Source organism: Mytilus edulis, chromosome 4 (genome assembly GCF_963676685.1).
Source record: "Mytilus edulis chromosome 4, xbMytEdul2.2, whole genome shotgun sequence".
Taxonomy (NCBI): Eukaryota; Metazoa; Mollusca; class Bivalvia; order Mytilida; family Mytilidae; genus Mytilus; species Mytilus edulis.
Genome location: NC_092347.1, coordinates 46,508,738 through 46,652,916, shown reverse-complemented (window position 1 = coordinate 46,652,916; position 144,179 = coordinate 46,508,738). Strand labels below are relative to the sequence as shown.

The 144,179-nt window shown below is 31.1% G+C and overlaps 5 protein-coding genes and 1 long non-coding RNA gene across 8 annotated transcripts; 3 read left to right on the top strand and 3 right to left on the bottom strand.

The window, feature by feature from the left end:
- Positions 1-157: 157 nt before the first annotated feature.
- LOC139519801 (interferon alpha-inducible protein 27-like protein 2A) lies at positions 158-7,760 on the bottom strand. The gene is made up of 3 exons (XM_071312067.1): positions 7,736-7,760; positions 2,378-2,439; positions 158-516 (listed from the first exon to the last, which is right to left on the bottom strand). Exons 2-3 carry the CDS (start codon positions 2,436-2,438, stop codon positions 239-241), a joined length of 339 nt encoding a protein of 112 aa, XP_071168168.1. The 5' UTR covers position 2,439; positions 7,736-7,760; the 3' UTR covers positions 158-238.
- Positions 7,761-11,296: 3,536 nt separating this feature from the next.
- On the bottom strand, positions 11,297-23,337 carry LOC139519802 (interferon alpha-inducible protein 27-like protein 2A). Its single transcript, XM_071312068.1, has 3 exons — positions 23,213-23,337; positions 13,117-13,178; positions 11,297-11,742 (listed from the first exon to the last, which is right to left on the bottom strand). The coding sequence occupies exons 2-3, from the start codon at positions 13,175-13,177 to the stop codon at positions 11,465-11,467; spliced, it is 339 nt and encodes a 112-aa protein (XP_071168169.1). The 5' UTR covers position 13,178; positions 23,213-23,337; the 3' UTR covers positions 11,297-11,464.
- Positions 23,338-33,042: 9,705 nt separating this feature from the next.
- LOC139519800 (interferon alpha-inducible protein 27-like protein 2A) lies at positions 33,043-42,953 on the bottom strand. Its single transcript, XM_071312066.1, has 3 exons — positions 42,828-42,953; positions 36,371-36,432; positions 33,043-33,441 (listed from the first exon to the last, which is right to left on the bottom strand). The coding sequence occupies exons 2-3, from the start codon at positions 36,429-36,431 to the stop codon at positions 33,164-33,166; spliced, it is 339 nt and encodes a 112-aa protein (XP_071168167.1). The 5' UTR covers position 36,432; positions 42,828-42,953; the 3' UTR covers positions 33,043-33,163.
- Positions 42,954-54,976: 12,023 nt separating this feature from the next.
- Positions 54,977-57,310, top strand: LOC139519833 (uncharacterized). Its single transcript, XR_011663690.1, has 3 exons — positions 54,977-55,162; positions 56,191-56,303; positions 57,217-57,310. It is a non-coding gene; the product is annotated as an uncharacterized lncRNA (long non-coding RNA).
- Positions 57,311-69,082: 11,772 nt separating this feature from the next.
- On the top strand, positions 69,083-140,955 carry LOC139519829 (GRAM domain-containing protein 2B-like). Of its 3 annotated transcripts, XM_071312106.1 has the most exons (15): positions 69,083-69,197; positions 85,755-85,924; positions 88,010-88,049; positions 117,561-117,604; positions 120,985-121,072; positions 124,737-124,840; positions 128,567-128,662; positions 129,069-129,146; positions 131,157-131,201; positions 131,659-132,010; positions 132,737-132,794; positions 135,068-135,109; positions 135,513-135,623; positions 136,833-136,938; positions 138,114-140,955. In XM_071312106.1, the coding sequence occupies exons 4-15, from the start codon at positions 117,581-117,583 to the stop codon at positions 138,192-138,194; spliced, it is 1,185 nt and encodes a 394-aa protein (XP_071168207.1). In that variant the 5' UTR covers positions 69,083-69,197; positions 85,755-85,924; positions 88,010-88,049; positions 117,561-117,580; the 3' UTR covers positions 138,195-140,955. The 3 variants fall into 3 exon arrangements, with proteins under 3 accessions (XP_071168207.1, XP_071168208.1, XP_071168209.1); XM_071312107.1 differs by lacking the exons at positions 69,083-69,197; positions 85,755-85,924; positions 88,010-88,049 and adding an exon at positions 99,604-99,714; XM_071312108.1 differs by lacking the exons at positions 69,083-69,197; positions 85,755-85,924; positions 88,010-88,049 and adding an exon at positions 105,637-105,819.
- LOC139519831 (uncharacterized) lies at positions 78,370-80,815 on the top strand. The gene is made up of 2 exons (XM_071312109.1): positions 78,370-78,903; positions 79,381-80,815. The coding sequence occupies exons 1-2, from the start codon at positions 78,790-78,792 to the stop codon at positions 80,368-80,370; spliced, it is 1,104 nt and encodes a 367-aa protein (XP_071168210.1). The 5' UTR covers positions 78,370-78,789; the 3' UTR covers positions 80,371-80,815.
- Positions 140,956-144,179: the final 3,224 nt, after the last annotated feature.

The window sequence follows — 144,179 nt, the reverse complement described above, 5'->3', positions numbered from 1 at the left end:
CACAACCATACAAACTGAATCAAGGGTTAACTACGCTTATCAACTACACCGATACAAATCAGTAGCAAAAGTTACCAAATAAATGAATTACAAACATAACAAAAATAATCAGTCGTAAAAGTTACTTCATAAATCATTCAAAATAACACTGACCGAATGAGTGGTAACTACACTTTATATATAAATTATAAAGCAATAACATTGATATGAACTGATTCATTGGTAAGTATAGTAAAAGTTAATCACGATCCTTTGTGGCGCGATAGGCAGCGTATCCTACCCCACCACCGATGGCCTTCCCTGCCAATCCAATAGCCCCCGTTGCCCCTATGGACTGAGCAATTGCAACAACGCTCCCGGTAGCGACCGGTGCAGAGGCTGACATTGCAGCTGCTCCCAATGAGCCCGCTGCAATTCCTGTAGCAGTAAAACCAGCCGCTCCAAGTGCCGCTGGTATAACAAACGGTGCAGCTGCCACACCAACCGCTCCTGCTAGAAATTCTCCAAAGGTTAAAGCTACAATGTAAAAATTATATTATCATATTGTTATTGTTTTATCAATGAGTATCCTACAAACTAATTTTTGAAAAGAAGTGATTGGACAAGTTTTAGATCTGACAAATCCCTTTTTAATAGTGTAAGTAGTAGTTACATTTATATAACTGTTCGTGTTGTTTCTATGTGGAACAGACAAACTCACATACATTGGTGTAAAGAACATACGTCATTTTTTTATTAACAGCTTCTTTCAAATTTAATATACTGCAAACAACCTAAATTTTGCGATCATTTTATCAGAAAAATAACGCAAACATATATATAGTCGCGACAAAAATTATGTAAAAAGTGGACTTTTCCTTTTGAAATACACCAAACAAAAAAATGCAAAATAAACTCATAAGGTGTAAACGCAAAATAAGGTATCCGCGAAAATAAGTTGGTTTACAGTAAATATATCCATGCTTATTGTAACAAAAAAATAATTTCGATCAAAGAATAATATAATTGTACTGTGACAAAGGTTGCTTCTGATTAAAGCAAATTTACATTGAATAAATTCGGCTGTTTGTTTTTGCGCTATCAAATGTTTACGATGAAGCCTTCCATAATTTTGGTCTCGATAGTATCTGCTGAAGGTTATACTAAAACACTTGATCTGAAAATCGGGTTTTATATTTCATCATCCAATTTTATATCTCCATTTATGAGCTTGTCCATAATGGGGCTTAAATTCACAACCCATATACCGTATTTTGAGTTATTCCACAAAATGTTATATAATTAAATCGAATTAAAAACTATCAATAGTAAAAAAAAAAGGGAGCTGCACAAGACTGGCAGACCTTCTAATTATTAAAAAAACCAAGGTCAACTTTCAAGTAATCGATCTTGGCATAATAAAAGTAAAATAACAAAAATACCGACTCAAAGGAAAATTCTAAACGGAAAGTACCCTTCCTAATGACAAAATCCAATGTGAGTGCGAAAAATAAGAATTGCCTGAAACCTGACTTTTAATATCAAACAGAGATCTGCAACTACTAGCCGGAAAACTGATAGTAAAATCGAAAGGGAGTTTTCTTTGATCGATTTAAACATTAGAAATGTGTGATTTATAAAACAAAATGAAAAATAATCATGATTCATACCATTGTTTGTATATTTTGTGTATTCTCTTTTTTCTCTTAGAGCATTGGGACAGGTTGTACTAGAGGCTGCATCCAAATCCAAATATTTTTACACAGAAATTTTACACAATATATTACTATGTCCTTTAAGCACCTGCCCTTTTGGCTCCTGCATTTGGATAACTACATATTAATCTTATTTATGTGCTTCAGCCACAAGGAGGACTATAATATAGTAATTCTTTTTTAAGTATTAGTTTATGATTGTGTTGTAAAATGTTTAATTTTTTCATATTTCTGCGAAGAGGCTTGAGTGTCCTTTAAGCACCTGCCCTTGGTGACTTCTGCATATGAACAACAATACTATTTGCTCATATGCATCAGCCACGAGGTAGGTCTTAACTCAAAGTTTTTTTCTTTCTATAATGGATGTGATGCTGCTTCTGGTGCATGATCAATAATCACTAGACATACAGGTTTTGACATGTGGCTTCATGTATTATTAACTCAATTTATATTTCATGATTTTTGTCAAACGTATATCTATTTTTATTTTTGTTTATTTGCAATTGTGTGATAAAAAAATCAATGTACTGATTATGCCCGTAATGGTTCCACTATTGGAAATAAAATATGTCTTATCTTATCTCTTATACAGGTTTAATCGGATTTGACCAAGAATACTTTTTAATATATGACGAACATTTATATACCAATGCCTTCTTTTCTAAAAATCTAATTTAACATACCATGACAAATTGGAGTAGTTAACAGCAAGATGCACACAAACATGGGGATTTTCTTTTCCATTCTAAAAATAAAGAAGATGAAAGATTATTTAAGCAGTTATATATTTAACTTCTGCATATTTATCAAGTGCGTACGACCTATGCAAGATAAACTTTCAGTAACATATTCTTTCAATATCATTATTTTTGTAAAAATATTTCCTTTCTCCTGATAAACTGTCTACCTAACAACAAAATTATTTTCATTTACATGTACCTGTCTTAATATTATTGCAATGACTGTTTACTGTTGTGTGTTTTTTTTTTTAATTGTTTAACATTTCACAACGGTATAATGCTATTACTTAAATTATTCATCCCTTAATTTATTGGTGTATTTTTATTTACATTGTGTCATAGATCAAATCTATTCGTTCAGTGTATGTTCACTTGTAATAAAATGTCTTTTGATTGAGTTAAGCCATTTCAATTGATATTTTATAGTGTGTCTTTCTTTGTTTCTAGTTTTGTAGTTAGCTCAACCTCCCACTTGTATGACAGTTGTTCATTATTGTTTTTATATTGACATAATGGGATGAACAACCCTAACAGACATAGTACTAGGTTAAATGTTTCAATCATATCATTACCGATTAATTATTAAAAATCATCAAACATCGAAAATATAGAAATGCACATAAACTTATTAGTAGGCATGTAACACTGTTTACAGATGTGTTGTATATAAGCTACACATGTTAGACTTTTGTTTTTATTTGGAAGTACTTAACATGTATAAGAGAGCTGCAAAACGTAATTTTAAGTGAAGTGGACCTTTATCTCGCCTATATTTCTCTTGAAAGGAGAGAAATGTAACACAATGACCCAATAAATGAATAGTATTGATTTTTTTTTAAATCATCAAATAAAGCGCGTAGGGCAAATGCAATGAATTCAATACGAATATTTAAGTATGGATATTAATCGCTTATGAGGTGGCATCTATTCTTGGATATATTTTTGGGTACTCTTGGAATGTTCATTTTATCAATATCTATATAAAACACGGTTTATACAGTATCCCGTCGTAGATACAGAATCTTTATGGATAGCATTGCATACCAAATCCCTACAAATTAGATAATTACCAGTTTGCAAAAACACCGGTAATGATAACAAAATTTTGATGAAGATATCAAAACTTACCTTTGATATGTTTTGAATGACCACACTATATAGTAAGCTGGACCCTTGTAGTTGTTTCGAGCCTATCTATATTTGTGTCGATCAGAGGGTGGCCAGTTAAGACTATATAGCAGTTAAGCGTCCAATGAAAAGCAAACACGTTAAGACTCATTATATTTAACATTGACAAAACATAACCTCGATGGATTTTTGTATTTATAATTTTTGGTAATGTTTATTTATAAATATCTTTAAGTTTAATGAAAAATGAACTCAGTGAGTGACAATTTAATTGTTCCAAATATAATAAACAAAGAACATTCCAGTGTATGTTTTTGTTTTATTTAATTGTTTTAAAAGTGAAAAACGGTGCATATTGTTTTTAAAACCTGTATTATCTGAATGATTTCATAAGATTTTTTTGGTTGAGAATGTATTCAATCAATCTTTTTCTATTTCTTCCGACTACGGTCTACAAACAAATAGTCATAATAATGTTTTATCTTATCTTTACGACATGTCATTTAGTTTGAAAATATTTCAAGTGCAATAAAACCATGGAGAGAAAAACGCAAACAAATGTTTACACATTATGTTGACGTTAAAATGGCTGTGTGAGATATTGCCCTTGGGTGGGTAAAGTTCATAAACAGAACAATAATGTTTTTAGAATTATACTGTAAACAGATATAGATAAATAAAAAATCATAATTAGATTCACAGAATGTTTCCTTTTTGATTTTAAAATTATACTGTAAACAGATATAGGTAAAAAATATAATTTTATAATTAGATTCAGATTACGTAAAAGAGTAAAACAGAAATACCGAACTCAAAGGCAAACTCAAAAAATAGAAAGCCATAAATATGGGCAACAACAAAATGCCATAAAAACTGACAAAATTAAACGCCGGCAATCAATGGAACAAGAGGGAAACATCTGCCATTTTCCTGACTTGGTACGTGTGTTTTTATAAAGAAATTGTGAGAATAAACCTAGTTTTGTAGTTAGCTAAACCCGCTCCCACTTACATGACAGTTGTTTTTATATTAACAGAATTGGATGAACAACCCAAACAGACATAGTACTAAGTAAATGTTACTATAATTGGGATGTAGCATCCAAAACTGTGTAACCATACATCACATATATACAACATATATAACTAAAAAAATACAGCAACCATTTAAGTTAATCTAACCAAGACACCAAAAAATGAAGGTGAAGTTAAAAAAGAGGGGCAAAAGTTACCAGATGGATATTCAAAATGACAAATCGAAAATAAACTGACAACTTCATTGCTAAAAAAGAAAAGAAAAAACAAACAGACAAACAATAGTCCACACAACGCAAACATAGAAAACTATGACTAAGCAACACGAACCCCACAAAAACTGGGTTTTAAATTTAACAATGACATCAACAAAAAAGGCTTTTCTATTGAAAGTACATATCGTATGTAATGTGTAGTCTATATCAATAAAGTAAAAAAAATAAGTCTATATAAATACTAAAGTCACAAAAAAGAAACAATACTATTGTAAATACCATTTATGTACGATCGCAAAAGAGGGACAAAATATACCAAAGGGACAGTCAAACTCATAAATCTAAAACAAACTGACAACGCCATGGCTAAAAATTAAAAAGACAAACAAACAACAGCACACACGACACAACATAGAAAACTAAAGAATAAACAACACGAACCCCACCAAAAAACTAGGGGTGATCTCAGGTGCTCCGGAAGGGTAAGTAGACCCTGCTCCACATGCGGCACCCGTCGTGTTGCTTATGTGATAACAAATCCGGTAAATAGTCTAATTCGGTAGGTCACATTCAGGAAAGGGAAGGGGATTGTCGTTACGACGTAAGGAACATATCCGATATCATTTGTGATACGGTTATTCCATAACGGTCAACCAACTCGTGGTGGCGTCCGTAAAATTTACGAAGGGATGATTTCAACTTCACCATTTGGAACTCTTTGTTTAATAGCTTCCTTGTGAGCAGCAACCCTCTATCAAGAAAATCATGATAGGAAATGCAAGCACGGGAATATCGTATCAATTGGGAGATATATACCCCGTATGCAGGTGCTGATGGAATATTGTTACTTAGAAATGGAAAGTTCACAATTGGAAAACTAAAATCATTTCTTTTGTCGTAAAGTTTTGTTTTTAACCGACCCTCATTGTCAATTTCTAGATGTAAGTCAAGATATGAGGCCAACTTAACTGTATCTGTAGTATCCTTTTTCTCTAGCTCGATTGGATAGATGCGTTTCACATAGTCACCAAATTTTGAATTATTTAGTGAAAGAACATCATCTATATAGCGAAAAGTAGAGTTAAAGGATAGTGCTAACTTCTTATCTTTCTTCCTAAGAAGTTGAATTGGGAACTAGCACAAGTGCAATCGGGAGGTTTAGACATGAAGTCGTCAATATCGAGATCCTGCAAAACGTTTTTGTAATTGAAAATTTTAGTTGCAATAGGTTTGGTATAGGTATAAGAAATGATTGGTCACTTGCGACCCTCCGGCACCAGGAATGCGTAAAGTTATACACCCGATGGCAAGATGTATAAATTCTAAGTTATGTCAAAAGTCATCCGAACAAAAGAAATATATAGAACGAAGACAACTACTAGGAAACTAACGTAGAATAAAATAAAATTAACGGTACCAATTTTCTTGCACCAGATGCGCATTTCGACAATACATGTCTCTTCAGTGATGCTCGTGGCCAAAATATTTGAAATCCAAAGCTTATATAAAAGATGAAGAGCTATAATCCAAAAGTTCCAAAAAGTATAGCCAAATCCGTGAAAGGAATCAGAGCTTTGCATGAGGGAGATACATTCCTTAATTTCTAATAATTTCTAATATTTTGTAACAGCAAATTTTAATAACACAAAAAATCCGTATTTTCATGCCAATACACACTTTAATCTAACACCTATAACCTTTACGCAAGCACTCTTATATTATTTATGAAGTATACATAGAATATTTATTTATTGTGTCTTGGTACTTTCGAATGAACTTTTTAATAAAAAAGACGAGACGTTCTTTGACAAAATACTGGATCACCGATGACGTTTTACAAAGTCTGAGTAACAGCTCAATACGAAGCTGAAGTTGGTATATATCGCAGCTAAGGTGAGGAAAATTTTTAATTTGAAAAAATGGGTATCGTCTCGTTTGTCATAGATTATGTTACTGAGATGACTGCTGTTTGAGGCAAATGTCTAGAAATGATGCAGAGGAATTCGAAACTGTATATGCGGTTTCTTTAACATGGGAACTAATAAAAAAAAATTAAAAAGAGGAATAAATCAAATATACCTGTACTTGAAATTAAATAATCTAGCTTCCCTTTTATTTTATTACAAGTATCTACGGGAACTTCGGATCATATGAAAATAAGAAAAGTGTCGGTAAGGAGAGGTGCACTGTTGGTTCCCACGGAATGCCGAGAACATATCGGAGTTCTAGCTTCTTATTCAATAAAAATGTTGTCAATGAGAAACTCCAGCAGACTGATCACTTGTTCATCGCTGTAGCAAGTAGTTTGTTTTATTTCTTAAGAGTATTATATAATACCGGTTAAAAACAAACTAGAGCTTATTTGTCCTTGTTTGAATACTATACCGACTGTGAATGAATCTTACTAATTATTTATTATATACCTCATAGTGCCTCAAATAGTTTTACCTGGAAAGGGAATTAACCCATATCTTAATTACAAAACAACAGAAATTCTATCGATATTAATCATTGAATTCATCCAATGTGAAGAGTAATACCATATAGGGTTCTTCGTGTTTGACGATGAAATTGAAACACTATATTAAATATAAATGATTTTTCAAACACCAATGTCAAACTTGTCATATAGAAAATCTGTCACGAAGCGCCGATTTCATTGTTTATGATCTGATCTTAATCCAAGGAGAAAATTTTTTCATCTGCTTTTGTGTAAATTGACGGACGTTCACGGCTATTCGCCTTTTTTTTATAGACGAAACATACTATCTTTACTAGGCTTGCGCCTTGCTCATTCATAACAGATAAACACATATCCGACTTTATACTTTTATGAAGAAAATATTCTGGAATTAGGAAAAATATGGATCTCCTGGTTATTTTTTGAAATTTGGCCAAAAAATGTAGTTAATATCAGTAATTACCTATTTTCTTCTACACTTTTACACGAGATACTTCATTTATTCCAAAATGTCTGCATTTGTGTGTTAATTGACGGAATAGTGCGAGGAACGGAAAGGATGTGCATTCGTCTGTCTCAATAGCTGGAAATTGGCGTTTACTTTAATTTGTTTTGTTTGCCGATGTCCACTTAACATAGAAAGTGATAGTGCGATTGGGGAATCCGTGTACTATGGACATACTGGTTTCATTTTGTGTTATCCGTTAATGACATACTATATGGAATTAACTTATTGCTAGATCAGTATTAACCAAATTTCCAAATATCATAATCAATGTTTTAACGTATAACATAATAAGGCGTATACATGTCTCAATGTTAAAAGATCCGTTGGAAACAATAAACAATGCATGTTATCATTGTAAAATATCATTGTTTGCATTCACATGATGGAAAAAGAAATAATTCGTCGTTTAAGATTGATTTAATTTTGAGCGAATTAGTTAAATAGTTGGTCTACCTGTTGACTTTCTAAGTTGCACATTTACAGCTGCCTTTCTTTTTCAAAACTGGCCATGTGGAGTATATGTGCAATCGATCTCTAACTAAATTCATGACATTAGTAGCATGCGATAACATTGATTTCTCGCAAGACAGTGGTGTATCAAGGAAATATTGTGCTTATTTGACACATTGAACCAAACTAAGGGCTAATAGTAATGGCATTATTGAGGCTAACACCAGAATAAATGCCATTGTGTGACATGCAGTTGTTTATATCTTTATATAAAGGCAACCGTAGTATATATCGCTGTTCGAAATTCATAAATCGATTGAGAAAAAAACAAATCCGGGTTACAAACTAAAACTGAGGGAAACACATCAAATATAAGAGGAGTTTAAGTTAGTCATTTATTCGTGAACTGACAACTTTATGACAACTTTACAAAAATACTCAACAAAATATACCAGGCTTGTAATTTTGTTTGCACCTACAAAGCATTCATCAGTTATGTTCGAATAAAAAAGTTAAAGGGCCAAATTTATTTTGTATTTATGCTGATGATTTACCGTGGCTATTAGACCATTAAGCAGATATTGTTCAAATACTAATTTGACAAAAGAAGATATGGTGTTCGGTGTGAACCAATGCCCAGTGTTGAAGACTGTTCTTTGACCTACAATGGTTTACTTAAAATTACAAATTGTGACTTGGTTGAGAGTTGTCTAATTGGCACTCATGCCATGTCTTCTTATATTAATAAATTCAGGTCATTTCACAACATTATGTTTATTTTTAAGACATGGCAGATACTTTATCAAACAACATTATGAAATCAGTTACCAAGGAAACAAGTCTGTAACTGCCTAATGTATCGTAAGTAAGTAAGTAAGTAACAATAGTGTGCTTCTGAGGGCTCATGATTTGCATGTCACTAGTGATTAGAAAATCATCATAAGTGCTATAAAACCAGAAGCAATATACAAAGTCACAAGAAGAGTCGTATCGCAAGTATTGGTTAAGATGGGGAATCGTTAGACGATATTAATATGACAGTTACAACAAACCGTTATATGCATGTACTAAAAAAACAACCAGTGCCACTTATGTAATGTGATGTAATTTCCAATGAGACAAGTATCTGCTAAAAGGAGTAGGTCCGGTAACGGCCGATTTTGGCCTCAAATTTCAGGTTCATCTAACGAAAGTTTTTGGACACTTTTTAAACACTTAAGTGTCTATTTCAATTGATTCGATTATTTTATGTGAAAGATTTTAACTGATTTAGTCATTAAAAACGTTCTGATTCAAGCTTAAATATGACAAATCTATCAAATATGCCAAAAAACGTCACTTTTCAGATGGTTTTTGTCAAAAATGACTCAATGATGCTAGAACGCGATATTTGTGCATAGTATTGTCAAAAACAGCTCATATTTATGTAGCAGAAGCATTTTGCTTTCCAAAATATAGCTTAAAGATTACATTTTCACAATTTTCTAAAACTGCTATATTTTTGGGCCAAAAAAGGGGTCTTACTGAACCTACTCCTTTCTAATAAGGTGTTTGTTTCCATTTTCGGAAATACACTATATGTACTTATAATCTCATCGAATAAATGAAACTGATGACTTCGTTTCCTGTGACGAACTCCTTTATATAAAGCTTGGAGCAAAATAATAGTAAATAGACGCCAGTTTTGTCAATAGTAACTGCTTACCTTTCGAAACACCTAAGTTCACACACGATATTTCTGGTAAAATCCTTGTTGACTAATATAATGCTTATTGTGTAATGTTTTGTTATTTTAGCTTTGCTCTGTTGTATTTCCGTTTGTCAAAATGTTTTTTTTTACATTTAGTATATCTTATATTGTTTACACCCAAAATTGAATAAACCTGATAAATATTCCCATCAATTTGAGATAAAAATTTCTAGTACGTGTTGTTAAAAGTAGAGTGTTCGATTGTAATATATCTTAATGGCCATTGTTACATTGTAGTTTGTTTCTGTGTGTGTTACATTTCGGTGTGGTGTTTCTGTTGTGTCGTAGTTCTCTTATATTTGATACGTTTCCCTCAGTTTTAGTTTGTAACGCGGATTTATTTTTTCTCTATCGATTTATGAATTTTGAACAGCGGTATACTACTGTTGCCTTTATTTAACGTATACATGTATAATACATTTGTTTTGCTTTCATTGTTTTTTATTTGAGATTTCTTTAAGTAGTTAGATTAGAAAGCGCTTTAGATTCACGAAATTTAAAAAGGGTTATGTTTGTTCATGTCATAGATGTAATACATATGTTCATATATTGACTTACATCTAGAAATTGATAATGAGGGTCGAATGAAAACAAAACTTTACGACAAAGGAGATGATTTCAGCTTTCCAATTGTGAACTATCCATTTCTATGTAGCAACATTCCAGCAGCACCTGCATACGGTGTATATATCTCCCAATTGATGCGATATTCCCGTGCTTGCATTTCCTATGATGATTTTCTTGATAGAGGGTTGTTGCTCACAAGGAAGCTATTAAATCAAGAGTTCCAAAATGGTCAAGTTGAAATCATCTCTTCGTAAATTTTACGAACGCCATCACGAGTTGGTTGACCGTTATGAAAAAACCGTTTCCAAAATGATATCGGATATGTTCCTTACGTCGTAACTACAACCCCCTTCCCTTTCATAAATGTGACCTACCGAATTAGACTATTTACCGGATATTTATCTCATAAACAAAACGATGGGTGCCATATGTGGAGCAGGATCTGCTTACCCTCCCGGAGCACCTGATATCACCACTAGTTTTTTGTGGGGTTCGTGTTGTTTATTCTTTAGTTTTCTATGTTGTATCATGTGTACTATTGTTTGTCTGTTTGTCCTTTTCATTTTTGGCCATGGCGTTGTCAGTTAATTTTCGATTTATGAGTTTGACTGTCCCTCTGGTATCTTCCGTCCCTCTTTTATATCAACGGAATATCGATTCACAGGAAGCTGGTCATCCTTCAATCAGATAGCAATTTTGTTAAATCAAAATGATTGAACATAATATTTATAATAAAAAAAAATGGTAAGTATTTTGTTTTCATTTATTAAATGTCGGATTTAGATTTTCTATTTTGCTGTTCAAACAGACTGAATCGATATAAACTATTAATATCCAGGACATTTGATAAGTTATAAGATTATACATAATATATCAATCACAATGAAAGCATATTATCAGTAAATAAATAAACAAAATTAATCGGAATCATGAGTTGCATAATGGGCGCCGTAACCTACAACACCGGCCACGACCTTTGTTGTCAATCCAATAGTGCCTGTCGCTCCCACTGACTGAGCCAAGGCAACGACACTGCCTGTAACAACAGGTGCGGACGCTGACATAGCACTGGCTGCTATGGAGCTTCCCACTATCCCTGTTGCAGTAAAACCGACTGCTCCAAGTGCTGCTGGTATGGCAATAGGTGCTGCTACCATGCAAGCTGCCCCTGTTAATAAGCCTCCCCAGGTCCAAGCTGTAATTTAAACATCATGATGAAATTGCTTATGTAGACGAAACGCACGTATGGTGTATTAAATTATAAGCCTGGTACCTTTGATGACTATTAGCATGTCGAAATGTCCTACTGTAATGTTTATTTGTGTATTTCTTTGTCCTGAATGTGCTTGTATGTATTTGTACCGTATTCCTGTCATGTAAGGTTGTCATATTAAACAGTGCCATTAAAGTGCGAGGTTCAACCCACCATTTTTTGTTCTTAGAATGTCCTGTACCAAGTCATGAAAATAACCATTGTTATATTATACTAATAGTTCATTTCTGTGTTTGTTGTGTTTCTGTTGTGTCGTAGTTCTCCTCTTATATTTGATGTGTTTCACTCAGTTTTAGTATGTAACCTGAATTTGTTTTTTTCTCAATCGATTTATGAATTTAGAATCTGGTTTGATGGCATGCATAACCTCCCGCTTTAATGGCAATGTTAATTAAAACATTAAAATGACAACATTACATGACAGGACTACACTAAATAAATGGGAGAAAATATAGGACAGAGAACCAAACGGATAATAACCAACAAATGGTACCAGGTTAACATTTTAATACGCCAGACGTGCGTTACGTCCACACAAGACTAAACAGTGACGCTCAGATGAAAAAAGTTTGAAAGCCAAAACAAGTACAAAGTTGAAGATCACTGAGGACCAAAATTTCCAAAAAGTTGTGACCAATACGGCCAGGGTTACCGGCCGGGGACAAACACATCAGTATTATTTAGAATAATTCATACTTTTACAAACAGTAAATTTTATGAAATGACTATATAATAGTTATACATGATTAAACTGCAGCGGTGACTAGCTACAAAATGAAAACGGATACATTACAACAATACACAGCCGTGTTAGCCAAAGCCAGCGCAACGCCCAAAGTGACCTCACATTTGAATTTCTAAAATAGTCAAATCTAGAGATATAAGATATATTTTGTCCGTGTTTACTGTTTGTTCAAGATAATATTAGTTTTCACAAAAAGTTTTTTTCCTGTTTAATCACCCATTTAACTCTTTTTCTGATAGAATTCTCTTTCATATCGTAAACAAAAAAGCATTTTGATGTGTTGTTTTTATTTCAATCAGAGGAAAGATTCGTGCCTTTCCAAAACAAGATATGTATCTATATTTGCCATTCTTTTTTTCTATTAAACACAGTTGGACTAATTCTTTAATTTGTCTTAAAATTTATAAGATTAGAAGTTGGTAAAATGTTTAAACTATTGCACTAGGAGAGATTTAGAGTTTATGTTCTAAATCAGATTATTGTACTTTCTTATTATATATTTTGGCTCTGAAGCGTTCCCGGTGGAGTGTGTAAAATCTTTTTTAACATACCATGACAAACTGGGGCGGCTATCAGCAAGATACAAACGATAACGGGAATTTTCTTCTCCATTCTGAAAAACACAAAATTATCTTGTAGGGTAGCATCATACAAATAGACAATATTCGGACAACCATAATTCTTAAACTATCAGACATTGAATCATTTTTATTAAAGTGATATGTTTAGTTTAAAAATTAAATACATGTGTCCAGCAACTACCACTAAATTACAGTCTTCTGACATGGAACTATTATTTTCGACTATTGGTTTCTCGGTTTTTTATGCCACTGCTGGTGGACGTTTCGTCCCCAATGGTATCACCAGCCCAGTAGTCAACACTTCGAGTCAACACTTCGGTGTTGACATGAATATCAATAACGTGGTCATTTTAATAAATATTCTGTTTACAAAACTTTGAATTTTTCGAAATACTAAGGATTTTCTTATCCCAGGCATAGATTACCTTAGCCGTATTTGGCACAACTTTTTGGAATTTTTTGTCCTAAATGCTCTTCAACTTTGTACCTGTTTGGCTTTATAAATATTTTGATATGAGCGTCACTGATGAGTCTAATGCAGATGAAACGCGCGTCTGGCGTACTAAATTATAATCCTGGTACCTTTGATTACTATTTACACCACTGGGTCGATGCCACTGCTGGTGGACGTTTCGTACCCGAGGGTATCACCAGCCCAGTAGTCAACACTTCGGTGTTGATATGAATATCAATAATGTGGTAGTTTAATAAATTTTCTGTTCACAAAACTTTTAATTTTTCGAAAAACTAAAGATTTTCTTATCCCAGGCATAGATTACCTTAGCCGTAGTTGGCACAACTTTTTGAAATTTTTTGTCCTAAATGCTCTTCAACTTTGTACCTGTTTGGCTTTATAAATATTTTGATATGAGCGTCACTGATGAGTCTAATGTAGACGAAACGCGCGTCTGGCGTACTAAATTATAATCCTGGTACCTTTTATAACTATTTACACCACTGGATCGATGCCAGTGCTGGTAGATGTTTCGTCCCCGAGGGTATCACCAGCCCAGTAGTCAACACTTCGGTGTTGACATGAATATCAATAATGTGGTCATTTTAATAAATTTTCTGTTTACAAAACTTTGAATTTTTCGAAAAACTAAGGATTTTCTTATCCCAGGCATAGATTACCTTAACCGTAATAGGCACAACTTTTTGGAATTTTTGATCCTCAATGCTTTTCAACTTTGTACCTGTTTGGCTTTATAAACATTTTGACATAGATTATCTTAGCCGTATGAGCGTCACTGATGAGTATAATGCAGACAAAACGCCCGTCTGGCGTACTTAATTATAATCCTGGTACCTTTGATAACTATCTACACCACTGGTTCGATGCCACTGCTGGTGGATGTTTCGTCCCCGAGGGTATCACCAGCCCAGTAGTCAACACGTCGGTGTTGACATGAATATCAATAATGTGGTATAGTTTAATAAATTTTCCTGTTACAAAACTTTGAATGTTTCGAAATACTAAGGATTTTCTTATCCAAGGCATAGATTATCTTAGCCGTATTTGGCACAACTTTTTGGAATTTTTGATCCTCAATGCTCTTCAACTTTGTACCTGTTTGGCTTTATAAATATTTTGATATGAGCGTCACTGATGAGTCTAATGCAGACGAAACGCGCGTCTGGTGTACTAAATTATAATCCTGGTACCTTTGTTAACTATTTTACCTAATAATTTTAATTAACACATATCAGCGTTTTTACGAATCGCAAACTCTGATAATAGATATAAGAAGATGTGGTGTGAGTGCCAATGAGACAACTCTCCATACAAATAACAATTTAAAAAGTAAACCATTATAGGTTAAAGTACGGCCTTCAACACGTAGCCTTGGCTCACACCGAACAACAAGCTGAATTTGAATCATTATGAAACAGTTGTTACTAATTTGTCTAAAACAATCATTATGAAACAGTTGTTACTAATTGGTCTAAAACAATCATTTTGAAACAGTTGTTACTAATTGGTCTGTAACAACAAGTTATATCTACCACCATGTATGGGGTGTTATACATGTGATTATATTCGTGCTAGCCTCACTTTAAGTGAAACAAGACGATAATAGCAGAAAATAGAAAAATAAAACGTATAAAAGATAAAATAAAGGCAAACAAAGCATATATACCCGAGTGAGTATAGATTATTTCTGAATATATTATGTTGGATAATGTTCCGTTAACTGTTATGATCAATCGACTGAATTTAATTTACACATTTGTGCTTTTCATAAGATGAGTTTATATAGCGAGTTACGATGATTTTATTTAAATTATATTATTGATACCTGTAGTCTTTATAATTGAATTGACAGTTTTGTAAGCTTTTTGAAACAGATGTTGCGATTCAATTAATGTGTTTGTAGATAGGTGTGTTTTTTTGTTCTGTTAAATTGTTCCTTTTAAAATTGTTACACGATGATGACTGCTGTACCCATGTTTTGACTATTTTATTAATTATTTCTGTTTAGTTCACGCATCATTGTAAATATAACGGAATTTTATGAGACTGTCATCAAAGTGAGAGGTTTAGCGCGTTAAAAACAGGTTTAATCCACCAAGTCAGGAATATGACAGTCCTTGTCCATTCGTTTTTTATGTGTTTTGTCATTTGATTTTACCATGTGATTATGGACTTTCCCATTGGATTCTCCTCTGAGTTGAGTATTTTTGTGATTTTATTACTTTTTACTTGAAATTGCAAATCAATGAAGACATATCTTATAAGAGGGAATATAAAGGATTATTTTCTTGCTGTTTATTTCCCATGTTTCCCTGATGATTAGAATTAAACTTACAAACTGTATTTCATTTATCTTATTGTTTTAATGACAGCAATATGATTAATTTACTTTCTAAAAAGTATCAAAGTTCCAACTAAGAGTGTTTGGATTCCTGAAATTGCTATAACCAAAATATATTCTTGTTATATCTGAGACTATTGTGTTATAGTAGTCTCAGGTTATATTTGTACAAAGTTTCGGTGATTTACACAAGTTATACGGTGATATAATATATATGGCAGTCAGCAGGGTTAAAGAACATCAGTTGTTCGACCTGTCAGTCAAATGCGTTTTGTTTAAATATACTTTTTCACTTTTTTAGTCTGTTGGAAAATGTTGTTTGTGCTGTTTTTTAGACCCTTCTACAACAAAATTTGTTTTACATGCACACGTATAAAAACTGCGGTTTTTATCCAACGCAATCATAGGTATCTATGAAAGTAGTTTTCAATTTAGACTCGTTTATATATATATTTATCTCTTTAAAATTAAATAATAGCAAATGATAACGTTTCCTATATTATGATTAACCCAATCAACCTAGGTAGCTTTTTTGTTTTGCCATTTCTAGTGCAGAAATTTCTAAATCTACTGTCTCTCTAAAATGGATAACTAATATCTTAGAAGAATATGTAGACTGGTATAGTATTGTTCGTGAAATGCGTTTATGATATATCATGCATTTCGTTCTAAAAGGGATCATTTGCAATGCAAAAGAAGGCAGAAAATTAATGCACAATTTGATTAGGGACTTTTCGTTTTGAATTTTTCTCGGAGTTTAGTATTTTGTGATTTTACCTTTTTTCTAAAAGTAAAAAAAAATTCTGTGTAAGCACAACTTTATGTGTTCTGATGTTGATTTCTTACTCTATAACTAACCTCGTATGCATGCTACTACAGAATAGTATCGTCTGTCTTAAACTATAATACCTTTTTAGCATATTAAATTTCTTATTCTCGAGCATGAATGGGTTCATATGAATGTAAAAGCGAAAAGCATGTTTTAATTTATGATAAAATGTCTCACATTATTGCATTGCAGCTGTTTGTCTACTAATCTTGGCATTTACAAAAATATTTGTATATCATCCCTGATCATTCAATATAAAAATTTGTCAGAGCCATTGTGTGTCAACAAAAACAATAAACCAGATAAGAGACTTTACAGAAAAACTCAATAAGAGTGTAAACGAAAGTATATCAAAAACTCTGCAGAATAAAATAGATCCCATTGCAGAAACTTTGCAGAAAATTAATGAAAACTCTATTACTGCTACAAAGGCCTTGGAAGTTGCAGGCACGAAATTATCTGACAACACACGCACAAACAGGGAAATAACAAAAACACTAGAGAACATAGCTAAAACCCTCAGTTTGGATAAACAGTATTCAAGTGCAAATAGTGCAAACAATCCAGCGAAAAGGAAATCTACTCATTCTGAAGAAAGCATTCCAAATATCGCAGTTTCAAACAGATTTTCGCCAATTGCAGATGTAAATGAAAGAGGACAAACAGGAAACTCTCAATTTCAACATGAAAGTTCTCATGTTCCCGAAACAAAGAAAGCACTCATTTTAGGCAATTCTCATGTTCGATATATAAGATTAGACAATTTTCTACAAGGATGTACAGTTCATAAATATACAAGTTACTCTATGTCAGAAATGGAAGAAAAATTACATGAATTGGACACAGATTATGATTGTATATTTTTTCATGTATATACAAATGATATTAGAGCTGAAACTCCAGATGTTTTCATTCAAAAACTTGAATTATTTTGTCAAAAGCTTAAAGATCATTGTTCTTTTGCTAAATTAATTATCTCTCTTCCTTTTTTGTCAGTGAAGGATTCAGACCTGAATCAAAAGATACTTCAGAGTAATATTTTAACTCAATACAAATTTTTGAAGAGTTCTGAAGTATTTATTTGTGAAAATTCTGTTTTTTCTAGTAGAGATCAAGCAATCAGAAGATTTTTTATTTCTGATGGACCTCATTTGTCCAAACAGGGAACCAGTTTGTTTGTGACAAACATGAAATTTTGGCTCAGAAAAGCTTTGAATATTAAGATTGAAAAGAGTAAGCCTTCTTACAGAAATTTGAATGTACAAAACCATTATGATAGTTCTCAAAATCACTATGTAGGGTCAAGGTCAAATGGTAGATATATGTATGACACACATGATAGATATATGTATGACACACATGATAGATATAATAGGGAATTCACACATGACAGATACAATAGAGAATTTAGTAATGCAAGACATACTGGTAATCAATATCCAAGCTACATGTATAATGGGCCTGGGTAGAACAATCATGAATAGAACAAAAAGTAGCATTTTCTATGTTTTATATTCAAGATATATTGTCATAACTCTACACATTAAATATGAATATATAAACAGTGTTTAAAGAATCACATGTTCAATTTAAATTTTATTAGTTATTATTTGTTTTGCATATTTTTTGATATTTGATGTCATGACTGTACTGATTGACTGTTATATTTAGAAAGGAGATTCACTTAACTAAAAACACAAGTTTTGCCAAAAAATGTTAAAAAATAAGCATGTTTGGTAATATAATGATAAATGTTATAACTCATAAGAACTTTTAGATAGATAGTCTATAAAAGTATTTAAATAAGTGAAAAGCTTAGATATAAAGTGTAAGAAGTTTTAAAATTTAAAAAAAAAAATTAAAAAAAAAATCTTTGATGATTATCAGTACAGTCAGACAAGTCAATATATATAAGATTACAAGAGTTATCTTTCTTATCACATGTTATATACATTGTGGTTGTAGTTGTTCTTGTTAGCCATTGGTATATATAATTTTCTTTGTAATAGTATACAAACTTTGTGTCAAGTATAAAAAATGTGTATATTCACAAAGAAATCGAAATTACATATCAGTTGCTGGAATATAAATGGTTTTAAAAGTAAAGGGTACAATAAATATCAGGACTTTAGATTTTTAAGAGAAATAGAAACAAAGGATATTGTTTGTTTATTGGAGACACATTGTACCCAGGAGGAATCATTAGTTATTAATGGGTTTAATTCAGTCCATTTATCAAGAGCAAAATCCAAAAAGTCCAATAAAATATCGGGAGGAATTTCAGTTTTTGTAAAATCAAACTTGAAAGCTGGGGTAAAATTTTTAGAACACAAAACTAATAATTACATATGGTTAAAACTTTGTAGCACATTTTTCAGCACAACTGAGGATATATATCTTTGTTTCATTTATAATCCACCCTCTAATTCTTCTTACACGCAATCTCTAGATGAGGAAATTTTTGACCTTTTGGAAACAGATATTGAGAAATATTCAAAAAGTGGAAGTATAATTTTAGCAGGAGATTTAAATTCTAGAACAGGTACTAAACAACCAGATTTTATTGAGGGGGATAATAGAAATGGTGTAAACCAGATTTTTAATAACTTTGATCCAGATATAAATGTACCTGTACGTTATAGTATGGACGAAACTATCTCGTCTAGGGGTAAATATTTAAATGATATCTGTATTGAAACAGGTCTTAGAATTTTAAATGGACGAACTACTGGAGACTCTATTGGCCAATTAACGTGCTATACTCCAAATGGATGTAGTGTTGTAGATTATTTTATTGTATCAAAAAATTTATTATCAAAGGTATGTTTTTTTAAAGTCCATAACTTATTGGGCGATCTCTCTGATCATTGTCAAATTTCTGTGTTATTGAACATACAGTGTAAAATAAAAGGAGATACATGTCAAACTCAGATGTCTCTTAAAAGTTATAAATGGAAGGAGAACTCTACTGAATTATTTCAGGAAGCATTATCTTCAGGCAGTATGCAACAAAAAATTTTGAATTTTAATAAAACTGAATACCATTCTGATATAAATAACATGATTAAAGATGTTAATACTATATTCTATGAAGCTGCAAATTTATCATTAAAACAAAAGCCTACTAAAAAATCAACAAGCAAGTTTTAAAAAACAAAATGTAAAGAAAAAACCCAATTGTTTAGATGCTTCATTATCTAAATTAAAAAATAACTTAAATGATAAAGAAAAATTATTACAAAAATATCCTTTTGATCCAGTAATAAGGTCATCTTTTTTCAGTCTTTTAAAACATTACAGAAAAACAAGAAAGAAAAAATAAGGGATTTTCGACAAGATTTAATAGATAAATTAGATAATTTAAAAGACGAAAATCCAAGTCAATATTGGGCACTGCTTCATGAGTTATCAGATACAAATAGGGAGAATACCACATCTGATGTGTCAACAGATGCTTGGTTTTCTTATTTTAAAAATTTAAATGAAAAAGACACTAATGCATCCTGTGATTATTTAAAAGATAAGATAAAAGACATGGAAAGAGAAAAAATATTTACTGAACTTGATAATTTAATTTCAAAAGCAGAAATAGAAAAAGCGATTAGTACACTTAAAAATAAAAAAGCCAGTGGTTTTGACTCAATTTTAAATGAAATGTTAAAGTCCAGTCAAATATATTTAGTTTCTTGTTTTCAAAAATTGTTTAATAGTATCTTAAACTCAGGAAATTTTCCCAAAATTTGGGCAAAAGGATATATAGCTCCTTTATTTAAAAGTGGTTCAAAAGATTATCCTTCAAATTATAGAGGAATTACCATTGGGAGTTGTTTAGGCAAGTTATTTGTGAAAATTTTAAATATTCGTTTAGAGAAGTTTTTGGCAAATAGAAATATTATTAAACCGAAACAAATTGGTTTCTGTAAAGGCAAGCGCACCAGTGATCATCATTTAGTTTTGAGAACTCTTATAGAAAAGTATACTCAACAAGGCAATAAAAAATTCTTTACATGCTTTGTTGACCTAAGAAGAGCCTTTGATACTGTTAATCATGATGAACTTTTTTTATAAACTGAGAAATATTGGAGTCAGTGATTTATTTTATAACACTCTAAAAAATATGTATAATAATATTGAACTTTGTGTAAAGGTAGACAAATATTCTATGACTGAAAACTTTACATCTAACATAGGAGTCAAACAAGGGGATAATTTAAGCCCCCTCTTTATTTAAAATTTTTATAAATGATATTCTTGACTCTTTTGATGAGACCTGTAAACCTGCTATTTTAAATTCCTTACAGCTTAATTGCTTATTGTATGCAGATGACTTAGTATTAATGTCAGAAACAGCTGATGGTCTACAGAGGTGTATTGATAAACTATATAATTACTGTGATAAATGGGGACTCCAAATAAATATAAAGAAAACTAAATCAGTAGTTTTTGATAAAACAGGAAAACTAGATGAAAAAATATTTAATATTAATAATATACCTATTGAAAGGGCTAGGGGCTATAAATATTTAGGAATTTATGTGAGTGCAAGTGGAAGCTTTACAGAGGCTAAAAATGATTTATATAAAAGGGGATTGAAAGCTTTATTTAATTATAAAAAAAGTTTTAACTTATATAAACCTAAAATTAACACACTTTCACATATATTTGATCATACTGTGAAACCTGTGTTGTTATATGGGAGTGAAATATGGGGATCTTCAGTAATAAATAAACTAAATAAAAATGAACATAATCTTTTTAAACTATGCAAGGACATGAAACAAGAAAGTATTCATGTCAAATTCTGTAAATTTTCTTTGGGTTTAGGTAAAAAAAATCTACAAATATAGCTGTATTGGGTGAAATGGGAAGATATCCCTTATTTCTTGAAGTAATTTTAAATATGTTTAGATATTATAAATATATATTAAAGTCTGATGATATCCTTCTCTCTGAAGCCCTGAATGTCTCTAGATCACTAAATAGTTTAAACAAAAATAGTTGGTATAGTTGTATTGCTATTCTTATGAAATATCTTGATATAGATCTTAAACTTGTTAAAAATTCAAAAATGGATTTTAAATCACTAATTTACCGGAAATTAAAACAGAAATATTCTTGTATCTGGAAATCTGAACTTTACAATGATAGACAAAATAAACAGCATGGAAATAAACTAAGAACTTACAGATTATTTAAAGAAAATATTTATATGGAAAAGTACTTATTAATTTTAAATGAGGATGAAAGGCGACTGCTCACTAAGTTCAGAGTCAGTGCACATAAATTAGAAATTGAAAGAGGCAGATATGTGGGGCTTCGAGTGGAGGATAGAATATGTAAATTATGTAACACTGAAGTTGAAGATGAAATTCATTTTCTTCTTCAGTGTCCTGTTTTAGAAAATAAAAGATCTGAATATATAGATTACTTAAATAAGGTTAACAAAAACTTTACAAGCCTCCCAAATAAATCAAAATTAATATGGTTAATGTCATCTGAGGATAATGTTATAATTAAAAAAGTAAGTTTATTATTGTGTACTTTATTCAAAGAGAGAAAATTAATTCTAGATACAGTTTAGTCACCGGTAGTTTGTCCATCTGTATTATATTGCAAAACTATATATATATATATATATCTTTTCTGCAGAATTTATTTGGTTGAAAAAGACTTGACTTTGTTTATGTAATCAATATGTAATCACTTGTATGAAATTGAACTTAATTGTACTGCTCAAATTATTGGGCGTCATAATTGACAATAAAAAACTTTGTATTTGTATTTGTATTGTATTGCATTGTTGATTGAATGCCGTACAGTGACCTATAGCTGTTAATTTCTGTGTCAGAAATGCACATACACTGATTAGTATGCATGTAGCACAGTTTACAGACCTGGTGTATATAAGCTACAAAATGTTTGACTTTTGTGTTTATTTGAAAGTACATGTATAAGTACATGTATAAGTACATGTATAAGTACATGAATCAGTAAATGTATAAGTACATGTTTAAGAAAGCTGCAAAATGTAATTTTAAGTAAAGTTGACATTTGTCTCGCCTATATTTCTCTTGAAAGGACAGAAAATGTAAGACAATAACCCAATAAATGAATAGTATTAATTTTTTTTAAATCATCAAATAAAGCGCGTAGGGCAAATAATATGAATTCAATACGAATATTTAAGTATGGATATTAATTGCTTATGAGGTGGCATCTATTCTTGGATATTTTTTGGGGAACTCTTGTAATGTTCATTTCATCAATATCTATATAAAACACGGTTTATAAAGTATTCCGTCGTAGATACCGAATCTTTATGGATAGCATTGCATACCAAATCCCTACAAATTAGATAATTACCGGTTTCCAAAAACACCTGTAATGATAACAAAATTTTGATGAAGATATCAAAACTTACCTTTGATATGTTTTGAATAACCAGACTATATAGTAAGCTGGACCCCTGTAAATGTTTCGAGCGTATCTATGTTTGTGTCGAAGTATCAATCAGAGGGTGGCCAGTTAAGATTATATAGCAGTTAAGCGTCCAATGAAAAGCAAACACGTTAAGACTCATTATATTTAACATTGACAAAACATAACCTTTGTATTTATAATTTTGGTAATGTTTATTTATAAATATCTTTAATTTAAATGAAAAATGAACTCAGTAAGTGACAATTTAATTGTTCCAAATATAATAAACAAAGAACATTCCAGCGTATGTTTTTTTTTAAATTTAAATGTTTTAAAGTTGAAAAACGGTGCATATTGTTTTTAAAACCTGTATTATCTGAATGATTTCATAAGATTTTTTTGGTTGAGAATGTATTCAAAATAATGTTTTATCTTATCTTTACGATATGTCATTTAGTTTGAAATCATTTCAAGTGCAATAAAACCATGGAGAGAAAAACTTAGAAAAATATTTATACATGTATTATACGATTTGCACAGTTTCCTTACCAATGTAGTCGTAGTCATGTCCTAGGCCTTTCAAAAGCAAAATATCTACACTCAGTCTGCTTTAAATATCATACCGCTTAATTCTTCTCTGAAAAATCAGTCCCTCTCAAGTAGACGTGATTTTTTTTTCATTTTTACAATGGAAAATAATCTCACTCATTCAGTATGATGTTTTACTATTATTTAAAATATTAAAAGATAGGCGAAAGTTACCACAGGGACGCTCAAACTTACAAGTCGAAAATAAACTGACAACGCCATGACTAAAGACACAAAAAAAAAACACCAAGAAGACTAAAAAAAACAAACAGACAAAAAGACAAACAAAAGTACACAAAACACAACATAAACTAAAGGTGATGACAGCACAAAGTTGCAACTGCGATATTTACGAAAAGCATTAATGATATTATATTAATCCAGTCGGTTACGCATAATGTTGGAGCATACTATATGTCAGAACATCTTAGAGAGAATGAGTAGCTCAAATGTACAAACGCTGTTGTCCATTCATCAGGTATTCAGCTGGTATTGATGATTGTTGTAAAATTAGCGAATAATGATAAAATACTTAGCTGCTAATTCTTTATATATTTCTAGACATTCTATGGCTTATCATAGAACGATATTTAGCTAATAGTTTGAATATATTTTTTAATAGTAATGACCTTCTTAATACTACACAGTCAGGTTTCAGACCTAAACATTCGTTCACTACTGCACTTACTAAACTAGTAGATGAATGGTTAGAAAATATAGATAATGGAGAAATAAATGGAGTTAAATTTTTAAATTTAAAGAAAGCTTTTGATCTGGTTAATCATATAATTTTATTGAAAAAACTTGAATATTATAATGTTTTAAATTGCACACTAGACTGGTTTAAGTCATACTTGTTTAAACGAAGCCAACAAGTTAAGGTCAATAACGTCATGCCTACTACTAAGTACATAAAAACTGGTGTACCACAAGGCTCTATCCTAGGGCCTCTATTATTTATTTTATATATCAATGATTGACCACTTAACATAGAACATTCATAAATAGATTTATATGCAGATGATTCTACATTACATAGTAAAGGTAATGATGTACTTCAGTTAACTTCTAACCTTCAAAATGATATTCATGTAATTGAAAACTGGTGTTCGCAAAATTGTATGAAATTAAATGCAAAAAAGTGTAAATCAATGAGTATTCGTTCAAAACAAAAGCTTTGTTCAACTGGAAACAGTTTAGATATCAATATTTCAAATGAACAAATAGAGACTGTAGTTTGTGAAAAACTTCTTGGTTTATATAATGACAAAAACCTAAATTGGAATGAGCAAATTGATAAAATGTCATGTACCACTGGGGTAAAGCTGATGACCGTAACTGCATTCACGGTCATCCCAAGATGTCGGATGAAAAATTAGGTCAGTTTCTGTATTGTCTGTTAAAGTGTTTCTATATCATTTTCTTTACAAATCATACATTGAAACGATGTAAATTTATAAAAGAATCACTCGAAAATCACTAATTACTTCCGAGAAATGTGCATTAAACGGGAAATTCGATTTAAAAAAATCGTTAAGATGACCGTAAATCATAATCAAAATATTTTCAAGATGACCGTAACATAAAACAAGGATGACCGTGATTGGTAAAAAGATGACCGTAACTTGTAAAGGATGACCGTAATTTGTAAAGACTAACTGTAATTTATATAGGACGACCGTAACTTTTATTCTAAGAAATATCCGTATTGTATTCAAAGCTTTTTTGTTGAGTTTGTCGATCTCAATAGGGGCTCGGTTAGCGTATATAAATATGTTTCATAAATTTCTTTTTTTAAACTATAATATGCGCCATATTTAGGATTTATAACAATGATAGTAAATTGCATATTTCTCGTAAACAATGAAATATTTATTGATATCGACGTTAAATTTTAACACAAATTGACAGCGATACGACGAAAATTTGAAGAAACATGAATGTGTCCCTAGTACACGGATGCCTCATCTACACTATCATTTTCTATGTTTAGTGGACTATGAAAATGGGATTAAACTGTAATTTGGCATTATAATTAAAAAGATCATACCATAGGGAAAATGTGTACTAAGTTTCAATTTTATTTAACTTGTAGCTGGACAAACGGACAAACAAACAGACGAACGGACGAACGTACGCACAGACCAGAAAAACATAATGCCAATAAATGGAGCATTAAAAACATTAATAATACATACGAATATTTGGTAATCGAGCCCATGTGTATGGTTCCAGAGGAAGCAGATTAAAATCTTAATTTGTCTTGATATATGCAGGCGGAAACACTTATGAAATAGAACAAAAGAATCGAAGCTCTGTGAGAAAGCGATAAATGTTAACTGTAATGTTTGATATAGTAACAAAATTTTAAAAAGTTAATAGAAACAAATAAAACGACAATTTTCTTATTTCAAAAACACCATTTGCATAAGTTTTCAATGTATCTATTACATAGTAATGCAAAACAATAAGATATCAATTCGACGACATGGTTCTTATCGGGGCCTTTTATAGCTGACTATGCGGTATAGGCTTTGCTCATTGTTGAAGGCCTTACGGTTACCTATAGTTGTTAATGTTTGTGTCATTTTGGTCTTTTCTGGATAGTTGTCTCATTGGCAATAATACCACATCTTCTTTTTTATATATAGTATCTATAAGTTGGATGTAGAAAATGCATAACCTCCGATTTTTTTTTATCACGGACGGAGAACATATCAATCTTTTAGGTCAGAAATTTTCGTGTCTGCCCTTCTATTATGTGAATCAAGAAAAAAATCCCCAAAACAGGTAACGATTGTATCGAAAAGAGAAAAATCGAGTGCACCTTTTTATGTTAGGGCATGTTTGGGGTGTATATTTTGTCTTTAAAACGTACAAAGCAAGAGTATTTTATATAGCATCTCGCTTCAGATTCTATCATTATTATATATCAAAGCTACAGGTTGATTTTATAACGTAAAAAAAATGACAGTACGAAAAGATGAAATATATAGGTCAAGTGAAATACCTATCTAATGAATCACAAAAACAGAGTAGGTGTGTTCGAATAGCTATTTTTTCTAAAAGTACTTGACGACAGTCTTTTAATTTGGATGATGAAAATGGATATCTTCGAAAAAATATGATTTTCTTGTGTGTGATAACTAGGGTTTATAAATCTTCAACCACTGAAAATGTTTAGTCTGCCCTTCCACGAAATATTTAATTAGAATTTTTTTAAATGCTTAATTATTTTCAAAAATTCCATCTGACATCCGAACAGACAATATTTTTGAATATTTGAAAGTTGAATCAATGCAGACAAGATCATTAACTAATGCTCATTAGCTAGTAGATACATTTGTCTTTTAAAATATAACTGACATATAACTATCGATCGTAATGGTGCTATGTGGATAAATTTAACACTTTTCAAGAGCAAAATTGGCAGAGCGTCATATCTACAATGGCTTCCATTTCTACGATTGTGAGCATGAACTGGCGTAATGGGGATATAATTTTGAAGAAGTAGAATCCTGACTGTATGAATAACATTTCTGTATATATACAAATTGACAACGTTCCGCCTTGTGATACGCTTTTCGTACAATACTATTTTAAGGATCTACTTTGCTGGTACGGGGCGCCGAATGGGACTCTTGTGGTTTTGTACTCAAAATTCAATTTTGTACGGACAAAAGTGACTTTTGTTCAACAAAAATAAGTTCAGTTTAACAAAATTTGTATCATACTACAAATTTAAAATTTTGTCATACAAAATTATCTATCAGCGGACAAAAGTCACTTTTGTCATGACAAAATTCATTTTTGTTACACAGACTTGAATTTTGTTACCTAATTTGAAAATTGGGCGACAAAAGTCAATTTTGTATTCAAATTAGTTTAGTTTGGTTTCTGAGAACTAATTTGCATACAAAATCGACTATTGTTACACAAAATTGACAAAAATGAATTTTGTCTCAACAAAATTGACAAAATTGACTTTTGTCTCAACAAAATTGACAAAATTGAATTTTGTCTCAACAAAATTGACAAAATTGACTTTTGTCTCAACAAAATTGACAAAATTGACTTTTGTCTCAACAAAGTTGACAAAATAGACTTTTGTGAGACAAAATTGACTTTTGTCTCAACAAAATTGACTTTTGTCTCAACAAAATTGACTTTTGTCTCAACAAAATTGACAAAATTGACTTTTGTCTCAACAAAATTGACAAAATTGGATTTTGTCTCAACAAAATTGATTTTTGTCTCACGAAAGTCAATTTTGTCACATAAAAGTCAATTTTGTTGTTACAAAATTGAATTTTGTCGTCACAAAAATGAATGTTGTCGTCACAAAATTGACTTTTGTCTCAACAAAATAAACAAAATTGACTTTTGTCTCAACAAAATTAACAAAATTGACTTTTGTCTCAACAAAATTAACAAAATTGACTTTTGTCTCAACAAAATTAACAAAATTGACTTTTGTCTCAACAAAATTGATTTTTGTCTCAACAAAATTGACAGAATTGACTTTTGTCTCAACAAAATTAACAAAATTGACAAAATTGAATTTTGTCTCACAAAATTGAATTTTGTCTCACAAAAGTCAATTTTGTCTCACAAAAGTTAATTTTGTCTCACAAAAGTCAATTTTGTCTCACAAAATTGAATCTTACCTCACACAATTGACTTTTGTGATTTAATTTCCATATCAGGTAACAAAAGTCAATTTTGTATGCAAATATGTTTATATTTGCATACCTTTTAGACAAAATTGACTTTTGTCATGACAAATATGAATTTTGTCTACAAAAATGAATTTTGTCATGACAAAAATGAATTTTGTCTACACAAATGAATTTTGTCATCACAAAATTGAAGTTCTCACAAAACAAGTCTGTAGCACATAGTTTTGTAAGACAAAAATGATTTTGTTATGACAGAATTGAATTTTGTACAAAACCACAAGAGTCCCATTCGGCGCCCCGTAGCTGGAGCTCACCTTAACTAGTTTATTTGAATGATATTTTCAAAATATTTCTGTTATTTTATTTGCACGACAAAATGAAAGACGATATAATATCAATGGGTGTACATGCAATTTTTTTGGCATTTTTTAAAATGTGTATTTATTATATGTCATTAAAAGGAATCCCAGAAACACACAAAAAATCTTTTGTCGAGCAGTTGAAGGCTGTGCACCGCATTTGTTTCATTATGCTTGTAAGGTGTCATTTTATCGCGCCTTTGAAGCATGTTTTCCCTTCCTGTTCATTTGCATGTCTTTTGGCAAATTCATTTTAAAAATTAAACCCTCTACTGTAAAAAAGATACATATGGTAATCTTTGCATTTGAAGCACTTCTTATTTTCTTCTACCTATATGATAAAACTCTCACATTAATATGTGTATACAAACACGATTAATCATTTGATACAAAAAGATAGTTATATAAATACGGATATTTCTTAGAATATAGGGTCATCCTTTAAAAGTTACGGTCATCATTTACAAATTACGGTCATCTTAAAAGCAGTTACGGTCAGCCTTGTTATGAATCGCTGATTCTGTTACGGTCATCTTGGCGATTTTTTTCAAATCGAATTTCCCGTTTCATGCACATTTCTCAGAAGTAATTAGTGATTTCCGAGTGATTCTTTTATAAATTTACATCGTTTCAATGTATGATTTGTAAAGAAAATGATATAGAAACACTTTAACAGACAATACAGAAACTGACCTAATTTTTCATCCGACATCTTGGGATGACCGTGAATGCAGTTACGGTCATCAGCTTTACCCCAGTGATGTACAATATCAAATAGAATCAATTTATTACAAAAGATAAATAAACATTTACCTATGCATATTATAAGTATTATCTATTTTAATGCTTACATTCTGCCATTATATGATTACTGTTGCGATATATCCGATATCATTTGTGAAACGGTTATTCCATAACGGTCAACCAACTTGTGATGGCGTCCGTAAAATTTACAAAGGGATGATTTCAACTTTACCATTTGGAACTCTTTGTTTAATAGCTTCCACAGAGCAGCAACCCTCTATCAAGATAGGAAATGCAAGCACGGGAATATCGTACCAATTGGGAGATATATACCCCGTATGCAGGTGCTGCTGGAATGTTGCTACTCAGAAATGGAAAGTTCACAATTGGAAAGCTGAAATCATCTCTTTTGTCGTAACGTTTTGTTTTCAACAGACCCTCATTGTCAATTTCTAGATGTAAGTCAAGATAGGAGGTCGACTTAAATGTATCTGTTGTATCCATTATCTCTAGTTCGATTATTAGATTTTGTCGCATCATTGAACAAATTTTGAGTCCATTAAATTAAACAAGCAAATAAAAACAAGCAATCCATGTGAAATATATATCTCGTATTTCGTTATTCTCCTTAAATCTTTAATGAGTTTACTGTCTCATAAGAGGAAGCGAGTTATGGTATATTTCAATTTCAATCAGACTTGAGAACAAAAAGTATTTAATAACATTTAATTTTGTGATCACGAAATAAGTGATTTGGGTCAAAGACAAGGCAGCAATTGACCTTATCGAAAGTGTACGTTGCCCATTTTTGATTTGAATACAGTCCCGACAGAAAATCTTACCGTTATTACGTGATGAAGCATGTTATGTCTTTGTTTTACAAGTAATTATTGAAGCTAAGTGAATATCAACGTGAACCTGAGTACTTCATATATATTTATGTATTGTCAAGTCAGGTAAACGCTTATGTTTAATTAAAGATCATTGAGCAAGGTCGCAGATACCACGTTCCAAACATATCTATATCATTAACGGGAAGCTTAATACAAAAATGTATGATAAAGAGATGATTTTTCATTTCCTATCGTTAATTATCCAGTTTTAGATGGTGACGTTCCCTTGTCACCATCTTATGGTGTTTATATATCCTAATTAAGCGTATTAGATTTTAGCGAGAGAAATTTATGTTTTACTGAAAAATTATTACACCAGGGTTTTCGATATCACAAACTAGTCAAAACATTTACTAAATTTTATCATAATAAATAATTCGTCAATATAACTTAACATGCAGACATCTTATACGTTCAGGTATTTCACATCCAATCTTTTATGGTAACATTCTTTACAAAGCACACAAATGTCAGTATTCACCTCAAAAGCTTACAAAACCTTTAAACAGACTTATTAAGAAGGGATATAGTTACGATACTGTTCTCAGGCCATTAAAGATAGCATATTTTGGCTTTAATATTGATTCACTTATAGGGTCTTTGCATCGGAACTAAACGCATTTATTTAAAAAAAAACAGTTGTTGGCATGACACGGGTTATGTTCTTATATTTTATGATAGTATGATACTAAACCCCTAACGGGAGGGATTATTTTCTTTTGTTACATCTTCTGACATCGGACTCGGACTTCTCTTGAACTGAATTTTAATGTGCGTATTGTTATGCGTTTACTTTTCTACATTGGCTAGAGGTATAGGGGGAGGGTTGAGATCTCATAAATATGTTTAACCCCGCCGCAATTTTGCGCCTGTCCCAAGTCAGGAGCCTCTGGCCTTTGTTAGTCTTGTATGCTTTTTAATTTTAGTTTCTTGTGTATAATTCGGAGTTTAGTATAACGTCCATAATCACTGTACTAGTAAACATATTATTTAAGGGGCCAGCTGAAGGACGCCTACGGGTGCGGGAGTTTATCGCTACATTGAATACCCATTGGTGGCCTTCGGCTGTTTTCTGTTCTATGGTCGGGTTGTTGTCGCTTTGACACAAACAATAAAAGAGTAATAATGGCGAGAAGAAATAATAAGGATTCTGTTCACAAGTCCCCTCCCGAATATTTGAGATTTTTCTTTTTAGATAGCAAAACAGTTTAAAATTTAGTTTCGCATTTTGGCTGTGATGAATTCTTCAAATTTGAAATAAAATGTAGGCCCTTTTTACTGTACTTCAGTCCGCATTTATACATCCGTGCCGCGAATGGGTTCAAAATCTATTGTATTGTTTTCAACACATATTTAACCCTCAAACTTTTCTTGAAATTTTATTGTAAAACAGGATTATTTTTACATCTGTATAGATAAACGTTCATGATTTCAGAAAATGTTCACTCTAATAGATATAATTTCCTCTTTGGGCAATATTTGGGGACTAAATAGCAAGTTTACTCCCTCTCCCTTTTTTAGCAATATTTTGTATAAAATAAATGTAGAATCCAGATTGTTGCCATGATTACACCAACATAATTTATTTATTTTATCCTTTTTAACCATTAGAAATAAAAAAACAAATCTATGGGAGAGTCTGTTTCCATACATATACGTCAGTTTACGTACGATTACATAACACAAACACGAAGCTCTATTTGTAAGAAAGCAAAGGAGGGAGAGTGGTTAAAACAATGAGTGTCAATTTTATTATTTTTCCCTATGTTTACCTTAAAAAAAAACAGCGAAGGCACTAGCATGGCGACAACAAAGTGGTTACGGACGGACGCACTGGTTCAAACTATTATACTGCGAGTATCATTTAGAGGTTTGATTAGGGTCTTTCCGTTTTGAATTTTCCTCGAGTTCAGTATTTTTTTTTTATTTTACTTTTTGCTACTATATTGATTTGTATCACCACATACAAGTGAAGATGATTTCAATATACACATACATGTGTATTATTTATTCGCTTCATTGGTAAGAACAATAAAAAATTAAAGATGGTGTGCCTATTTGAATTTCATGTGCTTGTCATTCCTTTTGGCGTCTTCTAATATTTTTTAACTTTTGAATATGCAATTTATAAACTTGGTATGTTTTCATCTTTTAATTTTGGTATGCTCAATATACAAAACTGATTGAAGTATTTTCATGAATGTCAGTAGAATGTAACTCCATTCTTTTTATCTCGGGGGAAAAATGTAATTTGCGTTTAATATAACAATCGAATCAAAATTTACACTGGTAGCTAGGCAACCACAAACCAGATGGCGTTTTGAAAAAAAACCCAAGAGGATGACGATTATAATGATAACAATAAATGAAAGAAAAATGCTTTCCTTTATTAATAGATGAATAGATTTTTCAATTCTGTTATTTGTCGACTGATTCAGTGGAAGCTACGTATACAAATCAACCACAACCATACAATCTGAATCAAAGGTCACTATATATGCTAATCAACTACACCGATAATAATCAGTGACAAAAGTTACCAAATAAATGAATTACAAACATAAAAAATTAATCAGTCGTAAAAGTTTATTCATAAATCATTCACAATAACACTGACCGAATGAGTAGTAACTACACTTTATATACAAATCAATAATATAAACTGGTTCATTGGAAAGTATAATAAAAGTTAATCACGATCCTCTGTGGCGCGATAGGCAGCGTAAACTACCCCACCACTGATGGCCTTCCCTGCCAATCCAATAGCTTCCGTTGCCCCTATGGACTGAGCAATTGCAATGAGGCTCCCGGTAGCGACAGGTGCAGAGGCTGACATCGCAGCTGCTCCCCATGAGCCTGCTGCAATTCCTGTAGCAGTAAAACCTGCCGCTCCAATGACCGCTGGTATAACAAACGGTGCAGCTACAACACCAGCCGCTCCTGCTAAAAATTCTCCAAAGGTCAAAGCTATAATGTAAAAAATTATATCATCATGTTGTTATTGTTTTCTCAATGAGTATCCTACAAACTAATTTGGAAAAAGAAGTGATTGGACAAGCTTAAAATCTGACATCTTTGTTTTAGTGTGAGTAGTAGTTTAACTACTACAATGAGTATCCTTACAAACTAATTTGGAAAAAGAAGAGATTGGACAAGCTTAAAATCTGACATCTTTTTTTAGCATTTAGCAAAGACGTAATATGTTCTGTACACCGATGTATCTGGGTGTGTCTGTTCCCCATAGAAACAACTCAAACAGTTATATAAATGTATTACATTTATCAGAAAAATAATGCGAATTTATATGCATCGTCGCGAATAAAGTTATTAAAAACGTGGACCTTTCCTTTTTAACAACTTCAAACAAACAAAAATCGCAAATGGTATAATAAGGGGTAAACGCGAAATAAAGTATCCGCGAAAATAAGTTGGTTTACAGTAAATGTATTTTTGCTTATTGTAACAAAACCGAAGACCAAAGAATAAAGCAATTGTATTGTGATCAGTTCCGGCTGTTTTTTTTTATGCTTTCAACCATTGATGATCAAGCTTTCCATAATTTTAGTCTCGATATCATCTGCTGAAGGTTATACTAAAAATACTTGATCTGAAAACCAGGTCCAAGCTGTAATTTAAACATCATGATGAAATTGCTTATGTAGACTAAACGCACGTATGGTGTATTATATTATAAGCCTGGTACCTTTGATGACTATTAGCATGTTGTAATGTCCTATTGTAATGTTTATTTGTGTATTTCTTTATCCTGAATGTTCTTGTATGTATTTGTACTGTATTCCTGTCATGTAATGTTGTCATTTTAATGTTATATTAAACATTGCCATTAAAGTGCGAGGTTTGGCTAGCCGCAAAACCAGGTTCAACCCACCATTTTTTGTTCTTAGAATGTCCTGTACCAAGTCATGAAAATGACCATTGTTATATTATACAAGTAGTTCATTTCTGTGTTTGTTACATTTTAGTGTTGTGTTTCTGTTGTGTCGTTGTTCTCCTCTTATATTTGATGTGTTTCCCTCAGTTTTAGTTTGTAACCCGGATTTGTTTTTTTCTCAATCGATTTATGAATTTAGAATCTGGTTTTGTGGCATGCAAAACCTTTTAAAACATTAAAATGACAACATTACATGACAGGACTACACTAAATAAATGGGAGAAAATATAGGACAGAGAACCAAACGGATAATAGCCAACAAAAGGTACCAGGTTAAAATTTTAATACGCCAGACGTTTGTCACGTCCACACAAGACTTTCCAAAAAGTTGTGACCAATACGGCCAGGGTTACCCGCCGGGGACAAAAACATCCTTATTATTTAGAATAATTCATACTTTTGCAAACAGTAAATTTTATGAAATGAATATATAATAGATATACATGATTAAACTGCAGCAGTGACTAGCTACAAAATAAAAACGGATACATTACAAAAGTACACAGCCGAGTTAGCCAAAGCCAGCGCAACGCCCAAAGTGACCTCACATTTGAATTTCTAAAATAGTCAAATCTAGAGATATAAGATATATTTTGTCTGTGTTTACTGTTTGTTCAAGATAATATTAATGCCGCTACTGTGCGGAAGTAGTCTTAACAACAAGGTTTTTTTCCTGTTTTATTTAATCACCCATTTAACTTTTTTTCTGATAGAATTCTCTTTCATATCGTAAAAAAACAAGCATTTTGATGTGTTGTTTTGATTTCAATCAGAGGAGTTGTTTTTATTTCAATCAGAGGAAAGATTCGAGCCTTCGTGTATGGGGAACTCGGAAGATTCCCTTTGGAAAGCATTGTTAAACGTAGAATGGTGTTTTGGAATAACTTATTATCGGAAAATAACAAGTTATCTTCCATTATGTATAAATTAATGCTCAAGTTACATTTTCAAAACCCCACAAAATTTAAATGGATTACGTACGTTAAATCCATATTTGACGAAAATGGAATTAGTTTTATTTGGCAAAATCAACTTCCATTGGATAAACTTGGTTTAAAGAACATTATTTCACAAAAACTGAATGACCAATTCATCCAACATTGGTTTTCACAAATGAATAACTCTTCAAGAGGTGCATTTTATTCGTTTTATAAAGAGGAATTTCGTTTGGAAACCTATTTGATAAAGCTGAAGCTGTGTGACATGATTTATATGGCAAAACTCAGATGTTCAAATTTAAAAATTCCTGTAGAAACGGGAAGATGGTCCGGAATTCCAAAAAATGCACGAATTTATCATCTCTGTGGAAATGGAATAGGAGATGAAGTTCATTATCTTTTTAAATGTCAAAAACAAGAAATAAAACTGCTTAAAAATAAATATATACCACAATATTATACTGCAAATCCAACGGAGTACAAATTGAAACAGCTTTTAACATTTTGTCATGTAGAACTTTACAAAAACGATAGCGATTAGCGATATTTTTAAAAATTCTTACACGATACTTGTGATTTATGTTAGTCTGTTTTGAGTTGAATGTTATGGTAGTTTGTAAATTGACATTTTGCTATATTTTACCATGTATGTAGCATTATTATTTTTAGTGTGAATGTATTGACCATAAACATGTGTATACGTGTATATATGATGTCCTCTTGTACACCTATGTGTCTGAGGTTTATTAATAAAGTATTGTCTATTGTCTATTGCCCAAAACAAGAGTTGTATTTATATTTGCCATTCTTTTTTCTATTAAACACAGTTGGACTAATTCTTTAATTTGTCTTAAATTTATAAGATTAGAAGTTGGTAAAATGATTAAACTTTTGCACTAGGACAGATTTAGAGTGTATGTTCTAAATCAGATTATTGTACTTTCTTATTATATATTTTGGCTCTGAAGCGTTCCCGGTGAAGTTTGTAAAATCTTTTTTTACATACCATGACAAACTGGGGCGGATATCAGCAAGATACAAACGATTACGGGAATTTTCTTCTCCATTCTGAAAAACACAAAATTATTTTGTAGGGTAGCATCATACAAATAAACAATATTCGGACAACCATAATTCTTAAACTATCAGACATTGAATTATTTTCCTTAAAGTGATATGTTTAGTTTAAAAATTAAATTCATGTATCCAGCAACTACCACTGAATTACAGTCTTCTGACATGGAACTATTATTTTCGACTATTGGTTTATCTGTTTTTGTTGACCTAATTATTTTTAATTAACACATATCGATGTTTTTACGAATCGCAAACTCTGATAACATTGAATCATTTTGAAACAGTTGTTACTAATTGGTCTATAACAATAAGTAATATTATCTACCGCCTTGTATTGGGGTGTTAGACAAGTGATTATATTCGTGCTAGTCTCACTTTAAGTGAAACAAGACGATCAAAGCAGAAAAAAGAAAAAAAACCGTATAAAATAAAGGCAAACAAAGCATAAATATACCCAAGTGAGTATGGATTATTTCTGAATATGTTATGTTGGATAATGTTCCGTTAACTGTTGTGATCAATCGACTGAATTTAATTTACACATTTGTGCTTTTTAAATAAGATGAGTCAGCGAGTTACGATGATTTTATTTAAATTATATTATTGATACCCTGTAGTCTTTTATAATTGAATTGACAGTTTTGTAAGCTTTTTGAAACAGATGTTTCAATGAATGTGTTTGTAGACAGATGTGTTTTGTGTTTTGTTATGTATAAACATTGACAGACAAAAATATGTGACGTATATGGGCGTTTTTCAATAAAAGCGTAACTTTCAGACCTAAAAAAAATGAAAAAAATCAACTTGTCTAAAATTTAATTTCAAGAGTTATTTTGAAAACCTCTATTATAGACCTGTTTGTAAACAAAAAGTGCAATCTTAAATATTCTTTAAAATAATATTATTTTCATAATTTGTGTACTGTTTCAAAAGTCCCCTACGAAACTTCTTCTAAACACACATAGTTTTTGCAATTTTAAATGTTTCCTATAGACATTCCAGTTTGTTTACTTTAAATACTAGAAAAATCTCATTTTTTTCTGAATTGGAAAACCATTTTTATCGTTAAAGATTAGACAGTACTTCACATATGAAGGTACAACTCATGTTACGTAGTGGACATTTTGATGCGTTACGTAGTGGACAAAACCGTTTCGTAGTGGAAAAAAGATTAAAAAAAGACTGTATGGTAGTGTCAACTACGAAACGTTTTTCTCCAATTTTGTTTCGTAGGGGACATATTCGCATGTTTTATTTTTCCCCCCACAATCCCTATATTGCAATAGTAACAAGACTGATTGTATTCATGAAAGCATGTATTAATTAAGCTGTACACTGATATTTTTTCATAATTTTAAAACCAGATACTGAAGGAGATTTGACCCGTTTCGTAGTGGACATTAACAAAAATACGGTATCACTCTGGTCCATTTGATGTGCTCAATTTTTCTTACCAACAATTTAATTGCCGTTATAAAAGCATCACTTCTTTTGTAAGACCTTAATGTTTATATCTCTTGCAAACAAAAATTACATTGATTTTATAAAACTGTTTATTGGCAAATTTTAATGACTTCGTTTCGTAGTGGACATTTTGTGAGGGACACACCTTCTGAAATTAAAAATCCTATATTGAAAGCTGTTTATTAAAATATGTTGGCTCTGAACATACTTTTGAATTATTAAAGAACTTATGTAAAGTAAAAATAACATTTATTTCTTTACGATATTTTAGAGTATGAATGTTGAACAGGCGGTCTAGGGACATGCTATTTTGGTTGTTTTGGACCATTCAGGAGTCAATATCTTATCAATCCCTCTAAAAATAAACTGTTTCTTTGATTAAAAATGTTAAATCTAATTCAATGTACTGACTGCACAAAAAATTACTTGTAAAGATCAAACATATTTTTTTTAAAGTGGCTGGGACAAGAAAATACGTTTTAATTGAAAAACGCCCATATATATAAATTTTACTGACACGCGAATCAATGAATGTGTTTGTAGATAGATGCAGATGATTTTGTGTTCTGTCATATTGTTCCTAGGCTTTTAAAATTGTTACACGATGATGACTGCTGTACGGTACCCATATTTTTTGACTATTTTATTTATTATTTCTGTTTAGTTCACGCATCATTGTAAATATAACGGAATTTGATGAGACTGTCATCAAAGTGAGAGGTTTAGCGCTTTAAAACCAGGTTTAATCCACCACTTTCTACATTTGAAAATGCCTGTACCAAGTCAGGAATATGACAGTTCTTGTCTATTCGTTTTTGATGTGTTTTTGTCATTTGATTTTGCCATGTGATTATGGACTTTCCGATTGGATTCTCCTCTGAGTTGAGTATTATTGTGATTTTACTTTTTACTTGAAACTGCAAATCAATGAAGACATATCTTATAAGAGGGAATATAAAGGATTAATTTCTTGCTGTTTATTTCCCATGTTTTTCTCATGATTAGAATTAAACTTACAAACTGTATTTCATTTATCTTATTGTTTTAATGACAGCAATATGATTAATTTACTAACTAAAAAGTATCAAAGTTCCAACTAAGAGTGTTTGGATTCCTGAAATTGCTATAACCAAAATATATTCTTATGTTATATCTGAGACTACTGTGTTATAGTAGTCTCAGGTTATATTTGTACAAAGTTTCGGTGATTAACACAAGATATACGGTGATATATATATATATGTTACAGTAAATAGGTGAAATTAGGAATTACACGTAATTACTAAACATTTCAGTAAATACCTGTAATCACTAGCCAATTTAGTAATTACATGTATTTACTAGTTGTTTCAGTGATTACTGGTATTCACTGATTTTTTTGGTCATTTTTACAGCTATTTACTAATATGATGTTTTTGTTTTAAAATTAAAGATATAATTCTAGATACCAAATAAGAAAGTAAAAGGGTAGGTATTTTAGGGCTTCCTTAATTAAGGATTAAAGAATATAAGGCACATCAAAAGTGTATACTCTGTAGTATTTGTGAACTGAAACTGGAAAATGGTTGTTTTAAAAGTTTTTAAACTTCCTAAAAATCATTTTCAGCATGCAAGACAATGATATCTATCCACTATTGAGAAATACATTTGTGAGAAGTTTATAGGCAACTTCGTCACCTCTTTTTGCTCATAGACAGTCGATAATGCCAAATTTGGTTGAATAATCTTGATAATTCTTAAAATCTCATAATTTCTTTAAATTAAAATCTCCATCAGGCATACTTGCCCAATGACACAAGTTAAATTCCTTTTACAAAATAGGTTTATTTAAGACTTCTTTTGTCAGACTGTTGCGATGAAGCTGACATTCTTCACAAACAAATTTATACACTTTGATGATGTTAAGAGTCACATTTCATATTTCTGTGTTTCTCTTTTTTATGAGTTTTTCAAGACCTCCAAACTTAAGCTTATAAACCTGCAATAAAATTTTATCGTCGTTTTTACTTGTATAAGTCAACTAAATGGTCCATCCCTTTTGTTTTACTTTCAATGTTGTAATTCTGTTTCTTTTTGTCGAAACTGCGACTATTATCGCAAAAGCTAGACATAGCAAACCATTCTGTCATCAGAAGCGTCCAGAAGATTTTCAAGATTTCAAGATTCTTTATTTCTCAAACACTATAAAGTTACAATGGTACAAAGAAGTTCATCAAAAATTATATAACATAACACAAAACACACATGACAAGATGAGATGAAAATAGGAAATAAAATAAACAGTATAGTAGCGAAGAGTGGTGATTAACCAGGAAGACTCACTTGAAAAGTTATAACCCTGATAAATTTGCACAGTTTTTTCAACTTATTTTTAATTTTTAACTGAAATAGTTTTTCAAATTTTAGTATGTTACATCTGTGAACAAGAAAAAAGTATTCAAATATTGTGCTCGAAAATTTGCCACTATGTGGTTAACTGCATAGCAGTTGTAATGATGTGCTTATTATGACCATATTGTGTTGTTCTCTGTTTGTTTACTGTCATTTTTGTTATTGTATATTATGTTATTTTGCTATATCATCATTTTTGCTTCTGCAATAAAATATATTCATTCATCCATTCAAAGTTCTTTACATTTTTGATAACTTTCTTAAATTATTCTGGATTTCTACCAACCTTGAACAGAAGCTTGTTCATCATTATGATCATAGGATAATTTTCAAGAAGTAAAAATAAAATTATTTTTTCCGTATTTTACTTATAAATGGACTTAGTTTTTATGTCAGTTAACATTACAGTGAAGTTCACACTGTGGTTAAAGTTTTTAGAATTTTAATAACTTTCTCCAAATATCCTGGATGTCTACCAAACTTGGACAGAAGCTTGTATATAATCATAAGATAATTAGTAAAGTTTGTAAAAAAATCCTTTTTCGTATATTCCTTATAAATGGACTTCGTTTTTTCTTTTCCAGTTAATATTACATACATTCTGCAGTTAAAGTTTTTTTTAAATATTTATTAGATTTCATAAACCATCCTGGATTTTAACCAAATTTGGACAGAAGCTTCTTACTGTAATAGTCAAAAGAGAGCATCTGGAGGAAAATTTTAATATTTTTTCCCCTTTTTGTTGAGCCTGCGACTTACAGCAAAAGTAAGCGAGATAATGGTTCCGCGAAACCTTACAATTTCAAATCTGAATACATCGGAAACACATCTTCAGCTAGGGGTTGAATTGAAGGTCACATGCATACGTATTCATTGAGGTCCAATTATTCACTTGCAAGTGCACCAGTACACAATTGACTGCTAAACAAATTATTAGCTGATCATATTACAACATTGTCTTAATAGTTAGTAAATAGGTGTAAAAATTCATTTTAAAATTAGTAATTACTGGTAATAACTGGGCCGTTTCAGGAATTACTTGTATTTACTAAGTGCATTGGGGATTACATGTAATTCCTAAATTTTAGTAATTACATGTAATTCCTAATTTCACCTATTTACTGTAACATCTAAAATACTAAAATTACGAGGTCCAATTTGTCAGCCGTCATCGGGTAAAAACGACAAATCAAAGATTCAACTCTATCTATAACTAATATAGGACAATGGTGTAGATTAAAAATTACACCACTCCAGACCCTTTTGTTTTCCACATAATTAATATTGCCAATAATTAACAAGTTCCGGGTCTAATCCGATACCGATACCAATAGTATATTCACCTGTTAGCTATTACCTTATCTGTACGTTCCGCATTTGACAGGCGCACACGGTGTATTTAGGATTTTGCTATATACACGGGTCATAATCAAAGGGCTGACACTACTAAATTCAATCATTGTCAAATTGTTCCCTATTGTAGCTTTATTCAGCAATCAGCAAGACTTTCTAAGATAACTAATATAGGACAATGCTGTTGATTAAAAAATACCCCATTCCTGGATAGCCTGGACCTTTTGTTTTCCAAATAATTAATATTTCCAATAATTGATAAGTTCCAGGTCGACGGGTTCAAACAGAAAGATTTGAAAGCAGAGAAAACTGTGTATCTTATAATCGACATAACTTTATCAGATGACAATACCAATTACTAAAATAAGGCTTAGGCATAGTTATATACTTTAATTCAGTCACGGACCCGCGATATCACGGGTGTGTACTTGTATATATATATTTATCTCTTTAAAATTAAATGATAGCAATGATGACGTTTCCTATATTGTAATTAACCCAATCATTCAAGGTAGCTTTTTTGTTTTGTCATTTCTAGTCCAGAAATTTCTTAATCTACTGTCTCTCTGAAATGGATATCTAAAATCTTAGAAGAATATGTAGACTGGTATAGTATTGTTCGTGAAATGCGTTTATGATATATCATGTATTTCGTTCTAAAAGGGATCATTTGCATTGTAAAAGAATGTAGAAAATTAATGCACAATTTGATTAGGGACTTTTCGTTTTGAATTTTTCTCGGAGTTTAGTATTTTGTGATTTTACCTTTTTTTTTCTAAAAGTAAAAAAAAATTCTGTGTAAGCACAAGTTTATGTGTTCTGATGTTGATTTCTTACTCTACAACTAACCTCGCATGCATGCTACTACAGAATAGGATCGTCTGTCTTAAACTATAATACCTTTTTTACATATTAAATTTCTTATTCTCGAGCATGAATGGGTTCATATGAAAGTAAAAGCAAAAAGCATGTTTTAATCAAAGTTATGATAAAATGTCTTACATTATTGCATTGCAGCTGTTTGTCTACTAAACTTGGCATTTACAAAAATATTTGTATATCATCCCTGATCATTCAATATAAAAATTTGTCAGAGCCATTGCCGGTCATCGCAAAGTGAAATGACCACTGGTTAATGCCGCGGCAGAACTGATAAGTTCAGAAATTTTCCAACTTACCTTTGAAATGGTGTGTCGAATTGTTATAACCAGTAAGTTAAAACTGTAATTAAAATTCAATTACAGGATATATATATCTTAGCGCCCACTGAAAAAAGACTGTGACGCACTCAATTTGTTTTTAAATGTGGCATATGTTATGTCATAACATATGTCACATGTTTTTTCATCAACTTTTCAATTGAAGGTTTTATTGACAGTCCTTTTCATTAATATTTTAGTTTCATTTATTTTCGGGAATTACATTGTATTTTCACTTTTAATTTGCAGACATTAGGAAACTATCATTAAACTTAAAAGGGGTGCATGAGGGTTATAATTGTTTTTTCTGAAAAAAAATTATATTCTGATCCCCAATTAGATGAAAAAAAAATTCTGGTCAAGCATAGATCAACAAATACATATCCTTTTTCCAGTGCACATGAAAAGCGAAATTATGTAGATTTGATTTATTTGCAATAAAGAACATTTTTTTTTATAGGAAAGGTACATATATATTAGTTACGACTCCGATCGATGTTCGGCCTCTAATCGACGTCCATTCCTTAAATTTACAAAAGGAAAGGGTGTTTAAATTGAAAATACAAGTGATTTGTTCATATTTACAGTAAAATGCAAAAAATGAATTGAAATTAATAAAAAAAAAAAAAAAATAACGAAATTTTCAATAAAGGGGGAGGGCTAGAAAAAAATTGTCCTATCCTAAGTACCTATGTCATTCAAAAGCTATTCAGATCAAGCTGTCAACTATTGATTCTAAATATAAACTTTTTAATTAGAATTCCTTGTTTTGTATGTCAATGTATTATACCTTGCAATCTTTCTTTATACCAATAAACTGTTCACATATATATAGCTCCTCTTTGTGTAAATTTGATAGAATAATGCAATAGGGTGAGGGTTTGGATCCCGCTTACATGTTTAACCCCTTATGTGCCTGTCCAAAGTCAGGAACCTGTAATTCAATGGTTGTCGTTTGTTGATGTGTAACATATTTGTTTTGTTTATTTTTTGTTAAAAAAAATTAGCCAGTTATTTTCTCGTTCGAATTGTTTCACATTTGTCATTTCAGGGCCTTTTATAGCTGACTATGCGGTATGGGATTTACTCATTGTTGATTGAATGCCGTGCAGTGACCTATAGATGTTAATTTCTGTGTCATTTGTTCTCTTGTTGACAGTTGTCTCATTGGCAATCACACCACCTTTTTTCTTCTTTTTTTTTTTTTTTTATAAACTACGATAAAGCTAAAAAGAAAAAGACAAACAACAGTACACAAAACACAACATGCAGATCTCATATGCTCCGGAAGGGCAAGCAGAACCTGCTGCATATGTGGCACTCGTCATGTTCGTTGGAAAAGTGGATGGGATTGTAGTTACGATTGAAGCATATCCGCCATCATCTGTAAAATGGATATACTATGACGGTCAACCGACTCCTTTTAATTAACGCAGTGATTACTTCAACTTAATCGTTTGGAACTCTTGGTTTATAAAGCTACATAATGAAAGTTATAGTTTATCAAAGAAATTTGATTGGAGATACAAACACTTAAATTTGTTATCAACTGGGGGATATATATTCTGTACATGCATGAAATCATCTTATAATAGACCTTCGTTGTCAATCTCTAGAGTTATGATGCAGACTTAACTGTATTCTTCAAGTTCGATGGAATATTTCACCATACCTGCCAACTTTCACGATTTAAGCGTGTACTACACGATTTTGACCCTTTGTCACGATTGCACGATCGTGTTCCTGAAAAACCCTCTAAAACACGATTTGGTGAAAATTTACACGAAAAATATTGTTGTTCCCGATTTTGAACTGTGTCCAATGGAGGAAAATCGTGTTCAGCCAATCAAATTGTGCGTTTCTCATGATCAAATTAATCAGCCAATCAAAAACGTTTTCTCTCAAGATTGTTTTAACATGCTAGATATTGAACTTGTGTTGTATTCCTCTGTTTGTTGGTCAGAATTGTAAAAACGTGAACATGGCAAATGATTTTTCAACTGCAAGGAGGTTCTTACACTGAATAAGAATAAAAGCATGGCTGATTGACAAACTTCAATGATGCAGTACTACCATGAATATAATAAATAGTAGTTTATTCACTAATTTATTGACATTACATGTACACTTACTGTAACATAATTTTATTTATGTATTCAATCATTTAAAGGATAATGTACTCTTCATTATTTTCCACATGGAACACCCCCCCCCCCCCCCCCACACACATCAACATGAGGAATCCCTTAAATGAGGGACAACCCTTAGTCAAGGGGTCACTCTTGTAAAAATTAAATAGGAAAATGTAGATTTGTTAACTTAAAAATGGGAAATTCTGACATTATATTTGGAACAGCTTTTATAAATGAAGAGTCCTATTATTTTGAATAATAAAGAAGATATAAGGCCAAGGACATATCAAAATTCTTGGACATGTGTTGACCATATAATACCAGATAGACAATGATAGATCATAAGATGTACAGTTCTTTGGGAAAAGTTTCTTCAAATAATATGAATGCTCATTTGTACTTAAAAAGTGGTTTTTAATGTCCTAACATTGAGGGGAGATCCCTATGTGTTGTTCCCAACCTGATAAAAGTCCTTCTTTGTGTATAATTTTAAATTGGAAAAGTCAACAACTATTTAGTATCCTTACACATGAAAATAATTCCTAGTCTTACAGCTACATGTTCATATTTTCTGCTGATATAATAACTAGAATCATGCAAATAAACTTTAAAAAAAAGGGATGTAAGCTCATCTTACAAATCATGCAAAAATGACACTTTTTCGCGCAAAATAGTCGTCGCAAAGAATTTTAAACTTTGAAATTGTTGTCGCGCGCTAAAACCCCCATGGGCATTTTCAAAAGTTGGCAGGTATGTTTCACCAAATTTTGAATTATTTCGTGAGAGAACATCCTCCTTCCTTTTCTGCCCAAGTTCCTGAGTGATGTCAGACTCATAAATAAAGTCGACAAGAGGACAACAGTTGATCCTCAAATGAATACCGATCGTTTTTAATAAAACAGTCCGTCAAACGCAATTAATTTGCTCTCGGCAATCAAGAAATCAAGCATAATGTCAGTTTTAGAGAACTTTTTGTTTGCAATTATGCAAAACTTCAAAATCAAATAACAATGATTGAAGGTGCCTGACCAAATAGCCACCATGGAAACAAATAATATCATAGCTATAACAATTGTACACTAAATACCATGGATTTTTTTTTTTTTAAAGTTGTTCCCTTTGATCTAACCTATATTCTAAAGGGAAAATAGGCAACCTAGCAATTTAATGGAAACTGCCGTGTGGGTCATATTTTTGTCGACTGCTTCTTTTTGCTGGGGCTGAGTTTCGTTCTATCAATTATAGTTATCAAGATAATTAGCAAAAAGAAATGAGGTATAATATTGACAGCAGACTCGCCTGTTTTCTGAAATAGCTAGAGCAGATGGTACAAACCGGTCTCACTAATTAGCGACAACAAGAATTTTAGCGACAACAAGCGTCAACAAGCGACAAGAAGCGACAACAAGAATTATTTTAGCGACAACAAGCGACAAGAAACTATTTAGCGACAAGAAAACATTTTTTTTTTAATTAAAATTAATTATTGCAATAAATATTAAAAGAATATTCAAAAGAAAATAATTTTAGCGACAAGAAAGTTAAAATTGATAGAAAAAAATGAAACATTATTTACATAATATTTTATCATCTATTATGAATAACAGCCAGTATTACGTTTAATTATTGTATTATGAGATTACTTTCTTTGTGTTTTAGAGTATATTATTTATCTTATAACTTGTTTTTTAAAACTCTGTTCGTGCAATATATATTAAGCTCGCAAAATGAATTATTTGTGCATCATTGTCCTGAAAATATTGACACAAATTGTAAAATACAAAGAACTGAAATCAAACAGGAGGAAAAGAAAATTGAAATGTGAATGTTCACAATCTCTTTCTTCCTCACAAATGTTTCATTTCTTCGACGGTCTATCTATATATATATATAATAAAACATTTTAATTAGACATATCTGCTCATATATTTAAAAAAAAACATTAAATACAAATTTCTAATAATCTAATAAAAAAAAAATGTTTTCTTGTCGCTAAATAGTCTTCTTGTCGCTTGTTGTCGCTAAAATAATTCTTGTTGTCGCTTCTTGTCGCTTGTTGACGCTTGTTGTCGCTTGTTGACGCTTGTTGTCGCTAATTAGTGAGACCCGTACAAACATGACAAATGGAAATTGTGTTTTTAACGACGGTATACCCAATTATAGATCAAAGATCACATTTTATATACATGAAGTCAATTCTGCCTCCATTTTGTCAAATGCATCCACATCAACTAAAAGCCCTAAAGAGCCTGTTTTGTTCATCTGCATCTTTCGACTGTCCGATGTGCTTTTTTAAGTTTCTATCTATCTATAACAGTTTTAAGATAATACTAGTAGATCCTAGAAGGCATTACGCAAATATAAGAAAAATCGTCATTGAAGGGCGATAACTTCAATGAGAAGTCAACTAATCATTTCGGTCATGTTGATCTATATGTAGACTTGCTGATCAGTTTTGGTCTGTATAGTTTTTATTAATAAAAAAAAGTAGTTTTGAAGATGTGAGCTTTAGACAAAAATGCAAAATAGTTAAAATCGTCATGTTAGGCCAAGAACTCTAAAAAGCAGTTGACTGAACCGACTTATTTGTAGATCTTGTCCTGCTGCTCGTTTTGCTCTTTAAAGATTCTGTCTATGATCTATTAAAATTTTCAGGACAAATAGTACAGGCACTTGTCTCAGAAAAGAAAATCCTATATACATGTTATATAAGTATATAGCAAAAAAAAATTCAGAGACAAGTGCATGTGACAAATAGGCGAATAATTTTAATAAAATACTTCGTTGAGGAGGCACCCTGATACGACCACAGAGGTTTAACCCTGAACAGTTGGACCAAATTTGGACATGTGACAATATTCAAGATTGATACTATCTGAATTTGGATTGTAATCAATTTTTTTTACAGAAAATACGTTTCTGACACATAACAAATATCAAGATATTACAAATCTACATTTTATTGCGCAATACTGTGCAATTAAAGATTTCTTCTTGAAACTTTATAAAAATTTTGAAGAAAAAAAATGAAACCCTTTAAAAAAATAAAACCCCTAAAACTTTTTGAATCCCCCTTGGAGCAATTTCCCCCACATTCGATCCCTGCCTTCCTTTGTAGTATGGAACCCTACAATTTCAGGAAGAGATCCATACACTTACAATGTAAACACAAGTTAGTATCTAGAAACTAGATGTATGCTTGTTTTGGCCCCCAATTCCTGCATGAAAGGGGCGATAACCCCCTAACTCAATTCCAACCTTCCTTTTGTGATATGGAACTTTGTGGTACAATGTCAGATAATTTACTCTGGGTAGGGACCCCCCCTTTTTTTTTAAATGGCTGGATCCGCCCCTGGCCAATGCTTATACAACTGCATTCCAATAATCATTAACTTATCACTAGTGGTCCCCCATAAACTGACCTAATCACACACTAATACATGAAAATAAGGCAAGAATTTCAGAGTCAAAAGACCATGACTGAGGGGGCGGGGCCACATTATCTCCATGGAAATGAGATATGCCAATGCTTATACAACTGCATACCAATTATCATCAACCCATCACTAGTAGTTCCCCATAAACTGACCTAATCACAAACTACAAGTATTACATGACAAGAGTGCACACACTGAAATGTCTCGCCTTCTATACTAATCATTGATATTATGTTGATAGTCCAAAGTATAAAGCTAAGCTTTATTACAACTGTCACATAAACTTAACATTAACCAAGATAACTAAACAAAGACCAATGAGCCTTGAAAATTAGGTCAAGGTCAGATAAACCATGCCAGGCAGACATGTACAGCTAACAATGCTTCTATAAAACATATATAGTTGACCCATTACTTAAAGTTAAAGAAAAATAGACCAAAACACAAAAACTTAACACTGTGCAATGAACCGTGAAAATGAGGTCACGGTCAAATAAAACCTGCGCGACTGACATAATTTAAGATCATAAAATATTTCCATACACCAAATATAGTTGACCTATGGCATATAGTATTAGATAAAAAGACCAAAACTCAAAAACTTAACTTTGACCACTGAACCATGAATATGAGGTCAAGGTCACATGACATCTGCCCGCTAGACATGTACACCTTACAATCATTCCAAACAACAAATATAGTAGACCTATTGCATATAGTATGAGAAAAACAGACCAAAACACAAAAATTTAACTAAAACCACTGAACCATGAAAAAGAGGTCAAGGTCAGATGACACCTGCCAGTTGGACATGTACACCTTACAGTCCTTCCATACACTGAATATACTAGCCCTATTGCTTATAGTATCTGAGATATGGATTTGATCACCAAAACTTAACCTTGTTCACTGATCCATGAAATGAGGTCGAGGTCAAGTGAAAACTGTCTGACAGAAATGAGGACCTTGCAAGGTACGCACATATCAAATATAGTTATCCTATTACTTATAATAAGAGAGAATTCAACATTACAAAAAATTTGAACTTTTTTTTCAAGTGGTCACTGAACCATGAAAATGAGGTCAAGGACATTGGACATGTGACTGACCGAAACTTCGTAACATGAAGCATCTATATACAAAGTATGAAGCATCCAGGTCTTCTACCTTCTAAAATATAAAGCTTTTAAGAAGTGAGCTAACACCGCCGCCGGATCACTATCCCTATGTCGAGCTTTCTGCAACAAAAGTTGCAGGTTCGACAAAAACTAAGCAAAAGTTGCAAAGTCACTAGACCATAACAGAGAGACAAGGCCAAATAGTCCACATGGTAATGTGATGTGCCCATACCAAAACAACTGCATACCAAATATCTTGAACTCACCACTAGTGGTTCACCATTAAGGATAATTCATATATACAATGTATATAGTGTTTATGCATAATATATACATGTGCCATCATTAAGGGTTAGTTACTCCTATAAAGAGTGACCAATAGGCTATTAGCACTTAAAAATTAAAAGTCTTGTCTGGACAAAACATATGTTTTGAGAGGCCATGATGCAACAGAAAAAAACCATTAATTAATGAGTAAATCCTTTGATCCAGATGAGCTTAAAATTACATATGAAGATCAATAAAACTCTGCTACCAGGGGCGTAGCTAGGTATTCATTCAACTGTAGGCACACTCGGCAGGGGGTCCAGGGCAAAACCCCCGATGGAAAACGGATTTCAGCGTTTTGTACGTAAACCCTGATATTACTATATAATAACACTATCCTTTTGGCTAGAAAGACATCAACCATCAATCTTTTGATTCTTAAACCTTCACCCTAGCCACACAAACAAATACACACATAGTCGATGCCTAATGCAAAAGTTCTGTTCTGTTCATACTAACGTAACAAAATTCAAGAAATTCGTATTTCTTTATATCCCGCTCTACTGTAAAATCCCTACCTGCTTAGGAATTTGAATATTTGTGGTCATTACACGTAGATCTCAGAGTACTCAAAACTACTGGAAGCTAGTTGATAGATTGATTTTTAAACATCCAGTGTAAAATATTTATGCAAGTTTAGAACAAAAAAAAACCAAATTGATTATTTACAATAAACACAATAGGGAGCTTAGTCCTGTGATAGGTGTTTTACAGGACGAAGGTCTGGAAAATTGAAAATGCCATGCATTGGAATTTAATGAGGGATTATTGGATAGGAGCAGAAACAGACCAACTACGAACTCCTCAAAGAGTGGCATTCTCTCTACAACTAGGCATAAAATTAAATGTCCCCATTCTGACCAGACGTGACTACGTATTTATACATCCTGCACAGCCAAACGGACGACCAACATTGACAAGTAGGGTGAAGACAAAGTGGAAAGATAGTTGAAAACTAACAAATAATTAAAAATTCATGTGAGGTTCATTTAAGTTTTTGTTGATGGAAGTGAAATGATCTGAACCAAAGTTCTAGTTTATAGTTTCTATGTAAGGTACACACATAAAAACATGCAATTCTATCCAATATTTCATTCACTAAGGACGAGAGACTAGTGTACACATGACATTTGATAATTAAAGTTGTGACAACTTCACTGGAGTTCATCTACATATAACGTTGTTTATTATTTTTTTTAATGAAAAAAAATATTTGTGAAAAAATTATGTGTAGGCACGTGCCTAAAGTGCCTAACGACAGCTACGCCCCTGGCTACTATTTCAATATAGTGGCTAATCCATGAAAATGATGTCCAGGAAAAAGGAGGTTTGACAGATCGATATCTCCGAACATGTATCTGTTTTAATGAAATGGAACAACCCAATGTCTGGCATTCTTCAAAAAGCAATTCTAAGTTGATAAGTCCTTATACATCGTATAGGGAAAATTTAATTTTAACTGGAGAACGTACATACATGACATAAACAAAATAATTCTAACTGAAACAAATAAACAAAATAATTCTATCAACTACTTTGTTGCTAACTACAAACTGGAAGCACTATCCAACATTTACAAAACTAATAGCTGTCATAGTCTAATATAATCTACATGTGTATCAAAAATCTAAAGAGTCAAAACGACTTCCAATGAATGAAAAGAAAAAAAAATAACAACAAACTTTACATGTTTGCACACAAATTTTAGCATGCTTAATAACTAGAAGTGAATTTATCCATGCACATAAGCTTTTTTAATTTAGGTTCAATTGTTGCTATGGAGCTTTTCAAACTAGATTGAAATCTAAATATCGATGAACATACACGACTGATTTTCCATTCTTGATATGGAGCTTTTCAAACTAGATTGAAATCTAAATATCGATGAACATACACGACTGATTTTCCTGAAATCTAAATATCGATAAACATACACGATTGATTTTCCTGAAATCTAAATATCAATGAACATACACGACTGATTTTCCTCAAATCTAAATATCGATGAACATACACGACTGATTTTCCAGAAATCCACAAAAATAAGGCTTTTTAATTTTTCGCATAAAAAAGTCATTTATTGAATGGTTTAAAAATGGCAGACATTTTTTCTTCCACTGGTCTTTATCAATGGAAAACTCTTTCATCACAGCCTTTGCAGTAGCTACCAAAATATCATGATCAAGCTCCAAGTATTTTTTTCCTTTCTGTCCATTCTTCCAGGCAACATATAATTCACCAATATTGAACACTCTCCATATAAGATCCCTTGCCAAGATATGAGGCTTTTCAATATCGGTAGGACTATAAAAATCTGGATCAAACTGCTTCGTGACTGGATCAAAATAGTTGCCATAGCCTTCTTCATATACAGGAGGTATATTGACGAAGTTTACCCAAGCTTTTAATTTTATTTCCTCTGCATAAGGTTCATATTGGAACAGTCTTGGTTTTAACTGCAGCAACCTTTTCATGATTTTCCTACTATTTTTGGCGGGAAAGTTATTTGTTATCTTAATGCCTCTGTAATCAGAACAGATCAACCCTGCCAGTTCTGAAGGAATGTCTTCATTTTCTTCAGACATGCCTTGCTCTGAACGTGTACATGCCATTCCTGTAAAAAAAAGAAGAGTGTACATGTACTTACATTGTTTGTCAAGAAAGTTTTCCTTAAATAGCAATTAAAAATTTGTGAATTTTGAAGAATGGACCAAAATGAGAAGTTAGTTATAGCTATTTCATGAAAAATCAGCATATAGACATATCAGATATAAATTTTATAATGCGGCTTCCTAACTTTGAAATGCTCCCTCAATTGCAATGTTTGCATCAATAAGATCCTCAAATAAACAGTGACATGCACTGTATGTCCAACTTCATATGTGTCTCTATAACAATACACTTTTAAGTAATATCCTTTACCAGAAAAGATCGTCAGTTATGCGTCTCTTTCAGATTGCATCTACCAGAGAGCATTGAGAGAGGGGACCATCTGTATCCCTGCCCTTTTAAAGCTCATCAAGTATCTTATTGATCGTCATAATACCAGATACACTTGTTTGGTCTGCAGTTTCCCTAATGACGGCATTGTGATTATTGATTATAACAATTAACAAATAATTTGTGCAATATATGGCATCATCTTTTAATAATTCAATCGCTGGCTTCACATGGGAAGGAAGTGATGATGCCCCGAAACACAAAACTATACTAGCTTTTCAGCCATTCTCGAGAGTTGTCTCATTACCTCTCATACCTCAAAGCGATGGATACATTAAAACAGCCTTAGAAAATAGAATATGTCCTTTATGCCATAAAAAGGTGATAGATGAATTCCATTTTATTATAACATGTACTTAACTTATAAACCTAGGATCAAAATGTTTAATGAAACTTCAAATATTGTCCCCTGTTTTAATTCAACAAGCAGTGAAAAAAAAATTGATTTTGTATTTTACTCGTGAATAATGTGACACATGTATATTAATTATCATTGTTGACAGTATAATTAAAATGTATAATGAGAGAAACAACTATAATGTCAATATATATAAACTGTGTAGGATTGGTGACTTACATGATACAAATGTATTTGAGATGAGAACTTAATAGATGAGGCATGTTGTAGAAATAGTATTTTAATAAATATGAATAATCTTTCTTTTTTTCGATGCTACATGTTTGTATTGTTTTCTATCTATCTTTTTTTTATCTATATGTTTGACAACTTTGTTTGTTTTACGTTTATTTCGTAACTATTCTTTTGTTTGGATTTGAGACTAATAAAATTCTAAATCTTATTTCCACAACTTCCAATCTACATTGTACCTGATCTATACATACATGTACACCAATACTTTATGCATGTACAAAAAATGCAATCGAGAAAAAAATACAAAAAAATCCTTTGCTCAACCCTTCAAAGCTGTGACCATCATATGACAACCCTGTTATATGGCTCCAATGGCGTTCCATACTTTCAGAAGTCAATTTTATGATATTTATATCAAAAGTATTGCATGTTCCGTCAACCTGAGGCTATCTATAGTCATGTTTCATGTACAGTATAAATTGTATTTTGAGCTCAAATACGGACTCCATAAATTGAAATTGGATGAAACTCGGTTTTCTGGAGGGGTGCATAGGCGGATCCAGGGGGGGGGGCCTGAGCACCCCCTTTCGTGGGAAAAATTTGGTTGATTATATAGGGAATCATTGAAGCATGACTGTAGCGACCCCCCCTTAGGAAAAGTTCTGGATCAGCCACTGGAGTGCATTGCTTCCCTTCAGTCGTTTATCCAGTGGTGAAGTTGTTTGTTGCTGTATGTCATATTTGTTTTTCAATCATTTATATTTTGTTCATAAATCAGATTCAATTATTTATATTTTGTACATAAATCAGTTTCAATTATTTATATTTTGTACATAAATCAGGCTATCAGTTTTCTTGTTTGAATTGCTTTATATATAGTTAATGTCATTTCCAGGCCTTTTATATATGGGTTTTGCTCATTGTTTGAAGACTTTGCAGCAAACTATGTGATGTAGTGACAGTGGATCTTGCCATTTATAGAAAACAACCCAGGAAACACATGACGTCCTTGCAACGTTATGTATTGGTCGCTGGAAGGTCATGGCTGACGTTACGTTAGTACGACGTTGTTGCAACGTTGTAAGAATGTAATTTTACGTCACGTCAGATACGACGTAGAACCGACGTCAGGACAACGTTATTATTGTTTTTAATAACGTTTATATTACGTTGTTGCAATGTCATATTGCGACGCATCTGTCACGTATCTGTGACGTTATAGCAACGTCGTCATATTTTTGGTCGATAAAGTATTAAGTTGATTTTTACGCTATTATAAAAGAGGAACCATGTTTTTGTCATCAATAAAACATCGTAAGAATAATAAAAAAATAATAAAAAATAATTGCAATATGTACTGTACATCTATCAAATAAATCACGTAATTAAAACGTTGTAGCAACGTAATTGTCGACATCCCTAAAATTTACAATAGCAAAATTTCTTCTTTTATTATGTACTAGATTTAATTTGTCTTGTTTGTATTGGTAGAACTAAAGAACAATATTTGATATGAGGCAGGCATTACCTGTGAAAGGGGACGAAGTCTGTACGAATTTATTCATGTTAAAAAAAGATACGGAAATACCGTAACGTTTCCGATTTTGGTTCCGTTGTTAGGGCTTTTAGTTGTGACGCTATTTAAGTGATGACGTCATATTCAAAGTAAACGCCATTCACCAAGCCACTGTTCTATTAAAGATCCAACGTAAGTACATTTATCTGTATTCTTTAACTGTTGTTTTTTTCTTCTTACTTTTTATAAAGTTTCTATTATAAAGGAACAGAATGATGTTCCCGTAAAGTTTTGACGTCATAAAACAAAACATCTGACGCCACAATGGAAAAGTGATTGTCAAAAGTTAGAGAGGCCGGTATATATGTCAAAATACAAGATTTGGTGTTTCAAGCATGATTTTTGTGCTCCAAGCATTATCACTACCAGCGACGTCACAATGTGCAAAATGATGTGAGAGGTGAAATTATCTGACAGCAACGTCACAATCGTGACAATGCGGGTTTTCTTCGTATATATGTCGGAAAATATCAGCCGCTCGTCAAAAAGGTTCACATTGTGCCTCGGGGCTGATATTTTTACGATATCAGCATGTAGAAAACCTGATAATTTATACATATATCGCACCACTATTCTGGTTTTACAACACGTGCATGATGTAATACATAAAACCATTTTAGAAGAGAGACATGATAGATATGAAATTAAATTTTGTTGTACTCTTGCTTCATAAATTATTTTTACAAAAAACTTTTGCTAATTTCGTCTGCAGAAACCTTACACACGTGTAGCTAATTTGATTCTATATAATATGTTTTTTTTAATTACATATTTTAATTTTTATTGTTATTTGAAAAATACCGAATTTGCCTTTGAAATTAGGGAACCACCATTTAACTATAAAAAAGGGGGGGGGGGGGGGGGGGGCATGGAGTTTTTTCTTAAGATTTCCAAATTGATGAAACAAAATATTCTGTTCGAGTACAGGACAAAAAATATTCTGAATCCAGATTCCACCCATACCTTATTGTGTTAGACTTTAAAAAAATAATTTGATTGATATCGTTGAAAAATTAAATAAAATTGTTTGCACTTCACTGACTCAAGCAAAAACCATGACCCTCCTTGAAGTTAAATTGTTGCTCCCTGACAGTCTAGGGTTTATTTATAAATTATATTTAATATCACTATGCAAATTTTATCAATGTCAATTTTTGTAGAGTCTTACATGAAGAACTACATGTACCCCTCAGCAAGGACATCAGATATTGAAGAATTGATTGAGGAAACCCTAAAACATACACCCCCAAAACCAGGCGGAACACGCTATAAGGTAAGAATACCCTTATTTCCCCGTATAGTGCAACCTATATTGGAATATTTCCCAAAATTATTATTGCTTGTATTCTATGTTGTTGTTTTTTTTAATTCAGTACGAAATTGTTATTAGGCCTAAAATTTTGTCTTGTTCTGCTGTCTGTTTGTTCAAGAATATGCGGCGGAATGGCAACAAGACAATGTATTACTTAATAAAATAAAATAAGTCTGGTTTTTAAGCGTCTCTCAGCTAGTGGTGGCCATTTCAACTGATTTAGCATGTTTGTGACACTGCTCGTGTAATCGTAGTTGTTGTGTACATAACGAGCAGCACGTCTCTGTACCCTTTCTAATTGTATCTGCTGTTCTTTCATATGGGGGTCCCAGACACTACAACTATATTCCAGTGGGTCTTACTAGTGCCTGGTATGCTCTTGATTTTGTTTCTGTGTATGATAGTGTATGATGTAGAATGTGACATTGACGGTTGACCCCTTTCAAAGAAACCACCAGCATGTACACACAACAATGCTGCAATGATTTAGACAACATTGATCTAGAGACTTCATGATTTACATGTATAAAGCTTTTAAATGTAAAAAAAAAAAAAAAACCCTACCTACCTACCCACCTGCTGATAGTGTGGGTCGGCAATACCAAACAAACAATTTTTTAAGGGTGGCCTTATAGATATGCATTTGTAACTAGCATTGTGAAGATCAAGATACTCTTTTGGGACAATAAATTACGGGTAACATTAAATTTAACTGAATATATAATTATGTGGTTTATGTGTTTTTCAAGGAGATTTGGAAAGCCACGTCTTACACACAGCTACATAGATCTAGTATTTATTTGCAATAATGTTTGACCTAGAATAATTACAATTTAACTTTTTGTACAAATAAGTTTTTGTATTGTCATTGCAGGAACCAACTGTTAAGAGGATAATTGCAGCAGCTCCGGAAATACCACTACCAGGGACCCAGGAGAACATTTAAAATAAACGAAGTTAACGATCAATTCTTCACTTTTTGATATACAGATATAGGAAGATGTTATGTGAGTGCCAATGAGACAACTCTCCGTCCAAATAACAATTTTAAAAAAGTAAACCATTATAGGTCAATGTACGGCCTTCAACACGGAGCCTTGACTCACACTGAACAACAAGCTATAAAGGGCCCCAAAATTACTAGTGTAAAACCATTCAAACGAGAAAACCAACGGTCTAATCTATATAGAATTTTTAAAAAAACGAGAAACGAGAAACGCGTATAAATTACATAAACAAACGACAACACTGTACATCAGATTCCTGACTTAGGACAGGTGCAAACATTTGCAGCCATTATTTACTTTTCATAAACTTTTTTTTATAACTTTCATGGGTGGGTATTTAGCTAGCCAGATATTATATTCAGAACGTGAACATGCTTAATGAGAAATGTATACTACGATGAAATAAATTGAATATAAAAAAAGAAGATGTGGTACTATGATTGCCAACGAGACTCTCCACAAGAGACCAAACGACACAGAAAATAACTATAGAGGTCAATGTACTGCCTTCAACAATGGGCAAATCCCATTTCGTATAGGCAGCAATTAAAGACGGGTTAAAGAGACCGGGGCAACATCCCTCTTATAGAGTAACATATATGATAAATGCATATTATTTTTACAAGCACTATCAAGAACTGCATACGAATAGGCAGCCACTCAGCTATAGATGGCCCTAGGATTCATTTCTGTTATATCACAATTACTGAAACAGTAATTCGATTGAAGCTACAAAAAAAAAAAGATGATGATGCAGAATATACGAATTCCTTCAGAGAATAACACCAACATATTATCATCTAGAGGTCACCTCATGGACCCAAACACAGTTGATACTATGTGTGTATATACGATCATTTTTTGGCCAATTATAAAGCATAATATAAAAGTGCAAGTATATTACGTCGACATAATGTGATATTAACGTTTTAGAAACGTAATTTTACGTTTTACGTCACCACAACGTTAATGTATGATGTTGCGATAACGTGATATAAACGTTGTTGTAATGTCAGGAATAACGTTGTAGAAACGTAATTTTACGTCACCACAACGTTAATGTACGACGTTGTGACAACGTCAAGAAAACCATACACTTTTACGTAAATACAACGTAATAACCTGACGTCAATGCGACGAAAACATGACATTGCCACGACGTAATTATGACGTAACATTGTTAGCTGGGAAGTGCCTGTGGGTTGGTGTTGCTTTTAAATCTTCTGAGTAATGGTTTACACGAACTTTTATCTTTTTTTCCTTTCCTCTAGAATACAGTTTCACTCCAATTTAAGATTTTTTAAATACGCAAGTTTTAAAAGTATTACAAATGACAAATGAATGAGTTGCACAAGGAATAAAGGTGTGTGGGTTTGTGTTTTGCTACAATCAAGAAAGTTGCATTACGCCATTAGCAAATGTTTTACATATCTAAAACCATTTTGAGAAGTTTCATGTGTGATATTTATCTAATAACGATTAAAACACGTGTATGTTTTGTCGTACCTGTCTGAACTGTCACACTTCTGCTTCTTCTTCTGACAAGCTTTCGCGGGCTTTTTATCTATATATAAAAAAAATAGAGTTATCTATCTTTTCCCGTGTATTTTCGCACCACTATATAGTGTTCATCTACGCGCTTGTATCATTTATTCAGATCCATTTGAACATTTACATATACAATTTCATAAGGAAATTTTAGGAGTATAGTGAAAAACAACAAATGTTCCCGGATGTTAATAAAAATGTGCACTACTTCTGTGAAAATGGACGTCATACCTGAGACTACTCATAACACAGGTCATACTAAACTCCAAAACATAAATAAATGAACTAAAATTAAAAAAAAACATACAAGACTAACAATGGCCAATAACCTCTGACTTGGGACAGGTGCTAAAATGCTGCGTGTTTAATTAGGTTTTGTGAAAATTGAACCATCTCCCTATACCTCTTAATTTAAACATATTTTATTGTCTATATCAGAGACATATAATACAATATGTATTATATGTCTATATATACAATAAGATTGGATACAAGTTCCATATAAGTACAATATACAAAATTTCAAGATGACAGCAAATATATAATTCAGTACAATATGAAAAATATACACAATAAATATATTATGTCAAACAGTAACAGTTCGATACGAGACGGAGTACACTTTAAGATACAGCGATATTAATCAACAGAATCTTTGTGTATGGCGTATATAACTATGGACATTTCTGAAAAGGATTGCCTTTTGTTCAACAGTAATTTCGTCTGTTCCAAATAAAATATGATCCGAGTATGGAGATAACCTCTAGCAGATAAATCTCTGCCTCTTGCCAATGTAGAATCATGTGAAAGAAACGCACAGCAGTGAGCTCAGTAAAACCTATTTTCTCACAATTTGATCCATTTTCCTGTAGCATAATAACGATCATAACACTGCATGAACATTTGCGCAGATTTTAAAAGAACAAATATGTTGATATGATTGCCAATGATATAGTTTGGTAAATTCTAAATTCAAAGTAGAAACGGAAGAGAATAATTACCGAACACTATCACGGTTCTCACAGAGTCTGAGTTCAAAAATCATGCTCGAAAGTTTTATGACCGTGAGGAATTGTCTGAATACACCGGCAATTTAAAAACTGGTGAGTCCAAAGATGCATCATCATCATGAAAGATAAGGTCATGGAGACTAAAATAACAACTTATAATGTAATTAAATATATCCCAGTTTTTGTTACTGTTGGACTCACCATGACCAAAAATGACGAGTCCCTGCGCTCGCCTTTATAAATACTTAGTTAGAACCCTACACGATGTGTCTTTCAACAATGAAATAACCCTAGACCATACATATAGTAAATCCTTGACTAAGTTATTTTTGATGTCTGCTTCATTTATCAGATTCTATAAATTTAAAACCGTGCTCTGTAAGACAAGATGATAAATAATAGAAAAAGGGAACTTTTTTTTGAAAAAGGGGCCACCATCATTAAAAACGTTCACATAATTAAAATAAAACACTGAAAACAAAAACGAAATAAAGGCACATGGTAGACATGACAATGACCGAATAAGAGGTTCCTGGCTTGGGACAGGAAAAGGAAGCAGGCATGGGTAGATATCATAGGCAATCGGTTGGCACACAACCCTCCTCCTAGTGAGACAGAGGTGTAGCAAAAAAAAAAAAAAAAAAAAATGCATTATCACAGAACTGCGCAAATGATTGTCAAAATACATTTGAGTTTATGATAACAGAATTAATAAAATAAAAACGTGCACTTGAATTAATTCATGCCATAATCATGCAAATAGTTGTATAACTATGATACTAAACCCCTAACGGGAAGGATTGTGCCTGATGTTCATATGATGAAATCATAATCTTTCAGTCAGTTTAATTGAAGTCTGGAGCTGGCATGTCAGTTAACTGCTAGTAGTCTGTTGTTATTTATGTATTATTGTCATTTTGTTTATTTTCTTTGGTTACATCTTCTGACATCAGACTCGGACTTCTCTTGAACTGAATTTTAATGTGCGTATTGTTATGCGTTTACTTTTATACATTGGCTAGAGGTATAGGGGGAGGGTTGAGATCTCACAAACATGTTTAACCCTGCCGCATTTTTGCGCCTGTCCCAAGTCAGGAGCCTCTGGCCTTTGTTAGTCTTGTATTATTTTAATTTTAGTTTCTTGTGTACAATTTAGAAATTAGTATGGCGTTCATTATCACTGAACTAGTATATATTTGTTTAGGGGCCAGTTGAAGGACGCCTCCGGGTGCGGGAATTTCTCGCTACATTGAAGACCTGTTGGTGACCTTCTGCTGTTGTTTTTTTCTATGGTCGGGTTGTTGTCTCTTTGGCACATTCCCATTTTCCATTCTCAATTTTACTTGAATGGAATCGTTGCAGATATGTGCAATGAAAATTTTAAATGGTGCATTTGAACTGGAACTATTATACTCACTGCTATGATAGTCTCAGTCACACTTGAATGGATTATTGAATCATGCAAAAAAAAAAAAAAAAAAAAAAAAAAAAAACTGTGCACTTAAATTTAGATAAGTTTACACTTCTATTAGTCATGAAATATTTTATTTAATTGTGATCGGTACAAAAATAAATTGCAGAATATCAAAAAAAAATGAACGCCCGTTTGCACTGGAAACACAAATGAAAAATTTAAATAAGTATATAAGGATTTTGTACTACATATGATAATACTAGTAAGGAAAATGTATTAAAAGAAGGTTTTGTGTTTCGCAAGTCAACATTTTTTTTTATTATTATTAGGTGGTTGTCATTTGATGCTGTATAACACATATTTTTTCGTTCATTATTTTGTACATAAATTAGGCTAATAGTTCTCTGGTTTGAATTGTTTAACATTTTATTTTGGGGCCATTTAAAAATGACCATGTGTTAAGGGCTCTGCTCATTATTGAGGGAAGTTCAATGGCCTATAGTTGGTTAATTTCTGTGTCATTAATCTCTTGAGTTGTTTCATTGACAATCATGACACATCTTCGATCATCTTCTAATTTTTGAAAAGAAAAAAAAAAAAAATAACAATTCATGGCGGAATGAGATGAAGTCTTTTTTTCAATTTGATAAGTTTAATTCAAAGTCTTATTTGAAATCTACATTATAATTTAACCGGAGACCACGAATTTCATTACAAAATTGCTTGTCTCCACCGGGATTCGAACCCGGAACCTCTGTGTTACAAGGCAGCGCGCTAACCGACTGAGCTAAAGAAGTACTTCCTTAGCTCAACCGATTACGGCTGACTAAGTATCTACCAAATGTTCTAAGGGAAGCAATCCCGTCACAATAAATACTATACAATACAATACAATACAATATTTTTATTTTCCAAATTAAAGGGCCCATTAAGAGCATAACATTAATTACAACATGACATAAACATTACAGAGTGATTAAAGAAACATAAAATAATAATTGAAATTCAAATGCATGAAGAAAGGATCAGTGGTCAAGGGGAGATAATTTTGATATATTTTATAGATATGTAGTTTTATAGGAATAAAGATTTGAATTAAATCATATTCGATAATGGAAAGGCTACATAAACACAAATTGTAGTGAACTTTTCAAATTGAATTTGTTGATATATTATATTTCAAATGCGTTCACGGTTGTCTTGTTATTAAATGCCTGTACATGTAAGATTCAGTCATCTTAAATATTGACTGTAAATTTACTTGGGGTGTTATCTTTCCAGGTATTTTACAAAACACCAGAAATTAATTAACGTATTGAAATGTTCGCATAAACCTATTGATGAAATCCCCACAAGCACTGTACGTAACATGCAAATATCTTTTGTTTCATTAAGTGGTTGGATGGCCAGCATTCTGTCAATCATAGCTTAATTCAAAGAGGAATTCTTTGATCAGAGTCAACCCATTACAGAACGTAAAAAATCCTATATATTTGATATGCTACCAGTTTCACTGTTATTCTAAATATGCACGCAATACTGCTGATCACTGCTACTGAATGAATACGAACGAAAAATCAGTCAATAAACACTTTCTTTTTCTCCACTTTAAATTACACACATTTGTTTTGAAACGTTAGTTTCTAAAAAAAATAATTGTAAAGGATTAGGTCCAGTAAGACCCCTTTTTGGCCCCAAAATATAGCAGTTTTACAAATTTCACGTTAAAATGTAAACTTTTAGTTATTCATTGGACAGTAGATTGCTTCTGCTACATAAATTTGGGCTGATTTTGACAATACAATGCACATATATCGGGTACTAGCACCATTAAGTCATGCTAAATTACTGAAATCTTCACAATTCTAGCATTTTTGTTAAATTTTAGACGGTTTTCGTGTAAAACGAAAGTGACTGCATTCGTGTTCATCTTTAATATTGAAATGTAAGTTGTATTTTATGATAATACATACCATATATAAAGGTTAAGGATGAACACGGATGCGGCCACTTTCATTTTTGACAAAAACCATCTGAAAAATGACATTTTTCGGCATATTTGGTAGATTTTTCGTATTTTAGCTTGAATCGGTGCGTTTTTTTATGACTTAATCAGTTAAAATCTTTCACATAAACTAATTGATTCAAATAAAATAGACACTTAAGTGTTTAAAAAGTGGTCAAAATCTTTCGTCAGATGAACATGAAATTTGAGGCCAAAATCGGTCCTTACCGGACCTTCTCCTTTGTTATATTGTAAGAGGTGTTTGTCCTCCTTTCATCTTGATAAGAGGCTCATAAAATTAATATCTAAAAATACGAGAGTGGCTAAATTCTAAACGTAGTTTTGTTTGTTATATGTAATTAAAGCCATGTCTGTGGGTTTTTTTTATTTCTAGTTCTGGAAATACATTTAAATGGAATCAAATCAGAAATGTTGATTGTTGATGGAAAAAACACCATCAATCATAACTGGATGTGAAATTAAATGATCACCGCCAGAGGTGAAATGACATAGAAGTTATCAGCTATAGGTCACTGTCAGTCAGCCTTCAACAATGAACAAAAATGTCTTGAAATCACAAATGTAAAACCTTTTAAACTAAAAACTAACGGCCTAAATTATGTAGGAAACAATAAATAGATTACAGTAACCATTGAATTACAGTCTCCTGACTGTGTGGGACAAACACTTAAACATAACGTGGCATTGATAAAAATGTATGCTGGCGCCAAACCCTACCCTAACAGAGACTATAGTGTAACTGTTCATCAGAAAAAACTTTAAAAAAATCGTTCAACGAGCTTAACTCATCAGAATGACACAAAGTACATAAAATCATAAAACTGACACAAAGTACAGATCTGTATAAGAGTACTAGCAGTTGCTCAAGCTTATTCAAGCCAAGAAAAACTAATACAAATCATGTGTATATAAGAATAAAATATATCAAACACTACACATCCAACATCCAATGGATTTAGTTAAATACGCAACATGGCGTTGTACAATGCCAAAATAACTTGCGGTATCAACAGAATATAGAACCGTGAATTAACATACATGTATGTGTATTACAACAATATTTAGTTTCGTTTTGATTGGATGATAACAAATTATTATTCATACTGTAAAAACAATGTATGCAATACTCAAAGATCCGTAACTTCTGACAGTGATTAGTAAATGTTTGAGTTTTCCGTGTTAAAATGATTCTTCAAGTAGTTATATTTAACACATGGCAAGAGTAAAATCTCTTTGTTCTTACTGTGCTATAATCTGGATAATGCACAGCAAAGGTGTGCATTAACTACCTCAGATATACTGCACAGTTCAAATCTATTTTTACCTTAAGGGGCGGTTCCTGGATTTTGAAAGGGGCGTTATTCTATCAAATTAAAAAAAAAAATCAGCGAGGGTAGCGAGACTAAAGACAATATTTACGATTGCAAGCTAAAACACGATACTTTGTCCAATCAAAGGGTTAACGACCTGTTCGCCCCCACCCCCGAATCTGCCATCTGCCTTGAAATTACGACAAAGTTGAACTTCGTACAAACATCGTAGTTTCAAAATAGGAAAAAGAAAGGTTTCTCATTCCTTTATTTTGTTTTATCTAAGCTGGGACATTAACTGTTTTATTATATTTTGGGTACAACGTAAATCTTAATCAGTGTTTTAAAGTTAGAAAGATAGTTAATTTCTGCCAAAGAAGAAATGTATATCTAAGAATATCCAAATAAAAGAAATCTGATTTGGATTAGTTTCAGACTCAATGGAATTTATAACGACTTTTTGGATATCTATTCCTATAAACTAAAGGGACTATTTTTGGATCCGGAATTTAATGAGGACCATATTTAAGTTTGTGTTAAAACAGGGGAATTAGCTGGATCAGGCAGACTTCATTTAGACGGAAGTGTGTTCAAAAGTAATACAGTTGATAAAAAGATTATATTTTTTTATGGGGGGGGGGGGGGGGGGGGGTGCGGGGAGTAAAAGGTAAAAGGTTTTGAAAGAGAAACGTATTTTCTGTTTATTTAATTTAGGTAATTTAACATCTTCCTCGGTTCTTTTTTCCTCTAAGCATATCATTGACGGAAAGAAATTCAAAAGCAATTAATCTAATTTAAACTCAATAACCCTTGCAGTTATGTATTTTTTTCATACACCGATTTGAAAGTACACAATTTGTCAAAGTCTTAATCGTCACCAATTAAATAAAAATTTGGGAATAAATTTAACGGAAACGATAAAAAAAAAATAGACCATTAAATCGCAATTTTAGAATGAGTCTAAATATAAAAAATAATATTAATTTAAAACTTACCAAAGTCGTATTTCCCCCTTTCGTTATCCTACAAGAAACTTTCCTAGGATCCGTGGATTGCGGAATAACGTCCACATTTCTTAAACATTCACGTAAATTGATTGCGTCATGTGTTAAAACAGTTATTGGCCAATCAAATCGGTATATGTCATTTAATCTGCACAGCACGAGATGACCCAATAACCCGAACGACGTAGGAGTTCGGGTTATTTAGTCATCTTGGCGTGCTTTTTTAAATGACATATACCGACTTGCTTGGTCAATAACTATAACCAAGGAGGTTATATTAGAAGGAGAGTGAACACTCTGCTTGATACAAAATTAGCATCCCCAGGATAGCAGTTCGATCAGAGAAAAATGATAAAATTATAAAGAAACCGACATGTTTATCACCCACTTGACATGGCCCTCTGATGTACCGGGCTGTTACCGCGAGTAGCTCGGGCTATTAGATAAATCGCATATGTCACGTGATTGTTATCAGTGACTGGGTCATTAAAGCTCAGGTGTATTTTCGGTTACAATGCAGTGCATAGGTGTTAATGATATGCAATTTCAAAATCAATCGTCTATCTACGGTGAAAAAAGATAAAGAAATGACAAAGTTATGAGGGTTTAAAGGAAAGTTAGTGAGCGATTTTTATTCAACACTACATTGCTTTAAACAAAGATTTTCGCTTCACCTGTCAATTTCTGCATATGAGAATTGGCAGGTAATAATCATAGAAAATATACGAATATGCAAAGTACTTTAGTTACGGTGATCGGTAACGACCGGAAGGAATATTTGCAATTGAAACATGAAGAAATTTATCGGGAACAACGAAAGTTACTTTCTGTTATAACTGTTGATATTAACATTGACGGCAATGAGACGGATATTCGTTTTATTTCTATTGGTAATAAGTTTACTGTTAACATAAAATTTTAATTTTTAATTACTTAATAAGAAATATCACAAAAAATCTGATTAACATTTCAATAATTGTATATCCGGTCAGTTTATGACACCTCGGGTGTTTCAGTTCTTACTCGGGTATGTAATTAGGACAAAATCTCCCTCTGTGACAGAGTCGATCTCAACTAATTAACACCCACTTACAGAAAAGTCGGTAACATTTTATGTGTAATTATCGTCTTTCGTCCTCTCTCCTTCTAATATAACCTCCTTGCTATAACATAGGAAAGAACAGTTCTTATCGTTTATATTTGATGGATTAAAGGTTTCTCTTGATATTCTTAGCATGCTTAGGCGACAGAGTTGGCATTAAACCACAGTCATAACCATGATAACAGTACCAGTACTAGTCATATGATAAAGAGGCGCAATTGGTGCCCATAGAATATGTACAACATGTTGATTAACTGTATTGTCGAAACTTATAAAAAAAATATCAAGGAGAATATTTACAGTTTCAATTACACCTTCAGTCTACAGGGAAATATATTTTGTTTATTATCGGGCAAGTTATTACCAATCTGTACCAATCATTTCTTATACCTATACCAAACCTATTGCAACTAAATTTTTCAATTACAAACACGTTTTGCAGGATCTCGATATTGACGACTTCAAGTCTAAACCTCCTGATTGCACATGGGTCTATCAATGCCCTTGCTACGTCAATCTTTAAAGACCCAAATGTTGCAAAACACCTATCCTACCTCCATGACAAATATGTTGTTGTCCCCGCAGATAAAGCCCCAAACAACATCGTTTTTGTGTGTAAAACTCATTACATTAACTGCTTGATAAACGAATTAGGTATTCACAATTCACTTGGAAACTCAACATATACCCTCACGACACTTACCAAAGAGGAAATCCTGGATAATCATAGGTCTGTTCTGTGTTCTTTTGGAATTTCAACCAAAGATGAAGAACTAGATCTTTCATCAATGTATTGGATACCTAAACTACATAAGTGTCCTTACAAACAACGGTATATTGCTGGGTCTTCCAAGTGCTCCACGAAACCTCTTTTTAAATTATTAACATCTATTTTATCAGCAATCAAAGACGGGCTTCAAAGTTATTGTGAAACTGCCTATTCTAGAGGGGGCGTGAATCAGATGTGGATACTTAAAAATTCCAAAGATCTTTTAGAGTACATACAATCTAACTTTCTTTCATCTTGTAACAGTATTAAAACATTTGACTTTTCTATTCTTTACACAAGTATTCCACATTCCAAACTAAGAGACAAATTGAAAGAGTTGGTATTGCTTTGCTTCATAAAAAAGAATGGCCAACGTAGATACAAGTATCTTGTCTTAGGTAGGGATAAATCCTACTTTGTAAAGGATCACTCTGATTCAAACAAAAAATTCTCTGGAACTGATATTATCAAGATGCTTGATTTCTTGATTGACAACATACTTGTTACGTTCGGAGGACGTGTTTTTCAACAGACTGTCGGCATTTCAATGGGAACAAACTGTGCCCCTCTACTTGCCGACTTGTTTCTTTATTATTATGAGGCTGACTTCATGCAGGCACTTCTTAGGAAGAGAGATAAGAAGTTAGCAGTATCCTTTAACTCTACTTTCCGCTATATAGATGATGTTCTTTCACTAAATAATTCAAAATTTGGTGACTATGTAGAACGCATCTATCCCATCGAGCTTGAGATAAAGGATACTACAGATACAGTTAAGTCGGCCTCATATCTTGACTTAAATCTAGAAATTGACAATGAGGGTCGGTTGAAAACAAACCTTTACGACAAAAGAGATGATTTCAGCTTTCCAATTGTGAACTTTCCATTTCTAAGTAGCAACATTCCAGCAGCACCTGCATACCGGCGGGGTATATATCTCCCAATTGATACAATATTCCCGTGCTTGCATTTTCTATCATGATTTTCTTGATAGAGGGTTGCTGCTCACAAGGAAGCTATTAAACCAAGAGTTCCAAATGTTGAAGTTGGAATCATCCCTTCGTAAATTTTACGGACGCCATCACGAGTTGGTTGACCGTTATGGAATAACCGTTTCACAAATGATATCGGATATGTTCCTTACGTAACTACAATCCCCTTCCCTTTCATGAATGTGACCTACCGAATTAGACTATTTACCGGATTTGTTATCACCTAAGCAACACGACGGGTGCCACATGTGGAGCAGGATCTGCTTACCCTTCCGGAGCACCTGAGATAACCCCTAGTTTTTGGAGTGGGGTTCGTGTTGTAGTGTTTATTCTTTAGTTTTCTATGTTGTGTCATGTGTGCTGTTTGTTTGTTTGTCTTTTTCATTTTTAGCCATGGCGTTGTCAGTTTGTTTTAGATATATGAGTTTGACTGTCCATTTGGTATCTTTCGTTCCTCTTTTATCAGATCTGATCAGAGTTAACAGTACTTTAGTACTTTGATTTAGAACAAAACCTGATAGCTGAGGGTGTCTTCATAGACGTCCGCGTTAAATGAACATACAATTAACACTTTACCTATCATAACATATGGAATCAGCTGATACTTCCGGTCAGAGACGCCACTCGACCGGGTAAATAAACAACCTAGTGTTCAGGCCATATAAGACAATCGGTAAGATGCATAGTGATGACAACTCTGTTATAAATGACATTAAATGTCATATTAAAACATGATTAAAAAAGACATTCAAGATGCATCCTTATATTAACCGTAACTAAACCGTTCGCCCTTGGGCCTTGGGATAAATTATCAAGGATCGACTGGGGTGCACACTTAAAAAAGTGGGAGATATGTGTTTGCCAAATTGCAAATGACACAACTGTCCATCAGAAACCTAAGGACGAGGATGTCAACAACTGCAAGTTACCCTACGGTCCACAACAAAATACAAGTCACATTCATTCATTTATAATGACTACAGTATATATATGACATATAACTGACAACCCTCCTGTTTAGAGCCAGAGACTCAGCTCAAATGGTGAGATTAGGGAAATCTCCCCCTTGCCTGTACCCTCCCAAACGTGAATATTCAATCTCCCGCTTTTGGATATTTTAACCATGAATGACGAGCTAAGTCAACATTAATTACTTTTGTGCTAAAAATGAAAGATGTTGTTACATGACGTACCTGTAAATCACTGACCATGTGAAATTAGATGGCTTTACTTGACAGCTAGGGTGTCAAACATAGTACTAATTAACGATCATTAACGCAGTCTGCACCAAAAACTTTTTCATCTACTATTCTGGAAATTAAATATCAAAACTTGTCCCTATACCACTATATAAAATTTTGAAAAAATTCACTAGTCCGAACTAATATTGACTAGTCTTGGGAATCGGACTAGTGGCTAACGGAGCAGACTGTTAACGACTTTTGCTTCAAGCTTTGTTTTATTCAAACACTTCAAAGATATTTCAGGTTAATTATAACCAAGGCCAGTACATTGCACGTTCCTGACCTGGTTATTCATCTTGCTAGGTTGGGGGAACTAGCTGGTAGCTTTCATATGAATACATGTCAACGTAACACAGATTCAAAGTTCAATATATAATGTTTATTAACTCAGCATTCAGTATAGTTTATCAATCACAATAATCACAATAATCACATAAGTTCATGAGACATAATAAAACAGCATGTCTAATATAAATCCAAGTCTATAACACCAGTGTCCAATACGTGACTGTAAAGCAAGTGTCCCTAACTACATGGTCAACTAATATATATTGTATTTTATTCAATTTACATAACATTAATACTCAAATATCTAATTTACATAATAATGCTAGTTTATCTATTTTCCCAAATATCAAGTCTTTGTGACATAACTTAAATCATCTTAAAAAGTAAGAAATCCCTTTTGTATATATAGCACTTCTTTAATCCTTAATTCTCTATTGTCATTTAAGCCTCAGGGGATTACATAATAATTTGCTTTACACTTATCTAAAATTGTGAAGATTTATATTAACTATTTATCAAGTAAATTATTTCTTAAGCTAGTGCTAAATATCTTAACTAATACTAAATTATAACAATTATTTGAATTCCACATTTTAACATTCTTGCATCTAAAATATACTGGATATATAATTCCCCTGTTTAATCCTGTTTTAAGTTACCCTTCTAATATAATAATACATTTTTCCGAAAGCAATACAGCAATAACATGTACTGTTAATTGATAAAACAATATAGATTAAATACAAATTGAACAAAAAATAATAAAAGGACAGCAATTAAGGTAACCCGAATAATTCAGTCGTTATATTCCGCTGATCTACGAAGGCTACATTAACGCCTGAACGTCTTCCTCGATCAAGACCGTCAACCGGAAAATTCACACCGCTTTGCAATATGGGAATTTTGATTTAAATTGGCAGCTAAAGAAGGAGGAGTTCCGGATGTTAATTGATGATAAATGATGTAAACTGATGTTAATTGATGTTAATTAATTATTATCGGATTTGTGTTAATTGAACACACGTGTTTGGTAAGACAATTTCAAGAGATTTGCGCAGACTCATATCCTGATCGCCGCTGATTGGCTCTCTCTCACAGAGAGCAGGCGACGCGGCCAATGATCACAAGGAGTTCAAGCCCTCGTGTGGGAGAAAATCGGACACGGAAAGGGCTTGAATTATTCGAGTTACAATTAAGGGGGTAGACCTTGGTTCAGGGAGATAACTCTTTAAATCAGTTAAGTGTTTGTAAAAGTCAAGTTCATCAATGTATTTTAAGCATTTACCTGAAACAGATTGAAAATAATCTATGTAACCTAGAAGCTTAGAATATATTTTTGAAAATGGTTGACACAAACGTACTGATGATTTACATTTGTAGGTCTACCTCCTTAAATGATTTTTTATACGACCGCAAAATTTGAAAAATTTTTCGTCGTATATTGCTATCACGTTGGCGTCGTCGTCGTCCGAATACTTTTAGTTTTTGCACTCTAACTTTAGTAAAAGTGAATGGAAATCTATGAAATTTTAACACAAGGTTTATGACCACAAAAAGAAGGTTGGTATTGATTTTGGGAGTTTTGGTCCCAACATTTTAGGAATTAGGGGCCAAAAAGGGCCCAAATAAGCATTTTCTTGGTTTTCGCACTATAACTTTAGTTTAAGTTAATAGAAATCTATGAAATTTTGACACAAGGTTTATGACCACAAAAGAACGGTTGGGATTGATTTTGGGAGTTTTGGTTTCAACAGTTTAGGAATTAGGGGCCAAAAAAGGGCCCAAATAAGCATTATTCTTGGTTTTCGCACAATAACTTTAGTTTAAGTAAATAGAAATCAATGAAATTTAAACACAATGTTAATGACTACAAAAGGAAGGTTGGTATTGATTTTGGGAGTTTAGGTCCAAACAGTTTAGGAATTAGGGGCCAAAAAGGGACCCAAATAAGCATTTTTCTTGGTTTTCGCACCATAATGTTAGTATAAGTAAATAGAAATCTATGAAATTTAAACACAAGGTTTATGACCATAAAAGGAAGGTTGGTATTGATTTTGGGAGTTTTGGTCCCAACAGAATAAGGGGCCCAAAGGGTCCAAAATTAAACTTTGTTTGATTTCATCAAAATTGAATAATTGGGGTTCTTTGATATGCCGAATCTAACTGTCATGACTGTGTATGTAGATTCTTAACTTTTGGTCCCGTTTTCAAATTGGTCTACATTAAGGTCCAAAGGGTCCAAAATTAAACTTAGTTTGATTTTGACAAAAAATGAATCAGTTAGGTTCTTTGATATGCTGAATCTAAAAATGTACTTAGATTCTTGATTATTGGCCCAGTTTTCAAGTTGGTCCAAATCGGGGTCCAAAATTAAACTTTGTTTGATTTCATCAAAAATTGAATAAATGGGGTTCTTTGATATACCAAATCTAACTGTGTATGTAGATTCTTCATTTTTGGTCCTGTTTTCAAATTGGTCTACACTAAAGTCCAAAGGGTCCAAAATTAAATTAGTCTGATTTTAACAAAAATTGAAATCTTGGGGTTCTTTGATATGCTGAATCCAAAAATGTACTTAGATTTTTTATTATGGGCCCAGTTTTCAAGTTGGTCCAAATCAGGATCTAAAATTATTATATTAAGTATTGTGCAATAGCAAGTCTTTTCAATTGCACAGTATTGCGCAATGGCAAGAAATATCTAATTGCACAATATTGTGAAATAGCAAATTTTTTTTTAATTAGAGTTATCTTTCTTTGTCCAGAATAGTAAGCAAGAAATATCTAATTGCAAAATATTGTGCAATAGCAAGATTTTTTTTTAATTGGAGTTATCTTTCTTTGTCCAGAATCAACTTAAATCTTTGTTATATACAATATACAATGTATATTCACTTTTTACTACCAACTGATAAATTAAAATAATCTTTACCATTCAGTGATAACAAGCAGTTTTTTTACATCTTAATATTTTATGATGTATTTAAATGAGTAGTTATTGTTGCAAACTCCATTAGAAATTTTAATTGAGATTAGTTTTGGAATAAGGGAAAGGGGGATGTGATTAAAAAAATTGGGTTCAATTTTTCTCATTTGAAATTTCATAAATAAAAAAGAAAATTTCTTCAAACATTTTTTTGAGAGGATTAATATTCAACAGCATAGTGAATTGCTCTAAGAGAAAACAAAAATTTTAAGTTCATTAGAACACATTCATTCTGTGTCAGAAACCTATGCTGTGTCAACTATTTAATCACAATCCAAATTTAGAGCTGAATCCAGCTTGAATGTTGTGTCCATACTTGCCCCAACCGTTCAGGGTTCAACCTCTGCGGTCGTATAAAGCTACGCCCTGCGGAGCATCTGTTTTTTTTTATGCTTAGGACGTCACAAAAATAATAAATTTAAAAAATCACTTAAAAGAATTATTCAATGTTTGAATAGAGATTCATAGTAAATGTATTGAACAAATTTTAAAGAAATGTGAATATGCATAGATAATGCACATTGAAGACCTGTTGGTGACCTTCTGCTGTTGTCTGTTCTATGGTCGGGTTTTTGTCTCTTTGACACATTCCCCATTTCCATTCTCAGTTTTACAAAAAAAAAATGTACCTTCTGTGACAATATGGTTGAACACTTGAAACAAAGGTTCTTATAGAAAAGGTGTCCTGATGGATGCAAAAGTCCAAAGATGAATGATTGAAAAGGAAAGAAACAAACAACACATCTTGTAAAGGATAAAACCTTATTTATAGAAATAAAGTATATTTAATAACTCTTACAAATGTATGTGTGTTTTGTAGATGAATACATTGTAAATAAACAGGTCATACATTTCACTTGAAAATGTTGTTCATGCAAAATCTCCCACTCTGACTCAGCTGTCATAGCTGAAGGGGAATCTCCCTCTGTCAAGGTTTCAGAGGTTAGCAGGTATGTGTAATATACAAATTACATGTATAGGTGTCAATATGACTTGTATTTTGTTGTGGAACGTAGGATAACCTAAGGTTGTTAACATCTGAACTGCCCTTACATGTAGGATACAGATGGACAGTTGTGTCATTTTCAATTTGCCAAACACATATCATCTCTCCATTTAAATGTGTGCAAAAAAAAAAAATGAGTGATTTTTAAATTCATATTTTTTTCCCCTTAAAATTTTCCATTTTTCCATTGATTATTTCTGCTTTCTATATAAAAGCAAAAAAAACTGATATAGTATGGTATTGCCCAATATCATAAAACCTTGAATTGCACAGGATTGCACAATAGCAAGAACTCTTCACGTAGCATTGGGCAATAGCACCAATACATGTAGCACACTATTGCACAATAGCAAGAAACTTTCAATTGTAAATAGAAATCTTCTATTGCACAATAGCACAGTATTGCGCTGTAACACAGTATTGCACAATATCACAGTATTGGGCAATTGCAAGAAATCTTCAATTAAAAATTAATACAAATATTTTAACCCATTTCAAATTTAAATAATCTTTCACCACATTTATTTTGTGTCAGAAATTTACAGTATATATGTGTAGTTTGCATTTGCTTCTTTTAAGTTAAAACACTTGCAGTTGTTTAATATGTGGGTCTTTTTTATGCTGAGGTTGCCAAAAGTAAATATGCTGGTAGACTGATAGTATGTCTATATATATATGTATATATAGCTATCATACATGTATTGACAGGTGTATTGCTTAGTCTAACATTAAGTATTTTACAAAATGTATGTGCAAAATGCCAAGTACTATGATATCCATATACACATCAGGGGTGTGGAAATATTTGTTGTGAGCACTTGTCCCTGGGCAAGTAAAACTGTAAATTTTACTTGTCCGGAAAAAAAGTTTATTTTGCCCTGATGGTCCCAATAGATATTGTAGTATTTTATTGGTAGCTAATATATGATTCTTAGCACTGTTTTGCATCCCAAACAAATCAGTGAAATCAATTGGTTTATATGTGTAAAAATTTAGGAATGTTGGAAATGGGTTTATAACATCAATGGGACAGAAACTCAAAAGCAAACCAACTAAATGAAATGACATGTAAAGGACAAGTTTGCAACATTGTTTTTTAATAAAAATTGTAGCCAGGGTGTCTTCAACCTATGCCAACATTTGATAAAAATATATTCAACCTATGCCTACAAACAAAATACAATAGGTGTTGTTATAGCAATTTTTAATTAATAAAAGGTAAAATACAGTCAGTATATTTAAGCATTAAATATTACTCTTTTAAAACTCAGAAACTAAAGTATTTGCAAAATTGTGTTGTAGTAAAAATAGAATTATAATTTTTTCTCTAAAAAGAAAAAAATTGTCAAATACTAGCAAAATTGTGCTGAAATAAATATTAAATTAATAATAATAAAAAAAAATCTAAAATTAAACACTTACTAGGTATAACTATACTTGAGAAAACGAGTTAAAAAAGCTATTTCATTTGTGCAGATTTGTATAATAAATATTGATCATTATTTTCTTGTATTTTATATGAAACATACTTAGACCATAGATGTAATACCCATGTATTAAATCTATGCTTAGACTGTTGTTTAACCCTTTTGAATGGTTAAACACTAGTAATTGTGGGGCCCTTCATAATAAAAAAGATAATTTGCAAAATTAATATTAAAAATGAGAGTAATTTATATAAACAAACTTGTGACTATCCTAAGACCATCATAAGAAAACTGTTGTGTAGTCCTTACTTTGTGACGAACTTTAAAAGATGTCAAAATTTAGGACCATTTTGTGAAACCAACTAAGGACTAGAATATATACCGTAAAACCATCCTAAGACATCTTACTCATGGGGTAGTTTTATGAAACTTGCCACAGAGACTCAAGGATAACAACATGACACCAGTTGATTGTGCAGATGCAGCACCATATCTTATAGTATGACTTCTGAGACTTTTATATTATTCACTGATAGTTATTTAATATGACTAGATGATTGTTTCTTTAATAAGAATTATAAAATCCTTTTTCCCCCATTATTTCATTATATTAATTTTAAACCTTATTCCTATATGAAATAGAGATCCTCAACACACACAATAACCAACATTTTCTCTAGTACTTGTAAAAATTGTATATTGAGTATACTTTAAAGCTAGGTTTAAACTGGTTGTAGATTGATTAGCCCCTAATTAATTAATGTTTTTATAACACTTAATCTGTAACAAATTATTCAACCTATGCCAACATTTTTTCATACAATTTTATACCTAAATTTCAAAATGTTGGCATAGGTTGAATGAACCGTAGCCAGTAAGTACACTACATATACTAAATTTAGAGGACAGTGAGTAAAGAAATGGAAACTAAATAATAGATTAACTAATTATTTCATCAACTGACACACTTGGTTTTTTCTTGGTAGTTGAACACTTCTATTTACCACTTAGACAACACATAAGGTTGCCTTTGATCTATAAATAAGACAAAAACAAAACTTATTATCTGAATAATTTTCTTTCCAAGGGGTAATCTGATATTCACGATGTCTGATATTCTCGCTTCCGTATTTTTTTTTTTACACCTTGACCATCTCCGTTGCATTTCATGCTTTCGACTTGACTCATTCTTTTTGTCTTGCTTTCCCGATGTTTTATTTTAAAAGTATTCATCAATCTGAATCTTGATTCAAAATCTTAAGAAATGACACTTCCAATGAATAGTGGATAAAACATAATGGACGATCCCTGGTCAATGGACTAAGCCAATGCAATATTGCGCGACTCGGGTTTGCATACTTATTTTTACTCATTTTGGTAATCGATCTATAACCGGAGTTATGTAATATTTATCGTCATGAATATTGATGTTTATACTTAAATATATGTTTTTACTCTCTGATTATTGGTTTGTTTTACATAAATTTAACATCTTTATACGTTTTGAAATTAATCCTATATTTTTGCTGAATTTTAACTTTGTCTTGTATATTATTTTACTTGTGCACGGGCAACCAAATAATTACTTGTCCGGGTGTTAAAATGTACGAGTCAGGCATAGCATTTCCACACCCCTGCACATATGTCCTGTAAATCAATTGAACTCCTTGCTATTTATTTAATTCCTAATAAGTGATAAGTTTCAAAATTACACAGCTTTTTCATGACATCCCAAATCAGTTGATGGGAAAACCAATTTATTGTATGTACATAAAACTTTTCAAAGAGACATGTTTAAATAATGGTTTAGGTCATATGAAACGAGTGACTGGTGAATAATAATGTTTATCCAATTCTTGAAGCAATGCATGTACATGTATATATCATACAGTACACTTAGTCCTCTGTACACAATTTTATAATTTTTTTACGCAAATATATCGTTTAATCGTTTTCTCTCTGTGTCTGTTATGATTTAGCAAATATGGCAGCTCATTAAATGCTGTGTTTTGACTCTGAAGTTTACCGATTTTCACCTTATAGTAAACATTCAACAAAAAGAATGGATATTGAGCACATGTTTACATGTACAATCAGATAATAGTTTATTTCAGTGAAAAATCCATGTGTATTTTGATCTACAGATTTTTACAAGAAGGTTCACGCTAAGGTCACTTTGCACACGGAAAATATGTTGGCGAATTATCAGACAATGCTTACTGGAAGCAAGCAATTAAAAAACAAGTAAACTTCTTCTAAATGTGTACAAATTAAAGAATTTTCTTCAGAAAAAAGTATATGTACATAAGTTAAATAATGACAACTATCCATTTTGTTATAAAAAACATATGCATCATTTTTTTTAAATTTGAGGTTTCATATGACTTTAAAGTTTCTATAAACAGCATTTTTATGACTTTTCTTTATTTGAAACAAAAATGTCTCCCTCAGATCATTACTAGTGGCCTGTGTTTTTGCAAAACTTGATCCAAACAAGAAGTTGTTTTAGTAAATAAACTCATCATAGATACCAGGACTAAATTTAGTAACGAGCGTTTCGTCTACAAAAGACTCATCAGTGACGCTCGAATCCAAAAAAGTTAAAAAGGCCAAATAAAGTACGAAGTTGAAGAGCATTTAGGACCAAAATTCCTAAAAGTTTTGCCAAATACAGCTAAGGTAATTTATGTCTGAGGTAGAAAATCCTTAGTATTTCAAAAAATTAAAAAATTTGTAAACAGTAATTTATAAATATAACCATATCAATGACACTTCATGAGAGCACAAAAAGTACTGACTACTGGGCTTGTGATTGGTTCTATTTTGGAATTAAGGTCAATGATTTTGAAATTGAAAAAATGTGATCAATAGACTTTTTTAGTCAAAGACTGATAAAGAGGGCATAGGACATTTGAGCGAAAAAGAAAAAAGCACATAGGGTCATTTGAGCGCCGACTTCATAGGACATTTGAGCGCCGGGATATTAACCTTACCTGAGTTTTCAGACAGGACATTTGAGCGAAATTTTCCCTGATAATTTTACACGAATTAAGATTTTTTTTTAAAAGTAAGAAAAAAAAGTAAGATTTAGTTATAAATATTTTTTATTTTATTTCACACCCGAGTAATTCGACCGGTTCTGGCTGGTTTATGTAAGTGAAATCCTAAGTTGATCTCTATTTACCAATCAATTCTACTATAATTCATTGGCTATGCAAATTTTCTTTGTTCTAAAATTCTTATATATATATCTATAAAGTGAAATGTCCCTTGGCACTTGAAATCTTAATACTAATAATACATGTACATGTTAAAATGGATAGTATTTTGACCGAGACTAATAAGGGAAAAAGAAGCCTTGTTTGTGACAGTTTCCGATATAGAGTGGACAAAACACTAAAAGGAGAAGAAATATCCTGGAGATGTACAGTAAGTACCTTTTTTTACAAATTTAATGTTAATGTAAACTACTTGTTCGTCTGTTACGCTTCAACTTCCATAACTTCTTTTAATTTTGATTTATATCTATATCATTATATGTCTATCTTATACCTCCTTTAGATTAATTTTTTAACACATTTGAATATAAGCTACCACATATAGGGTTAGGTATCAAGGCTCCATGTTGAAGGTCGTACTGTAACCTATATAACATTGTTAGGTTGATTTTCTAGGCACTTTACAATATTCATACAATACACTGTAAAAATTGTGCTTAGAGCCTAAACATGTTTAGGAAAATGTTTAGAAGCTAAACACATAAATGTCTGTGGTGTTCCCATTCTAAACATGTTATGAATTTCATTTCATTTCATTTCATACTACATCTTATTTTTATGTCTTGCAATAGCAAATGAAAAAGCATTTAAACACTTCAATTGTATTTGTCCTTTCAATATTTTTCAGGCAAAAGGTTGCAAAGCAAGACTGAGGACGGATTGTACCGGAACCGTTATAATTCAACAGAAAAATACTCATAACCATGATACCAGTGATCGTGACAATGAACGTCACTTGCTGCGGGTACGATCAAAAAGAAAAGCGGATGATGATATTGCTCAACGTCCTTCAAAAATTATCCGTACAGAGTTACAGAACATGGATGAAGCAAATCTAAAGTCTGAAGACATTGGCAGCGTTTCAAAGGCTATATATAGAAAGAGGCGTAAATCTCACCCTGCACTTCCTAAATCTAGAGAGGAAACACACCAATCATTAAAGAAGATTAATATTCAGTCAAATAAATTTGAAAATTTTGTGCAGTTTAATGATGAACAAACTGGTATAATTATTCTTACGTGTCCAACCAATCTTGAATGTTTATGCAGTGTGCCGGAAATTTTTATGGATGGTACTTACAAATATTGCCCAAAGTTCTTTAAACAGTTATATACTATTCATGGCTATAACAAAGGAAATTATGTCCCTCTTGTATTCTGCTTACTTCCTGGAAAGTCTGAAGAAATTTACGTGAATTGCTTTTCCTCAATTGTCAAGCTATGTTCCGATCAAGGTCACACACTTCAACCGAAAGCAGTACACGTCGATTTTGAAGAACGGGTAATGAAAGTTATGAAGGATTTTTTCCCGTCTATAGAGATCAAATGCTGTAGGTTTCACTTAGGCCAAGCCTGGTGGCGAAAAATCCAGAAAGTTGGACTTAGTCAACAATACAAAGAGCTTGATTCAGACATTAGTAAATGGCTTAAAGGGATTTTTGGGATAGCCTTTTTAGCTCCAGACGAAGTAGCCGACTGTTTCGTAGAAGATTTTATGGCCGTTGTACCTAACGACAAGCCTTGTATAGAATTTGCAGATTACCTGACTGATACTTATATAACAGATGAATCGTTATTTCCCCCTCATCTCTGGGCCGAAGTTCCATCCTCGTTATAACGTACTAACAATGGGCCCGAATCATTTCATGCCCATTATAACGAGCAGTTCTATCACAGTCATCCATCAATTTATATTTTCCTTGACACTATTATCAAATTGCAATCTGTGACTTACATAAAAATTCGGAGTTTGAACATTGATGCACCGCAGAGCCGAACAGAAAAGGAGAAGGAACAGAATCTCCGGGATTTGCATTCGAAATACTGCCAGCAGGAAATTACGAGGGATTTTTATGTCAGAAGCCTGGGATATAAGTTCCAAGCCCGAACAGACTTGTAAATAATGCCGTTGCCGAGTTTTATGTTTTATGACAGTGCTTTGTTTTTAGTGCTTTGTTTACAATTAAAAGATGTTTTAATCTTTTTGTTGGTAAACTCCTGTTTTATGACTGTGCTTTGTTTTTAGTGCTTTGTTTTTTACAATTAAAATATGTTTTAATCTTTTTGTTGGTAAACTCCTCATTTAATGAACTATATTCGTAAGAAAATGTGGTATGATTGCCAATAAGACAATTCTCTATCCAAGACTTGTTTTCGCTCAAATGTCCTACGCTTATTCTTATTTTCGCTCAAATGTCCTAAAATTTAGGCGCTCAAATGTCCTATACTTTGGCGCTCAAACGTCCTTTTTTTTTCGCTCAAATGTCCTGTCAATGCGCTCAAATGTCCATTGCCGGATAAAGAACAGATCCGATTTTGTAATTTGAGGGGATTTGAAGTGAACCTTATAAAAGACTTTGTCATGCCTCATATTTGTCAATGAAATTGCTGATTATTTTCCTTTAAAGATCCAACCTTTAATCAACTGTCAAGTATATATACATTTACATACTTTGTAGTGAAAATATACCTTTGTTTAATTGATCATTGACATTGAATTTACAACAATTGTCAAAATGTGTTATAATTCATTAATGATATAAAATTTTACTTTATATTACCAGTGAAGTGGTATATAATAACACTCATAAGAAGATTTAAAAAAATAATACTAGCAATACATCAATAATTATAAGCCTATAAGGGACGACATCAAAAGATCGATGTAGGATAAAAAACTTAAATTTAATAGTTTGGGGGTGGGGGTCAACATTGCTTCAAGTTTTGTTTATCTAAAAGCGATTTTACATATATCCCTATTGGTCAATAAATTTTTCCCAAATTAATAAGTTAAGAGGGGGGAGGGGGGGGGGGGGGGGGTGTCAGTGAAAAAACTATGTGAATTAAGTTTTTTATCCTTCATTGAACTTTTTTGATGTCATCCCTAACATTCATTGATCCAACCTTATGAATCTTCATTAAAATATTTAAATTTTTATGTTTTTCCAACCTTTATGATGTACATTTTTGTACTCAACACAAAATATCTTGTTTTAATTCCATGATGTATGTGGCAAGTTCTTAACACATGTGTAAGCTCTACTCAATTTTGTCTAGGAAGGTGAAAAGAGAGTTCTGCAATACATTGGCTTCAATTTTTTTCTGAAATAGTCCTATCACTATCAGTGATGATTTTTTTCAACATGTTCAAGTAATGAAATCAGAAATGTTATACATTTGTTGTACTTGTAAATTTGTTAAATAGATTTTTAGCTCACTTACATATATACAAAAAGTTAACAGGGCTGAAATAGTCAGTCCACTCCTTACTAAATTAAAGTTAATGCTCTTTTAGTCGCGATTTTACCAATTTTTTGCATTGCCTTTTTGTCTTATATTTTAAAAATTATAATAGATAGACAGAAACTTAAATGATTAAAAATGATCAGACAGTAAAACAAGATATTCAATTAAAACAATATGCCCTTTTATGACGATTTTTACCATTTATTTTTTGCATTTTGTCCATTTTTTACTGATAAAGATCAGCAACCATAATGTATGAAACATACATGTCCATTACTGTTACACACAAGTCTATTTTGTTAAGAAAACATATAATTTTGGAAAATCAGAAGAATTTATACTGTGAACATCCACAGTTTTTGGAAAAAATCTCATACTCTTGCCTGCAATAAATGTATTTTTTGAACCAAAAATGTATGTTTATCTATTATAATTATTTTAATAATGTCCCATAGGTGATATTGACACCACCAGTTGTACAGTTGTTAAAATGTAAAAGTCTTTTTTTTTTTTTTTTTTTTTATAAAGTTTTGTGAGTGACAAGTATGTAATATGTATGTATTTGTGATTGATTGATTGATTGATTAGTTATTTCTTACATGTAATGTCCAGTTGGTATGTACATTGTACATTTTTGAGTATGAAATTTAGCAGCAAGAAACTTTAGATGAAGAATTTTGCAAATTATAAAAGCAATAGATTTTTTCAAAGACTAAAAAAGAACCCTTAAAATAATTACATTCAATACTGGTATTTCAAACAATATACATGTATATCATAAAGAAACTCTGCTCACTGTAATCCATTTTTAAAAACCACTACTGTGGCAACTGCATTGTAAATTTTTTATTTCCTTTAAAGAAGTGTTTTGGAAATCTAGGACATCTTAATGAGGCTTCTGTATGTGTACATAATGTCTTATAGACATTCCTGATTTGACCTTTACTACAAGTCTGATCAGTTCTGGACAGTAATTTTACTTTAGATGTTGGTAAATATTGGTTTTTACCCACAAGTGTATTGATTTTATTTGAAAACTTTTCTTCAAAACCTTAAACAAACAAAAGAAATACAGTTTTGATGGTTTTATTGAATAGAAGCTAAACCTGACCTAAGCAGGGCTTATTAACTTTGTTTTAAATATACTTTTACTTGAAATAACAACATGAATGGAGAAAAGGGGGAGGGTAAATTTTGTGGCAAAACCATCAAGTGCATTCATCAAAAATTATTTCCTATGAAAAAGTTTGACATGCAGAAGAAAAGAGTTCTTCAACTTTTAATGGTCTGCATATTTTTCATTGAGGTAAAAAAAAATACCATAAAAGATGATGTGGATTTGACAAATCCTTCCTTCAAGGTCTATGGAAACTGACTACTTCAGAGTCACTTTTGTCGAACATTTTAGAATTTGAAACAATAACTGAAATTTGACTATGCCAGTACAGCTGTATTTATTTATCCATTTCATATTAGTCTTTAGATTTTAGAAATGTGAATTTTCACAGTAAACTGTTAATAATGATGAATAACTTGTAAAACTTTATCAGATACTGTGGATTTATTTATTTTTGTGGGTACATGTACCAATTTTCGTGGATGTTTAATTTCTTTGTTTTTTCAAGGTCTTCATACATCTCTTAAGAAAAATTGTAATTCCTTGAACATTTAAATTGGTGGTTCCCCTGCATGTCCTGTTAACCAATGAAATTCAAGAATATTAATGAGTCCAGTTACTTAGTCAGTTGATTGACTTCACCTGTCTTGAAGTGGCATTAGCTACAGGATTTAAAGAAAATTAAAAATGATTACTTTTGTTCAATCATTAAAGAAAGAAAGTGTCGTAGGGAAATAATAATTCACATTTAGAAGCCAGTTTGGTTCAATTTGGTCAATATAAGCTAAGAAATATTGCTGTGGAATTATTCATTTGCAAGTGAATTATAATTCAGTCTCATTGAATCTGTATTCATGCGACACTAGCTCTTTAGAGCCTCTAGTTTACCTTGTTCAATTATATACCAGTCACAATAAAGTTTTTAAGATCAGATCTCTTTCTAATTTACTCTTAGTAATAGGTCAATTACACTTTTGTCTATAGATCTTTTGTTCAATCTATCTGACAGTTATAATTTGACCTTGAACTTATTTTCAGGTTTCATTGATCCACATTGAGCTTTCTTGATATATTGAGTCAGATCTTTATTTCAAAGACTATCAATATATTTAATGGTAGCTAGTTATTGTCAATTAAGCAGACAAGATCATTCCACATGTCCATTTAAGTGCGAATTACCAGTAGTATTGGTAGTGCAGAAAAGATTTGAAGATGTATAGGCCGAGCAAACAGGATTAAGATTTCCAACTATTAATTAATGTTACTGTCTATAGAACTTTTATATATGCTTATAGTAACATCCTATTTATATTTAGTTGTTTGTCCCAACAATCGGTTACTGCTTTTATATATACATCAGTATACATTTACAGTACATGTATATATGTAATATGTACATTAATTAAAAGGAGATATGTGGTATGATTCATTGCAAATGATTCAACTATTCACCAGAGTTCAAAAGACAAAGATATAAGCAGTACCACTTTTTGCCTGAGTGAAGAATCTGTCACCAAGGAATAATTATGGTCTGCCACTGTGGTAGGTGTTGGAAAGGACTAAATTGTTATGATACATATACATTCTAGTATATGAAAGAAAAAAAATAAAACCACTTTCTCGAGGTCTGTGTACAATGTATCTTGACAACCTAACTTTTTTCTTGGCCAAAACAGCTCTAAAAGTATTTATTGTCTTAAATGTATAATTGAAGAATAACAACAAAATCAACTAGCAGAATTTTAGTCTTCAAATGAATAATTGTGGATTTATTTATATTCATGGATACCAATTTTTTGTTGATTTCGTGGGAACAAAGGAACCACGAAGTTCAATGTTCAATGGAATACAAATTTTCCAAAGGAATGTATGGGAACTTTTCCAAAACAATGAATTTTAATATCCACGAATATGTAAGTTTTTCGCAATCCACAAAAATTGGTACCCACGAAAATAAATGAATCCACAGTATAGGCCTGTAATTCAGTGGTTGTCGTTTGTTTATGTGTTACATATTTGTTTTTCGTTCATTTTTTTACATAAATGAGGCCGTTTGTTTTCTTGTTTGAATTGTTTTACATTGTCTTATCGGGGCCTATTATAGCTGACTATGCGGTATGTGCTTTGCTCATTGTTGAAGGCCGTACAGTGACCTATAGTTGTTAATATCTGTGTCATTTTGGTCTTTTGTGGATAGTTGTCTCATTGGCAATCATACCACATCTTCTTTTTTATAGCATATACATGTAGTGAAGACAGCAAATCATGCAAAATAGAAGTATTTTGAGATTATAAACAGTATACTTTAAATGTATGACTTAAACTCTTAGAGCTAAAAAGGGATACATTATTTATTCCAAAGATAGTTTTTATACACCTACATCACACATTTATTTAAATGGCCTTCATTGTTTTGACTGAATCAACTAGTACTATTTGAAATAATAAAACAAATGAATTTCAATGTTTACCATTTACACAATGTTGTATAAACATGCATTAGGTGTTAGAATCAGTCAAACAAATGTATTGCCGTGTTTTAATTAAAAGCGTAATCAAATACAAATAGAAGATTTATAAAAGGGCCTGTAGCGATAATCTCTGTGCAAAGAATCAATACAATGTTGTCTTTATTTCAGTTGGAGAAGAAAGGTGGAGAGAACAGCATGTTTTATCAACTCGTAATTATATATTGACCGCCAACTAGGATTTTTAAATTCAGGAAATTGTGATTGAAGTGTAGAAAGCAACAATAAAGGAATGGCATAGTTTCACATCTGCCTGTAAGTGATGCTACGTGTTGACATAGGTAATAGATTATTTTATATCAATATTTAATGCTTTCTAAATGCATGTTATGTTGTGCGTGTGTGACAAAAGTACATTTTTGAGTGGTCTGCAGTGACATCATTTGTAGCAAGTGATGAAATTGTCTACCATAATTTGATCAATCATGGAATTGTCACAATCATTTCAGATAATTTTTCTGTTTACAAACATTAGTAAGATCAGAATAATTTGTATGTTTCTATTGTTGTCACCAAATTGTTTGATAAGGTATACATAAAAGATGAATTGCTGAATGACTTGGAATTGATTTTATTCCTCAATTCTCATAAAAAACAATATTTGTGGAGACAAAAGAAAAAGTGATTCCATAGCATATCATTTTTTGTGTTGTTTTTTTTTATAGCAAAAAAGATAGAAATGTGAAAAATTCATTTGACATTAGTATTTGTTTATATCATACATCCCAAAATTGGTTTCAGTTCTCTAACTTTAGTTTGCCTCAACCAAGAGTTAATATGAAAAATATAAACAATGCATATTACTACAAAACACAGTCAAGTATAAATTTGGGTAGTGTCAAGCGGGGTCATCATCTGTGTCCTAAGGACACATTCCCAATTTATTAGTCCACTTGCAACAAAGTTGTAGCGGACTTAAGGTTTACACACTGTGTGTCCAGCCTTCTCTCCAGTAAATCAGTTTTCCATACTTTTTATCTTTGTGATTTTAAATTTGGTGTATTGTTTCATTTTGAAAAGTAACAGATCAAGTTCGAATTATGTTATGGTTTAATTTTGTTAAGAGTTTGTCTTAGAAAATGTACTCAAATAATCAGTTTTCCATAATTTTTTGTCATGCTTGAAGATATGGATCATATGATATTTGGTATATATTTTTTTCGTGGCAAATTACAGATCAAGTTTGAACCTTGTTCATGTCTGCTGATTTTGTGCAGAGATATGTTGCCTGGACTTAGAAAATGAACTTAGAAAATCAGTTGTCCACACTTTTTTATGTCATGCTTGAAGATATTGAATTGATATACTTGTTATATAGTTTACACCATGGCAGTTATAGATCATCAAGTTAGCATTTTGTTCCAGTACAATTACTTTTTAACTGGTAGGGGGCTATGTATTAACATGCAATACTATGAGTCTCAGAATGCTTATTTAGATATAACTAGCTCAAAATTCCTAACCTGGCTGAGTAACAGCAGCTATAAACACATACATTTGGGAGTCCCTTTTGATCCTGTTTTAGGGTATGGTTTCTTTATAAGGAAGTCCAAGACCTTCCAAAAAATCAAGATGAAGTACAGCTATTGTTACATGTACATCTTAATAAATGCCCTTTCTTTCTATTTATATTTTGGGAAATTTGATTTTAATCTCAAGTCAGACATCTAATCTTTACCAAACTTTAAAGATCCAATCAAGTATGTGTTTAAAAGACTTTAGCTATATAGGTGTTAAGATAATTCTCCTTTAACACTACAACAACAACATAACCATAATGGCCTGATCAGGTGATTTAATCAGGTGACATGATTCCAGCATGGTCATTCATCATGCCATATTCTAATGTCTGTGGATAGAAATAATGTACAAACAAATCTGACCATACTTTGACCTATAATGGTTTACTTTCACAAATTGTGACTTGGATGGAGAGTTGTCTCATTGGCACTCATACCACATCTTATATATCTATTTGCTAAAAAAGAAGGATTTGATATTTTTTAATGTCTGATTTTTAAAAGCTTGATGTCAGATGAGGCAGCTTAGATCCTTTCATTCTGTAGATGTTATAAAAAAATCGTTCAGCTGTTTCACTTATTAAGATTATGCTCAATGTAAAACATTACCTTAAACAAGGAGGCAATTATCAGGAGGTTTTCAAACTTTAAGGCTTACATGGAGCTAATCTTTAGTGACAGGTGTGTCTGGAAAATTGATATATTTTAGTTCCTTGTTAGGCATGTAAAGAGCATTCACATTTTGCAGACCAATAAATAATGATACAGTTATAAAGAATGATGTTCAAATATGTAGGTTTATAACATGTTTTAAAAATGGTATGACGTCTTTGGTTTTCATTGTAGGAAGATGACAAGACCAGCATTGTACAACGTTTTCACATAGGTGAGTACCAAGTTTGTAAAATTGTAGTGTTTGGGAATCAAAAAATTTAACTGTTTGAATGTATACTGCTGTCATATATCTAATGATATACTGTTTTCTTCCTAATTTTGTAATATCATATAATTACGACTTGAATAGTAGTGTAAGAATTGTATTTAGTGAAAATAGTAGTAAGTTGTTGCAAATTGTGTTTGCGTTATAGACATGGTTGTTCTAATTGTCAAATTTAAAAGTGGCAAACTTCATGCATGTACTTGGCAGTTTTCAGAGAAATATCACATAACAATGTTATGTTACAAAAACATTGTTGATGTTATTTTATACTTTATGAAATGAATACTGTAAATTCAGAAATTATTGTGTACATTCATTATTGCAATTTTTGAAGAATGAAAAAAATGTGAGATAAATAATGAATATACAGTATTGAAAATGTATAGTTCTCAAAGAAGGCATTGCATTAAGCAATAAAAAGCTGTAAATTAAAATAATTCCATTCCAATTGAAATAATAGCCTGTTTATACTTTTGTCTTTGAAACCTTGAATGAAGAAGGGCAGGAAAGATTGACCTAAGGATAAGCTATTGGATGAAGAAAGCTGTCTAGAGAGAATTAGTTTTATACTTACATTAAATCATTTGATAATCTAGATGACTAAACATTGTCAGTTTCAATTATTTTAACTTCTAACTTTTGTTAATAATTTTGCTAAAGGTTCTAGCTTCAAGTAACAATGTGTCAAATTTCAAAGTTATTCTGCACACGTCTCAATAATCTATTGGGATGTTGGCTGTTACATATAAGGAGTTATGTCCCTTGGGAATAGGATAATCAACAAATTTGATGGTTTCTGGATAACTCTAGAAGGTTTTTAGCAAAATTTGTATAACATAGTGTATAGTCCAAATTGGCCAATGAGTTCTAAAACTAAAGATATAAATGATTATAAGACTTCTTAAGGTCAATATAGAATAGACTGGTATTTATTTAGTATCCCAGGTTCTAAAGAAGGTAGACCTAGGATAAGGGAAATAGTCAGTACGTTTGTGGCAACCATTTTCATGAATAGATTGTAACCTTCTTGGTTACATGGACTGCTTCCAATCTGTTTCAGGAAAAAGCTTAAAATACGTTGATGAAACTTGACTTTAACAAGCGCATAACTAATTTTTAGAGTTATCTGCCTGAACCAAGGTCTACTTAATTTTGTTAAATGACATTAAGCCTGGCATATAAATATTGATATATTTAAGATCAAAGAGTAGGAAATGATTGTAAAAGAAACAACTATCCTGTAAAAGGACTAAAAGACAGGTGCTTGACTCAACAGATTGGTACTAAGCACTAAAACTACGTTACTAATTGAATTGTTTTATATTAGTGATTTCGAGGTCTTTTATAGCTGACTATGTAGAATGGACTTTGCTCATTGCTGAAGGCTGTACAGTGACCTATAGCTGTTAATTTCTGTGTCCTTTGGTCTCTTGTGGAGAGTTGACTCATTGGCGATCATACCACACCTTCTTTTTTATAATAAAAAGACCCTTTCAAAAGTCACAAAGTGCCTATCAGAAAGAGTCCCAGTGCCTGAAAGCTTGTTCAAGCCAACTTTATCTTCATTATTATATGTTTAATAGTATGCTGATTGATATCTCCAAGAGTTATGGTTCTTTAGAATAGGAAAACATGAACATTTGGTGGATTGTTGTTTTCAGCTGTTCATTAGTGATTGGCTCTAAAATATCTAGCCAAGCAAAAAATACTATTTCATATGATGAAGATTCACATACATGTAGTTAATCAAGTTTGTGTAGTTTGGAATATTTGTAGATTTATTGAATTCTCAATTTTATTATTGAAAACTACAATACAAAAAAAAAATCACAGTGGAAAATAATTTGAAGCTTAATTTCTTGTCATAATACTATTGTGAATAAAAGCACCACCCATTGCCATAGGATTGATTTAATTCAGAGCATCCTTTTTTAGTCAATATATTGACAAAAAACCCCAACACCTTTAATTAACTTTGATTGAAGATTATTCAAGGATCAATTCCTATTTAGGCAGAAAGTTTTTTTTAAGTATTTAGGTCAATTTTAAGGACAAAATGGATTTTGCAGTTGTAGGTACAGACATTCTCAGTTCATTGTGTAAATATTACGAAGTTTTTCTCTGGTAATTTATTGATCTCTTATTTCGATAGAATGTTCTGCAATATATAATGCACCCAATTTGTTAATTCAAAGCTTTTAGTTTCACTCTAACTTCTGATTTCATTTAAAGAAATGTCTAGAATACGTTATTCTTAATCTTGAGTTTGAGTTTCTTAGCTGAAGACTTAAAATCTTCTTTGGAAATATAGTTCATTTTCTCCCATAATTCAGCTATTTGACTAGCCAATGTTAATGTTCGTTATATCATATGGACATGATGGATGGATAAAAAAAGGAGTGAAGAAATGAAATCTGATATGATTTAATTTATTAATCAAGAGTCATTAAAATAAAAGTTCATATCTCAAAATACATTGATAAGATATTACATATACAAAAATATAATTTGTGACGTCAAGTTTTGTTATTTTATATCTTTGCATGGCATAAATGATTATTATTATTAATCATTGTCGACAATTCATCAATTTTTTGTACTTTGGTTGTATTGATCGTAATAAGATACTGTCATTCAATGAAATTGAAGATTTTATTTTAATAAAGAGTGAAGGATTTGGGTTCTGATTTTTCTTGGTTTATTGAAATAGACAGGAACCAAATTGCTAAGGTAAGGCTTTATTTGTTATCTAGATTTTAGGTCCCACTGGTTAATTAAAAGTCAGCAAATCTTATTAAAATTGTCAACTGACCATGAAAAATGGTAATGATTTTTTTTATTAATGAAGATTTATAACATAATTAATTTATTGATTTGGGGATAGTATTTGCAGGTGTTGCAGGCTGCTCCTAGGGATTCTTTGCCATAAGTTTTAGCACTTCTCATGCTTTATGAATTATTTTGTGTAGTTTTATGTAAAAGACAAATTTTTTGCAAGAGTGACACATGAAAGTCATTATTTTGCATGAATATGACAAAAAAAAGTCTGGTGGAACACAGGATATTAAAAGCGCTAATTATAGTAATATTACAATGGTAAGCAGAACACATGAAATTACAAGCGCTAATTATAGTAATATTGCAATGGTAAGCAGAACACATGAAATTACAAGCGCTAATTATAGTAATATTACAATGGTAAGCAGAACACATGAAATTACAAGTGCTAATTATAGTAATATTGCAATGGTAAGCAGAACACATGAAATTACAAGTGCTAATTATAGTAATATTGCAATGGTAAGCAGAACACATAAAATTACAAGGGCTATATAATTATAGTAATATTGCAATGGTAAGCAGAATACATGAAATTACAAGCGCTATATAATTATATTAATATTGCAATGGTAAGCAGAACACATGAAATTACAAGCCCTAATTATAGTAATATTGCAATAGTAAGCAGAAGAAATGAAATTACAAGCGCTAATTATAGTAATATTACAATTATAAGTGCAGGATACAAGATTCTGACAAAACAATAAACAGGATTCAGAATTCTGAAAAAACAATAAGTGGGATCTGGGATCAGTCCAGACCCCCCCCCCCCCCCCCCCCCTCCTCCTCAAACTAGTATTGCATTAAATAATTATACAAAAGGACAATTACTTTAAACATCATGCTACCTGTAGAAATAAAATACTGAATATTGTAGTGTCCAATTCTGTTAACTTAGTTATGAATGTTCATATAGGTCTAAAGTTACAGACACTATACAAATCAATGTATAAATCATGATAGCATGCAAATTTATGCTCTTCTACATTATATTTATATAACTTTGTTTGTAAGCAATATCAAACATTGGATGAAAGAATTTATGTTTGAGGTATACAGTAGAACGGGTGTCTTTCTACATCTTGGATTGTATAATATCAGAACACCATTGGTCTATATCCTGTATAAAATATGCAAATTTTGGTAAATTAATATAATTTGTTTTTTAAAGCTGTTTAAGCCTTAAAAGCTTAAGGAAAAAACTTTTAAGTGTTAAAAACAAATCTTTAAAAAGATAAAACATTTCTTGTAAGAATCATTTTTTTCAACTTTGACATATAAGGGGAGATAACTAAAATAACATTACTCTTATATAAAGAAATGTGTAGGGAATTTGCCTGTTTCGTTTTTTAGCAACAAACTAGTCCCTTGGCCGCAACTTTGTTTTTATTTTCAGAAAGCATATGTTAGGAATTATCATGTCATTTTATCTATAAAAAAAATTAACCCATACTTCATACATTTTTGAAAAAAGCTTAATATAAACAACATTCTGGCAAATTATCGAAATATGGTCTTATTTTTATACGACCGCAAAATTTGAAAAAATTTTCGTTGTATATTGCTATCACGTTGGCGTCGTCGTCTGCGTCATTGTCGTCGTCGTCGTTGTCGTCGTCGTCCGAATACTTTTAGTTTTCGCACTCTAACTTTAGTAAAAGTGAATGGAAATCTATGAAATTTTAACACAAGGTTTATGACCACAAAAGGAAGGTTGGTATTGATTTTGGGAGTTTTGGTCCCAACATTTTAGGAATTAGGGGCCAAAAAGGGCCCAAATAAGCATTTTCTTGGTTTTCGCACTATAACTTTAGTTTAAGTTAATAGAAATCTATGAAATTTTGACACAAGGTTTATGACCACAAAAGAACGGTTGGGATTGATTTTGGGAGTTTTGGTTTCAACAGTTTAGAAATTAGGGGCTAAAAAAGGGTCCAAATAAGCATTATTCTTGGTTTTCGCACAATAACTTTAGTTTAAGTAAATAGAAATCAATGAAATTTAAACACAATGTTAATGACTACAAAAGGAAGGTTGGTATTGATTTTGGGAGTTAAGGTCCCAACAGTTTAGGAATTAGGGGCCAAAAAGGGACCCAAATAAGCATTTTTCTTGGTTTTCGCACCATAACTTTAGTATAAGTAAATAGAAATCTATGAAATTTAAACACAAGGTTTATGACCATAAAAGGAAGGTTGGTATTGATTTTGGGAGTTTTGGTCCCAACAGAATAAGGGGCCCAAAGGGTCCAAAATTAAACTTTGTTTGATTTCATCAAAATTGAATAAATTGGGGTTCTTTGATATGCCGAATCTAACTGTCATGACTGTGTATGTAGATTCTTAACTTTTGGTCCCGTTTTCAAATTGGTCTACATTAAGGTCCAAAGGGTCCAAAATTAAACTTAGTTTGATTTTGACAAAAAATGAATCAGTTAGGTTCTTTGATATGCTGAATCTAAAAATGTACTTAGATTCTTGATTATTGGCCCAGTTTTCAAGTTGGTCCAAATCGGGGTCCAAAATTAAACTTTGTTTGATTTCATCAAAAATTGAATAAATGGGGTTCTTTGATATACCAAATCTAACTGTGTATGTAGATTCTTCATTTTTGGTCCTGTTTTCAAATTGGTCTACACTAAAGTCCAAAGGGTCCAAAATTAAACTTAGTCTGATTTTAACAAAAATTGAAATCTTGGGGTTCTTTGATATGCTGAATCCAAAAATGTACTTAGATTTTTTATTATGGGCCCAGTTTTCAAGTTGGTCCAAATCAGGATCTAAAATTATTATATTAAGTATTGTGCAATAGCAAGTCTTTTCAATTGCACAGTATTGCGCAATGGCAAGAAATATCTAATTGCACAATATTGTGAAATAGCAAATTTTTTTTTAATTAGAGTTATCTTTCTTTGTCCAGAATAGTAAGCAAAAAATATCTAATTGCAAAATATTGTGCAATAGCAAGATTTTTTTTTAATTGGAGTTATCTTTCTTTGTCCAGAATCAACTTAAATCTTTGTTATATACAATATACACTACCAACTGATAAATTAAAATAATCTTTACCATTCAGTGATAACAAGCAGTTTTTTTACATCTTAATATTTTATGATGTATTTAAATGAGTAGTTATTGTTGCAAACTCCATTAGAAATTTTAATTGAGATTAGTTTTGGAATAAGGGAAAGGGGGATGTGATTAAAAAAATTGGGTTCAATTTTTCTTATTTGAAATTTCATAAATAAAAAAGAAAATTTCTTCAAACATTTTTTTGAGAGGATTAATATTCAACAGCATAGTGAATTGCTCTAAGAGAAAACAAAAATTTTAAGTTCATTAGAACACATTCATTCTGTGTCAGAAACCTATGCTGTGTCAACTATTTAATCACAATCCAAATTTAGAGCTGAATCCAGCTTGAATGTTGTGTCCATACTTGCCCCAACCGTTCAGGGTTCAACCTCTGCGGTCGTATAAAGCTACGCCCTGCGGAGCATCTGGTTTTATTTAGCCAGGATGATGTTCGAGATGAATACTTTACTTTCAATGAATTCTTGTGTAATGTATAAACTTTCATCTAATATTCAGGGAAAAAAATTTAAAAAATCTTGAAAATATTTATAATCTTTCACTGGTATTATTTAAAAAAAAAAATCTTTTTCACATCTTTTAAATAGTTGTTGTATGCTTAATTTTCTCCTATATAGTGAAAATCTGTGTCTTGCTGTTGCACTAATTGGATTTTGATCTCTGTAAGGAGATGTTGTTAAATCACTGCATGATCTTGGTGACACAGAAGGAATAAGCTGATTGTCAGATAATTAGTTGTAAATTTTCGCCATTGATAGAGTCTTTAGCTGTAATTATTATTCTATACGAAAGTTACATGAAAGATTTATACTGATCACCAATAGAAATGCATCAGCTCTATAATTTGGGGATCAAGCATTTTATTGCTATCTGAAATCATATAAAGTACAAGTATTACTATTGATTTCATAAAAAAATATCAACTATTAGTCATTAAGCAACATAAATTATTTGAATTAAGGTACATAACTCTGGATTTTTGTGTTGTTTGAATGTTATCATATTGTTATATATACCTTTCTTCTCAAAAATTGCAACAGTAAACATAGAATTTTTATGAGTTGCCTAGCTGTGCCTTTCCTGTAATAATTGTAAATTTATATATTTTCAACACCTGTTCATATATGTAAATTATATAGCTTAACTAAATTTTCTTGATCTGGAAAGTGGAAATCTGTCAGACACCTACATTCCATTTTCTGATCTTTTGAATTAGAAATGCTTGGACATTCTTAACACAACGAAAAATTGCCAACATCACATGCATTCTTGTTATTATTTCACTTGTTTCTGACCGGTAGATAAAAGGTTTTGGAACCATCTATTGGCAAGTAAAAATTTGTTTTGTTAGTTTTAATTAACAAAATTTAGTTTTACCATTCAGTTGGGCTTATCTTGAAAGTGAGTTGAAACATTCAAATTGTAGTCCTGAAAAATAATGATGAAAAGTTACAAAAATAAGAAGACATCAGCATGATCAGGGAAGCAATAAAAAAAAATGTCATGAACAAGGAAAGAAGAACAGGATTCTGACTATATAAACAAAAGGTTTATAGTCTCATGTAACATGGAAATTCCATAATTGGCATTCAAAATTGATTATTGTATCAATAAAGCTTTTAACTTTACAATTGATTAAGAACTATTTGTTAAATAGTCTTTATGTTAGCATCAACCTTCTAATCTAGGAATTCCTGATAGGAAACACAAGCCTTGGAACATTGTATTGTATGATCCTCTGTATGGAGAGAATTTAAACTGATTTAGATTGTTTCCTCCATAATGTAGAAATTTTATTTTTCAGTAAACTAAATTACTTCCTTGTTCATTATGTTCTTTTGAAAAGATTATTCCTTTTGTCGTTTGAAAATCCAGATTATAAAATTATGAATCCTCAATACATGCAATGAAATGTGAAATTTTTGTAATAGTCAATCGTCCAATTATGATTTATTAAAGATATAGATAAACTCCAACAATAACGGTAAAGAAGACAAACTCGTCTCCTGGTACCCTGTTTCTGTATATGGTTAGAATATTTAATATTATGTGCTTTCACAAGAAATGAGATCATATTCAAATTGCTGTTTATTGCAAAGTTTTCTCATGATACCCTATTTATGGGTCTTGTCCAATGTCATTATTCTATGAAAAATAAACGATAATGGCTAAGTATTTTAAAACTTAACATAAATTTATATGAGCCATGCACTCCATGTGAAAAAGGTACAAAAAGTGGTTTTGATAAACTTTACAGGATACAATGTTATAAAGTTCTTTAAAATATTTTATCTGTGAAAGTTGGTATAAATGAAAACATTCATAAAAATGTCAGACCGAAAAAACTTTGAAAATATCTGAGTTTTTGTCCTTTTGTCACCCGGAATCATACTTCACACTAAAATAAAACCATTTTACGACACCAATGAGAGAAAAGGTCAACAGTTTTCATCGTCTCTACTTAACGCAAGAAAGGAACAAAATAGGGAAAATGCAAAAATGATGTCATCTTGGGTTTTTGAAATTATAATTTGAATTAAAATGAGTTGTTTAATATTATATAAATTTATCTTCCTTGTGCAGGATTTGAATTAATGAACACATAAAACTGCACTGATTTCTGCTTTGTAAGCAAGAGCCTTATCCCAACTGCTAAAATGAAAGGTGTGTATACCTTACAACTTAATTGTATGAGGAAAATTAACTGTTAATTTTATGGAACACAAGTCTACTTATTACCAACAATTGTGCACACTTTGAAAATTCCTGAAATTTTTCATTTTTAGTACCTTTTTGCATGGACTCACTAACAGTCTCATATTATAGTGTTATATATTTACAATGTTCCTGAATATAGATATTTTTGCACTAGATACAAAACAAGAGAAAAGCTTATTGGGCCTCACTTTTCTTCCTTGTTCACAGGTTAAACAAATATCTATAAATAAGATACTTTTTTTCAATGTACTTTTAAAGATTATATTGTTTATCAATCACTGATTAAGAACTTTAAGAAACTTTAATTCTTTGATTTTATAAAATGTGCATATGCATTGAATAGATATTTCAATTTATGATTTTGATTAACTCACGCAGCATGCATATATATACATGTGAAATCATAAATATGTATAGATAATAATTGAGGTTAGGTAATACAGTTTGTAAACAAGTAAAGAGTTTGATAAATTCTGAAGACCCTCTCATGGGACACTCATCAATAATATCAAGCACTTACTTAAATCCTGCTTACCCTTAGCATGAGGACAACCATTTGCAACATTATACATCCATATAACTTAAATCAGTAATATACAGCCTGATATATTCTTGATAAGGAATGAATCAGATCATACAAGAAGATGGTCTTTACGTTTATGAATAAGCTTATTGTATCTTGTATTAGCCTTAATTTTTTGCATAGTATTACCAGTTGGCTTAAAGGTTTTTCCAAGTACCTGTATGAAATAATTTCTTCCAACAGTTTTAGGCCATTTTGTGAGAGGTTGTTAGTATGGTGCAAGTGCAGTAGGCTAAATGGGCAGAAACATTCTCAATTTTATTATCAGACTGAAGACATGGCAATAGGAAAGCAAAAAGTTTTTTATATAGATTATGCACAGTGAATAGCATTGCCTTTTTGAAATGAAAAAGAACAAAACGATAAAGAAACATTTCTATATCTTGCCTAAAATCTAGTTATTGTTTACTGGCTTGAATATTCCCTGCTCCTGCATTTGAGAATTCTGATGCTTTTGTGCTGTGTATAATGTTTATAGTTTTGAGCAAATATAGCTTTACATTCAAATATTATTGCGATTGTCTTGATGAGGAAATTTGAGGTGGCATTTACCATGAATACAAATTTAAAAAAAAAACGTGTTTTTGTTGATTTAACATTATGTCATACATACATGTATGAAGTCAATTTACAAATTGGTTCTCGTAAATGATATTAAAAAGATCTTTCTGTCAATCTGAGTCTGTTAGCATCATGATATTTGCATCATCAATGATTCAACAATAGATCATTGATACAAGATTATATGAGTAGAAAGCTCAGACTTTTTTGTTTTTCATTCATAATTTAAGTTCTTGCATGTCTGGTACAAAAAGTCATGCAATTTATTCTCTGAAATATTTATTTTGATTGTCTGAAAGCAATCTCAGCTCTGTTGAATTGCTGGAATCTACTGGTTGCTCAAAGAAAGCTAAACAAATGTATTTTTGGCATGTAAGTTCTATGATTTGGATTTAGAAAAAAAAAATGAATGTGAAAAAATTTAAAGTTAATCAGAATAAAAAAGGTAAGTAACTTGAATAGAAAATTACATGGACATTTTCTGAAGTCAGTCAGTTGAGAGTATATGCATTGACAGTCAGTGAGTCTTGTGTAGTGTATTGGTATATATGTTACATTTCTGATCTTATATATTGTTCCAATGATTTGTCTTGGGTAACTTATAACAAAACAAGGACTAAAATATATAGCTTCTATTATATTAGAAGGGGGTATTTAATTTTTTGTATTTTGAAAAAAATTCTTTACAAATTGTGAAGGTTTTTATGAATTAATATCTACTCTTGTTTATTTTAATAAATTTAGTTGTTTTTTTTTTTTTTTTTTTTTTTTTTTTAAGTTTTCATCTATTTAATTTGAGGCAGTTATTCCTTTCAATTTGTTGATATATATGGTATTAAAAGGGAGATACATGGATGTATTGGAAATATATGTCAATATGAAAGCAATCCAACATCACAAACAACCAAAAACATCTAGTAAGAGATAATCATACAGTCTTTAAGAACAGACATTAGGTCTATATTATATATCACTCAATTAATAGTCCTTAAAAGTTGACAATAAAACAATTGACACTAAACTCGCCAATGCAAATAACCAAATAAATGTCAAGATATAACATAATGCAACCTGCACTGACATTATTCTGGATGGCATTTTAAAATTTGAAATGTTATATTGACATAGATAATTTTTATGTAGAACTTGAAGGATAAATTTGAGAGCAAATATACTACTGGTACTTTAAATTTTATGCAGTTAATCTTTTTATGTTAGGATTATTTTACGACATATATACTGTGTGAATATATAATATGTCTATAATATGGCCATAAAGCTTTGGAAATATTGTTCTCCTAGGAATTTAGATTTGTAAATAAAATCAATATTAGAATAAATGTCATGATAAAACATTTATAGACATAAAACATTTAGAATGAACTGACTTATAAATCTATAGACATTTCTGTATATCAAAGTAGATCTTTCTATACTTTTTAATATCATAATTGTCTTTGGGAATTGCTTGCTGCTTTGTAAGTGGATGTACTTTGATCAAGGCTAATTTATCTAGAATTCATAATTTTTTTTTCCAATTCGACGATTGAATATCTTTGTTGTTTTTATCAGAAGTTTCGTAATTTTAAAGGTTTTCCCCCCCAAAAGTTTAGGCCTTTGTTATTAACAATGTTCTCTCACACAATCCAGAGTATTTTATTAGAAATAAATATATAACATTTCAGAGTTACTTCCCTTTCCATTTTGTCTTCCCGTGAAGCAGGAAGAAAAATTCAATTGTATTCAACATGTGTTTAGTCAGGTAAAACAATAAACTCTGAAGAGTATGTTAGTGGAAAACCTGTGCTCAATCAGGGTAACTATTTATTTTGATATTTGTAACTAAATTATTTAGTGATGTCAGAGGGAAATTTTAATTGGTTAAGATAATATGCATTGTTAAATGCGTTGTTATTTTTCTATTCAGGTCACATGTTCCTTTCATGTGAAATTAATTTGTAGGTGTCATCTAAAAATAAATCAAATGAGAAAGAGGCCACTTAGATGTTTAACAGTAATGGACATAAAGCCATATGTTTGTTATAGACTCGGATATTAAAATGTTAAACTTTTTATTTACTGGTTTATGTGCAATTGATGATACACCTTCATGCTTTGAATTTATTCAGACCAATCTTTTAAGCTAATCTAGCCTGAAAAAGGTTACTCAACAAGTTGGATTAGCTATGGCCATCGTCCTAATCTGCTGTCATCAATAAACTTTACACATAAAATTGTTATCTTTAGAACTGTAAACTGCAATGTGAATCGAACTTGGCAAAAATAAAGGTGTTTTATAAGAAATCCACATTTGTTTTCCATGACGTCCATGTAGGTAATTAGCCCTGAAGTACTCTGGAGAAGATACAGATGGGGTAACTATTAGAACCAAAAATCAATGACAGCATGATGGCCAAAAGTAAACAGACGATAGACAACAATTCACTATTTTAAAACACAAAACGAAATAATCCTAAACAAAATCCAGGGTTGAATTAAGACATAGACCTGTACCCAGGAATTTTTTAGAGATGGGGGGTTTCGTTACAATCATAATCAAAGTTATCATTTAATTAGAACATTGACTTCAACATGCAGTGCTTATTTGTTTTCAAAGGGAGGTTGTAATAGAACATTGACTTCAACTGATAATGCAGTGCTTATTTGTTTTTAAGGGGAGTTTGTAAGAACCCGGCCTCAACCCCCCTGGCTACAAGTGCAAAGACAGGTTCTCTTGATGGGTAAATAGTTCCTGCTCCACTTAAGTGGCATTTCCTGTGTTGTTTGTTTTGAGTAAAAACCTATAGTGATAAGTAGCATTTGGGAATGCCTTAAAATGATCTGAAATGAGGAAAAGTGAACAGGATAGCTGTTATAATGACAATTGAAAATATCCATGATCTAAATGTACACACTGAAATAAATAATAAAAAAATGGAGAGCAAATTAACTCTGACATTAGAATTTTAAATTAAAGTATCATACACTTTCTGAAAACTAGAATTTAGGTATCAAATTGTTTTGAAACAGAAAATTTATGTTGAAGGGGTAGGTAAATTGAATTCAATATATTTTAGACTTCTTTTAAAAAATCAATTTACTCTTACCCAAGTTATCCAGGCTATCAGCTATTGCTTGCTATTGTTAAATTATTGTAAGTAATAGATTTATTGACTTTTAAATGGTTTTAAATTCAACTGTTTGAAATTACCGATAACAGTTTAATTTGAAAGTTTGTGTTTTTCAATGGAATTTTATAATCTTGTTTGATAAATACAACCCAAATGCTGTGAAAAATAGGAATATGGAAAGAAAATGAACATGGTGTAGCAAAACTCAAACCAAACTGCATACTTGCTCATCACTACGGCAACTGGCAAGGTTGACCCATGCATGCTACAAGCAATCATCATATTGCTATAATTGAAAACTGCTCCCGCATGATAGCAGATGATAATTTATACAGCACTTTTTGCAAGCCAACTGCATGCATTCTAGACTTAATATTATGTTAGTCACAAGCTTGCAGCATGCTGTAAACAAATCTTTATTTTTGATTACAAGATGCTCGCACCAAGCTAGTAGATGATGATCAGTTTGGAAAGGTTTCACTGTATTACTTTCTGCATGCATACTCAACAAGCTTCAAACAAGTCAATGACTGTAGGAAAGTCTGTACAAGGATTACAAAACTTATTTTGACTGATATAGTGCAACCTGCCTAATCCCATACCTGATGAGTATTCCAACATCCTGCTTTATCCAACACATTTTAAGGGTTTGAAAATATGCCTATTCTTGCAACAAAAACAACCTGAGTATTTTGACACCCTGCTTAATATGATATTTTTTAACACAGGCTACACAGTATAATTATGCAGCAGGGGATTATTCATGATTATCATCTTTCTATCTGTGTTTTTAACCCTGTTGATTAAGATAATTTGATATGCTTATCATATTCATATTGAACATAGAAACGTTGCAGCCAGAAACTAGACAATATCTGTTTCATTAGGATCTATAAAATTAATCAATTATTTTTTACATTATTTTATTATGAAAGGCAACAACTAGACCCTTTAGTTTTATGGCATATGAAGACATTTAAATGCATGTGTGTCTTTATTTAGAATAGTTAATTCAACACCTCTAGAATATTATAAAAATTAGAATGCAGACAATTAATAAAATTAAAGCTATATATGTTTATCAAAGTTGATCACAGAAAGCAAAAAACGAAATTTAGATAAAGGGTTTAACTGATAGCTAGCACTTATAAAATTCCAAGAAAACAGATTTTGCTTGTCATCTTTAAAATGTATTTACTTTTAAAAGTTCTATGGGTATATATTTCTTTAGAATTGTTTTCTCTGAGTTTCATTTGTCATTGAAGAATTTTTTACAAATTATTTTTTTAACATATATGCGCATGTATCAGAATATTGTTGTTTTTAATGATAATTTCTAAAGTAAGTTTATAGATCCATTGAAGAAATGAACTTGAGAATTGTCTTATGGCAAATTCGTTCTCTTATGAGCAATAGTGTCATTATCAATACTTTTTTTTAGCAAACCTTTATTTGTTTCTATTGAATTGGATTTGTATGGTATTATGTACATGACTGCACTAGTGAGTCCAATTGTAAATGTCCAAAGTATCATTATAAAGGAAATTGACATTTTGTTTTGATTTTGATGAAATTAAACCCACAAACCCATAAAATTGAACCTTTTTTGACTTCTGCTTGTATTTTTAAACCAGAAGTAATGTGAAGTTGATATTTCATCCTATAATTAACTTTTTTAAGGATACATTTTATTGGTTAGGAATTCCGTCTTGACAATCTGAAAGTATGTCAGTTTGATAATGATTGGGGTCATGTTCTAATTTGAAATTCATTAGAACCTAACCTTGCCTTTTGGTCTGTGTAATTTCTGTCGGATTGTTTGATAGTTTAAAAAAAAATTGAAGTAAAAAAGTTATGAATGTTACTTTTATACTGTTTGAGGATGTCCAGAAAATAAGAGACATTCCTTAAGGGCATACAATACAGTTACAGGGAAGGTAATGGCGTTGCTAACGTAAAATGTTATTTTCGCGACTTCAAACTATGACATATCGGGAAAAGATGCATTTTTTAACTGATTTTTATCATTCAAACTGATTTAATTTGAAAACAAGTGCATGGACCCCTATTTTTTAAAATAGCAATTTGTTTCATTTTGCAAGGAGATTATGTGACCCAAATTTTATAAAACTGTAAATAGCGCAATTTTTTAAATGTTAATAAACATGCAGCAAAAAATGACGTTTTTCCTCTATTCATTAACATTTGATAAATATAGAGTTATTTCGGAATAAAAATTGCATAATTTTTAATGATACTTATAAAATACAGAAATTACCGATTATTTAACAAAAAACAATTTGTGTTTATCTTTTAAAGAAAAAAAGTTATGTTGTTCTTTCGAAAAAGAAAATACGGACACAAATCTGAATTTTGAGCAAATATACAAAATTTCGACCTCATTTTACTCAAAGAGTAGCACATGAAGGTATATTTTTTATGACATATATGATTTAATCAGGTAAAAAATAGCCTATATGCAAATTTTCATCAACTTGTAAATACAGGTTCAAAACTGTATCGTATGCCCTTAAAATTTTTAAATGAACTTTCCTATTCTTTGTGCAGGGTGTGGCTATTAAGAGTGAGAGAAGATAAATTAATGATACTATTTCATATGATTGTTATCAACATTTATGTGCATGATGATGATGTTAAGTTTACCATTTGATGTTTTTTCACATCCTTTAATTGCTCCTGTTTTTTGAATCCCCTCTTAAAAAATTATGCAACTGCAGAAACAAATCAAATTTGAAATGACAGCTTCTTATACAAGGAGTTAACTTCGTGCAAAGGTGTTGTATTCAATATATAGATTTCTCAGATTATGTAGCTTTTCTGTATGGATTAGAAACACATATTTCAATAACTTACCGGTAATTTAAAATATGCAGGTGACACATGCTTTTCATGGAAAAAATCACATCGAATTTATTTCATGTTTTTTTTAATCCAAGATAGGGGAAACAAAATTTAAAAAAACGTTAAATACAGTTGAAACAGAAACAAATTTATGCAGAAATTTTTTATCAACTTTAATAGCATAAAATACAATCCACAGTCTTTTTGTTAACATACTAATTTTCTATTCATGGCACAATAATGTGGAGTGTTAACATTTGACAAATTAGAGAAGAGTATTGTGTGGACAAACTTTGTGGAACTGAAGAACTTGACTTTTCCTTGTCATACAGGATCATTTGATTAGTTTGAATATGATTTATTTATCTCACAGACCGATGTTATAACAGTTCTGTAATTACATTGGTAATAAAATGAAAGACTGATTCATTGTAACAGTTGTTTGCCTTATGTCCTGTGGCAAATATTTCATTCATAATCAATCAGGAGGAAAACAAATAAACAGGTATACAAAATGTAGGTTCTTCAAGTGGGCTTATAGAGATGAAGGGCATGAAAGGGTAATAAATAGTTGTGTAACAATGGTAGAAGTACCAATTTCTGAGAAAAAAATCTATTTTGGGACCCTTCATAGTTTGCTGTTCAGTGTGAACCATTAGGCTCTGTGTTGAAGGACGTACCTTGACCATTAATGGTTTACTTTTATAAATTGTTACTTGGACGGAGAGTTGTCTCATTGGCACTCATAACACATCTCCCTATATCTATTTACTAGTATTTGTATTTTTTAGAAGTAAATGGCTTACTACTGCATAAAATTTAATATATGATATTAAGAAACATCACAGATATGAAAAACATGAAGCTAAAAGGCCTCACAAACTAGTATGACCCTAGAAAAAAAAACTTAAACTCAGTGAAAATTAACAACTTCTGTAGTAAATTGATGGTAACATTATATATTTTTAGGTCTCCCTTAGGCCAAATAAAAAAGTATGTGTGGTTCCAGTTACATCTGAAAAAAAAAAGTTAGGGTAGGTAGGTAGGTATTTTTTATTTTATGGTTTTTTTTACATTGAGTCTATGGGAGCAACATTCTGACATTAAGATTTCTTAATGAAAAATGACAATAAAATCTTTAGGGTAGGCTATTTTTAAGCCCGGTAGGGTTACTGGAACCACACATATATTTTTATTTGGCCTTAGCAGCAACACTTGATTATTTTGAGTTCATTTTTGAAATCTTATAGCTTTTGTTTATTTGTTTGTATTGGATATACTTTATAGTATAAAGGATTCTCAGATTGTTTGTTGTCTTTGATGGTTGTTAAGTTTATTTGCTTTCTCAAAACCTCCCACACTTTTAGCTATTTCATCATTGATAGGAAAATTTCATGTGATAAATGTCTCTAACAGGTCAAAATTTAGAGTTTTCTTTCCCAGACTGTTTTGGTGTCTCTAAGGTCACTTGATTGTTGTTTCAAAACAACCTTAAAGAATCAATCTTTATTATGTCATTATTTTTGAGATTCCCAAAAGAGACCTTTAAAATCTAAATTTGAAGGCCTGCAATGGTCTCAAGCTGAACTCTAATTAACATTTATGATTTAAAGATAATTTTGATTCACCTCAGTGGTTTCATTTCTAAACCTTATTAATATTTAAATGGCCTTCGTTTATTTTTTATATGTCAATTGATCGTTTTGGTCAAACAAAAACCCTTACTATCAGATTATTGTTAAATAGACACAGCCGTTACCAATGTGCCGAGTTCTACAAGTTTAAAAACTAGTACTATATTCTGACTGGTCGGAACTAAATCAGAAGACTTCCAGAAAGTCTAGGATTAAATGAAATGATATATAAGAGTAAACTGGAAACTGATTTGATCCTGTGTTGATAAAACTGTGATTAATTTCTCGCTTACGGTAAGCGGTGTTGCAAATACAATAATTAGAAGTACATTGTATAGATTTAATTCTATTGATAAAATTATTCGAATAGTGAAAATGAGCAGTCTTATTTTACACTTTAAAGTGTATATATAGCAAAGGATTTATTTTTGCAAGTTGTTGTAGGGGTAGTTGTACAGATTTTAAAACAAAGTGGTAGGGTCAATTTCTCCTGAATTTATTTTGCACCTGGGTCATTTTAAATATCTTTTTCAATCTTAACTTAAATTCACTGTATCACAGATTTTTATGTGTTTAGTCTGTTTAAGTTCTATAAATCTTAAAAAATCAAGATTGTAAATCAGAATTATAAGTTTGCTTTTATTTAAAAAAAATATCAGGGCATATGTTGTATGTTGCTTTAACATGATTAATAAATGGTCAATGAGTGAATTTTTTTACCTCCAATATTTTATTGGTAATTCTATACAAAATAATTTAAATTTGAATGGAAACCATCTTTGGTCAATGGTCCTTCAATTATATTTGATTAAATGGTATTGCAAAGGAATGGCGTGTGTCAGGTCATAAACTGTACCTCAATTTCTGTGTAAAAGTTCAATTGTGAAATACAGGTTGACTTCAACAAAATAGTTAACTTTTTTAATATAATAGACAGGGTTAGTATAGTGTGGGTTCATTATTATTCATTAGATACCAATTTTCGTGGGTTTCATGGGTACAGATCTAGATGAACCACAAATTCAAATGTTCAACGAATAATATATTTTCAATAGTCTTTGTATACAGAGATTGGCAAAACAACGAAATCAAATATCCACGAATGTGCAAACTTTCTGCAACCACGAAAATTGATACCCACGAAAATGAATCCACGGTGAGTAACATAAATTGTCAAAGTTGAGGTAACAAATTTTGATGGATTTTTAGAGTAAAAAAAAAGGCTTGAAGTTTATCATAATCATTGGGCAGGTAATTATAATTTATATTATGATAAAAGTCTAGGAGTTTATGGCTCTTTCAACAATATAAAATATTTATTGTAAATGATTTCTAATAATTATGTTATGTAGATTGAAATGACCATATTACACCTGTAAGGGGTGTCATTACTAATTAATGTTACATTCTATGACATAAAGTGTTCTGTTGGGATTTAAAGTATCTATTTAATTATATGTTTTGCCATTAATTAGTTATTTCTTATTACTTATTTATCAATTGTTGATTGATCTATTGAAATACAATATTTCTTGATGGATAATTGATGGGGAATCGTACATTTATCCAACATTTCATTGGGGGTTTCATTTTGATGGTGGCATTATCTTGATGAATCTTGTTTGACCTTATTAAGATGAGGCATGGTTGTAAAAAGTTGTGTAGACTCAGAAAAATTAAGCCATGGATAAATACAGAAAAAGATCAACATGAAAAGAAAGGTACTGTACTTTGAAAAGAATAGATGTATGTGGGTTTTTTTTTAAAGTCTAGAGGCTATAATACTGTCAGAATGACTTGAATTGATAAATTTAAAAACAATTACTGTAAGCTTATTTAATTGTTAATTTTCCATTTTTGAATGGTGTTTATACAAATTTAAAGATGTGGTATGATTGCCAATGAGACAACTCATCACAAGAGACCAAATGAAACAGAAAATTAACAACTTTGTTGTATGGCCTTCAACAATGTCCAAAGCCCATACCACATTGTCACCGAAATGACAAATGTAAAAAAAAAAAATTACAGAAAACTAATGGCCTGATTTATGTACAAAATATTATGTATGAAAATCAAATATGTTGCACAGCAACAAACAACAACCACTTAATTACAGGCTCTTGACTTGGGACAGGCACATGCAGCCGGGGGTAGTGGATGGGGTAAACTAGTTTCCTGGCGCCAACCCCCTCCCCTTTACCTGGAACGCTCAGAATTACATTTTGTATTTTTAATTAGATTTTACAGAATAATTTTTCAGAATAATTTTTAGGAAGAATATATGTATATTTTGTTTATGGATTGAACTAAAATAAAAAAAATAGAAAAGAATGGCCAGTTAAGAATTTTACCTTGTCAGATTTAGTTAACCAGTAAAATCATCTCAATGTCATGAAAAGCTATTTATCAAGAAAAATATTTTTTAAGGTTAATACTGCTCACTTTCTTGATGAATAAATAGATTTCCTTCTCAATGAGTCAGTTATCAATAAACCTAAAAGTAAAATGACTTACATGAATCAAGATGATTTGAATTTTCATGGTAGTTTTAGCTGCAAGGATACTCAAAGTCCTGGTACATTGTAATTAAAGATTGTACTTTTCAAGTCAAGAGGGGGTGGACAGGATTATGGAAACATTGGAATTAGGGGATGGGAAGTGGGAGTCGGGCTGTCACAGAATAGAAGTTCCTTCATAATATAAGTTCCAAAAGGAAAAAAATATTCTGGAATATTATTTCCACAGGAATAAATATTACAGTATATGTTCCTAACGGAATAAATGGTATAGAATATTTGTTCCAACGGAAATAGATATTATGACAATGTTTATAACAAAGTTTCCATTGGAACTTCTGTTAGATGGAACAAATATACGTTGACAGGGCAAGGGAAGTAGGAGACAGTGGGAATAATGGGAGAAGAGGGAATAAAATGGGATATTCTGGGATTATTTTTTTTACTGATTTTTGAGGTCTGGTAGTAAGAATGGATGGGCATTATGGAGGATGGAAGTGGGAATCGGGGACCCCCTGTTCACTCTATTTGACCACTAAATGATAAGTTCAAATTACTGCTGAAAATATAACTTGTACTATCAATAAATCATTTGGGGGGAAATAAAATTTTGCTATCTTGAAAAAAGTGAATTAAAAGTTATATTTCATTATTATTTGAATTATGATAACAATATTAACTTGAAGCAATTTGTTTGTATCATGTTGTGAACATGCAGTTAATCTGGAGTAAGGTAATCTCAGGTTCCCACAGCTACATACATGAAAGGCGGCTGAGTGAGTGAAACATCCTGACTGAACTCTGACGGTATGAGTGTTAATTTTTTCTGTAACATAAATGCATATGCATATAACTTATATATAGCTAGGTCCTGCCAGGCCTCAAAACATTTCTAGGTACACACATTAGTTTGTCTGTACTCAAGTTAGTTTGTCTGTACTCGAGTAAATTTTGGGTTGTAAACAATACCATATTTCCTTCTGATGAATTTTAACTCATTGTAAATACACTTATCTATTGTTAGGATACTGTTACATTGACGTAATATCATAAAACTTCTTGTATTCATATTTTGTCAATTGGAACACAGTTTTGGAATTTCCTTGTTAAGATGCCAAGGTCACATACATAAACTATAAAAACATTACAAAATTGAAAAGGAGTGTCATTAAAGATCAAAGCCTTTTACATATTTTTTGGCAATTTTTTTAATGTCATTCATTTGTTTTGTTTTTATGCACCAGGTTTAATGTACTAAAGAAAAGTTGTATTCATGTGAAAACTGTTTCACTGAAAAAAAAAGATATTGACCTATAGATCATTGGAGAATCAATGGCCAATTGAAAAATAAAAACTTCAATGAAAAATTTTAAAATGACCCAATCTTTTATACTGATATAAACACTGCCTTTGTTATTGAGGCCCCCAAGGGTGACTGGGGAATAGAAATATGGTCACTTGGTCTTCTCCCGACCGGCAGTATAACGCTTGCCAAAGTGGGGTGTCCGTTTGGCTGTGCAGGATGTAATAAGTTCGCAGTCACGTCTGGTCAGAATGGGCACGTTATGTCCGATGTCTCATGTAAAGAGAGTGCCACGCTCCTTGCACGTTAAGAACCCTTGCAACAACTCTTTGAGGGGTCCGTAGGTGGCCTGTTGCAAGGCAAAATTTCTGTCCCTATCCAATATACTCTCATTTTCCAGTGGCAGTCCAAATTTCCCCGACCATCATCCCAAAATGGCCTCCATTATGACAACCTACCTATTGTATTTATTGTGAACTTGTTTTCGTCCTGAATATGCATGAAATATTTGCCACTGGACGATAAGCAAACAACAATCAATCTATCAATTTGTTATTGAGCGTTAAATTTATAATTCTAGGTTAACGACAATTTATGTTAACATCTCTATATAAATTCCTGTAGTATGAAAGAGGAAATGGCTCATACTTCATAAATAACAATGGATATACATATTTCAGAATTGTTTCCTATTAGAGTGGTATATAAGACAAATTGTTCAATGGTCAGCACTTAGTGATAAAAGCTTTGTTTTTCCCAGAAATCTGTTGGTTTATATGGTGATCAAATTCAAATCAATCATCAGAGATAAATTAGTAATTTCTGATTGAAGTTGAGGACAATTTGTAACTTTGTATGTATGACATGTATAAATTGGATTATTGATGTCCTGGGAAACTGGTTCTAAACTGGTTCTAAACTGGTTCCCTGTATATAACAGCTGTAGGTGGAGACATGCTGGAGATATTTTGATTGATTGGCTTCCGTTTGCTTTAAGAGCCTAATGTGGTAAATATTTCATACATTATTAAAGTTGTGGAAAAATGCAAGATTATAGAAATGAGCAAATTTATTGGGAAATAAGAAGGAATGGCAGAGAGTGCATCATGAACATTTTTATTTCCTTTGAAAAATGTAAAATGACATACTCAGGGCTGGAAATTTAGACTTTTGTAGCCTCCAATTTTGATTGAAGGATTTTTAGCTCATTTCACTCAAAAATACCAATATAGCAAAACAATTTGATAATCCCTTTAGGAGTTATAGCTTTAAATGACAATTTTTGTTATTAATCAACAAACCCTAAAAAATTACCAGGATGCTAAAGTAACCCCAAAAAACTTACCAAGATTCCAAAGTAACCCAAAAAAACTTACCAAGATTCCAAAGTACCCCAAAAAAACTTACCAAGATTCCAAAGTAACCCCAAAAAACATACCAAGATTTCAAAGTAACCCCAAAAAACTTACCAAGATTCCAAAGTAACCCCAAAAAACTTACCAAGATTCCAAAGTAACCCAAAAAACATACCAAGATTCCAAAGTAACCCAAAAAACCATACCAAGATTCCAAAGTAACCCAAAAAACATTACAATTGAAAGGGAGTGATATTATATAGACAAAGCAAAGAATCTTGCCGAGGATCTTTATCTATATCTGTAAGGTTGAAATTAAATAGGAATCCAGAATTAAACTTTTATATAAAAAAAATATATTAACATTTGATTATGTCAAGAAAATTAATCTTTAATCTGTTTCTGTAGCAGATATTTATTGTATATTTTTTTCTAAATCTAACCAGGAAAGATCCTGTTTTAAACTTAAATACATTGTAGATACTAAGATAGTTGCATATTTTTAGTTACCTTGGTATTTTTTTGTACTAAACTTCTTAATTAAGAATTGAAAGCTAAATTAATTTTAAATAGTTAATGATTAGAAATTGTTTTGCAGGAAGGAATCTAAATTGTGTGTAATTAACATTTTTTTTTGCTCTTGCAGTAGCAGCATTCATATGAAAAGACACGTGTCGTAAGTTTGTGTACAACTGTGCAACCTTTTTTTTTATAAACAAACTTCATCAAAGTGTATAATGGCATGCAGATACCTCTCTTATTTAGATTTCTGTTTATTGATATGTTTGGGGAAACCTTGTGTATCCAAATGAGTCTTTCTCCATTATAATTTTATCACCTATACTCGATTGTTTATATGTGACACAAACGTTATATTGGAATTGAGTTATTTCTAAAATGTGTGTAAGGTAAGACATTTGACTAAATACCAGTATCTATAATTAACATGTAGTTGACAAAAACTACAATTCATGTAATTATTCATTCCTTTTTTGTGGGAAAATTTGTTGATTATACATACCCGTAGCCACGGGGTTCGAGGGGTTTGGACGAACCTCACCTTGAAAACAAATAAGCACTGTTAAAGTCAACGTTCTGTTCGAATTGTGACTGTTAAAGTCGAGTTCGTGGGTTCAAATAACCCCCCTTTGGAAATTTCTGGCTATAGGCCTGTTATATAGGGAATCACAGACAGCATGACTGTAGGGAGACCCCTCTTATCAGCAGTCAGTTTTCTATCTGTTTATAAAAAGTTCTTGATCCCGCAATGACTGCTTACAGTCACTGGATTTATTTATGATAGTTCAATACTTACAAATTTTGGTGGTTAAGAATAATTGATGAACTTAAATACTCTATAAAATACAAAAAATAAATTTCTTTGATACGACCATGAAATAGTTATTGAGTTAAGTACAAATGTACTATCAAATAAGAGATTTTTGTTTAACCGCATGAATAATGTGCACCAAACAAATGAATACCCAGTACAATATAAACTTTTGTTTGCCTGATCGGCTTAACTTAAGAAATCCTGCGTGTTGTAAAATTTGCTGATACATTGTAACTATTTTATAATTCCAATTAAGGATGGCTTCCGTGTTTGACTATATGGAGTAAAAACCAGTACATCAGATAGGCTGTTAAACATTAATAAATCAATTTGCTATGTTTAAGCAAGGACGTATAAATAACATATATAATATACTTCCTTGGTTTAAGGTATTATTTACCATCCTCCCAATGTTAGGTTTAAAAAGACATAAAACTAAATTTGATTACCTTTTTATGCCCCACCTACGATAGTAGAGGGGCATTATGTTTTCTTGTCTGTGCCTCCGTTCGTCTGTCCGTTCGTCCGTCCGTTCGTCCGTCCGTTCGTCGTACCGTCTGTGCGTCCGTTCGTCCGTCCGCTTCAGGTTAAAGTTTTTGGTCAAGGTAGTTTTTGAAGAAGTTGAAGTCTAATCAACTTGAAACTTAGTACACATGTTCCCTATGATATGATCTTTCTAATTTTAATTCCAAATTAAAGTTTTGACCCTAATTTCACGGTCCACTGAACATAGAAAATGATAGTGCGAGTGGGGCATCTGTGTACTTGGGACACATTCTTGTTATTTATAATTTTGCTTTTAACTGTAACAAAGGGAACTGCTCTGTAAGAAACATGAATTTGTTTCATATGACAATCAGATTAAGTCTCTATGTACCTTGTAATATTTAAAAAAAAATGATTTCCTGCAATGACCAAAAGGCATACTCATTGACAAAGGTTTGAATATATGAAAGAATTACTGAAAGTATATACTAAAAAAGTATATAAAAAGGATAGAAGTTAAATTGAATGATCATGAAAGATAACATATGTGTTAGTCAATTTCAAAAGGCTTTGGTAGGGATGTTTTTTTTTAAAGCTCCTTTTTTTTTTTTTTTTTTTACAAAATCCTTTTTTTGGTGATTCTTCAGTCAAGTATTGTTAGCCATGTTTACATGCAACGATTAAAAAAGAGGCTATGATATGTTTTCAAACCAAAAATTGAGGTTTTCACCAATTTTCTTTAGACTTGTATACAAAATTGATGAAAAACTGAAATCAAGAATGCACCAAAACACACTTTTGGTCCACAAAAATGTGTAATCACAAAAATAATTGAACGCACATTATTTAAAACTTATTACAAGAAAAATAGGCAGAAATTGTCACAAAATTGTTTCTAATTTACTAAACATTGTCACTTAATCAACAACAAAAAATTAAAAATATAAATTCGATCCTGTTTCCTCATTGATGGAGATTACAAACATTGGACAAAATACTTAATTAAAGGAAGTGATTATATTATGAGAAGTAAATAAAATGAATTAAGTATAACAACAAGGAAATTATCTAAATATGTCCAAAAATAGAAATACAATATTACATTATACAACTACAATGTAGTATAATTGATAATCTGTAGAAATGAAAATCGTTGCAATATTAATAATATAGATGGATATATATATGATCATGGAGATGACATTTCTACCATTGCATGATAACCACACATTATGCAATCATGTCATCACACCCAGCAGACTTTTTATACAACCGGATAGGAGTAACACTCCAATCTGACAGATTCTGATATTGATCTTGCATTTATATTTGTAATGTGCCATTATGTGGCCATGGAACTACATAAATCCAATTTCACTGAATTTATGAAATGGATAATACTTGTTGCAAAAGCATTAAATTATCTAGTTTAACTGGTACATGTAGGTCATTTTATGCAAAAATTTAATAGGTGCCATGTTTCAAACAGTGGCAAACCAAAGGCTCCCATGTCAAATTAACATGTTGTACAGTTGAAATAGAAAGTTTAATTTTTTTGTTGGTCACACTCAATGCTGGCTGAAAATTAATTGTTTTGTAATGATGTTAATTTAATTGTTATGTTACTGTAACATTTTTTTTGTACATTCTTTTTTTGTAATGTGAAAAAAGGAAGAAATTTTGAATTAATTAGAGTTTGACTTATGTTGAAGAACTTATTTTCAATTGTCTTTGTTTATTTGTTTTCTCATATGCCTATTTTTCTCAGAAATATATTATGGATATATAGAAATTATATTGTGTGAAACAACATACTTTGTTAACACACCTGAAAATTATCATTCAGAACTGAAAAAAAGATTAAAATATACATAGGATTTGACTTATATGGTTTGAAAATGACAACAACAAATGGAAGTTTTTAACGACCTTGACTGACTATACAGCCCTTGCACGGTCGGTATTTGAAAATGGCATATTGTTCCTCGTTTATATACTAAAGTTATGAAGGCCTGACTTAGGGACCTTATAAACAAAATCTGCAGCAAAGAAATTATCAGACTGATATGTAATTTTCTGATATATTTATATATATGGTATATAAGCAGATTTTAAGATTAAGAGTTAAATTAAAGAACAGCAGTTAATAATTAGAATGATTGTAACTGTAATATGGCTAGTCATATATTTATTGCTTGATTAGTTTTGGTAGGTCAGTTTATGGAATGATTTTATTTTTTTAAAATTTATATGTAATTATGATTGACAGATCATTAGAATAAGAATTACCAATAGAAACTGTACGTAAGAACATGCTGTTTTCGGTGATAAAAGTGGGGATATATATCAGTATGAGTCTCGAGAATATGATCTGGAAGCTTTTTTTCAAATTAAAAAATTAATTAGGACTGAAAATTTCTGCTTATTTTAAAAAAAAACATGTCAAAATCTTTTGACTCTCAATTTCTGGTACAGACAGTGAGATCTTCTATGACCAGTTTTGTTTGGATGAATTTAATTAGAAATTAAAAATATGAAGCATTTAACTTAGATAGACCATATAAAACTAAAATATAAAGGGCGGGAAAGTAATTTATTTTGTATAAAGCAACAGCACCTATTTCAGTGGAAGAAGCTCGAGAAAATGTGGAAAATCTCATATTGAATTCTTGCAACATATGCATACTTCTGTAAAGTAACTCCTTGTACTATAATATACAGATGTAAGTTTAGAATTAAGGCCTTGGATAAAGTATAAATTTTTTTAAAAATAATTTTATGAAATTAATTAATTATTTAGAAGTTTTATGTCTAGTCTTATATACTCCATTTAGAAAGTAAAGAGCGTCTAAGATTATGTATTTGACACTAGTCTGTTGAAGACATAATATAAAAAAGAAGATGTGGTATGTTTGCCAATGAGACAATTATCCACAAAAGACCAAAATGACACAGACATAAGTTGAGTATTTGATTATTGTTGTGGTTCAGGTTACAGGTTAGATGTAATACCCAGTCTCATTAATGTATACCCATATTGTATTCAAAAATTCATACTTCATATTATATAATTAAAAAGTTTACTGATTGAAATATGATACAAATGTGTGTGTCCATTCTGTCCTGAAATGACCAGGTGAATATTACAAATGGACAGGTAACTCAAGTGGTAACATGTTTAAAACTATTGATATTTTAATTACTGGTCATTGTTGTCTAAATACTATAATTATATATTATTTATTTCCTATTTGATTAACGAATGTCATTATATCCTAGTTAAAATTGTAAGTTTTTCAATTGATTTGTGGAAACTTATTGTAAGTACTAGATTTTCAACTATACAGGGCTTTTGTTTTGGTTAGTAATAAAAAAAACAAAGCATTTCACCAAGTTTTCAAATGGACATTTTTAAAACGGTATAAATTTAAAGTTTAAATTCCATTCATTGGGCTAGCTGTGTTGGATTTAAACTTATTTATGTAAGTAATATATATGCTTTCAAATTTATTGAACTTGATTTTTTTTAAGACTTCTATGTTCAACTTAGCAAAAATAAAGATAAAAACCACCAAACATTAGCATATACTGTTCAGGAATTTTTGTTGGAAAATATCATTGTAATTGAACCCCAAAAGGTAAACAACTGATAATGATTTAAAAGTAATTGAAAACAATTTGAATATTTTTTATTTTAATGTTTTATTTGACTTATTCTAGCAAGTTTCACTGAAATTTTTATAGGTTCCAAACATATCATGAATTTACTTATATATTTGTTTGAAAACCTATCCAACAGAGTATAATTAGTCTTTGCAAATACCTAAGGTGGCAGGCAATATGCATGAGAAATTCGAGTGAAGATGCAATATAAAATTAAGAAGCCATATATGATCTTTTACATTACTCAGACACACATAGAATGAAGGTTTTTAGGATAATCAATGAAGATTCTCTATAATTGAACTTTTCAGTACATGTTTTTAATTTTAAATCTTATATGTTGTACATCTAAATACTAAACTCCATTAGAAAAGCCAATGCATTATTTTATAGAATTTAACTGTCTATCAAATTTTTAATCGTGGTGTTGAAGGATTTGTTCAGCAAGTCTTAGAAATTAGAATTAAATGAATATTTACTTAATGTGCAGGTAGATTTTTGTCCTTTTAAAAAAAGATATAAAAATTTAGATAAATATAGAATAACTTTCCATTGACCAAAATGTATATAAGTGTTTTTACATATGTTTGATTAAGGCTTACAAACAAGTAGAATATGAGGCTATGTATATCTGTTTGGTTCAAGCCTGCTTTGAAACTTTTGAATTCTGGAATGATTTTCTTTTAAGGAGAAAAAATAAATAAAAATTAAGTGATGAAAATATTGATTTACTTCAACTTCCATATATTAAGTTAAAGCCCCACTCTTGATTACAAAACAATTGATACGGAAATAACAAGCCCAAACAAAATCTTACTGAAATTTTGTCAAGTAGATGTAATATACCACTTGAAAACATTTTATAAAGAAGTACATGTACTCTTTTTGTATAAAATACCACTTTTGACAACTTAACTTCTCTTGTAGAAAATTCTTTTTGGAATTGTTATTTAACAATGAAACGTAAGTGAATAAGAATGTGACACCTCTGTTAGTTGATAAAAGAATGGTAATTGAATGTAGTTCGGATAATTTTTAGAAATCTTTTTAGTTGGAAATAAAACAAACTTTTAACTAAGAATTGAAAAATGGTTAAATGTAATTCTAGAATCTTTGCTGTAACCTCAAAGAGACTGAAAGAATTATTCAAAATAACAAATACAAAACCTTATTTCAAATTGTGAGTGTTAAGGTCGAGTTCACGAGTCCAAATACACCCCCCCCCCCTGGAAATTTTTGGCTACGGGCCTGTGTTGTCTGTTATATGGTCAGGTTGTTGTCCCTTTGACACATTCCCCATTTCCATTCTCAATTTTAGAGCTTAAGTAAGGATGTACAGAAAACAATGACCTCATGATTTTTATTATTTTTTACAGGTAGATCTTGGTGGACAGTGATGAGCAAGAAAGATACACACAAGGTAGGTCTTATATTAATTACTGTGCATTCATTTATTTTAGCGGATACCAATTTTCGTGGATTCAGGAAAATGTTCATGTTCATAGATATTTAATTTCATGTTTTTACCCAAATCTGTATACAAGCCTTAACAAAATTTGTCAATTGTTGAGCATTTAATTTGTGATTCACATGAATTGGTATCAAACTAATAAATGTAATAATGAATCCACAGTAATAGTTTACGGATATAGGGGCTTTGCTCATTGTTGAAGGCCGTACGGTGACCGATAGTTGTTAATGTCTGTGTCATTTTGGTCTTTTGTGGATAGTTGTCTCATTGGCAATCATACCACATCTTCTTTTTTATAGATAGACTTCAAGCAGACAGTTACTCACAAACATTGTGAACTTAAAGCATGTTTAAATTCAGGCTTTATAAACATTTTTTTGGAGTTCAATTCAGTTATCAGTTTCATATCATATTAACACGTTCTCTTCCTGATATGCATGTAATATTTGCCACTGAACCTTAAATATCAGTTTATCATCATAGCAGGGATGCCTTTATAAGATATACCAAACTGATTAAGAGCAATCTTATTTAGTCTTTAATGAAATCTGCTGAGTTGAATAAAGTATCAATTTAGACTGATTCAAATGAGGAGCAGAGAAAAAAATATTGATCTTTTGCAATCATTTTTAAATGTGATTAATAGCTGGCTTTTTTACCAAACTTGTTAGGATCCCAGTTGACCTACTCTACGAAATTTCTTATTGCATACATTTTTAGATTTGTTCTTTTCCTGAATTTGCCACTGGGCATTAGGCAGACGACACTCAATCAATTCAATGTTCTACTTTTCAAAAGAGGAAGCAGTCTTAGCTATCATGACTATAGAATATTGTGATAATTCTCACATTGCAGATAAATAAACTATCCGTTTTCCAATAGATAAACAATGGATTGTTTATTATAAGAACTATAGTCATTCTGTTAGTCATATAATATTACTTTTAAATAGTGTCCATTGTCGATGATGCTGTTAGATATAACACTTTTTGTTTTGTGTGTCATGAAATATAAGCGAGAAGTATCCATTGTTTGAAAAACGTGACGTGACGGAAAAATATCTGCAATTTGAAAGGATGAATACTATTCCTTGTTGAGTCGTCAATATTAACATGTAGACAGGAAAAAACTGCTGTGTCTAATGGTGAACAGAAGTCTCAACGGAGATAACAATATTATTGACATTTAAAGAGAAGTCTGCACAGATGAAATTAATGTTTTAAAAGTCACAAAAACTGATAAAGAGCTGGAAACGTATTGACAATTTCTGAAATTTTATAATTTAATGCTGTCTGAAAGCTGAGGACATTTTTTTCCTCTTTTATATGGAATTCCCTATAAAAGTATGTCACTTGTAAAATTGGTAGATAGCTCGAATTGCACATGATTTGTTATAGCAGACATAGAGAATAAAAAGGAACGGAAAGATACAAAAGGGACATTGAAACTCATAAATTGAGAATGTCATGGCAAAAAAACAAATAAATGTCATGTTATATAAATGTTACTGCAGAGGCAGTCGTTTATGTTGCTCAGAGGACCAACTTTCATTGCTTTGTTAATAACCATTTGTATCATATTTTAATTTTATTTTCATCATTGAAATAATCTAATGATATTATAACAATACATTTGTGGTGACTTTTCAAACTGAGAAGTGTTTTAAAATAACTTAATATGAAATCTAGAAAATTGGAATATATTAAAATGGTAGATCTCATTAAAAATTAACATGATTTTAATTAGTTTTCTAGGATAATTAATTTTTTTAGTTTATCAATTAACACTGTCTTTTTGATTATAGAGCGTGAATGGTTTAAATTCAAATTTTGGTTGAAATCATATTATTTCAGAATGTCAGTGAAAACTATTGAAAATACAGATTTGTTTTAAAACTGTTAGTATGAACATCAAGAGAGGCACATTGTCTACATCAAACGCAGCTTATATTATATTTTTGATTGGTAGTGCATTGCTTAATGCCCTGTGGCATATATATATCATGCATGTTCAGGACAAGCAGCTACCGGTATTAGCTTCAGACTTCTGACTAATTTTTATTTGTGAGTTAGCAAGGACAGATAAGCATTATTGGTCAAGTTCAAAGTAGTGTTGCCAATAACATGCAGTAGTTCTGAATATGACAGACAGGTTGCTGACTGAACGCAATCAATGCTTCAATCAAACAGCATGAACATTTTTGAGAACGGGTTAAAAATATAGTTCGGTCTTTCAGAAAAATATTGTATTTATCTTATTTTAGAAATTCCATAGCTTAGGCATACACTGATCTCTTTCATTTAAAAGTCAGCTAAATTGAGCTAACTTAATATAATTCTGTTTATTCAGTCTTTGTCATGTGTTTTTGTAGACAGATTGACTTTTCAAAAACCGACATTATTTGGCCCAAGGTTTTAAATTGACAAAACTAAATGCTTTTGGAGTGTTATATGTACATAATAATTGTGCAGTCCAGCTTTATCAGATTTTCCATAACATTAGGAAGTATTGTATTGGAATTTAAATTGAAGTTTTTTTTTAAAATTGAAGTTAATTTTAGAAACTTTTGTCATGTTTTGATTGAAAGTAGTTCAAAACATTGATTTGTTCTGAATAGGACTGGTTTTAGGTTAAGTTGAATTTGATCATTGAGTTCTGACATAATTTAATTATAATTTTACTACAAAAAAACACTATAAAAGTATTAGGTCAAGAGAAAAAAATCATGAGGACCAACCTATGTTACATATTAAAATGCACAAGACTAGCAAACCTAAAATTAAGTAGAATAGGTAAGATAAGATCCATAGGGATCTACATAAAATAAAAAGTTCACATTAACAAAGATAAAGCAAACTTAAAACCCTACAAGTCAATTTGGAACTTTAATCCAAGAAAAAGAGAGAAACTTAAAACCTTCGATAATATTAAATTTAAGGGACTATACTAGAATAGAGAACTTATTTACAACAAGAATAGAAGATTTACACTTACCATATTACTGGCCTTTGTTTGGTGCTTTTTTTAAGTCTTAAGCCCCTGAGCATCAGGTATTCTTGAGTTTCAGAGAGTTATAATTTACTATCATTTTACTGAATACTTTTCTTCCTTGTGGCTTGCAATTTAAGCACACCTACTCTTGTAGTCTCAAGCTGAAAGTAATTCCTAATGGCACCTTTAATCCCTTTTTGGTATTATTGTAATGGTTGAATGTTGTTTTGTTATTTATTTTTTTCTTTTTATGGAAGGGGTGATAAGGATATTATTAACTATTTTCGTTACAGTTGATAATTCAATTTTCATTTAATTAATCTTTGTTTATGTTTCAGGAAACTTCACCAACTCGCAGGAACTCCAGATATGAAAAGTTTCACAAGTTGTTCAAGTCTGTCCCGCCAGAGGAATCGCCCATTGACTGTAAGTAGAGGGGTGTGTTAGTTATAAATATTGATGTTTGACTTGTACATAGCTATAATATTAGCATTTGTATTTGCATTCAGTACCAGTACATGTAGGAAAATTTCTAAATGTGATAAACGGACTTTTTCCACTGAAATATTATAACCCAAGATTATTAGCTCACCTGGCCTAAAAGGCCATGTGAGCTTTTCTCATCACTTGGCGTCCGTCGTCGTCGTCGTTAACAATTTTTCAAACATCTTCTCCTCTGAAACTACTGAATGGATTTGAATAAAACTTAACATGATTGTTCCTTAGTATATCCTGCACAAAATGTGCGCTTCGATTTTTGATCCGTCAAAAAACATGGCCGCCGTTACTTAAAATAGAACATAGGGGTCAAATGCAGTTTTTGGCTTATATCTCAAAAACGAAAGCATTTAGAGCAAATCTTACATGGGGTAAAAATGTTCATTAGGTCAAGATCTATCAGCCCTGAAATTTTCAGATGAATCAAACAAACCATTGTTGGGTTGCTGCCACTTAATTGGTAATTTTAAGGAAATTTTGCAGTTTTTGGTCATTATCTTGAATATTATTATAGATAAAGATAAACTGTAAACAGCAAAAAAGATCAGCAAAGTAAGATCTACAAATAAGTTAATATGACCAAAATTGTCAATTGACCCCTTAAGGGGTTATTGTCCTTTAATGACAATTTTTCACAATTTGTTCATCATATTTGCTAACTTTAAAAAATCTTCTCCTCTGAAACTACTGAATGGATTTGGTTAAAACTTAGCATGGTTGTTCCTTAGATTATCCTGCACAAAGTGTGTGCTTTGATTTTTGATCCGTCAAAAAACATGGCCGCCGTTACTTAAAATAGAACATAGGGGTCAAATGCAGTTTTTGGCTTATATCTCAAAAACGAAAGCATTAAGAGCAAATCTGACAGAGTAAAAATGTTCATTAGGTCAATATCTATCAGCCCTGAAATTTTCAGATGAATCAAACATCCAATTGTTGGGTTGCTGCCACTTAATTGGTAATTTTAAGGAAATTTTGCAGTTTTTGGTCATTATCTTGAATATTATTATAGATAAAGATAAACTGTACACAGCAAAAAAGATCAGCAAAGTAAGATCTACAAATAAGTTAATATGACCAAAATTGTCAATTGACCCCTTAAGGGGTTATTGTCCTTTAATGACAATTTTTCACAATTTGTTCATCATATTTGCTAACTTTAAAAAATCTTCTCCTCTGAAACTACTGAATGGATTTGGTTAAAACTTAGCATGGTTGTTCCTTAGATTATCCTGCACAAATTGTGTGCTTTGATTTTTGATCCGTCAAAAAACATGGCCGCCGTTACTTAAAATAGAACATAGGGGTCAAATGCAGTTTTTGGCTTATATCTCAAAAACGAAAGCATTAAGAGCAAATCTGACATGAAGTAAAAATGTTCATTAGGTCAATATCTATCAGCCCTGAAATTTTCAGATGAATCAAATACCAATTGTTGGGTTGCTGCCACTTAATTGGTAATTTTAAGGAAATTTTGCAGTTTTTGGTCATTATCTTGAATATTATTATAGATAAAGATAAACTGTAAACAGCAAATATGATCAGCAAAGTAAGATCTACAAATAAGTCAATTTGACCAAAATTGTCAATTGACCTCTTTAGGAGTTATTGCCCTTTAAAGACTTTTTTCACAATTTGTTCATCATGTTGACTTATTTTAAAAAAATCTTCTCTTATGAAACTGCTGTATCAATTTCAGCCAAACTTAGGCTAAATGAGTTTCAGAGTTTCAGAGTATCTAGTATAAATTTTATATTTCATTTCCTTGTATGTCAAGAAACATAGCTCCTATGGCTAAAATAGAACATAGGAGAAAATGATTTTTTTTTGCTTTTGAAGAAAATAGGACGATTCAAAGAACATTTAAATAAATTGAAAAGCCAAAATAATCATTGATGAGAGATTAAACCAAAAAAATTCAGGTGAGCGATTCAGGCTCTTGAGAGCCTCTTGTTTTAAATTTTTACCCATTTTAGAAACTTAAAGAAAGAAAGATATTCAAGCTCTTAATTGTCTCATGTATTGTGATAACTAACAATTACACTTTATGAAATCCTTTTTTTTATCCTTTTAATTTTAGGCAAAAACTCTGCATTTCCCATTCAAGTCTTCTAAAATTGAAAAGCAGTTTGTGCAAATTCCAACACTGGTAGTTGGATTTCTGTTTATCTGATCAAGTTTTTGTAATTCCCTGAAACCATGCATTACTTCAATTTGAATCACACTGGGTCTAAATATTTTTGAATTCATGGACATAAGAATTATTCATACAAGTAACAGTATAAGAAAATAGCAAAGGTTAAATTGCATTTAATGCTGATCCTTTGTAATAAACATCCTTGCATGCAAGCAGTTGTCAGTTCCTGACATGAACTGTAACATCTTTTGAAAATTACTGCAATTAAAATGTTTTAATCTGTCTTTAAGCCCTATCAGTGAATCAAGTCTATTTCTAGATGGTATTTATAGGTTTATTTGATTCACAGCCTTGTAATGTTTTAATTCATTGTTAAAATATATGTCATTGATTATTTAACTTAGAACATAGTGATCGATTTTGGCGAGGATTTTGCTGGCATTATTTCTTGTGATAGCACGTGTACTTTTGTATAATTAAAGAGCATAAAAGATTTTTCTTGAATTGTTTGAAATGAAATGGCCATTAAATCGTCTCACACTTTTTATTTTATAGATTAATGGGTTTTAAAAATGATTTAAATGGCAAAATGAATTAGGTTCTGAAATTTGACACAATCAAAAACCCAAGTTCAAAAGATATAAAGGGGCTTCAAATGTCAATATTGTAAGAAAGCATAGTATTAGTTTCTAGAGGATTTATTTTAGTTGGAAAATATAATTACAAGTTCAAATTGTTGTTGATCAATCAAAGACATAAAAATGTTCGATATTTATTGAAATTTTCAATGAATGATTTGTATTTATAGTGAAACTATATACAAACCAAACAGTCAGAGGGGATATATTGACAAAGTCTTTTAAAATATCCAAATATATGGCAAAGTTCTTACTTGTAATTTTTGATAAAAATAGTTCAGATTTGAGAACTTTTTAACAAAAATAGATCAGACATTGGAACTATCGAACGCTGACATATGGTACCTTCAACAAATTCAATGATATTATGTAATTTTATTGATATAATGTTCAGAGGACATTTTTCAGTTGTGATACAATAAAATTGAGAATGGAAATGGAGAATGTGTTAAAGCGACATCAACCTGACCAAAGAGTAGAAAACAGCTGAAGGCCACCAATGGCTCTTCAACACAGGGAGATAATCCTTCACCTGGAAGCAGGCTTCAGCTGGCCCCTAATCCAAAATATGTACTATTTCAGTGATAATCAGCATATCTAGCTGAAGTATGAATATGCAATGTTTTACACTAGTATTATATGCAACAAAGCTAATTCAACAGTCTACTGAAAGACAATCAAACATTAAACAAATAGATATAGATACAAGTTACATATAAAGTAAACAGAAACATTTCAGTGAGTTTTAACCATAACATCAAATCCTTTTTCTACAATTGTCTAAGAATATATTAATATTACAATTATATTTTGACAGATTTTTCCTGTGCCTTTATTGGAGACATTCTTCTCCAGGGACATCTATATATCTCCCAGAATTTCTTCTGCTTTCACTCCAAGATCAGGGGGAGGGGACGATTGGTAAGTTACAACTCAATCATATTGTTCATACATTTGTAAATCCTCAGCTGTTTTGATAAAACAGTAAACACAGGGTAACCAAAGCATTGCTTAAAATGAAGTTGTTACTATGTTTATTCCATTTATTAGGACTTAAATGAAGACGACATTATAGCAAACCATTTTTGTCAAGTACCATTTTGTGCTTTGCTAAGGTTCCCCTTAAATGACTCTGTATATAAATAATACATGTTTAACTTGTCTCAGAGCTGTCTGAAAAGCAGATACTAAAATGAAATTTTGCTAAGGAGGAGTTAGACAAAACAGATGAGAAAATAAACCTTTGGAGAGATTTAAGGTGGTACCCAAAACCTTATCTAAAATTAATTTGGCTTGTTTAATTTTTATAAAATTTTGTAAAAGTATTTACTTTGACTCTTTGACAAAAATATAAAAATTTCATCAGAAAAATTACACTGGTTATATAGCACTTTGACAAACCCTTATTTTGAACATTGAAAAGCTTAATATTCCCTTAAAGTAACAACGCAACGTAATTAAAACATTTAGCTAATTTTACAGAGTTACCTCCCTGTAGTGTTAGGTACCACCTTTATACTAGATTTGTAGATACTTTGTGGTCTTGTTTATGCTAGTTTATTGAAATATGATTTAATTTAAGTTAAATCATGTAAAAGTTATATGATCTAGAAATAATAGACATTGAATATACATTGTTTATCACTAGGATTTAGAGTATAGATTATGTAATAATGAGATTTTCCTTTACAAGTTTGATTACATAAAAAGATATTATAATTAGGCACATATTATTATATACAAGAGGTTTAAATGGTGTCCTTATTTATTTTTTAATTTGGTAACAATAATCTTTATAAACTGTTAAAAATTCAGTTTTCTGCATGAAGTTTTTTAATTTATTTATTGCAAAACTTGGCCTGGAATGCTGTCATAAGCTAAGATCACATTTATGAAATTAAATTGGAAATATAGAAGAAAAAAAGAGTTAGACCTGGATATCCTGATTGTATCCAATGATTCTCTGAATTTGTTTAGACAACTCACCACAGGGGACATATTATTTGGAAATCTATAATAATCTTCTTTGAAGACATTTGTCATTTCAAGGCTTTTTTCAGCTGACTATGTGGTATGGGCTTTGCTAATTTTTGAAGGCTTTACAGTGACCTATAGTTGTTTATTTCTGTGTCATTTGGGCTCTTGTAGAGAGTTGTCTCATGGCAATCATTCCACATCTTATTTTTATATTTGAAGAAGTCCTTAAAATGTGCTGTATCAACTTAGTTAACCTCTTGGAGATGAAATGACATTCTAGAAATAAAGGGATGAGACGAAAAACCTCATCAAATACAAGGAGTCATCTTTAAAATTATTTCATGTAGAAGTGACTTTATGCTTTGATCAATACCTCTTCAACTAGAAGCCTTGGAATCTTGTAATGTCATTGCAAGGGAAAATGTTTCAGTTATCATGGTTATATTATAGCAATGACTGCATTTTTCTGAGCATCTGTTTCACTTAAAATCTGCTATATTGAATGAGTTGAATAAGTACAGTGTATTTCATAACAGTTGCAAAATATTTTTATAGATGTTAAATGTCACTTTAAGAAATTCATATCATGTATTGCAGTTACATGTAGTTTTTAACCTGAAGTTTTATCGATAGTTCAGTGATTGTATTTATGATCAGTCATCTAGATCCATTCAATATCATATACATTGCATAAAATGTAAATGAATAGTAAAAAAAATATATTATATAACTGTTGGGTGTAAAAGGTTGTCATAAATAACAAGTACTCTTGATTTTAAATGTTTGCTTGCATTTATTAATGTGAGTACATAAGGCTTATAAAACAGAAATTCTTGACTTCTTACATAATGAAAAAGATACTATTCAGAATGAATAGGATATTTGAAATTTAAAAAAAAAACTTTTGGCAACAATTGAGGTGATTTTTTAAATATTAAATTTTCTCAACACATTTTAATCCAATTGTTGTCTATCAGTTTTAGTTTGAATAAGGTTACCCTGTATATAAAATCTAAAAAGTTCGTTCTTTTGGATTACTTATAAGTATCAATCTAACATTTGAAAGAACATAAAAAGAAGTAAATTGAAATTATTATTTTCTGGACTGATAAATAGTAAGTTCATGGTGGGTCTCATTTGGGGTCTAAGCGTGACGCAGGATTGCCGATTTTTGGTAAGCGTGACATATGAAAGTCAAATTATTGTGTCGTGAAAATGGGACATGAGGTCTAGCAGGACCCGGGAAATGACAAAAAAATGAGAAATGCTTATGTACATAGTGTAAGCGGGATACAGGAATCTGATAAAACAGTAAGCGGGATCCGGGATCCGAACCCCCCAATGATACCCCCTTCATGTTATTAATGTGATGAAGACATAGAAATATGAATGAATCAATAATTCAACAAAAAACATTGATGTTTTTATTTGCCGTTCTATAAAAGTTGATATTTTTACCTCAATTGCTGTAAAAAGTCAAATATTTGTACATAGTGCAAAAGAACCTATACATTTATAACAACAGGAACCCGAGTTTCAACATCATTAACCAAAAAAAGTAAAAGTACATGTTCAGTATCATTAACTATCAGGTATATCTGATATGGCTTTGTTTACCAAACAAATAGATGAAAATTATAATATCAGTTTACTATCAGAAACAGCTGATTTTCATATGGTTGGGTAAATTTACATCCAGGGTAGAAATGATCTTTAAAAATAGTTAATCTTTTCTTCAGTACTTGGTAGCATACATATTTGAATGACTATGTAAATTTTATATGATATCATTTTCAGTTCTTTAAATATTTACTCTATCAGCGTAAACACTTTCCTTAAACAAATTTTGTTGATTTAGCATTCATATAGTATTGGGAAATTAAATGTTTATATGTAATTGATATGTTCTGTAACTTTCTATAGGACTCCGTAATTATTCATGTCACATCGATGTAGTCATTATAATCAAGTAAAGCCATAATCACTTAAAAAATTGTGCTCTTTCTAAAAAATGTTAGTACAGTGAGTTTCAAGGTTACTGTTTCTTCATTGTTGAGTTTATTTACTTTTGTGAAGTATCCATTTTCTAAAAAACTTTAAAATTGAAAACTTTTCTGAAGTCATGGAGGTTTGTGTGCTCATACCAAATTTACCTGGTGTACTGTTATGTGTTATGATAATATACCTTCTGAAATAGGTAATTACATTTAGGAAAAGACTTAACCATTTTATACACAGTTCCTAAACTGCTGCATATGTTCTTTTAAAGATTAGTAGCTGTAACTGGTGTGAAAAAGAATATAAGAATTTTAGGGAGTATTTGCCTTTAATCCATTCTATGCAATGTTTTAATGTTACTGTAATACACTGTATACAGGATCTGATGTGACTATGAGATAAAAGACAACAACTTAAGTACTGTACTGTACTTTTGATATATGTAAAAATAAGAAGATGTGGTATTGCCAATAAAACAACTCTCAACAAGAGACCAAATGCATAGAAGTCATAGATAACATGAGCTATTTCCTTGTGGATTATTTACTCATGTACATTTCATGCATATATCATTCCTTTCAGCTAACCTTCTAGTTCCCTTTAAGTGTTAGATTTAAATCCTTAGCAATAAAAAAAGAAAGTAAAAAATAACTTTATTCTCTCCCCTTTCAGTTGGAAATTCCAATGAGCCGAGTTATCAGCATTACACGGGAAAAAACAGCACTTATCATTCCAAATGCCATTGGTTTCCAAACAGCTGGTAAAAAGGTAAGACAGGGATCCAGTTTGTAATAAACATTTAGGACAAGGGAGGCTAAAACATTGTCATTTCATTAGGTCATTGAATAATTTATCAATTGAAAAAGATATCATAGTGAATGCAACAAAATACATCAACTTTTGAACATTAGAGTTGATTACTCAGTCTATATCCTATTGATGTTCGAAGTTTTTTTGTCAAATCAAGTATTTAAAGTATTGGCTTTTGTAGTTTTGTAGTGTTTTATCTATTTTTTAATGATTCTTGGCTTTTATAAGTACTATTTTCCATGCTTTAGTTAAAATCCCACCCTAAACATTTATTATTTCTTTTGATGTTAGTTTTTATATTTTAAAAAACATTTCTTCCATCTGTGAATATATAACTTAACTATAAGTATTTGTATAATTTCAGTATACATTTGGTTCATTCCTTACAAGAGACAGTACTTACAAGTTTGTGATTGGTCATTGGAAAAGATGTCAAGAAATGGTCAGTATTGCATATCTATATGTGAACTTTTAGTGTAAGATTTGGAAAACAATGGTTTCATTGGGTAACAATTTTCATGTTTTTCATGGGTATAGATGAAACCATGTTCATTTAACTATAAATATTTCATATGTAAACATTTGAAAAACCATTTAATCAAGTATCAATGAAAATTATAATTTCTTTTATCCATGAAAAACCTACCAAAGAAAATGAAAAAAATGTTCAGTTAACTTTCTCAGTGAACCAATTCAGGACTAACAAATTGATCAGGTGTGAGGTTCAAACAGTTTAAATTTATGCAGAATGCTCATTTTGTTTTAATGAAATAGTCAAGTTTTGACCTCAGAATAGGATTTCATTGACCTTTGATGTCTTTTTGTGTGGCCGAGTGGTCTAAGAAGTTACTTAAATAGCCGAACTGCAGTTCTTAAAAGTGGCATTAAATCATGAAAAATCAAAAAATCAATCTAAACAATGTATACAATATTCCATGAAGTTTTCTTGCAAAATATTTAAAGACCTGTTGTTTCTACACATTTTTTTTGGGCATAATTTGAATGTAGACAGATATTCCACAATTCAACACAAAACGTTTTTGCAGTCCTTTTCACAATTTCATTGTTCTCAATTTTTAATCATTGCTATTTTTAGAAAAAAATACAATGTAATTGAGCTATACAATACAATAATACCAACACATGATTGTTCAATTGTTATATTAACATGATTTTACAATTTGAAACAATAGTAATAATTTATTAAAACTAAACATACCAACACCTGGTCCTCTTTTAAATTTTAACATATTGAAAATATATATATATTGCATTTTGTATTGTTTCGAAGAAAGTATGCCAAGAAAAATCCCATTAGTGCTGACCTGGTATAACGTTACTGTCAAATTAGTCTACTTTATAAAATCGTTCGCTTGTGAAATATTTAGGAATTTAATTGGTTGAAGGATTTCGAAATATTATACCTTTTAAAAATAAATGTTAAAATGGAATAAATAAAGAGTATATATAATGGATTGATTTTGATTGAATTGAAATGATTTTTATGTTCAGGGATTTAAAAATGCATTTTGGTATTATTATAATGTACTTTGAAAAATTTAAGATTAATTACATATCAAAACAGATCTGTAAAAATTAATCAGGTATAATGCATCAAATAAATTAAATTAATATCTCATATTTTTTTGGTTCAAATTGTATGATTTGAATATACTTGTCACAAAAGTATGGTAAAAAAAATCCCTGAAGACATGATTAGCCTAGATTTGTTAATAAAAATCTTAAAAAGCAAATCTTCAAAAGATATGTTACTTAAATATTTGATTTAGGTTTTAACCGAAACAAAACTATTTCTGATCATGTATATTCTCAAGACAAGACAAGACAATTTTATTCTTTAAAACCACTGTATACACATTGGTACAAAGAATGAAATAATAATACATAGTATACAAAATAAAGTGTATCTTTTTATAATTTATATAAAAAAGTGCAGTAATAAGACTTCTCTACAAACAAGTACATGTATATGACAAATAAAAATATTTCTGATGAAGAAATTTTTCAGAGAAATGTTTTTTTTATTGTATGTATGCAAAATTTAATAGTGTTATGCTATTGGCAGTGTATCCGAACATTTATGGTGCACATTTTTAAAAATATTACCAAAATGCCCTGTATGCTGAAATAGTGAATAAAAAAGCAGTCATCATATTTCTGTCATGGAAAATTAAAACAATATCTTATGGTAGATCAATTCAAATGTTTTTGGCTTTATAGTATCTATTCCTATTATTTACAGCCATCCATTGGACCACAAAAGGGAACATGTTAGCAGTAGTTAATGAACAACAAAGTAAAACCCATTACATGCCGAGTAAACTAAAGCTTATTTAAAGGTCGTATTTTTTTTCAAAAATTTTGGATTATTTGATATTATTTGTCCACAACTTAACTTTAAATAAAGTGTTTGTTTTGGTTTTGTTTTCAGAGCAAGAACTTGTTACAAAATCAATCAAGTGGAACAGAATCAGATGTAAGTTCTATACTTGAGAATTCAATACAGTTCATATGCTGGTTTAATATTTAAATAAAAAAAAATGTTTTTGAAAGATAGATAATTAGAAAGAATATTAGTCTCAAAACCACCTAATAGAAATTTGATAGCTGACTAACGGTTAATTCAGAAATTATTGCAATGTTTTTTAATGCATCATTACCAGGTTCACAATAATTAAACGTGCCTTCCTATTTTCAGTAGTGATTTTTTTGTTCATAAAATGTATGCTGTTGCTTTAATAAGATTTCACATTTTTGTAAGTGGTCAAGGATTCGCAATTCATGCGTAATAAAATGCACATATTGATGTCTGAATTGATATAAATTTACATATAAATGTCTGGTCTAATTAATAGATATTTTTTTCCAAATAATATGTAGAATCTTTATGATTCCTCCATATCAGACAACTTTACATTTTATTTTCATTTCAGGTGCCGTATTCATTAAGGGACCAAACTCCCGACACACCAATGGACAATTCAGACATAACAAAAATGTTTGACGAGTCACAAAACAATGATGTAGACAATAACAATGTGATAAATGGACATATAATATCCCGGCCAGACACGGAAGATTCAGACGCTGGCGTGTGTCTTGCGTGTGGGTCAAGGGATGCAAGTGATGAAAATGTGAAAAATGACATATCAAACAATGTTAATAAATCACATCAGAACCATGTTCTTATCTCTCAAACCTCAACTGTTGTACATGAAAAACCAAAACCTGTGAAACCTCGATTTTTTATTGGCGGTGGAAAGTTTGTTCCTTATTTCTTTCAGTGTAAGTACATCTATTATTATGTACAGTTCAAACAGTCAAGGATAATCTTGTGAAAAAGTTCAAGTTTATTTATAAGTTTGCAACATATAAAACAAAGGAGCAGATACATTTAGAATATAAAAAAAGAAGATGTGGTATGATTACCAATGAGGCAACTCTCCACAAGAGACCAAAATGACACAGTAATTAACAAATATACGGCCTTCAACAATGAGCAAAGCCCATATCGCATAGTCAGCTATACAAGGCCCTGAAATGACAATGTAAAATAATTCAAACTAGAAAACTTAAGTCCTTATTTATGTAAAAAAAAAAGAAGTTTGTTTGATCCGATCAATTCACAGAAAATTAAAAAAAATGTAATACCTTTTATTTCACTTTTTTTCTTAACTTTTCAATAAAACTTGTAATTTGTAAATATTAGTTGTGACTTGATTTTGCACTGACTTATTTGTCAAAATACAAAAGAGATTTGCTAGACCTTGACAAGAAAGCTGATTACAGGAAATAAACATTAAAAACTAGCATACTAAATTTTATCTAATTTAAAGTGGGCATTGTTCTATATTACTAAGTTTTCAAGACCCGTTTCTGAAATTGTATTTTAGAGTAAACTACAGATGAATGGTTGCAAGAAGACAATAAGTTAGAATGATTTATAGATAAAATAAGTTTTTGTTATGAATTGTATTTTTTGCATTTATATGAATCTTGTAATTTTCACAGGTTTTGACTGTGAGAAAATGTATGAAGCCTTTTCACAGCTGTCTCTCAAATTCCAAAGGTAATTATAAAAATTGACATAACTTTTTACTCAAGTACTAGCTTGTCTAAAAAATAAATTCATAGTTAGAAGCATGTAAGCAGAAAACAATACAAAGTTATAAATGCTCCAGAAATAACTTGAAAACTGTTCTGTTTGGAAAATATTTTGATGTGGAATATTATAGAAATCTTTGGATTACAGGTCAATCAATTTAAATTGTATGCAATAAATACTTTCTGAAACCCCACATCACCTCAAGTTCTAGTGCTTATAGAATCGCCTACAAATATCCATTGAACAACATGGGTTGATAAACAGACTGCATGTAAGTTGTGTTTTCAAAGAAGACTATGAAATAATGGGAGCAATTTTCCTAGTACAAAAAAAACAAAAACTTTTTAATTCCCGTTAAAAATCAAGTAATTACTTAATAAAGTCAGGACAAGTTAACAGTACATTCAAACAAAAGTAAGGCCACATCTATTATTTACCATACTGAAATCAATAGAAAACCTTTATTAATGACCCATTAATATACGATGGATTATATTTTAAAGTACACGTAATACTAAGTTATTTTTGCTAAGAAATAATGTTGTTTTAAGATGATAAAAGTAATAGGATCATTTTTATGTCAAAAATGAAGCCTATGAAAAGAATCATAATGAACATTTGATGACATTTTCATCAAACTCGTGACTAAGTTCCGACATACTGTGTTAAAGAGTTGCATGCAAATAAAAAACACTAATAGGATTTCTTAAGAATTCATTTGAAAATTGAAAATTTCAGGGTATGATAATGTAATAAGGATATTATATGGAGTTATATCTTTTTTCTGGATCATTTTTTTTTTAATTTGTTTTCTCTATACTTTTAGCGATGTGATTGCGAGATATTTAAGGAATGGCTGAGTACTCACAAACAAGCTCTCAGTGACCCCAATTAAATTGCCCTTGTCCTAAATCATGACCTTATACATTTTGAAATTGGACATTCTTTTACATCTTTTTTTCTTCTTTTGGTGTTGATGGCATATCTTTTATATTCTCTGTTGATTTCTATTGATTTTATATGGCACCAATTTTCATGCTATCAGTATGAAATGTTCAAGCCAGCAGATGACATATGACAGATTTTAAATTTATGATTTGATGTTTTCTGTCAGTTTCATCAGAATGGAGATAACAATATTATATTTTAAGCTCGTACTGCATCAATTGATGATTTGATGGTTGCAAATACCTGTTTACTGGCTCCACTAAGGCATTCCCAGTTAACTAAATTTGTAACCATCAAATCACCAACTGATGCTGTCAGAGCTTGAAATATAATACAGTTATCTCCTATTTGAATTATGTTGATATTTGAAGATGATGATGATGCTGATGACTGGGTTCATCAAGCAGTGACAAATATTACTTAAGGAATGACTGTAATATTGTTTCTGTCTATGAAGAAATAACATAAAACATTTGGTGCACACTGAATAATAGTTATCAAAAGTACCAGGATTATAATTTTATACGCCAGACGCGCGTTTCGTCTACATAAGACTCATCAGTGACGCTCAGATCAAAATAATTAAAAAGCCAAACAAATACAAAGTTGAAGAGCTGAATAACGCGCGTAGCGGATTATTTAACAGTGTGCACCGAATTTTTTATGTTATTTTGAATAGACAGAAAAAATATTACAGTCATTTCTTATAATTTAATTCTAAATTCCATTTTAACCGTAGAAAACCATGAAAAAACGTTGATGATGTCACGGTCACATGACTAAATTATGTCTATGGGCTAATAACAAAATAACATCAGCCAATCAAAACACTTGTTGCATCCAAAATTAAATCATATGCATATCAGGACAAGAGTATGTTAATGAGATATGAATATTGATCCTGCTTTGTACTAGACGAACACATTGATTTGAATTTTTCATGTGCTTTTTTGAGAGGTAACAGTCTGCAGGTAGATAGTCATCCTATGATCCTAGCCAGAGACATTGTTCTGTCTCCAACCAACGAGTCTTTGATCTTACTGCTAAATTCTGCCTGCTTGACAGATAAGCAGCTAATTCCAATGGTAAAGTCTTTGAGTTGACCCAAAAACATGGCCCGTCTAAATACAGATAATCACACTATCAAGAGAGCACTACTATAGGCAATATATAATTCACAAGATCCTAAGTTATCTTTTTGATGTATGTTATATAGGATAAATATTATAATCTTTGTCATGTTAATTATATTGTATAACTTGTTCAAATGTATTTATTTTATTTGACAGAATTCCAAGGACCAATATAATCCTCGCAATATGCATTATCATGTAAGTGTAGAACTTTCAGTGTTGTCTCATCAATTACCAATCAGGGAGACGGTGGAATTTATATTGTTTAAGTGTTCAGTTTATGAAAAGTAAAATTTATTTACAAAAAGACTCATATTTTGAATTCATCAAAGTGATATTTGCAACTTCTTTGTGATTTTGAAATGTTAAATGGATTTATTTTGTGATCCTGAACTTGATATGCTTGAAGAATGAAAAAAAAAATATATAATGTTATTAATAGATATAAGAAGATGTGGTATGAGTGGCAATGATGCAACTCTCTATCCAAGTTACAATTTGTAAAAGTAAACCATTAAAGTAAAAGTAAAGATTAGTTCTGCCAATAAAAGTTTATACTCGTACATACAGTATATTTTAATAGTGACATTTTGTTTTTCAGGACATTATTTTTAATTGTATCAGCCATGGCATTAACCTACAAAATCCTTTTGTTGCAAGTCAGGATTGATTCCAAAGATATCTGGTCGCCATCTTCTAAAGCTCAGTGGAGGTAAGTACATAGATGTTGGTCGGGTGATTATTATATTCTCACTCTAGCAATTGCCTTGTCCCTCTGTTTGTTCAACAAGTATTTTCTTTATCCTTATCTCCAAAACTTGTATGGTTTCATTTTTTTCATGGTAAAAAAAGTGACAGTATATTTGGTCATTAGCTTGAGTTGTTATGTGTGAAAACTTTTGAGATTTTTCAAATAACTACCCGGTACTTAGTACCTGTTTTATGATACATGTACTTTGAATTTTTGAATTCGTTGAATGAACCAAATAATCTTCGATACACTTTTCTCTGATCCTAAGAGTATTTGATGCAATCACTCATAAAGCTAACATATTTTTTTTAGTGAAAAAATTGTGCACATCGAAAATGTAACACATTTATATGTATATTATAATTGAATGTGCCACCTATTTACACCAAGCAAAAATGTATCTAAGTTTGTTACACTTCTTTCTCTAATTCTACTTTCTACAAAACCTAATGAAATGATTTACTTTTTTATGTGCATGATTTATTCATGTTTATTTTATCTTTAACCTTTGAGACTGAATTTCTCATTTCTTTCAAGTCTGTAATGATTTGTCAGGAAAAACAAGAAAGTTAATCTGTGCTGTCAATGTTATGTGTCTTTAGGGATAGCAAATGCTATTTCAGTTATTTCAGGGATGCTTGTAGTTGGTTTTAGAAATTTCTAAATTGATCTGATGAACTTATCATTTTTAAATCTAAATTGTCTCCCTTGGCATGTTTTATTATTTAAAATGTCACATGAGACAGTTATGTTTACCAGTGAAATATTGATTTTTACCAATTCCAATTTTTTATAATTGAAATGTCAAAATGTCATCTCATGAATAAAAGAGAAAGTAATATGTCCTTCAACTGATCATAACTGAAAAAGTGTTTGTTATATTGTAAGTTGAATTAATTGTTTAAAAATAGTGATGGTAGGGTGCTATGTAACAGTATAAGTCACTGATACTGTATACTGAGCTTGAGTCGAAAGGTAACTGGTTGAACTTTTGTTTATCAAACTTTCATCAGAATATGTTAGAAAATTTCTGTTGAGTTCAACCACAACTTATCTAGCTTATTTAGATTCATTATGAAGAGATTGAATAATTTTAAGAATGTTTGCAGTTTAAGGATAATAAAAATTGACTAGTATAATACCTTATATTTTATTGACCTATTTTTTCAGAGAGAAAATGTACTCATCAATATATGGTCTACAAAATCAGAACCATTTCAGTGTGGTGAAACAAATGAATGAGATATTAAAATCAAACCTGCAAGTCTTAGAAGAGGTAAGATCTCAAAACTTTAATGTATGATCCTGATAAATGGGGGGAAAACATGAAACACTAGAAATAGGAAGATGTGGTATGAGTGCCAATGAGTCAACTCTCCATCCAAGTCATAAATGTGTAAAAAGTAGAAGTACAGCCTTCAACATGAAGCCTTGGCTCATACCGAACAGCAAGCTATTAAGGGCCCCAAAATGACAAGTGTAAAGCAATTCAAACCAGAAAACCAACAATCTAATCTATATAAAAAACAAGAAACAAGAAAACACATATGAATTGCTTCAACAAATTAGAAATAGTTGCTGTGTAGTACAATCCATTAAAATTAGTTATTCATTACTTAAACAATCGAGAATGTCATGTTAATAGTGAAGGTACAAATTTAAGGTAAATTCTTGAATGTCTGTTTAAAGGATGTACTTAAATAGGTGAGGTTTTGGAATTTCTGTCAAATGTTCGGACTCCTTAGTGTTTTTCCATACAACACAATGTAAAATATTTTGCCCCATAACAGCCATTTATTTTTTCATATAAGATTTAATACCTTGTGAAAGGTCATTTACTAAAATTTTAGAAGATTCTTAATTTTCTTTCTTTTGTTTTTAGACCAAATAATACCAATGCAAATATAAGGTAAAAGTCTGAGTCAGTCTTTTCCCGCCATATTTTAAATCTCAAATATCTTGCAAAGGAGGTCCATGACCTATCAATATTTTTAGCTTATTTTTATCCTTAAGTGATGCTCTACCAGCTTAAAGTATCAATTTTAATTTCTTAATTTCTTAATTTTAACCTAATTAACCTAACCTCACCTAAGTACATCCTTAAATGAAACTGCCTTTAATTAACTTTATATTGTTATGGTAACTGCTCTATTGATATTTGATGATAGAGACATTTAAATAAAAGAAGTAGTATACCACATCTTACTTGTAACCAGGTAACTGAGAAAAAAACCTCATACACAATCAAAGCTTCCACTTTAGCCTTAGATGAAGTACATTAAAAAATAAAGTCTACATGCTTTGAAAATAAAGAAAAGTTGAGGCTTGATCACATATTTTTTTTAAATGTTTTTTTGTTTTGATTTTATTCTTGTTTTAGAAACTGGAAGATTTATTAATAAGCTGTGTCGATTAAAATATTTTAAGTAAATTAAGTTTCTTCTTTTGAAGTTAAGTGAAGATTTGAAAAGATTAAAATCCTGGGGACCAGAGAGAACTCAGTGTGAAAAGAAAGAGACTGAATGCAGCTGATACATAACATTCCTGTTCATGTGTATAGACTAGTCCAAATCAAAAGACAGAACATTCCATTGTTTATTTATAGTGTGGATATAACCTGTATCAGGACTGTTGAAGTAGGGCACATTTTCTGTGTTTTATATCTGTGATGCAACATTTTTACAAATTGTGAAATGTTTTGTTATGATCAATTTTTGTGCAATATTTTATGAAAGAATACATGTCAATATTTATGTTGCTTTTCTTATTGCACTGGTTTAAAACAATCATTGACCTATGATCTTGCTTTATGCAATCAGTTAAGTGTTACATAGTTTATGCATATCTGTAGGCAGGTAGAAAATAGTTAGTGTAGGCTGTCAAAAAATAATGTTCTTTTTCTTAGGTCAAGTCTTTTTCTGTTGGAAGGAACCACAGCAATCAGTTCAATTCAAATTCAACATTCCAACTTTTGGGAAATTTTAAATGTACAAAAATCAAAAGGATAGATTTGAAAACTGAAAAAAATATATGAAATAATAATATTAGCTAGTCCTTACTAGATGTCTGATTTAAATATATGTTTAGAATTATAAAGAATAAACCCACCAAAAATGCTTTTTTATGCCCCACCTACGATAGTAGAGGGGCATTATGTTTTCTGGTCTGTGCGTCCGTTCGTTCGTCCGTTCGTCCGTCTGTCCCGCTTCAGGTTAAAGTTTTTGGTCGAGGTAGTTTTTGATGAAGTTGAAGTCCAATCGACTTCAAACTTGGTACACATGTTCCCTATGATATGATCTTTCTAATTTTAATGCCAAATTAGAGATTTTACCCCAATTTCACGGTCCACTGAACATAGAAAATGATAGTGCGAGTGGGGCATTCGTGTACTGAGGACACATTCTTGTTTTTCTTTCACTCTCATCGGATATATAATAAAAAAAAAAGCCCCAAGATAAGAACATTATTTTTTGATGGCTTTTGAATTGTCATTTTGAAGAGTGACTTTACTGCCGTCCAATGTGATAAAAGTTTTCCTTTCATTAAATATGTTATCTATTATATATTTTTGTAAGCTACCTTGGTGCATGTCAAGTATTAGTTCGAAGCTGCATGCTGACTAAATAAAATAGTACAGCAAGCAATTTTCTAAGAAATTTGAAACCTTGAGAATTTTAATGATGTTGAATATAAGCAGCTTTAGTGTGCAGATATTCAGTAGCATTTTACATGAACAAAATTTATGATAAAAAGTACTAATATGTAATAAAGATTTCAATGCAACTTGTTGGTACTAGTTGTAAGATTTGTGTAAAACGTTCCGGCACTGGCAAAGGATATTTAGCTATAATTCAGTTTTGTAATGAAAGCCCTAATTTTCAGACTTATTTTTATTTTCTCAACTTAAGTTTCCAAAAGTCTGCAAAATTTATGAGGAGAAGAGTATTAGAAAAAAACCTTCCATTTTATATTGAGATATGTCTGCCTGACATAGCCTTTGTACTGGTTTATCAAAATATTTTTATTTTTACTTTTAATAACTATCAAATATATTATATATAAAACACATAATATTAGAGATTTTTTCAGAGATTTTAACATTTTATCTCAAATCATGATTCAAGATATTTATAATTTTTTGACAATGTACTAACATTATTATGTATAAATGGTTTATCGTTATTTTGGTCTTTCATCTATAGTACAGCTTTCATATTTCATCACCTACGAATGTTGATAATAAATAGGATCGAAAAACTGTTGCTACTTTATTTCATTAAATGTACTAACATGACAATCATTATAAAATCCAAGTGCTGTATTCCAAAACCAAGGTGTTTCATTATCTGTGAATCATGCTTACTTGTTATCTGCAAAAAAGGCGATTCTATAAGGTGTTATATCAAGTTTACAATTACTATGCATTTTAATAAATCCATATGGATTTTCTTAATTCCTGTAAATTTTCTTGATTTTTAAATGTTTTTTTAGTTAAATTAATTTTGTAACAATACTTAACAATAAGTGGGTCTCATTGGGGTCTAAGGGTGACACAGGATTGCTGATTTTTTGTAAGCGTGACACATGAAAGTCAAATTATTGTGCCATGAAAAAGAGAAATGAAGTCTAGTGGGACACGGGAAATTACAAAAAAATGAGAATTACTTACGTACATAGTGTAGCGGGATACGGGAATCTGACAAAACAGTAAGTAGGGTCTGGGATCAGAACACCCCAATAAGACCCCCTTCAAAAACAAAATCAAGTCTATTCTTTATGAGTCACTTGATTAAAAGATCAGTTTACTTACATTTTTAAACTGATCAAATGAGATATTTATTTTAATCTGTTAATATCTTTGCTTTATTAAATGCATGTTCAAATAAGAGAATTTTTTTTCTCTATTGACATTTATTGAGGATGGATTATTATATTTATAGAATTTTGTATGTTCTGTATATGTGGATGGTGTATCTGCGATCAAGTTTGTATACAGAAATGGATTTGCATCTGTAATTCAGTGTTAAAGTAAAAATTCCATTTTGGATCACTTGTAGTAGTGTTTGTTAGACTTATAATGTAGACTGCCTATCTTGTTGCTCTTTTTTCTCTTAGTTTTTGTAAAAGGTGGACTGAAATTGAAATATAAATATATTTTTAAACATGCAGATCAAATACAAAAGTTATAACTAGACGTTACTTTTTGTGAAGAATTCATTTTGATAAGGATAGAAATTTAATTTTCAAAGTAAAAATTTGTGCAGTTGATAATATGGGAGATAATTTGTCAAAATATTTTTTGATGAATTTAAATTTCTTTCTGTTGTCAAAGTATCTTAAAATATTAAAATAGGTTTTATTATTAATTGCTTTTTCCCCCGATAAATCTCAAAACTTCCACAAAAAAACTTGAATATATTACATTTCATCTTGAACCTGTGGTTATGAATGAAAAACCTATATGTTTGTTCTGCTGAATGAAAGATAATTAAAATAACATTTTTTTTATTCTCATGACATCATGACAATCAAAGACTTACTTGTGACAATTTGTTTTTATTTCATACTATAGATGATACTGATGATCTCAAAAAACATTTTGATAATCCCCTGAAATGTTTTTTTTTTTCTGATTTGAATAGCTGTGATGTAAGTTCTAGAATGCAGCAGTATTGTTCAGTTACGCATTTGAAGACAAAAAGACAAAATATTTTATTTCCTCAGACACAAACATGTACAAGAGGTCAAACACATGATAAAGTATACATATAAATCAACAGCAGAGTAGTGTACGATAATAGCACGTGATTTTCATGAAAGACCATCTTTTCAATATGTAGAATACAGGACCAGTGTTAAGTCAGGACAATTAAGTTTTTATTGTTTACTGTTATAGTTGTTGTTATTGTTTTATTCATTCAATTTTAAATTATAATTTTACATACATAATTTTTTTCTCAGAATGAAAAATAGGGAAGATATGAAAATCTGTTACTACAGATAAACACTGTTGTGCCTGTTTTTAAAAATTAAGAGCCCACTGCTATATCAGGAATATCTTGAAAAGAGGATGTTTTCTTGTAAATTGCATTAAAAACACAATATAGACAATTATTTTCATCTTAAAATTGCATGGAAGTATTTCAAGTGAAATTTATGTAATATAATTAATAAGCTCTTGTTTTAAAGAAGCTCTTTCTGTTTTTGAATACCAACTTCCAGTTTTCTGTAACAGTATTGTACTATCCATTGATAAATGTTAAGTATTTGAAATTGTTAACAAGTCTGTTGTTAAGTTTGAAAAGTCAAATATTTGTTTATATGTAGATTTTGTAAATTCTGTTCATTATTTGTATCAATGATTAAAACTTTTTTTTGTGGAAGCCAAATAGATGTTCAAAAATCACTGTACAATCTTGTGTTTCTGATGATCAATTATTTGTAGTTAGACTTAGTGATTGTTAGCTATTGACTTGTACTTAATTTTCACATATCTACAGACCCGAGTTCATCATTTGTTCTGTCAGAAAAGATAAGGTGCACGAAGGATCCTTTTTGGTCGTAAAAAAAGTTTTTCAAAACATAAAGCTGATTTGTATGTAAAGATTCTGAATAAATTTATGCAATGTTTAAATTGTAAGATCTTTTGAAAGAGAACATGTAAAATAATCTTTGAAATTTGACAAAAAAATGTGGAGGGTATGTTTCCTTAAATCAATCTTGGATCTTCAAAATTTATATCATTTGATTAAATTATTCTTTTGATAAATAGTTAATTTCCTCGACTTAGTGCGCCAAATAATTCCCTAAAATTGGCACCCACCTGCAAATTACATTGCATGTAAAAATACCATCCTGGCATGAATAAAAATGTATGAACTGTATCATTTGGTGTGTATTATACAGGGAATTATATCTCTGTATCAGTGCTATATTTTGATCTGTGATATTAAGCTTACTTTACATTCAGTTCTTTGCTGAGGGTTGTAAGCAACTGGTGTGTGGTCAAGCAGTTTTATTATTCTGTTATTATTGTAACCAAAAAGTACTTAAACCTTTGTATGACAGTCTTCGTAATTAAGTTAGATATTGATTTTTTAATGAAATATCAATGTAGCATTGAGGCTGAGATAAAAAGTATTAATTTTGAATTTATTAGTAAAAAAAAAATGTAAGTTTTAAATCTAAGTATATTTATTGTTCATAAATTGATGTTTTAAAACTATTTTAAAAACTTGCCAAAAACGATGGATTTCCCTGCATAAAAGCACTTTTATAAAATGAAAAATTTAAGTTAGATCAACTGAGACAGTAATGGAACGTTACAAAAACAAAGATCTAAAAGTAAACACATGGTCTTGTTAAAAGTTTCTTGAAACAAACTGTAGTTATGAATTGGGTGCATGCAGAATATAAAATTACATCTAGAACTATGATAACGCTGAATAAAATTGTATATAAAAAAAAGACTAAGTGAGAATTTTTTTTCATTCTAGTTTTAAAGTAAAGCAGTCTCAGAAACTGATTGAAATATTTATTCTGACTGGCCTATTCTGGTCGTTTTGTATGCACATTTCTTGAATTCAATTTATGTTTTGTTTGTAACTTGTCTCATTTAACCAGGAAACAAGTTTCAATTTGTATATTCTATCTATGCAAGTAGATACATGTATGTTTTTTATTTTGTTATTTCTGTAAAAAAACAAAACAAAAATGATGTGACACCATGTCAAATTTCTGTTGCACTTTCCAAAACATTCTTTAAAGGACAACTATTAAAAGTATTTGTACTTTTGAACACTACCCGCAACAAGTAATGTGTTGTTCGGTCACTTGTTGAATATTTTTCTCTTTTTGAATTCTTTGATCAGTTATTCTATAATTAATATTAAATGAGGACATTTTTACAAATTAATTTATGATGTAGATATGTTTGTTTTTCATTCATTAGATTTAGAGTAATTTTAGTTTTATCAATAATTTCATAAAGATCATCACTTTACGCTTTTTATTTAGAAAAGGAATGGGTGGTGGACAGGCATAAATGTTTTCGACAATGTTATATATTTAACACTTTAGAAGTAGAAATAAAAATGGCAGTGTGAAAATCTTTGGATAAGTACAGGTATATATATTTCATTCTTATGTGAAACAGTCGACATAATGTAATTTTTTTTATACATAAACAAGACGTTCTAAAATCATTTTAAAAGTATTTTATTTATTTATGAGTCTATTTGAATATCATTTTTTTATTATCATGCCTGATTTTTTCCAGGTTACTAACCATGTTTCTGTGAAAAACAGAATTATTTTTATTATTTGTTACATTGTATTTGATCACTAATCATATGTCAAATTATTATGACCAAATTTTGACATGCATGCAATCTTTTGATCAAAATATTTAAATCATAGAAACAGTTTTTGAAATGAATGATGCAATTAATTGTTTAGTCATTGAAATGTTTTATTGATTATTGTAATAGTTAAAAAACAACAAAAAGTAAATTAATG

Coding starts and splice junctions, on each gene's coding strand:
- LOC139519801 (XM_071312067.1), bottom strand. CDS start 2,438: ATGGAAAAGAAAATCCCCATGTTTGTGTGCATCTTGCTGTTAACTACT. Junction 517..2,377: donor AACTACTCCAATTTGTCATG/GTATGTTAAATT, acceptor TTTACATTGTAG/CTTTAACCTTTGGAGAATTT.
- LOC139519802 (XM_071312068.1), bottom strand. CDS start 13,177: ATGGAGAAGAAAATTCCCGTTATCGTTTGTATCTTGCTGATAGCCGCC. Junction 11,743..13,116: donor AGCCGCCCCAGTTTGTCATG/GTATGTTAAAAA, acceptor TTTAAATTACAG/CTTGGACCTGGGGAGGCTTA.
- LOC139519800 (XM_071312066.1), bottom strand. CDS start 36,431: ATGGAGAAGAAAATTCCCGTAATCGTTTGTATCTTGCTGATATCCGCC. Junction 33,442..36,370: donor ATCCGCCCCAGTTTGTCATG/GTATGTAAAAAA, acceptor TTTACATTATAG/CTTTGACCTTTGGAGAATTT.
- LOC139519831 (XM_071312109.1), top strand. CDS start 78,790: ATGGATAGTATTTTGACCGAGACTAATAAGGGAAAAAGAAGCCTTGTT. Junction 78,904..79,380: donor AAATATCCTGGAGATGTACA/GTAAGTACCTTT, acceptor AATATTTTTCAG/GCAAAAGGTTGCAAAGCAAG.
- LOC139519829 (XM_071312106.1), top strand. CDS start 117,581: ATGAGCAAGAAAGATACACACAAG. Junction 117,605..120,984: donor GCAAGAAAGATACACACAAG/GTAGGTCTTATA, acceptor TTTATGTTTCAG/GAAACTTCACCAACTCGCAG. Junction 129,147..131,156: donor GGAAAAGATGTCAAGAAATG/GTCAGTATTGCA, acceptor TTTTGTTTTCAG/AGCAAGAACTTGTTACAAAA.